This window comes from Ips typographus, linkage group LG1, assembly GCF_016097725.1.
Source record: "Ips typographus isolate SLU linkage group LG1, UJ_Ityp_2.0, whole genome shotgun sequence".
In the NCBI taxonomy this organism is placed as follows: domain Eukaryota; kingdom Metazoa; phylum Arthropoda; class Insecta; order Coleoptera; family Curculionidae; genus Ips; species Ips typographus.
In genome coordinates, this window is record NC_138422.1 from 16,936,778 (window position 1) to 17,044,871 (window position 108,094).

Here is a 108,094-nt window from a genome sequence, read left to right on the forward strand (position 1 = left end):
CAATATCAGGGTTTTCGGATTGATCTTGTGCGTATACTGGGGCACCATCAGCTAAGTAGGTTAATTCAGTAAAAGTATACTTGGGTCTTTGGAAATTGTTAAAGTTTCTCGATTGGGGCACAAATGATCGTTGGATGGTATTTTTCGTCGAAGCAGTTGACATAGGTATTGGTGGTCCGGTGGGTTTGTTCGAGTTTTCTTTCAAAAATACATTTTTAGGTTTTCCAAACACTTGACTGTTTGTGGGGAAATGTTGTTTTACTGGTTTACTTTAAATGTTAATAGGCTGGCTGGGAAAAGGTTGTTTGAAATTTGCTTGCGAATTTAATTTTTGTGAAGAATGGGGTTGTGCTTGAACAAATGAGGGCTGAAATGATGGAAAACTGTTTTCAAACGCTGGGAAACTGTTTTTGACAAAGTGGGGGTGTTCTGTTTACAGGTTTATGTTGAAAATGAGGCTTATGGCCAAATTGGGGTTGTTGTTTAGGCTGAGAGTGATAAATAAGATCTTGCGTTAATTTGCTGTTCAACTAACGAATAATTTACAACAAATATGCTAGCGTCTTCTAAAGTTTTAGGATTGTGAAACATTAAAATAGTCCTTAGTTCACTAGGAGAATTACTAATTAAAACAGTGACTGATGTTAGTTCGGTTTGTTCGATTAATGCTTGCTTGGTAGCATTAGTTAATGTTAAATCAGCAATTATTTTTAGTGAAATTCTGATTTTAAGCACTTTTAATCGTTCAATGAAATCTAACACACTTTCGTTTCAATTTTTAGTCATGAAGTTTAATTGTTGAGATAAGACCGATTTACGCGATCGCCAAATTTTTGTCTTAAGGCTGCTTTAATGAGCGGCCAAGTAGTTAAATCTGGTCTACATAATAAGAAATCTGAAATCTGAATAAGCAAATTGAAGTAAAAACAAACTCTTTTAATGACTCACCTTGTGTAGAAATAAAGTATCTTTGGTAGAAACTGTCTACGCTGGCTATAAAAAATTCTAAATGCTCGCTTTTTTCACTAAATGTTTTTAGTGTGCGCGAGTGCGCGCAATTTCTTTTGCTGCTGTAAGAGTAGCCATATCTAAATCTATTGTTACAAAGGCCTCATAACCAGGTTAAGATTTCCTGAAATTTAGGGAAAAACGAGAGATCACTACATGGAATTTCCCTAAATTTAGGAAAAAAGTGCACAACGTGGCAACACCGCATCCCAGGGGTGTCCCAAACTTTCCCCACTAATACGAAGTCTCAAACCTCTAGGTTACCCATTTAACCCCATGTAAAATGCATATCCACAAAACAGCTACTTTTGGACATGTCCCGGTATCTTTAAACTTGGATCGGCGCACAGAGGGGCAAGATTCAAAATTTGTGGCAGAAATGTTTATTACCAGAATTCTAATAAATTAAAGGTTTGGCATTAAAAATAATATTTAATTTATTAAATTTGACATAATTATAAGATAAAACTGGGTAAAATTCTATGATTATTATAATTTTTTCTGCATCATTAAAATATTCAGAAAAAAAACAAATGTGAGTTTGTTTCCTGGGCTTGATTTTAAAGAAAATACCTATATTTTTGATTCAGAGAGTTTTTTTTCTTAAATTCGGCATTAGTTAGAATTTCTTTTATTGGTCAACTAAATTTCTACTCAAAAAATATATTTATTCTTTCTTATGGTAGTTTTTGCAGCATAATCGATTTTGAGAAATAGTATAATAATAGTTTATTTTGCTTGTTTTAGAGGTACACATACATAACAATACATGATCACATCCTTAAATTGTGAAATTACCTCTGCTGCTGAAATAACCTCGGCCTCGGCCTCGCCTCGTCTCGTTTCTTCAAGTAAAATGATTAACACAGGAAAATAGGAAAATTTTTAGGTAACTAAATTATATAAAAACAAAATAATTTAATTAACAAAAGCCGAACAGCAAAAAGTAGAGAAACAATGTGAACATTTCATAAACAATATGTTGACATTTTTATGTATCACAAAGTCCTATTCAAAACAAAACTTAACACAGTTCCACATCAGAAGCACTGTCCTCATCACTAGAGTTCATTTGATCAGTCGAGAACTTCCTTCTCAAATGACTTGCTTTTCTTCTTGGGTAATTTTCGTATACTAGAAATTGCCGGATCTTATGTTACCAAAAGTCTTTTAAACACATCTTCAAGTGTTGGCTGTCTAGAGCATTTACGAGCATAACCTTCCCTGTATTGTTTGATGCTTTTATTTAGCTCCTCTTGGGCTTCCTCGGATAAATGTCCGATAGGGAGGCAAAACGACTTAATAATATCTGGTCCATGTACAAGAATTTTGTGGAGAGTTGTGGGCATGTTGTACCATGGGTATTATTCGACTAATAATCTAGCTGTTTGCAGGCTAAATGTTTTAAACCTATCTATATTTATTTTAAAGCCAGATGAAATGGTCTGCAGAATAATTTTTAGTCTTGTGATAATATCTGCATCAATACCAGTAATTTCAGAGGATATAAATACATTTTCAAAAAATCGCCTGGCAGTATTTCCATCGTTTGAGCTACCGAATCCAGGTTTTGGACGATCAACAATCAAACCCATTCGCGTTTTAAACTGCTCCTGAATTTTTCTTTTGGTTTCAGCAACTACCTTCTTATGGTCCACACCTCTTGCTTGCCATTTTTAGCGAGTACGGTTCTCGCACTCGCTGCAAGTTCAGGTGATGAAAATTAGCCGCGACAGACTATAATTAATAACCACGATTTTTTTAATGGCGGATGTTTGCGGAAAATGTTTTAATGACATCTTGTAGCTAAGACTCAGGGGTATAATGTTTGAAGAACTATTCCAACGGGAAGAGACCGGAAATCAACTAAATTCAATAATGTTTTATACCTAAATTTGTGTTTAGCAGCGAAACAAGAAAGTGACAAAGTGGTTTAATATTATTCAAATCTCAATACATTTTTCCTATATTTATATATTTAAAGGTATAATTTAACATTTTTTTTTAGATTTCATATTGATAAAAGTAACAAAAAAGTTGTAGTTGAGACTAGAAATTGACCCGTTAAATTAAAGTCGTATCATGTGGTTCTACAACATAAAAGTATTTACCATGTCAACAGCGGAATAGTTGCATTACAACTCCCTCTGTAGGTCATTTCTAGTACTATGATAAATGTATTATTATAATATATAGTTAGAAAAAGAATTACTGAAAGTTCTTAAACTCGACTTTCTGCCACCTTATTAATAAATGGCCCCTCTGTGCGGCGCATCGGATGGAATGTTCGCGATGCAATAAACGTTTACTGGACGTATAGCGGGAACATTCTGTGCATACAGGAACATTCGAGAATCGATCACCCACACATATACAGGGTGTCCCGCGAGGTAAGGGACAAAATTTTACTATGAGTTCTTTAGGTAAATTCGAGTCGAAAATGTCCTATGAACATGGGTCCGCAAATGCTTCCTTACCAAGATATGATTTTTTTAATTTAATAGTGTTATTGTGCCAAAAACTACAATAATGCCGAAAAATAATTTTATTTAAGAAAAAAAAAATTATATTACTGTGAAAATAACTGTTTACAATAATTGCTCAAAGTGTCCACCTTCACATTGTAAGCATAGTCTAGCTCTTTTAATGATGTGGCTGATAGCTTTCCCAATAACACACGATAATACTATTATATTTAAAAAAATCATATCTTGGTAAGGAAGCATTGGCGGACCCATGTTCATAGGACATTTTCGACCAGAATTTACCTAAAGAACTCGTAGTAAAATTTTGTCCCTTACCTCGCGGGACACCCTGTATAAACCGACCGAGCCGACGGACAGTCAGTTGTGAAATAACAGTGGCACGATAAAGCAAAGAACGTGAAAAGTGGTAAAAGTGACTTTAGTGGTTAAATAGTATATTCTATATTAAGAGCGGAAAGTAGTTATTTGCCGCTTGCACATAAAAATTGCAGCTTGAGGCGAAGCCGAGTTCCGAGAGTTCCGCCCACAGCTTCAGAAGCATTGCACCCTTGTACTCTGTTTGAGGCTTCAACATTGTGGTCATCTCTGGTAATTGAGTTCGACTTAGTTGCATCTGGCGGCATCTGTACATGGTTTCTTGGGGCGCCCCAGGCTGGTCGTGCTGGTAATGGTGCATCGATGTATTTCTTCGGCTGTTGTTGAACAGGACGCTTGCTTTGAGCAGCAGCAATGCGATAAGTGTAAACTGGACACGAAGTGTCAAAAGAGCGATGTGAACCATTGCAAATTGCGCATTTGACAGTGTTCTCAGGGGTGCACTGAGTTATCTCGTGGTTTCCCGCGCATTTAGAGCACTTAACGTTTCGATGACAGTTTCGAGAGACATGTCCCCATGTCTGGCATTTTCTGCACTGAGCCATCTCCCGCTGGTTTTTTCGATTTTCCCACGAAACTTTCACATTTAGCACTTCTCTCACTTTGTTTCTTAGATTGTTTACAGTATAAGAACTGTCAAGAACAACTAAATAAAGAGGTTTGAAGGTACCTTTCATGAGATAAACCTCCCTGGCTGTGATGTTGTATTCGTCATCTAGATACAGTTTAATGTCTTCAGGTGAGATGTTTCCCTCAAGTCCACGAAGAACAAAAGCATGAGTGCGTTCATTGCTGGATGTATATGTATGGAACTCCCTTTTGTCGCTAACAAGACTCCTTTTTAAATTCGACCAGTCGCTTGCACATTCACAGTAAATAATAACTGATTTTTTGGCGTATTTTAGTGAGTATTTCTTTTTCACTATCTGATTAATGTTGTGGATAAGTTCAGAGTGACTTTTCAAGTGGCCGGGTAAGACAATTGGTGGCGGTTTGTCATTTTTTTTGGAAGGCACCTGCTGAGCTTTTGTTCGTATTTCATCCTGAATGGGGACGGTACTTTCAATTTCCATTTCATCCACTTTTAAAGGATCAAATTTGTTGCTTGTTTGTGTAACAATGCCAGAATTATCAAAAGCTTTTGACCATTTCACTGTTTTTAATGGTGTTACGAACTTATCGGTATTTTCGGTGGGTGGTGATTGCGCCCCAGTATCGTCGTTACCAGTGGGCTGCAACATTTTGTTTGGCTCGATTGGTTGAGTGGAGGATGAATTTATAGTTTGTTTTTCGTCAAGGGTATGTGTAAGAATAGCAGGCACCACAACTTGACTTGCGCTTAGTGTTTCTTTATTTTCTTTAATGGACAATGGATCTTGCTTCCTTGTCCCTGACTTAGCAATCGATTTACCACCATGCATAGCACGAAGATGATTAGAGATGATTTGGAATTTAATCCTTTGTTTGCGCTCTAAGTTGTGTAGGATCTCAATACAACGTCGGCACTTTGAGTTTAATTTGAGGGATTCTATAAGTCCCCGTTTTACACTTCTTGCATCTGTGGGTTGTAATTCACTGTTCAGCGAAACTAGCGATGCTAATGAAGATATGTAAATTTGGTCATCTTCCGAAGATGACATTCACAATTTTTTAAAAATTGCCTAGATTTTGCAGCTAATGTTGTTTGTTAGGCAAATAGTAGAATGCACAAATTGTTTATTCAGATGGTAAATAAACAAACACTTATTTTTGGTATTTTTCGGCTTATCGCGTTTGGTTGAATTTGTTCTGTACTGCACAAAGGCCGAACAGGAACTGGGGGACGGGAACCGGTATATCCTGCGTGGTATGGCAGTTGCCTGTGAACTAATCAATAACCAAGTAATAAAAACCACCAAAAGTGTAGGAGAAATGCAAATGTCATTTTCATGGTTGAAATGAATGGCTAAATTATCTCAGAGCTGTAGCTAGTTCTTAAAAAGATGATATAACCGACTTCAAAGAAAAAAGCATAAATTTCATATAATTTTCGTCCACAAGTGCAAAAAAAAGGTCCATCCACGTACTGACCACGCCCTACGCTGCTTGACTGCGGTGATCGGACGGGAACCAACAACAACAAATACATATATTTCAAAATTACAACAAATTATTACACTATGGATGTAAATACATAAAATGAATGTTGTTACAACTGTGACGCCGAGCGCACTAAGAAGCAACTTCAACATCGTGATAAATCACGGTGGTCGATGTTTTGACCAAGAAATACATCCAGGGAGTGCGAATACAGACGCATCAGTGGGTCTGCCACCTGGGTTTCAACCCTTATGCAGACATTTGAGGAATAAGATATCGCTAGCGCGAGAGATAAGAGTTGGTAAAATTGCGTATGTATATTAATTTTGATTGTAAGCATTGCTGGAAAAATAAAATTCAAAAACCAGCTCAAAAATTGTGTATGTTTAGATACGTGTGAAATAAATAAGTAGAAATTTATATTGTTAATAGTGAGTAAACTGGTTGTCATTGCGATAACAAGATAAACAAATTTAGAAATTGAAGAATTCCAATTTCAAACTTTGCAACCTGCCACCGCATTCGAGCGCTGTAAATATTTATGTCCATATCTAGGACGTTTATCGTACGCTTTTTTTTTTGGGGGAATCGCTAGGAATTCCCCTTTTTTAAGGTCGTTCACCATAAACAGCAAGCAGCTGAACCAAACAATGACAGTTTTGCGGTATAAAATTATTCTGATTGTTCACCTTTGTAACCTAATTATGGAGGATGCCACCGCTCAAAAAATAACGGAAGCCTTTTATAAGGTGGGCCGTGTTTGATAGGTTTTGCGGGGTCGAATCTTACTCGGGTTAAATTTTTTGTCAGATGAGATGCGGATATTTTTGATCTATAAAATTTTTCAGATAAGTCATCTATATACCTATTGTGAAATATACTCTATACCGGTAAAATCGTGTAGATCTTGAATTTTTGTGTATTTTGAAGCTGACAGTACACCTCGAAGAATTCTGTTCTGAAAAACCTGGAGCCGCTTTCTTTGGGTGTCAGATATAGAGCACCATATAGGAGCCCCATAAGTGAGTGCAGGTCTAATTATACACTTATATATTAATAGCTTATTATAGGGACTTAGTGGAGATTTTGCACAAGTAAGGGGGTATAATTTTTGTTGGGCGGAGAAAGTGCGGCTCAAGGTGTAAGATATGTGTTTATGGAATGACAGACGATCATCTAACATTATACCCAAATATTTTGCAGCTGTTTTTTGATGGATTGCGGCCCCATTCGCAATTAGGGGATTTATGATTTTGTTATTAGTGAATTTTCTATTGAAGACTACTAATTCAGTTTTAGCAGCGATCATATTTAATTCCCACTTTTGAAAATATGGGGTAATAAGGGTTAAATGATGTGCGAGCCGCTGTTTAGCGGCTTGGGCGTAAAAACTTTTGCTGTTTACTGCAGTGTCGTCTGCATATAGGGCAATGTTTGTGAGGGGAAATTTCGGAAAATCAGCTATGTACAAAGTATATAAAAGGGGAGACAGAACTGTTCCCTGAGGTACGCCAGATTTCAAGTTTCTGTAGCCTGAAAATGAGTTTTCAATATTGACTTGAAATGTTCTTTTTGAGAGGTAAGAGTTTAGAAGTGAAACAAAATACAGAGGAATATTATGTAAGACTGCCAATTTATAAAGTAGCCCAGCATGCCAAACGCTATCAAAGGCCTTCTCCATATCCAGTAAGAGCAAGGTAGTATTCATTTTAAGGTTATATGCATCAAAAATGTCATTTACGATCTTGGCAGCAAGTAAATTGGTGTCGTGACCCGGGCGGAAACCAAACTGTTCATTAGGGATAAGCTTTCGCTCGTTACAATATTTTCTAAACCGAGTTAGAAAAAGCTTTTCAACGACTTTAGATAAAGTATTGAGCAGAGAAATCGGCCGATAAGATGAAGGCAATGAAGGATTTTTACCTGGCTTATTAATAAAAATTACTATAGCCTGCTTAAATTACCGGACATCAAAATAAGCCGATTTGAAGCAACTTATTTAGTCCGAAATTGCTCTGTCTTCGAGATACAGGGTGGTAAAGTTAAAAAGTAAAAATCGATTTTTTTAAATATAATGTACATTTTGTAACGTATTACTTTCAAATTTGGTATTCAGGGTTTTTTTGAGATGAGTTAAGTCACGAGGTTGTACCACCTCCATAGACCAGGACAGATGCTGAGTATGCAGTTCCGTGAACAAAACCAGTGTCATCGCGTATTGCATCATTATTATTATGAAGTGCTCTAATGTAACATTATCAATATACTTCTGTACTAGTTTGTAATTTGTATTTTTAAAAACGGTCTTACTATATTCGAAGACGTAATTGGCGCAGTCGGTAGGATCTGTCAAAAGTCAATCAATCGCTGAGGGACTTTTTCGTATAACGATTTGTGACAGATTCGAATAGTTCGCGAGTTCGATAACCAAAAAAATACTTGTTCGAGGGCATATCGACGAGTGTCACAGTTACCGGGCAGCGAATTCATCATATTTGTGGAAAGTGTCACAGCATCGGGCACTTTTGCAAGGATCGCAAACTTTGGTTGGACCACATCGCCATCCGGAAGATTTGGACCCTTATAGGCAGAATATAGTTAAGGTCATCGTTTTTTTGTAAGTGTGCAATTTTTTCATGTCGAATTTAGACATAATTATTGAAGAATTAAGTAGCTTATCGATAGAAAATTCTGATAACCTTTTAACTGACTCTATTGATAATTCTAAAAAATTGCTTCAAGTTTCATTAATTACAAAAGAAGAAGTAAAGAAGTAAAGTTCTATCTGATTTCCATTAATATTGAGAGATTCGGGTACTACCATTCTATTAATTTAGTTTGGTTCTAAACAAAATAGCACTCGTTTTTTCGCTATTTAGATATAGGTTGTTTTTACTGAACCACGAATTTGCTACGAAAAGAAGGTTTACAGCGCGATCACATAACTGCCCTAAATTTTTTCCGCTTACTAAGAGGTTAGTGTCATCTGCATAAACCGTTCTTAGTGATAAAAGTTCTTTGTGTGCTGGTAAAAAGTTTCAATTTTCTCATTTTTGTTCGTGTTTTACGACGAAAAGGCTCAAGTTAGAGATCTGAAAAAAATACAGAAAACTAATCCGTGATAGGAACTACAACTTTCATTAATACGATTTTTCAATCAAATCAACCGTACAGGCGCAAAAAAATCAAAACCGTTTTCCCATGTTAATCTCCTATGTCCAGGGTGCTCTTGGACACCTGGTATATATATATATATATATGCATTTCGACATATGCACCTCCGACTCGCATAGTTTAACATTCGCACACGCCTCCAAAACGGAGGCGAATTCGAAAAATCGGAGGCCAATACGAATCGACCTTAATAATTTCTCAGGATGTCTCTCTGGCCTCCTGGAGGCCGTACGCAAAATTTATGTCGGAGGCTATTTTAGGAATACACATATACAGTTATACAATGTAGTTCACGAAAATTCCACCACGTGGCGGAGCGATCTCATACGTTTATACAAACACCGCGGCATAACTCACTGGAGGCCAGTTGATCGAGAGCATATACCAAATTTCGTAGTTGCATATAAGAGTGAGGGGGTTGGAGGCCAAATGATCGAGAGTACATAACGAATTTGAAGGCCACTCAACTTATATTAATATACAGGGTAATTCAAATTCGACCCTCACCATTGGGATCTCAGAAACCATAAGAGATACGAGAAAGTTTAAATTGGGGCAAAGTTGCGCAATTTAAAGCTCAACCAAATGCTGTTTTAAAAATTTTGATTTTCCGAGTACTTCCGAAGATGAAAAACGAACTGAAAATTTGATTTTTTGTTTTTATTTATTTCTAACCTTATTTGAAGAGATATCCCAAAACTAAAAGCATCTTTTCATTGCCACTTTTTCCTAGCTATTTGATGATGGATTCAAATTTGCCACACGACGTTTCGTTTTCTGTCAGTCATCATCAACTTTCTTTTTTCTTATGGGCGCCATATTGGATTTTTAGGCCACCAAATAGTACGTTTTATTCTGATTTTAGTGATGTATAATAACTTATGATTTGCTTCATAAATAACAAAATAATTCAATAAAAACTATTTTTACTTTAGTTATTGGCTTTGAGTTAATGGGTCGTTTTAAAAAATGTCATTATTTGACAGTACTTGTCAAACACGATAATTCGGACGATCATTAGAGCGTCAATCATAGTTAAAAATGTATCTAGAAAAGAAACCCCCGCAGAAAATGTTATTATTATACAAGCAATGTTGAACTATTTAGGTTAATCAGAAAAAAAGATTTGTTAGCAATGCATTATCTCTAACTTAAAAGGCTTATTTACGTTTCCAAGAGAAAGATCATCATTTTAGGAACTTCATTTTTTGCCAAATTTCAATTTTTTATAATGTTGCAAGTTTATAGTTATTTATACAGTAAGTGACAAACCATTTTTTATTCATTCATATTTATTCGAGTGAATAAACCGGTTTAAGTCACGTGTCTTATACAGTATTTTATTAAATTTCGACTTCTTATATTAAAAAAAAAACTAAAATTACAGTTCTATTAAATTTGCACCGCGCCCCGTGTAGATGTAACATTGATGTTTGTTTGTTTACATCTGTAAATAGGCGAATGTCATTCAGAGTGATTTAATAGTTATTTATACAGCAAGTGACTTAAACTATTTTTTATCACGAAAAGAACAACTAGGTCCACAAGCGTAGCGAGTGGCCTAAGCTCTTCCAGTGAATAAACCGGTTTAAGTCACGTGTACACCTTTGTGACTAAGTATGTTCAGGCCAATTGCGTGTGATAATTACTACCAAGTAATCTTCATAAAACGTCTCATTAACTCAAAGCTAACTAAGGTAAAATCTCTAAAAGCTTTAATGATCGTCCGAATTATCGTGTTTGACAAGTACTGTCAATAACTCAAAGCCAATAACTAAAGTAAAAATAGTTTTTATTGAATTATTTTGTTATTTATGAAGCAAATCATAAGTTATTATACATCACTAAAATCAGAATAAAACGTACTATTTGGTGGGCTAAAAATCCAATATGGCGCCCATAAGAAAAAAGAAAGTTGATGATGGCTGCCAAAAAACGAAACGTCGTGTAGCAAATTTGAATCCATCATCGAATAGCTGAGGAAAAGTGGCAATGAAAAGGTGCTTTTAGTTTTGGAATATCTCTTCAAATAAGATTAGAAATAAATAAAAACAAAAAATCAAATTTTCAGTTTTTTTCGGATATCTTCGGAAGTACTCGGAAAATCGAAATTTTTAAAACTGCATTTGGTTGAGCTTTACATTGCGCAACTTTGCCCCAATTTAAACTTTCTCGTATCTCTTATAGTTTCCGAGATCCCAATGGTGAGGGTCGAATTTGAATTACCCTGTATACTGGGCGTCCTAACTAGTTTGCTGTCTTATACAGAGTGTCACACCAATATCGGCTTCATTAATTGAATGTGTGATCTTTTAAAAAGTTATGTATGAAACTAAAGCTGACTTGGCATACTCATTTAGAATATTTTCTAGAGAGAGGCACTTTTATTCATGTCGGAAGTAGAGACCAACTGGTTGACTTCATTTTTTTAATTCTGTCTATTATAAGTTTTCGACTTTGATAGTATTGCGCTAACTTGGAAAGGAACCAAAAATTTAAATATTTTCGACCTTCTTTTGAAACAGCAAAATTTCTGGTTATTTTGTGAACTTTATCAAGAGACACAAATTAATCTTTCTACCGTAGTTTGTATACTACTTTATTTTCAACCATTTATCAAAATTTCATCAAACTTTTAATAAATCATTCAGTTGAAACATTGATTGCTAATAGTCTCTAACAATAAGGTAGTATAGGTACGAGTAGTTATGACTTCAACCATAATAAACGACTGGTGATTTGTTTACTATCTTGACAACGCCATTGTTGTGCTATGCTGTCTTTCATATTTGGAGCTGAAACGTCTCTTAAAGTGCTTTTAACATGGAGATTTCTGAAGACGCAGATGTTACTCATCATCACCTGAGCTGCGAGCTGTTGCAGAGCTGGCGGCACAGTCTCTTAACTATAAAAAGTAAGCTCAGATATGACAAAACGCATATTGATCTTATCCACCCGGGTGGAAAGTGACATTTACCCGGGTGGAAAGTAAGAGCAGGTAATTTTCATCTTTCCACCTGGTTTACACATAAGAAATAACGTTATTAAATACCTGGTTGAAAATAAAAGTAATTCCTTTAATAATTACAGAATACAGGATACGAAAAATTGTACTAGACGTTTTTGCATACAACCTAGACTAATTAATAGCTGGGAACATTTTAGAACTTTAGTTGTGTCATATACAATAATAGGTCTGAATGGTATCTCAAAACACACGTTTGGAGATTTTTAAAATTTAAAAATTGCTACCCATGTTTCGAAATTTTTAAATTACGGTGTATTTTTGAAAGATGTCTTCTGTTTAGATCTCTAATAGTAAAAGGTTAAAATTTAATTCACAAACTTGCAAGCGTAATGTCTATTTTAATATTACATTTTATGGTGTTGCACCTTAATTCGAACACTTTCACCATTAGGAGAATTGACTAGTAGGAGTGCAGTTTTTGAAAAGTAACTTAGAAGGATAACCAACTTAAACATATCTAACTAATTAGCTTTTACTGTTTTAAAGTCTTAGTGTTGTGAAAAATTTCAGTATTTTGTTGTACAAAAATTACAGTAATTATGTACTAGGTTAAGAGCCAGTAAAATAAACTGATGTGAACTTAGCAGCCAATTTCTAGCAGCCAATTTGGCGGAAACACCCGAATGACCAGTGGCGTCGGGTATTTTTTAAATCATCAACTAATTGCGTCAGAGGATTAGTTATGTTTATCATAACTAAATGTTTTGTCATTAACAACTAAGAAAACGTCTTGTCAGACCACTTGTTATATAATATATTTATAATATTCGAATGCTATTAATGATAAATATTCAAATGCTAATATCTCAAAATCTACACATACTAACACCTTCCAAATTTCAGTACTAATAAAGTACTACCCGAGGTAACAGAATCTGTAGAGAACAGCCCTTGGACAGCCGTCAGACATTTGTTATAACACATTGTTTAAATCGGTCGATAAATATTTAAATGCTAATATCTCAAAATCTACACATACTAACACCTTCCAAATTTCAGTACTAATAAAGTACTACCCGAGGTAACAGAATCTGTAGAGATCAGCCCTTGGACAGCCGTCAGACATTTGTTATAACACATTGCTTATATCGGTCGATAAATATTCAAATGCTAATATCTCAAAATCTACACATACTAACACCTTCCAAATTTCAGTACTAATAAAGTACTACCCGAGGTAACAGAATCTGTAGAGAACAGCCCTTGGACAGCCGTCAGACATTTGTTATAACACATTGTTTATATCGGTCGATAAATATTCAAATGCTAATATCTCAAAATCCACACATACTAACACCTTCCAAATTTCAGGACTAATAAAGTATTTTTTCTAATGTAACAATTCTGATATTATCGCCATATCGTGATACATCAGTAGAGGCAGCTTATAAGTTTTTATTAGAAATGGATCATTCTCTTGGAGAACCTTCGATACATAATAATTTGAAAAGTGAGAACCTATATACACATCTTGACGATAATGATCCTTTATATTTGAAAAGTCCATTTTATCACCATTTTAATGATATAAAAAACGAAATGCAAGTTGCCAAAAGCGGGGTAACCAACTCTTTTTATAGCTTAGAGTTCCACGAAATACTTTTAAATCACTACATGCCCTACGTGAGCCTCTATGGAGTGCTTTAATGATAACAGATCCTGTTAAAAACCGGTACAGTAACTCGTATGTAGAAAATTATTTTATGAATTTGAAAATTGGCTCACTGGATTAAGTGTGTCCTTACTAATGCACATACTAAACGAAGATTCTCGTACACAAATAGTAGATGAAATAATAGCCACAAAAATATTTTCTGATACAATGTACAGCGATTATTTTCTTAAAAATATTTATTTAGATAAACCAAAAATAGTAATGCCGCATATTGTTAATGGAAATCACTTCTGCCTAGCAATGGTCGACTTACAAAACCAAACATTCAGTAATATTGACCCTTATAGAAGCTCCTATGAAAAATCTAAAACAAAATTATTAATTCTACAAAACTTTCTTAACAGGTATAATCGTTATCATAATACTAATATACAATTTCAAAACTTAAAAATCAAAATAGAAAAACTCTTTTTACAAAAGGACAGTTTTAATTCCGGTCCTCTAATTATATACTTTTTTGAACAACTTCACAAGGAAGGGATGCAGAAGTCCAATGTAACTTGGTGGAATATAGAAAGTATTTAAAGACCAAAATTTTGAATAACGCCACCTGTGTCAATACAGTATGTATGTTTTGTTCCAGAAATTGTTTGTCAACCGACAGTGTTGTCAAATGTCAATCTTGTTTAAGAAAAATGCATTCGAAATGTATAAAGCTTGGTGATCATTGTTGTATTAAAAACGGAATATGCGAGTTGTGCTATTTGTATTAATAATTACCTTACAAAATAGTGAAGGTAAGTAGGTACCGAGTTTATAATACAGATCCTAATTTTTTTAATATGTACATAAAGTTAACCTAATCGAACATCTTGATTACTTCTTTTTTTTTAAATGCTGCAGTGTTTTTAAAATGCTTACTGTTAGTATACCTACCTATACAGGGTATTCCATGACGAAAGACTTTGGTAACATAGTAAAGTCAGCATGCTCAATCCAACTAAAACATTTTCAACCTTATAACATTACCGGTTATACCGGAAGTACCAACTGACATATTTTAAATGGAACACCCTGTATATTATTATATTTTTGAATACTCCTATCGCTTTAAAATATTTTTTGTCTATCATAACCTATAATTACCTGCAACGGTTTTCGAGATACTGACATTTTCAAAATTAAAAATGTTACCAAATGACTGATTTTACTATGGAATCCAATTTTCAAAACTTTCCTATCGGTAGTTTTTCTTATATCGATCGATGTCTTTAACAAATGTCTGACGGCTGTCCAAGGGCTGTTCTCTACAGATTCTGTTACCTCGGGTAGTACTTTATTCGTACTGAAATTTGGAAGGTGTTAGTATGTGTGGATTTTGAGATATTAGCATTTGAATATTTATCGACCGATTTAAACAATGTGTTATAACAAATGTCTGACGGCTGTCCAAGGGCTGTTCTCTACAGATTCTGTTACCTCGGGTAGTACTTTATTAGTACTGAAATTTGGAAGGTGTTAGTATGTGTAGATTTTGAGATATTAGCATTTGAATATTTATCGAGCGATATAATCAACGTGTTATAACAAATGTCTGACGGCTGTCCAAGGGCTGTTCTCTACAGATTCTGTTACCTCGGGTAGTACTTTATTAGTACTGAAATTTGGAAGGTGTTAGTATGTGTAGATTTTGAGATATTAGCATTTGAATATTTATCGAGCGATATAATCAACGTGTTATAACAAATGTCTGACGGCTGTCCAAGGGCTGTTCTCTACAGATTCTGTTACCTCGGGTAGTACTTTATTAGTACTGAAATTTGGAAGGTGTTAGTATGTGTAGATTTTGAGATATTAGCATTTGAATATTTATCGAGCGATATAATCAACGTGTTATAACAAATGTCTGACGGCTGTCCAAGGGCTGTTCTCTACAGATTCTGTTACCTCGGGTAGTACTTTATGAGTACTGAAATTTGGAAGGTGTTAGTATGTGTAGATTTTGAGATATTACCATTTGAATATTTATCGACCGATATAAGCAATGTGTTATAACAAATGTCTGACGGCTGTCCAAGGGCTGATCTCTACAGATTCTGTTACCTCGGGTAGTACTTTATTAGTACTGAAATTTGGAAGGTGTTAGTATGTGTAGATTTTGAGATATTAGCATTTGAATATTTATCGAGCGATATAATCAACGTGTTATAACAAATGTCTGACGGCTGTCCAAGGGCTGTTCTCTACAGATTCTGTTACCTCGGGTAGTACTTTATTAGTACTGAAATTTGGAAGGTGTTAGTATGTGTAGATTTTGAGATATTACCATTTGAATATTTATCGACCGATATAAGCAATGTGTTATAACAAATGTCTGACGGCTGTCCAAGGGCTGATCTCTACAGATTCTGTTACCTCGGGTAGTACTTTATTAGTCCTGAAATTTGTAAGGTGTTAGTATGTGTAGATTTTGAGATATTAGCATTTGAATATTTATCATTAATAGCATTCGAATATTATAAATATATTATATAACAAGTGGTCTGACAAGACGTTTTCTTAGTTGTTAATGACAAAACATTTAGTTATGATAAACATAACTAATCCTCTGACGCAATTAGTTGATGATTTAAAAAATACCCGACGCCACTGGTCATTCGGGTGTTTCCGCCAAATTGGCTGCTAGAAATTGGCTGCTAAGTTCACATCAGTGTAAAATAAAAGTATAGTAGTAAAAGTATACCATTCTTGAATGGATTGCTATAAAACTTTTAGACAATATTGTTTGAATACTATTTAGTGGCTAATATCAAAGAATAGCTATTTAACAAGAACAGACAGTTGAAAAGAGAAAGCGAATTAGAGAGAGATGGACTCTTCCTACCAAAGTTAAATTGACAATCGACTGATATCGGCTTTGGCCGTTGAATATCAGGAGTTATATTGGTTGGTCATTCAAGTCTAGTTGTTGAAAAACGTTGCCGTATCTCAGACCACATAAAATATTTGTTTTGAAACATCGGTTTAAAGTTAATAATAGTTAATAAGGACTTATATCTTCCAATGATTAATAGGCGAACTTAAAACACTTTGACTCAAAAGAAGTTAGTTTATCTTATATTTGATTCTGAAAATTGGATGCAATTTTCATTTCAAAGAAAGAGACAACCGGCAACATGTTTCCTACCAAAGGGAAACCGAGGTCAGCCAAAAAAATCACCCCATCATCAAAGAAATTATGTCTCTTCTTGTTAAAATATATTAGGCATTTTACGTTTTTTTTGCATGTTGAATTTGTATTAGCGCCATGCGCATTGCATACTGCTGCAATAAAAAATAACAATAAGCTTCAAATAACAACATTTTAAGACAAGTTAATATACAGTGTGCTGCACCTGAAAACCCTCGGATGCATACGGATTTATATCTTGCCCAATTGAAAAAAATAAGTGTCGGTTGGAACAGGCTGTCCCAGAAAATTGTGGTGTAGAAAAGATTTGCTTTAAAATTTAACACCCTGTATACTAAGGCAATCATTCCTTTATGTGGCACTCTGAAGATAAAATGTAAACATTTAATAATACAGTTCTAAATTATTATGTTTTTAAACAAACTGTAAGAACGAGTTATTTGCCATAGCCTTTTTTATCGACCTATGGTTCGACAACAAATTTATAAATTTTATTTATTTTGAAGTGTGCTTATCCCTTACATAAATATGCCCAATTTGCTAAAAGATGGCATGCGTTTTAAGCAATAGACAACATGCTCTACTAAAAGATGGCATGGCCATCTTGCCAATAGATGACACTCGCAAAGTTGCATTGGTTCTCAGTTTCTTCCAAATATAGCTAATTCTCTCTCTCTCTTCACACTGATTTCCGGCTGCCATACTCGAAATAAACTTTGGTCCATATTTATGGCAGGTAGTACATCAGTTTCATTGAGAATAACTTGTTTTTGGACAAACTATACTGGTTTAAATTCCATCAAATATTTTGACCCTTCGCCTGGGGGTTCATTTTTAACTTTTTTAGACTTTTTATAGGTCGTCATCTATTGATAGTTTTACCTTATTTCATTTTGTGAATAGTTTTATTTCTTTATAAGAAGGATTAGTTATATGCTGAATTAAATCTAAATTTAAAGCAGACATTTTATTCCAAGTTTTGTCGAATTTTTTTTTACCCGAAAAGGATCACAAAAGGCATTTTGACATAGTTTAGATAAATGAAAAAGTCAAATTCGTTGACGTTCACTACTTCTAATTTCTTCTTTGGTTTTCGGATTTGCAAACATGCAAATGTTTAACTCTTGCACGCTTTTTTCTGAGAAAACGATGCACGCTAGATGTGTCATTAATTTAACAAATCCTTCTTACAATCAATAAAACTATTTAAATAAATGTAATATAAGGCATTTAAAAAAATGCAACTTTACCACATCTTAAATTCCTGCTGCACTCTGTAAAGTTGACCATGAATTCCACGGATTATAGTTATATGATGGTGTTTTTAGGCACAATGCCTGATATTAGACAGTTATTGGTAAGGTTACGTTTTTAAACTTTTTCTTCATATTGGCACATGAATTAGACTGAGCAAATAGTTTTTGTCTACAAGCATCAAATAATAATGCATTTTTTTTACTTTGGTATTACGAAAATTACATTTTTTGATTTTTTTGTAACAAATCAGTTGAAAGACATTAAAAGTTCCTGAAAATACGAAAATTTTAGTTCGTAAACTGAACCAATTTTTGAACAAATTATAGGCAAGACTTTTTTACGCTAAAACGTTACTTGGTCCTCAAACAAAAATGACAGGCCTTTTTAATATATAAGCGTTATATATTACGTTCTTTAATTTGCCACCCTAAAAACTATAATTTGTTTCCCCCAAAAAACTAGAATTTAAAGTTTTAAACAAACAATAGGAAAATTTCCTTTTTAACGACCTATTGAAAAATTGAGGACACAAAAATGACCCAACTCAATAAACATTGTTAATCTAAGGAATAAATCATGTATATAAAATAATAAAAATATTGATTTTAAATACTCAAGGACTGGTATTATAATTAAAATGAGATAGTATAGAAATGCAAATCAAAGTGAACATAATAAATTAATAAACGATTTATAATTATATTGCAATGTTTGACAAAACTTGTTCAACCATATATTTTATCAATTTGCTTGAGTTAATGAAGTATTAAAAAAGAAACAAAAATATTGGTGTCATTATATTCAGTTATTGTCAGACATGTGTCTAATATTAGAATGAATAACGCAGAAACTGTACGATCAGTATATAATATAGAACACCAAAAACTGTCTAATGTGGCTCCTGTAGCGATCGAAAAAAAACGAAAATACGGCTGGCCTGAATATTAAAATAAGTTTCCTGTTCCAAGAAATCTATTTTTAGCTGTCAAGGCCAAATCAGTCGTCACTGTGTCGGTGACGCCTGCGTCGGTTCCACATGGCGCTGTATATTGCGCGGAGGCCAGTAAACCGCAGCGCATATACAGGGTGTCTAAAAAGTCTGGAATATTGCAAATATCTCGAAAACTGCTGATTTTATTTTTCTCAAAATTTGCGTCTTGTTAAAGTAAATAACAGCGCATGACGTGAGGGTGAAATGAGGTTCGCAAGTATACAGGGTCAGTCACAAAGTATACCAACTTTCTTAATTCAAACCTAACACACTGTATATTACTTCAGATTTTAAAAGTACTCATAAAGGCCAATTCAACGATCTACAGTATTGCTACTTTATTCTTAGTATTAGTCAATTTTATTTGAGGGAATTATGAAAACACTTAAATGTTAAGTAAATTAATTAAAACTAGCCCAACATTAGAAATAAAACACAAACTACTCTTTTTTTTACTTTTTTTGTCTTTTTTTTACCATTTTAAGTAATAGGAAAATTTGCCAATTAATTTAACATTATATTGACGTTAGCTGTCATTGTTACACCTATCATTGTTATAGGTAGGTACAAAAAAAAAATCAAAAAAAAAAAAAAAAAAATCGTATATCGTTGAATTGGTCTTTATAAGTACTGTTAAAATCTGAAGTAATATACAGTGTGTTAGGTTTGAATTAAGAAAGTTGGTATACTTTGTGACTGACCCTGTATACTTGCGAACCTCATTTCACCCTCACGTCATGCGCTGTTATTTACTATAACAAGACGCAAATTTTGAGAAAAATAAAATCAGCAGTTTTCGAGATATTTGCAATATTCCAGACTTTTTAGACACCCTGTATATATATATATATACAGGGTGTCCCGCGAGGTAAGGGACAAAATTTCACTACGTGTTCTTTAGGTAAATTCGAGTCGAAAATGTTCTATGAACATGGGTCCGCAAATGCTTCCTTACCAAGATATGATTTTTTTAAGTTTAATAGTTTTATTGTGTTGAAAAGTACAATAACCTCACAAAAATATTTTTTTACAAAAAAAATTAATACCTCTTGGAAAATAACTGTTTATAATAATTGTTCAAAGTGCCCATTTTCCCATTGTAAGCATAGTCTAGCCCTTTTAATAATGTGGATGAGATCCATTGTAGTTTTTGGTACAAAATCACTATTAAATTTAAAAAATCATATCTCGGTAAGGAAGCATTTGCGGACCCATGTTCATAGAACATTTTTGACTCGAATTCACCTAAAGAACACGTAGTGAAATTTTGTCCCTTACCTCGCGGGACACCCTGTATATGAAAATTACGTTCTTGAGAATATCCTTACAGAAGCGGAAGAAGCAACGATGCATATTTTGCCAGAAAAGTCCCGAGATGCTTACAACAAGGAGTTTACGGAAGATAACAGTTATCGATAAAAATGTTCTATTAGCTTATTTTTTATTTGCAAAAAAATAGCCCCATCGTCACTATGTACCAAATACTCGATGCTTTCCTCGATTTTATCAAAAAATCGACATTTCAAAATATGACAAACTAACGAGATTTTTGAAAAGCAAATCACAGGAATACAAACCAAGAGAAGTCCAGGACATTAGAACGACGTGAAATAGAGAAGTTTTTAAACGAAGCAGACGATGAGTATAGGTATACCTGTTGATAAAAATGGCTTTGATAATGGGAATTAGCGGTGCTTGTAGATGCGATGTGTAGGTTATTTCTTTGTGGACTGTATATAGATAATTCGCTGGTACCACTTCAAATGAAACAGATTAGATGAATATAAGCATAGGAAGTATATTGTTAAGGTTTGGGCCTACTATGCTCGATACTTACTGAACGCGCACTCGATTCGGGATGGATTCGATGCGCCGCAATATCTGGCCGGGCGCGTGTTAAAGTAGGCCACCGTTAGAAAGCGATGCACCGAGAAGCATCTTCGATGTTCGACGCAAAGCGCGAAGCATTTTGTAGTAGTTCTAGAACGTGGTTTACTGAATATAAAAGAAGCGGTTTCGACGGTGAAGAGTAGTGGATTTGGAAACGCGGTAAAGTTTAAATAGTAGAATAATTGTGGAATTGTAGTAGTGTTTTTTGTAGCTGAATTAATTATTGTACAGAGTGTTTTGAAGTGTAAATAAATTTATTTCTTGTTGTTAAATGGACTTGTGTAAACCCACGGGAAAATCGTAACAATATTTAGCATGGAAAATTAAGAAAAAGAATTTTACATATTAGATTACATATTTTTTATGCATCTCAATAAACCTTCGCAAGGTTCTGTCTCTGTCTCTTAGGTTAAGGTTCTGTCAACTGTCTACACTATCAACTGTCACGACGCTTTTAAATCCATTTGCATAAGTCTGGCAATTGGCCAATTTTACTACACGCACACACACTTATTTCAACTCTTCAGCCTGAACACGATGAATTGGTTAATTTGAAAAAAGAAAATATTCAAGACAAAGAGAAATATTTTCACGTTTCAGCATATTTGAGGTATTTCCAATCAACCCGATCAATTTATGTAAAAAATACATGTTATTGAGACCAAAGAATACCTACTAGTTCCACCCCCTTTTTTGTTTTTTTATAAAAATGGGAGGTGTACCAGCCGGTGTGTGGAAATAAATACGTTGTCGAAGATATCTTGAAGAATTGTAATGTTTTTGAAATTGGAGGAACCAGCGTTCTACAACGGTCACTGCCTGAAAAGCTCTTCGGCGACTCTTTTGGCCAATGCAGGGACTAACATGACTACATTGAAACGTCACGAAGGATAGAAGTTCTCGACCATGGCAGAAGGACACCTAAAAGATGCATAACATAATACAAATTGCAAAAATACAAGGTTATAAAGCGTCGGCGTCTTCCAATAACAAATTGTACAATGACTTCAAAATAGAATAAATCGTTAGCGGTTTCTTTTACTTTTAATATCAATGTGAATTCTGCTTGTAATAGCAATAAATATATAGAATACTACTTTAAATATGAACGTAAGTTATAATCCATAAATCAATAGTGAATTATAGATTATAACATACTAGTGTGTTGTTTAATATTTTACTTGTCTAAATTGACATTAATAATGCCAGTTTGAGTTCAAAGTCATAATTTAACTAACTTCAGAGTTTAAAGTCGGAATTTAAGAAAAATTACGTCTGTGGCTCTTCTACGCCTTCGTATAAAAAAGAACCATTTTTATATGAATAACTTGCTCGTATAGACGATTATGTCGATGTTCTATAATAGGTGTTTGTTTACTTGTCAACAAGCGACCGAAACAGTTTACAAAATCGGAATCATCAAAAAATGAGTGAGAATTTCTTTATTCCTGCTGAAATCCAGCAAGAAGCTCAAGAAGCAACTTCATGTCTGCTACTAGCGAAAAGTAAAAGTGTATACGAGAAGGAATTCGTAGAATTCAACAACTGGAGAAAAAAAGGGGTATCGCAGAAGGAGCAATTACAGAAGAGGTTCTATTATCCTATTTTTTAATGTGAAGAAACGGTTTGCTGCTGCTTCAATGTGGACAAAATATTCGATGTTAAAATCTATATTAAAAGTACATAGAAGTATTGATATTTTGAAATATGGTAAACTTCATATTTAAAATCCTCATCAAGAAATTACAAACCAAAGAGGGCAGAGATACTGAAGAGAGAGCAAATTGAAGAATTTTTGAGAAAAGCACTGGATCAGGAATTTTACAAGTTAAGGTAGGAAGTTCACGATGTTAATATTTCAATTTGCATATGAAATGTTTTATTTTTAACCTTTTACAGGTTGCAACGATCATGGGAGTCGCAGGTGCTTGTCGATGCAACGAATTAACCTTTTTGGATATCAGCCAAGTCCAAGACAAAGGAACGTACTTCCATGTGCGCATTCCGAATACGAAAACAAACATTTCAAGAAGCTTTACGACGATTATTGAAGAAGCCCTTTCAGTCAATGGGGGGTTCTTCTTGAGATATGTGGATAAAAAATGTACTACATAACCTATAAGCGTAAACACAATTTCGAAAGCTTTTTCAAAAGTGGTTTCGTTTCTTGGACTTCCTGATCTAGAAAGTTTTACCGGACATGGAATGAGACGCTTTTCGGCAACATATTGGTCAATGCTAGAAGCGATATCACACTCTCAATCGCCACGGAAATTGAAAGTCGAGTACGGTAGCGGAAAGATATTGAAAACTCATTCGCAATTGCTGGAAAAATCAAGTATTAATACAATAATTATTATATATTATTATATACTATATAATTGTATTACCTAAAGACCGCAAAGTTGTTGGCCTTTCCAGTTCTTCAGAAACTCCAAATCAAATGGATTCGAAAACTGCTGACCAAAATAAATTTGTTTTTGACATAAATGTTAATGTTGAATAACTGAATGAATAATAATTCCAAATAAAGTACCTACTAGGTGGTATTTATTGTGATACCGACTATAGCCTAAACTGGTCAATTATAGAAAATTTGAAAGCGGATGAGTGAGCACAGGAGGAAAAAAATAGATACTGTCATTGCAAATAAGCGTACCTACTGTTATGAGTTTAATACACGACAGTGTATTAGAAGGTCTTTAATCCACGCCAAACAGACGTATTAAACCTTCATAATATACCGGTCGTGGATAAATACATTTTTCAAAATATATTTAGGTACACAATTTGCAAGCGTTGTTCTGGCATAAAAGGATTCATGATGAAATAGTAAAATTGATCAGAAATCTGCTTTTACCGGTCAAATTAACTGTCATAACTGTCAGACCTGACACCCTTTATTATCGAAATAACATTATTAAACACAAGCTCACATATTACAATAAAATGCATTATAATGTCTCACACAGAAACAGTAAAACAATTTATTAAAATAACACACACATCACTGACAACTACAACTTTTCACAATCATCTTACTATACGTTTTCAAGATTGTATTACTGTCCACATTAAACAATACAGATAAGCTGGAAGTTTCATAAGGGGCACACGACGGTTTAGGGAATTGATCCGGATATTTCAGGGCCATCATACTCTGAATTATCGCATGATTGGTAGCTTGAGTAGGGGACTTCAAAGGAAAATCGCAGCTACCTTCGCAGTATCCCGTAGTAAACTTGTCTGGAGCAATCACCCATTTGTGCCATCCTAAATCTTTGAATGAAACTTCCATGGGCCGTAACATGCATTTGTTTTCAGAAGTTTCATTATTATCGGTGAGAAGGTCTTTTGTTTTTGGTGCTAGTAAGTATCTAGGAATCCTGATGTTTGCTGCTTCGTTTGATTGAAGGAAAGCTAGTAAAAACGGTTCGTGCTCTTGGTTTTGAAAAACTATGCCCGTAGTAGCTGGATGTAAGTTCTCTCCATCCCTCTGGGTTGTTATGTAGAGCGTTTGGTTATTACTCTGGTTTTTAAGCCAACCCTTGAAGACTTGAGACACATCAATTGAAATCCAGCCAGTGAAATCTGCAGAAATGTTTTTCTGAGATACTTTCTTCATTTTCTTGCCCTGTTTTGGGTTCCGTGGTCTTTGAAACACTTTCAACAAGTAAGAAGTCGATGTAGGTACTTTTTTCTGGTATAACTTCAACTCAGCCCCAATCACTTCAAAATTGTCAGATATTTCCTTCATTGAAAATATGAGTTTTTGTTTTTTTCCCACTATATCAGCCTTTCTGTTGATGCAGGACATTGATATAATATCGTCACTCATTTCAGCTTTCAGGATCGAGTCTTCTCTTAGTTCATTTGTTAATGGATATAAGCCACGTTTTGGCCTTGTGGACGTTTCTCTTGATTGTTCATTAAGAATTTTGATCAAATCCATCATGATCTTGATGCTGTACTTTACATGTTTTTTCCCGGCCTGGGCCGATGGATCGCTGTCATTTATCAACTGTTTTTCAAAGTTGTCCTGTTTCCCAGTAAATAAAGAGGCGAGTGTGCATACTCGCTGTGTATGGCTGGTACTTTGCCGAATTGCCATCATTAAAACAATCCATATTGCTAATGAGTTTTTCATCGTAATCTGCAATGAAAAAAAAAATTTTACTTTTAAATTTCTATTGAAGTAAATATTTGTCATATAACGCTCAAAAATAAAATACATATAATAAGTTTTTAAAGATTGATTTTCAAAGATTGAAATTAATAAGTATACGTTATATACAGGGTGTCCGGATTTAGATTGATCTGACAGGAAAACCCCATTTCCCGGCTAGATAGAAAAAAAAACTAGTATAGGTACTTGTCCAGAGGTCGATTTTTGAGAAAAGATTAATGGCAAAAACCGTATTTCGATATCTTGTCAGTTCGCGGCGCTAAAGGGCGTTTTTAAAATTTCGCCTATTTTGAAATGTCTACCTTTTTCTCAAAAATTTACCTAACTTTATTATTTTAAATTGAAATGACAGTTGGCTATAACTTAAAAAAATGCCCATGTTATGCAGTTTACTACAATGAAAGTATGTTTATAATTAATCTTAAAAATCACTGAGATATTACACTTTTTTGTTTTTATTCAAGTTGGCTTTGACTCAGGTTTTGATATCAGCTGTCAAAAGTGACGTTTATTTTTTTCTTGTTAATATGACAACACTTGAATGTTTAAAATTACTGCGTTTTTACCTTTCATTTTTTTTTCTTTATTTTATTTTTAATTATCTTCTACCGTTAATTTAAAAATTAGTTGTTTACTCGTTAGTTACTTTAATGTGTGTGAAAATACTGAAAAAGTAATTTGTTATTGGGTCTATATCTGTTACTCATTGCAAGTTAACTTTATATTTCAGTTATTTGTAGGAATAACTATAGACATACTTATATTGTAGTAAATGTTTAAAAATAGACATTTTTTCAAAGTTATATTCAATTATGAGTTTCATTTAAAATAAGAAAGTTATGTCAATTATTGTAAAAACGGAAGGCAGTAGCACTTCGATATTTTAGTAAACAAAAAAGTTGTGAAGGGTTTTCTAAAAAAGCGAAATTCGAAAAATGTCATCTATCGCCGCAAACTGACAAGATATTGAAATACGGTTTTTGCCATTAATTTTTTTGTCAAAAATCGAGCTCTAGAGATGTATACTAGTTTTTTCCTATCTTGCCGGGAAATGGGGACTTTACTAGTAGCTTCTACGTCCATAAATAAGCCTGGAAGGCTATAAAGAGTGTTTTAGAATACATATTACAAATTTATAGGACACGAAGGAAATGCAGTAATAAGAGGCAATTGTAGACATATGCCGTTGGAAGGATTTCTTGTCGGCTAGTGTTATTTAATGAAAACTACTTTGTACTGATTTATTTATTGTTACTATTGAAGAGAATAACTTAAATTATACAGGGTTATTCACGTTATTCGACACGGAAAATTGTGACTAAACTATTTAGTTTTAAAATATGTTTGATTTTGAATTGAATACTACCTATTGGAAGTACCTTTTAAAATTATTTTCAATATTTACCGGTAGTCCCAAAAGTAAAAAAGTATCATAGTTGCTTTTTTTAAATGAAATACCGAGTATTTTACTTTATTTTCAGAATCTACGTAGATAATAATAGATGATTTTGTTAAGGTGAAATATGTCTAAACTTTACAGTTTCTTAGATATTCGTTATTGGTTTAAAAATGTAGAACAAATTTTAAAGTTTAATCTCAACGTCTGTATGATTTTTATTAACAAAAATTGGCGTGGGTATTGCTAAAAGAATAAGTTTTTTGATTCAGGTGTAATAAATTGTCTAGCTGGTACAGGATGTCTCAAAATGTTTAGTCAATAACTGCAACCTTTAAATCGTATTAACTCGACAAAATCAATTAAAACGCCCCCTATTTTAGATAGATGAAAAAGTTAATTATCTTTCGAAAATTATTAAGGTCTCCTATAGCCAACTATGCGTGTTTTCTGGGAAAATTGATATTTCTCGAATTTCAACTAATTTTTACGGAACTTTGGTACCAGTTATTATCAATGAATGAAATTGTTGTAAATTACGCGACGTCGCAGCTTTGACGCAAATTATTATTTGTAGCTGTCAAATCGTTCTTTAGTGGTAATTCTTCTTTTTCTAGTGGTAATTTTTGTAAGTTCTTTGTTCTAAAATGTTAGTTTATACAATGGAAGAAAGGATAGATATGATCTTTGTTCTTGGAGACTGTCTGGAAAATTGTTTATTGGCCTTACGAGTTTACCCTACAAAATTTCCCAACAGAAGACATCGAAACAAATTCACGTTTAAAAGATTATTAGTGTAGTATGGGTGTAGTACGTGTATATTACAGTGTTGGAAAAAGTGGCAGAAAATGAAAATTTTCGTAAATTTAATTCTGTCAAACAATCCGTCAACAAACGTAATTTTCATTATTATTGCGATTCGAATCCCAACCAGATGAGAATAGTCAGTAAATGTATGGGGTGGTATAATGGGCAGATATTTGATTAACGCCATTATTTTGAAGAAAATTTAAATGGCATAATATTTTTGGACTTTTTAAGAAATATGCTTACCATTTTGCTACAAGATATTCCGTTAGAAATTAGGGCAACAATTAGATGGGGCACCAGCACATTACCATCGCAAAGTTCGACATTTTTTAAATCAACAATTCCAAAATCGCTGGATTGGAACAGGTGGATTTCAAAATGGGCCCCATCGGTCACCTGGTTTGACATCGCCGGATTTTTTTTTATGGGGATACCTGAAAGATATGGTCTTTAAAATACCACCGACAACACCAGATAATATGAAAGCGGGAATTAGGAAAGCTTTCAGGAGCATATCCCCTGAAATACTTAACAATGTTGCTAAAAGATTTCAAAAGAAAGTATGTTTGTGTTTGTTGTGTCAGACGGTCGCCATTTTGAACATCTTTTATAAATAATTTTTACGTCCTTTACAATAAATCTTATAAATATTAACCTGCTGTTTTTTTAAGTACTTAATTTAAGTGATATTATTTTTGCTCGTAATTCATACAATATTTTTTCTTTAAATACATCATGATTTTACGTCTGTGGACAAATCTTGATATTATTACTACTAATGGTAATTATGTAAATTAGGTAAATTATGCATTTCGAAAATAACAAGGGCTATTTTACGACGGCACCAAAAATCAGTTGAAATTCGAGAAATATCGATTTTTCAAGAAAACACGCACAGTTAGCTAGCTGTAGGGGACCTTAATAATTTTCGATAGATATTTAAATTTTGGATCTACTGTAACCATAAGATAAGAGGTGTTTCATTTGATTTTGTCGAGTTATTACAGTTTAAAGATTTGCATTATTGAATAAAAAATGTGAGACATCCTGTATGAGCTAGACAATTTATGACTCCTGAATCATAAAACTTGATCTTTTAACAGACTCCAAGCCAATTTTCGTTAATGAAAAATCATACAGGCGTTTGGTGATTAAACTTTAAAATTTGTTCTAGAAAATAACGAATATCTGAGAAACTGTAGAGTTTAGACATATTTAAACCTTAATAAAATTATCGTTTATTTTCAACGTAGATTTTGAAAATAAAGTAAAATACTCAATATTCCTTTTAAAAAATGCAAGTTTGATACTTTTTTTACTTTTAGGATTTATTTTTGGTACATATTGAAAAAAAATTTTTCTACAAACATTTAATAATGGCATGCATAGTAGTCGTTTCCCTGGACAGCAAACGAAATAGTTATTTATGTATTAAGCGCAAAAAATATGCTTTTAATGCGCTGAAAATGAAGTTTGCCGCGCGACGCGTAGCGGAGCGCAGCAATCATTCGAGTGCATTAAAGTCCTATTGTGCGCGTAATACATACAATATTTTTTCTACAAACAATGCTAAATATTTTAATACCACTAAACTTACTGCGTAGATTCTCAAAAACAGGATCAAAACTATACACAATTGAATACTGACACCAAACTGGTGACACTGACATTTCCAATAATGGCATGCATTGTGCAAACTCATCAGTAAAGGGTAACTTTTCGTTGAGATTTGGAAGCGAAAAATGCATCATTATTGAATGTTTGTAAAAAAATAAATGTTTAATAGAATTCTCTTAAAATTTGCCAGGATGGATGAGTTTCACGAACAAGTTAATTAACTATGATAAATTCATAACATCACTGACGGCGTAGGTAAGTCACATGACGCCTATTTGGTAGAATGTTGCATTGAACTTGAATTAAAAAATGAGTGCGGAAAATACTTTTTTCCGCACTTCTGCACTCATGTGCGTGCGAAAAAGTTGGAAAAACTTACCAGGTGAGTCAATAGTATGGAACAAGACAATCACGTTTTAAACACTAACTAGATAGAAGTCACTTTACTCTTCCAATATTTCACGTAGACTAAGATAGTTCAGACTTCAGACGCCTTCCAAGTGATTTTATATTCTAGTATCGGCACGTCCCGGTAATAAAAAGTACCTGGACTTGACCTGTGCATCCTATAGGTATTGGGTTCCATAAATGGCTAGACGTTTTATTGTACTTCTATGTACTATTTTCAATAGCCCCTATAAAGAGGTTTTGGAAAAACCGTTATATTACTCTAAAGGTCGGTATTTCCATCTGCTAATAAAGTTGCTAATAACTACGAGTATTTGGCCACTAAAGTGTATTTCAAAGATTAATTGTCGAATAAGTTGCATCCCTATTTCATTGCAATTTTATTTGTAGAATTGTTATTTGGTGAATTAGTATTAAAAAGGAAGTTTTGTCATTGTCAGATTAGTCTGATTCATCTGTTCTGATCCGTCGTTACCTGGTACGTTATGGACGATAGTCAAATCAGTTACGGAAACGACTTGGCTCGACTGTCAATTTCAGCTGCCAATTGTTAATATTTAAAATTTATTCAAAATATGTTTTTTAATTTATAACTAAACACTTATAATATGGCTGGACACACTTCTTTTAAGACTAGTATCTTAAACAGTCCGAAAAGGTGCAGAGTTACATTCAGTGGAAATTGTAGCAAACAATCCCTATGTAGATGCATCCAAATGAGCTTCCAGATTAAGCTATTGCAGGTTTCTTAAGTTTTATAATAAATGTCTAAAGTTATTATGTGTGGTTTACTACTAAATCAATTATTTTTGTTAAAGCCAAACATCTGCCAAACAAGCGTTTCAAATCAGTCTGTTTGGGTATGCAAGTCTCCTTAAGATAATGCAGAATCCTTCTTGGGCTGTACTTTGATGAGTACTATCTGTCGAGAATTTATTGGAGATTCTCAGTGGTTGAGCCAGTCTTGGAATATCACCTTTTTTAAAGCGAATATACCTTTTACATTCTTCTTCAAATAAATTTTCTAAATCAAAGACGGCATACAATTCAGTCCTAATCTCATTTCCACTTGGATTTAAAGCTTTCAGTAATAAAAATTAGGGATTGAAACAAAACAATATTTTCATTAACTATTTGGACCAATTTGTTTACGGTTGTTTTGTTATTAACGGTAGCGGTGATCGATCTAAAAAACCGGAACGAAAACTATTTCGAAATTTGTCAAATATCGTTTATGTTAACGTATATGGTTACCGATCGTTTGTCTGTGCGTTTTCAAAAACTGTCTATTATCTCAACTTATTTTTATTAATTTTTGTAAGTATGTGGTGACAGTGTGACGGTGACGGTTATCAAACAAAGTCCTCATATTTCCATAACAACGCTGATAAAAAACTGGGATTTTATCGATGTCAACAACACTTTTGTCAGTAGTAAATTGTCCTGATTGGACGAAAATTCCCCGTTTCTATGAATGAAAGTATTTGTCACCTAAAATGTGCATTGGTACTTTTTTTGCAAATTTTTTCTTTTAGGCAAATAGTTTCGACTAAATAATTCTTTGGAAATCGTCGAATTATTTACTCTCAATCATTTTCCAAACAAAATTTTGCAAAAGACTTGAACGTCTCGGGATATAACTTATGAAAAAAACGAACGTCTCAAAATTTGTTTTTATTTTTTATTGATTTATTGAAACTAACTACTAACTGAAAAAAAATATGATACTTTACCATTTCAATCTTTTCCATTACAACATAGCAATATCATACTTTAGATCCGACGTTTCTGTTTTTGGTTATCATCATCAATTTTAATTTTTCTTATGAGCATTTTATTGGATTTTTTTAATTAGAGCTTTTTTTTCTGATTACGGTGATGTATCATATGGTATGGTTTAATCTTGCAATTTTAAGGAAATAATAAAAATTATGTTTTTATTGTTGATAGAATTTAATTCAAATAATTAATTGAACTTTGTCATTGCAACTTTTTTCCTCTAAACCACAAAAAAATCCGCGGTGGTTAAAGGAAACATTACCGTCAGAAAAACATCACTTCGTACATTCTGACAACTGTTAGGTACGTTAAACGATGTAGACTTGACAAACGTAACCTATTTTCCAATTTTGACAAATATATCTGAAAATCTGCGAAAATTAGAATTAAAAGTTTAAATAAATTTTAAAATTTTAACGCCCTGTATCTCAAAAACTAAAGCTCCAACGGCAGATGTCTACATTTTCCTCTTATTACTGCATTTCCTACGTGTCCTATAAATTTGTAATATGTATTCTAAAACACTCTTTATAGCCTTCCAGGCTTATTTTTGGACGTACAAGATACGAGTAAAGTCCGGCTACCAAAAAAACACTGTACAGGATGTCCGGATTCTGTGTGTTTTGACAGGAAAACCCCATTTCCCGGCTAGATAGGAAAAAACTAGTATACATCTTTAGAGCTCAATTTTTGAAAAAAGATTAAAGGCAAAAACCGTATTTAGATATCTGGTCAGTTTGCGGCGCTAGAAGGCGTTTTTCGAATTTCGCCTTTTTTGAAAACTCTTCACAACTTTTTTGTTTATTAAAATATCGAAGTGAAACAAACACTTTCGCAAGGCACTACGTTTTTTTCAATAACTGACATAACGTTATTATTTAAAATGAAACTCATAATTGAATATAACTTTGAAAAAATGTCTGTTTTTAAATATTTACTACGATATAAGTCTATAGTTACTCCTACAAATAAATGAAATATAAAGTTAATTTGTAATGAGTAATGCGGGCTTTACACCGGGCATTTGATTCAAATAAGTTTGAGAAACTTATTCATAAAGCGACTTTCCAAAAAAGGAAGGAAGGAAAGGTCAAATTGAACGAGAGCAATTTATTCCCTATTAAAGGATGAGTATTTGAAGGTAAGTAATTTCAAATCATATATAAAAGGCTTATTTGATTTTTCACTCTATTTGTTTCTTTAGATGCCCAATACACCTGCTGACTGGCTCAATATTGCGAAGGAGTTTGAAGATAATTGGGACATTCCAAATGTGTTAGGTGCCTTGGATGGAAAACACATTGTTTTTTAGGCCCCTAGAAATGAAGGGTCAATGTATTATAATTATAAGGGATCACACAGCATTGTCCTTCTGGCTTTAGTATATGCTAAGTACAATTTTACGTACATTGATGTAGGAGTAAATGGAAGAGTATCAGATGGAGGAGTACTTAGAAACTCATCATTAGCAAAAGCTATTGCTTATCTTATCTGGCCTTTAGTGTAGTACACTGTAAGCATGTACATTTATAAATATATTTATTCAAATTAGCATTACATGTTTTCTTTCAGTTTAACAGGTAATTAAACGTATATTAAAACCAAGTAGTAGTCTTAAACCAAGTAATAATTAAAAATAAAATGCGAATATTTATTCTTTAGATTCAATCTTCTTCTCCTTGAGCTTCGTAAATTAATTTCATTATATTTTTTCTTAAAGTCCATATTCACACAGTGGAGGTATAAAAATTCAAAAGGAGGTGAGTACCACCTCCATTTGTAATTTATTTTTTACTTACAAAGTGAAGGCATCTAGCAGTGTCACTTCAGCTGGTGATGTGGTTTGTGGAACATTCAATAATTCTAAAGGCCTTGTGGCTTTCTCCAAAATCTTTGTTGACTCAGATAAAGTCTTCCCTGCCTTGGATTTTCTGGTTTGCCTCATTTCACCAGATTGACTAGTAGAGGGTCTAGATGGTGTGGTAGGTGAAGCCAAGGGAGAGTCTAAGTTGACAAGTACTGCTTCTTGTGCTGTGTATAATATAATTTCAAAGTTTGAATCGGAATCCTGGCTTTCAAGGTTCTCTATTATTAAACTGGACTGACTTTCCCTTACAGGGTTGCTCTCATCAAGGAAGGACAGCAACGAATAGCACCAAAGAGTGGGTTTATATATTTCCTCTGTTTCTGCTCCGCTAACCATACTCTTTTTTACTTTATTTTTTTCATTGGCATATTGAGTTCTTAGACCATTGATCTTTTTGCGCATATCTTCAAGGTTAATGGTGGCTTTAAATTTGCTATTAAACTGTTCTGTTATGTCTTGTAAAATGCGGAGCCTTTTTCCTTTATTCTTATAGTCCATGTGTTTAACATCATATAAGATTGGGCTTAGTTCATAAGCAGCTATAATAAGTTTTGTTTGATCTCTTGTAAAGCAGTATTGTTTCTAAAAATGATTTATTAAAAGTCAAGCTTCTGCTATCTAATAAGGATTTGGTTTAATACAGTTGTGATGTGAAGAAATTATAAAATAATTAAATTGTTTCAAATACTTACATCTTTTCCGCAACTCATGTTTAAATTTGTATTTAGTTTGACTATTTATTAAATCCGTCAATCCCTCAAACACAAAATCCAAAATAATAACCTTAACCTCACTTTTTTGTGTGTTGGCAACACGAAAAAACCGTAATTGGACTTTTTCGAAATATGAACATTAACGAAGATACAGGGTGTTAAAGTTTTACTGAAAAAAAAAACAAAATAAAAAATAACTTAAATTTAATTTTAACTAACTACAGGTTATTCCTTATCAACAGACATAAACAAAAACAAAAGATTTCAGCCGCCTTTGAACTAAGTTTTAATAATTTGACATTTTAAATTAAAACAGCATTTAATTTTAGGCACGCATAAAGACGGTTTTTATTTTTTTACTCAAAAGCGGTGCGTCGTAGCAAAAAATAATAAAAGGGGTTTTATTTTTAGAATTGAACAAGGAATTCAATAATAAATTTTATGTTGAAAAAAAACCAGTAGGGTAATATTTTTTTTCGAAAATGTTTTAAAAAAATTGTACGCGCGCCACTGGTAAACGCAAGGAAATTGTTGTTTCTTGGAAAATTTCCTTTCCACGTAGCTACTGGCACCTACAAAATTTTGTCTAATTACTTCAAGTGGTTTGGCCAAAATCATTAAATTTTAATTTTTTCAGTAAAACTTTGACACCCTGTATCTTCGTTATTGTTCATATTTCGAAAAAGCGTCAAAGAAAAAAAGCCTTATTTTTTGAAGCCCTATTCGCAGGTGAAAGGAAAGCACCTTGGAATCACCCTGTATACTATATACCAGGTGTCCAAGAGCACCCTGGACATAGGAGATTAACATGGGAAAACGGTTTTGATTTTTTTGCGCCTGTACTGTTGATTTGATTGAAAAATCGTTTTAATGAAAGTTGTAGTACCTATCACGGACTAGTTTTCTGTATTTTTTTCGGATCTCTAACTTGAGCCATTTCATCGTAAAACACGAATAAAAATGAGAAAATTTAAACTTTTGGCCTGCACTGTATAGGCGGTTGTCTGGCAACGGGTAAACAGGTCATTGTTGCTGGTACGGTTGCTCGACAACCGCTTATACAGTACAGGTCAAAAGTTAAAATTTTCGCATTTTTTTTCGTGTTTTACGACAAAAGGACTCAAGTTACAGATCTGAAAAAAATACAGAAAACTAGTCCGTGATAGGTACTACAACTTTCATTAATACGATTTTTCAATCAAATCAACCGTACAGGCGCAAAAAAATCAAAACCGTTTTCCCATGTTAATCTCCTATGTCCAGGGTGCTCTTGGACACCTGGTATATAAATAATCTTTATTTTCAACAGAAAAAAGGCTATCGACCACTTGGTCTTTCTGCCTATGTTTACAGTGGGATTTTTTTATAGTTTTAGCATACATGTTAACTTATTCTAATTATTTACAATTTATTTACAAAAAAAAAAAAAAAAAAGTAGTCTTAGTTAAAGTGCTCTAGTAGGGTGGCAGTGGGAAAGAGGTAACGGGATTGTCTGGTTTGTCTTGTTATGCACAGTTGGTTTATTATTGTCCAGTTGTTTGGATTATTCTTCCATTTGTTTTGTAGTTGTCTGTTTTCTCTTGTCTGTTATTTTGGTCATGTTTGTACGTTCGTAGAGAAGTTGGTTGGATGGGTTGTGTAGTGGGTTTTCTGGGTGTCTTATTTTGGTTATTAGTCTTAGAGCAATCTGTTCCGTAGTCTGAGTATATCTTTTAGTTTTGTCAGTAGCGTTTGCTCTAAGTAAGTGTCCGTAGTCTAGAACTGGTCTACAGATGGATTTGTATATTTGTGTGGCGGTTTTCGTGCTAATACCTTTGTTTTTGTATGTCAGTGATCTAAAGTGTTTTGTCCGTTTAATGGTTTCAGTTCTTGCATTTTTTAAGTGTTTTGTAAATTTTAGTTTTTGGTCCAGTATTACGCCTAAGTATTTTACGTCATGTTTGGGTTCAGTTATGTGGCCGTCCGAGGTTATGTTTGGGGAGTCGTCTTTGATCCTATGGTTTGGTAGTAAAAGTTGGTTTTTAGTTGCGTTGGGGGTCAGTCTCCATCTGTAGAACCATGTCATGGTATCGTCAGTAAGTGATTGTAGTTTTGACGTAGTTTTGTCGTGTACTATAAGTGCAGTGTCGTCTGCGTATTGTAATATGTATGCGGTTTTTTCAATTTCTTTTTTGTCCTGCTTGTTGTGATTGTATATGTCATGGCAGTATAGGTTGTAAAGTAAAGGTGAGAGGGGTGATCCTTGGGGTAGTCCTTGTTCAGGACTGAAAGGAAAGGAAAGTGTGTTGTCTATTCGAACGTGCAGTTGTCTATTTTCTAGTAAATTTCTGATTGCGTAAAGTAAGTATTTTGGTGTATCAAGTTTACGTAGTTTGTAAAGTAGTCCTTTGTGCCAGACACTGTCAGAAGCTTTATTAATGTCCATGAACAAACAAGCTGTTTTGTTGCTGTTGAGGTGCATTGTTTGTATGTTGTTGGTTAAGATAAAAAGTAGATGTATAGTCGAGTGTTTTGGTTTAAAGCCAAACTGGTATGATGGAATGTGCTGTCCAATCTGTTCTTGAAGTCTGTTTTTTATGATGAGTTCGAGTAATTTGCTTAGTACTGGAAGTAATGTAATAGGTCTGTAATTTTGAGTCTGTGTGTTGTCGAGTCCATTTTTTGGAATGGGTATTATTATGCCCGTTTTCCACGCATCCGGTATTATTTTGTGTCGAATGCAGTTGTTAAGTGAGTCTAGTATAAGTTTGTGAGTTTCGGGGGTCAAGTTTTTTAGCAATTTTGTAGCATATACTTTTATTATGTGTGTAGACTAAGCGCCCTCCTACGCGCAGAGAGGAGTACGCTCTAACCTTAGATTTTAAGAAGTAGGTTGACACTGTTGACAGTCGACTAAGTTCCCGCTTATAAAAAGTGCATGATAACGCTGTAGTAGTTTCCCTTAATACAAGTTTTTACAGTTAATTTCCTCTAATTTCATGTTAAACCCGTTGACCCCACCTTTTAAAATACTAACGAAAACCAACGTTACACTGGCGCCCAACTCGAGGCCACGGAAAATCAGTGATTTTATTGGAAAATCAAGCTGTACTTGTAGAGAAACAATCCACTCTTGTGACTCGCTGAACTCAGTTTTTGTGAATGTTCGCCCCGATAATTTGCTTCTACAAGTGTAGGACTTCTTCAATCGGACTTTAGTGCAACAAAACACGAAGCTGCAGAGTGCAAAATTACATGTGCGTTCAAGATAAACAACTGTAAGTACTTATATCAAAATTGAGCCAAGAAGCCCCTACTATTTACGCTCTAAGACCAATAGTCAGTCAAACATGAGTATCACATTATCTGCAGAGCAATTTGATGCTCTTATGAGCAGGTTAACTTTAAATCAACCACCTGTAGCAACTCCTGTAGCAGTGAGTGGTAATTTCACTAAGTGTAGCTCTAGATTTGATGGTTCAAAAGATGCTGACGTGAATGCATTCTTGGATGCCATTGAAATTTACAAAGATTGTACTCAAATGACCAACGATAACGCCCTTAAAGGCGTACCTATGCTTCTTGATGGTTTTGCGGCCACATGGTATCAAGGTGTTAAATCAACTTTACATGACTGGGACGAAGCTGTATCATTACTTAGGTCTACATTTGGCCCATGTAAACCACCTTACTGTGTTTACCGTGAACTTTTTTCTCAAGATCAGGACATACACACAAAAACTGACATGTTCATTTGTAAAGTTCGTGCTATCTTAGCTCAGTTACCTAGTGGGACATTAAGTGAAGTAATCCAGCTTGATATGGTTTATGGGCTACTACACAAACGAATCCGTGAGAAGATACCGCGTACTAGTGTACAAACTTTTCAGGAACTTTTAGCTCAGGCTCGCTTATGTGAAGAAACTTTTGACATTTTGAATGTGCGCGTTGACTGTAAGCAAGCAGAATCAAAAGACAGAAAGCGGTGTTCGTTTTGCAGAAACATGGGACATTTAAAAGATGAGTGACGTAAGCTAAGTAAGCTGAAAGATCATCATCCTAGCAACCAAGAACCAGACTGCAGTAAGAAAGAAGACTACAGTACAGACAAGCCAGACTACAATAACAAAAATCCAATCTGCTATGGTTGTGGTCAACCTGGTTTTGTACGAACTAATTGTCCTAAATGTACAGCAAAGAAAACTGTATCTAATTCTTCAAATGTTTCTGTAAGGTCTACTGAATTTCTTTGTAGTTCTTTTAGTGACCATTCTAGTGTTTCACGACCCATTGTTTCAATTGAAGTGGAAGGACATCATGGCTATGCATACCTGGATACTGGAGCCAAGACTAGCGTTGCTGGAAGTACACTAACACAAATATTACTGGGAGATGGTATCCCATATACCAAGGCCAATGATCTGGAGATGGTACTGGCTGATGGAGTCAAAAGGAAAGTAGAAGCGTTAATCTTTGAAGTTGCTATCACTCTCTATGGTAAAACTGTTCCTATTCAACTACTGGCAGTACCGGAACACACAAACAGTCGTACTCTGTTAGGAGTAGACTTTATTCATGCTGCCAACATAATTTTCAATATTGCAGCAAATTCCTTTCATTTTGGCGAATGTACTGGTAATGTATACCAACTAAATACTGAACAGGACTTGCGGGTGCATGTATTTAATAGCGTGGACTTTTCAAAGATTAAAATACGTAAAAATGAAGGTACCACCTTGTCAGAAGAACAAAATGGCCGATTGAACAATTTATTACTTAAAAATTGTTGTAATTTTGAACCTAGTAATCAACCAACTCCATTTGCAGAGCATTCTATTGTGTTGCAAGATGACACTCCGATAGCAGTGCCTCCTTATCGAATGTCCCCTGATAGGAAGAAGCAACTTCGCCAAGAACTCGACACTCTGTTGGAAAATGGAACCATTGAAGAATGCGAGTCACCTTATGCTGCTCCCGTAGTGTTAGTTCCCAAAAAGGATGGAGGATTACGCCTAACCGTTGACTACCGGCGTTTGAATGCCATAACTCGACCTGATCGATATCCACTACCCAGGATTGACGACCTGTTGCATGAAGCAAAAAGAACTAACTATATGACCACCTTAGATTTGAAAAGTGGCTATCATCAGGTAAGCGTCAAACCTTCAGATCGTGACAAAACCGCCTTTGTGACGTCATTTGGCACCTTCCGTTACACACGGATGCCGTTCGGTTTAGTCACTGCGCCATCAACCTTTCAAAGACTAATGGACAGGTTTCGGGCTGGGTTAACCGACGTTTCTGTTTTGACCTACCTTGATGACCTTATAATTCTATCTTCCACTTTCGACGAACATCTGCATGACCTTCAGAAAGTTTTTTCACGACTAAATCTATTTAAATTGAAGTTGAACCGTGACAAATGCACTTTTTGCTGTACTTCTGTGAAGTATTTAGGTCATATAATCTCGCCACAGGGAATCCAACCCGATGATGACAAGGTATCTGCTATTATGAATATGCCAGCCCCAAACAACATTAAGCAATTGCTGAGCTTTTTGCAGACTTGTTCCTGGTTTAGACGATTTATAGATGGATTTGCCCAAATATCAAAACCATTATATGCTTTGACAAAGAAAAACGCTACATGGACGTGGGAAACCGCCCAATCCGACGCTTTTCACCAGCTTAAGACCCTGTTAAGCTCCGCCCCTATATTGAGACAGGCTGATCCAACGTTGCCATACATTTTACGGACAGATGCCAGTAACTACGCGCTCGGAGCATGTCTACTTCAGGGGGAGGCTGAGGATGAGCGACCCGTGGAGTATGCCTCCAGGTTACTCACTTCTGCGGAACAAAATTATACTACCACAGAGAGAGAGGCGCTTGCTGTTGTCTGGGCAGTCAGTAAGTTCAGAGGCTATATTGAAGGCTCTAGAGTCTACGTTCAGAGCGACCATCAACCGCTGAAATGGTTGATGTCACTAAAGACACCTACAGGACGATTAGCTCGATGGGCATTAAACCTACAGTCCTATGATCTGCGTATTGATTACATACCAGGTAAAAAGAACGTGATTGCTGATACCCTGTCTCGACCACCTAGAGAAGAGACAGAGGGAACAAGTAACCTTGTTAGTGTCACTTTACCTACACGAACAGCCGCAGAAATACGAGATGGACCATATCAGATAATGAAAGTTGTGACCCCAACCACTTACATTGTGGCTTCCGAAGAGAGACCAGACGTTCCCTTGGGGAAGTACCATGTGTCTGCGTTCACACCGTACAAGGAAGCTGAAGGTAACAGACCAACCCCAATGATACCTTTACGAAAAAGAGGGCGACCACCTGGTCAACAACCCGCAAGTCTAAGTACTAACAGCAAAGATCCAATACAAGAGGATACCAATGAAGAGTTGGCTTCTTCAGAATCAGAGCTTTGTAGACGACCAGACACTCCAATCAGGCACCAAGAGACTGAGGGTCGCCGCAAGAGGACTTTGACGAAGAGGAGGAGGTGCCCGTGTTGTGTCGAAGACTAGTGTTTGAACTATTCTCGTGTTGCCCCACATCCGCGGACGTTTGACGTGGTGCAAAGGGGGAGACTGTAGCATATACTTTTATTATGTGTGTAGACTAAGCGCCCTCCTACGCGCAGAGAGGAGTACGCTCTAACCTTAGATTTTAAGAAGTAGGTTGACACTGTTGACAGTCGACTAAGTTCCCGCTTATAAAAAGTGCATGATAACGCTGTAGTAGTTTCCCTTAATACAAGTTTTTACAGTTAATTTCCTCTAATTTCATGTTAAACCCGTTGACCCCACCTTTTAAAATACTAACGAAAACCAACGTTACAATTTGCTTTTAATTTTGTCCTTGCCTGGTGCGGTGTTCTTTAAGTTAGTCAGTGCTTTATCGTATTCATCGTTAGAGATTAACGGAAATGTGTTGTCAGTTTGGTTGTCAAAGTAATTGTTGTACCAGTCGTTTATTAAGGTCCAGTTTTGGTCATCAAAGTTAGGGTTAGTCGAAGTTTGAAAAGCTTTCTGAAAATGTCTGGCAAATGCGTTAGCTTTGTCTTGGTCTGAGTATTGTTCGGTACCATTTTCGTTTATTGTCTTGTCTTGTTTGTATTGGTCTATTAAAGTCTTGACGTTTCTGTTGAGTTCGTTAAGTTTTCTTTTTAAATCATTGTCTTGTGTGTGCGTGTATAGTCTGTATAGTTCTCTTTTTCGTTTGATTAGTCTCAGTATAAATTTTGGCAGGGTATGTTGGTAGAAAGTGTTTTTTACCCGTGGAGAAAACTTTTCTACTGCCAATGTCAATTGTTCTTGTAAGTTTTCTATGGAAGGTGTTATCGTTTGTGATTGTACGTAGTCATGTATTTGTAGTTGAACTTTTTCTATGTTTGTTTTATTTAAATCAAATTTTTGTATGTTATCTTTCGTATTTAATGGAGGTGGTGTTTGTTGTATGTTAATATCAAACGTTATGGCTAGATGGTCGGAGCCTAGTTCGTTGGTCAAATTAACATTGTTTATATTATTTGTCAGGTTTGCTGTATGTAGTAATACGTCTGGGGTCGAGTCTTGGTTTTCTGGCATCAGAAAAGTCGGCGGGGTTTGTTTTTTAATAAAGTCTGAGTTGTCTAAAAATCTGTTTAGTTGTATTTTCTTGTTTCTGTTTAAATTTAAGTCTCCAACGATTATAGCGTACTTGTACAGGCAAGCTTTAGTCAGTATGTTTTGTTCGATGTCTGAATAAGGATGGATGTATACAAGGAAGATATGGATTTTGTCGTCAAGGTAGGGTATAGTAAAGTGAAGACAGTCATTTAAAGGATTATTAAGAGAAGGCGGGTTTGCTTTCCCTAATTTTATTGATGGTTTTAGCAGTACTGTGGCTCCTCCTCTAGCGTTGTTAAGTATGTTACCATGTCTGCAGATAAACTGCCAGTCTCTGTACGTTGGTATCTGTCCAGTTTTAGTTTTAGTTTCCGCAAACATACAACAATCAGTATTGTTTTGTTCAATGTTATTGTAAGTAAGGTATTTTTTACTGTTCAGTCCGTTAATGTTGGCGTAAAGTACTTTTATATTGAATGTTCTATGTTAGTGATTGTTTGTTTTAGTTGATCCTGGGGTTCTGTCGCGGATTGTCTGTCAGAAAGGAGCAGGTCGAACATCAAAACATACATATTACTACCGAAGAAAACAACCGAAGTGTCAATACTATAGTCTTCGACAAACTGTTTGCGTAGCTTTTTCAGTAATTCTTCCCTGTTGATATTATTGGTCTTGTTAATTTCGTGTTTGTATGTGTTTATTATGAAGTCGTGTGTTGTTATGGGTTTGTGAATTCTGCTCAAGTTTGTTACCGTTTCTGACACTTCGGCTGTTCTCCTGTTGAGACACTTAATCCTAACGTTGGGAATACCTTCGATAGGGGCTGTCGGTCTCTTTGGTCATTTTAAACTCCACGCCGCATGGTCATCGGAGTTGCAGGCCACGCACTTAACAGGAAGTGGAGAGCTGCATTTTACTGTAGCATGGGGGCCCTGGCATTTAGCGCATTTGGTTGGTGTTTTGCACTCTTCTGAGCGATGCTGAAGTACTTCCGAAGATATCCGAAAAAAACTGACAAATTTATCTTTTGTTTTTATTTATTTCTAACCTTATTTGAAAAGATATCAGAAAACTAAAAGCATCTTTTTATTGCCACTTTTTTCAGCTATTCGATGATGGATTCAAATTTGCCACACGACGTTTCGTTTTTTGGCAGCCATCATCAACTTTCTTTTTTCTTATGGGCGCCATATTGGATTTTTAGCCCACCAAATAGTACGTTTTATTCTGATTTTAGTGATGTATTATGATCTTGTTCATACATTTTCGTGATGTACTTATGATCTGCCTCATAAATAACAAAATAATTCAATAAAAACTAATTTTACCTTAGTTAGCTTCGAGTGAATGAAGAATTATGAAGATTACCTGGTAGTACTTGTCACACGCAATTGGCCTGAACATACTTGGTCACAAAGGTGTACACGTGACCGGAAGAACTTATTACTCGAAGAGCCTAGGCCACTCGCTACGCTCGCGGACCTAGTTGTTCTTTTCGTGAATAAAAAACCAGCAAATATAACAATAAACTTCACCGTGATTAGAGAGACCCTTCTCATTTTATTTATCAAAAATTAAGAATTTCTAAATAAATATCGTTTGAACAAAAAATTTTGTGTACACCTCGGCCGTGAAATAATTTTTTCGTCCTCAAGATTGTTGACTCCAAACTTTCTTTCGGCCGAAAAATTACCATTTCGTTCGGCCTAGATATACAAATAACTATTTAAGTATTTTCACATACATTAAAGTAACTAACGACTGAAGAACTAATTTTTGAATTAACGGTAGAAGATAATTAAAAATAAAATAAAGAAAAAAATTGAAAGGTAAAAACGAAGTAATTTTAAACATTCAAGTGTTGTCATATAAACAAGAAAAAAATAAATGTCACTTTTGACAGGTGATATCAAAACCTGAGTCAAAGCCAACTTGAATAAAAACAAAAAAGTGTAAAATCTCAGTGATTATTAAGATTAATTATAGACATACTTTCATTGTAGTAAACTGCATAAAACGGACATTTTTTTAAGTTATAGCCAACTGTCATTTCAATTTAAAATAATAAAGTTAGGTAAATTTTTGAGAAAACGGTAGACATTTCAAAATAGGCGAAATTTTAAAAACGCCCTCTAGCGCCGCGAAGATATCGAAATACGGCTTTTGCCATTACTCTTTTCTCAAAAATCGACCTCTGGACATGTACCTATACTAGTTTTTTTTTTCTATCTAGCCGGGAAATGGGGTTTTCCTGTCAGAACACTCTAAATACGGACACCCTTTATATAACGTATACTTATTAATTTCAACCTTTGAAAATCAATCTTTAAAAACTTATTATACTTATGTATTTTATTTTTGAGCGTTATATGACAAATATTTACTTCAATAGTAATTTAAAAGCAATTTTTTTTTTCATTGCAGGTTACGATGAAAAACTTATTAACAATATGGATTGTTTTAATGATGGCAATTCGGCAAAGTACCAGCCATACACAGCGAGTATGCACACTGGCCTCTTTATTTACAGGAAAACATGACAACTTTGAAAAAGAGTTGATAAATGACAGCGATCTATCGGCCCAGGTCGGGAAAATACATGCAAAGTACAGCATCAAGATCATGATGGATTTGATCAAAATTCTTAATGAACAATCAGGAGAAACGTCTACAAGGTCAAAACGTGGCTTATATCCATTAACAAATGAACTAAGAGACTCGATCCTCAAAGCTGAAATGAGTGACGATATTATATCAATGTCCTGCATCAGCAAAAAGGCTGATATAGTGGGAAAAAGACAAAAACTCATATTTTCAATGAAGGAAATATCTGACAATTTTGAAGTGATTTGGGCTGAGTTGAAGTTATACTAGAAAAAAATACCTACATCGACTTCTTACTTGTTGAAAGTGTTTCAAAGACCACAGAACCCAAAAGAGGGCAAGAAAATGAAGAAAGTGTCTCAGAAAAAACATTTCTGCAGATTTCACTGGCTGGATTACAATTGATGTGTCTCAAGTCTTCAAGGGTTGGCTTAAAAACCAGAGTAAAAACCAAACGCTCTACATAACAACCCAGAAGTACTTACATCCAGCTACTACGGGCATAGTTTTTCAAAACCAAGAACACGAACCATTTTTACTAGCTTTCCTTTAGTCAAACGAAGCAGCAAACATCCTAGATACTTACTAGCACCAAAAACAAAAGACCTTCTCACCGATAATAATAAAACTTCTGAAAGCAAATGCATGTTACGGCCTATGGAAGTTTCATTCAAAGACTTAGGATGGCACAAATGGGTGATTGCTCCAGACAAGTTTACTACGGGATACTGCGAAGGTAGCTGCGATTTTCCTTTGAAGTCCCCTACTCAAGCTACCAATCATGCGATAATTCAGAGTATGATGGCTCTGAAATATCCGGATCAATTCCCTAAAGCTTTGTGTGCCTCTTACGAAACTTCCAGTTTATCTGTATTGTTTAATGTGGACATTAATACAATTTTGAAAACGTATAGTAAGATGATTGTGAAAAGTTATAGTTGTCAGTGATGTGTGTGTTACTTTAATAAATGGTTTTACTGTTTCTGTGTGAGGCATTATAGTTCATTTGTTTGTAATATGTGAGCTTGTGTTTAATAATGTTGTTTCGATAATAAAGGGTTTTTTTAGAGGTTTGATTTTTGACCAGACCACAGTGTTTCTGACAGTTATGACAATTAATTTGACTGGTAAAAGCTGATTTATGCTCAATTTTGCCATTTAATCATGAATCCTTTCCTGCCAGAAAAAAAATATTATCCACGACCGGTATATTATGAAGGTTTAATACGTCTGTTTGGCGTGGATTAAACCCCTTCTAATACACGACAGTGTATTAAAGGCCTTCTAATACACTATCGTGTATTAAACTCATAACAGTAGGTACGCTTATTTGCAAAGGCAGTATCTATTTTTTTTTCACCTGTGCTAGTTTAGGCTATAGTCGGTATCACAATAAATACCACCCAGTAGGTATTTTATTTGAAATTATTATTAACGTTAACATTAACATTTATGTCAAAAACAAATTTATTTTGGTCAGCAGTTTTCGAATCCACTTGATTTGGAGTTTCTGAAGAACTGGAGAGGCCAACAACTTTGCGGTCTTTAGATAATAGTTCTATTTTTTCAGCAATTGCCAATTTGCTGCACAATGAGTCTTCAATATAACTTTCCGCTCCTGTACTCGACTTCCAATTTCCGTGGCGATTGAAAGTGTGATATCGCCTCCAGCATTGACCAATAATGTTGCCGAAAAGCGTCTCATTCCATGTCCGGTAAAACTTTCTATGTAGATCAGGAAGTTCAAGAAATGACATCACTTTTGAAAAAGTTTTCGAAATTGTGTTCACGCTTATAGGTTAGGTTAGGTGCATTTTTTATCCACATATCTCAAGATTATAGAATCTCCCATTGACTGAAAATGCTTCTTCAATAATCGTCGTAAAGCTTCTTGAAATGTTTGTTTTCGTATTCGGGATGCGCACATGGCAGTAACTTCCTTTGTCTTGGACTTGGCTGATATCCAGAAAGGTTAATTCGTTGCATCGACAAGCACCTGCGACTCCCATAATCGTTGCAACCTGTAAAAGGTTCAAAATAAAACATTTTATATGTAAATTAAAATATTAACATCGTAAACTTCCTAGCTTAAATTGTAAAGTTCCTGAAGCGGTGCTATTCTCAAAAATTCTTAGTATCTTCTTCTAGAAATCTTCAGTATCTTTGCCCTATTTTAACATCGAATATTTTGTTCACATTGAAGCAGCAGCAAACCGTTTCTTCACATTAAAAAATAGGATAGTAGAACCTCTTCTGCAATTGCTCCTTCTGCGATACTTTTTTTCTCCAGTTTTTGAATTTCACCAATTCCTTCTCATATACACTTTTACTTTTCGCTCGAAGTTGCTTCTTGAGCTTCTTGCTGGATTTCAGCAGGAATAAAGAGATTCTCACTTATTTTTTGATGATGCCGATTTTGTAAACTGTCTCGGTCGCTTGTTGACAAGTAAACACTCATATTATAGAAACGATTTCAATGCTTTCTACTTTTCAGTTTAATATTATACAAATATGTCAAATTTGAAATTTTTCGGCTGCGCCTGGACTGTACATTTTTTCTCGTGGATTAAAGGCTTGTTATAGAACATCGACATAATCGTCTATACGAGCAAGTTATTCATATAAAAATGGTTCTTTTTCATACGAAGGCGTAGAAGGGCAACTTATGCGTTATTTTTCTTAAATTCCGACTTTAAACTCAGAAATTAGTTAAATTCTGACTTTGAACTTCGAGTTAGAACTGCGAATCTTATCTTAATTTGCGTGTATCGATCATGTTTTGATGTATTTCTAATAATGTTGGAGAAGCTTCTAGAGCACTTGCAACGATTCAATGCTAATCTAGTCATGGTGGGGGATTTTAACGTTGACTTTCAGAGCAATTCTACTGATTTAACCTCTTTAACTTGTGTTTTGGATTCTTTTGGAATACATGTGTCCATTACAGAATTACAGAATCTACTAAGGATGACAAGAAGCTCAGCTAAATGTTTGGATAATGTTTTAACTACTATTTTGGCCACAGAATATTGTGTTGAGGTCATAGAACCATGTCTTTCTGATCATAGAGCTCAGACATTTTTTCAGACTACGTAGGAAGTTTAACCAAAAAAATATGTGTAGATTTAATGAATCCCTTTCAGCCATTAACTGGCGATCATTCTACTGTTCATGTGATGTTCAATAAATGGCTACTCTTCTATGTAATACATACGGAGACCTGGTACAAAAACATTTTCCATTAAGAGAGGTTAGTAATAATCGTAAAGCCCCCGTAAACTGGTTTTCTGACTCTCTTCGAAGCAAACGTGATCTATTGTCAACAATAAAGATGTTTTGTGATAAAAAAAATGACCCATATTGCACAGATATTTACAAACAGCTGAAACGTGAATACGATAAGGAAATTTCAATAGCAAGGCGAACGACCTTTAATATAGTTGGATTTTTACCTTTTGAGAATGACGTCATCTTTTTACATCTTTGTTTCTCGCATATCAAACATGTGAAATAAACAATTTTAGCAAAAAAGGCACGATGTTAATTGTGTCGTCCTGTCAAATTGAAAACGTTGACATTTACTGTCACTTTGATTTAAACGAATATCAAAGGTATAAAAATGCTGCGCTACAATGGGAAGGCCCAAATGCTAATTCTAAATGTGCTGCTTTTTTTCGAGTACGAAAAGAAACAGTTTTCAGATGTCAACTGAAACTCTCATGATCACTCATTTTTCAAAGCATTTGTAGGTTAAAATTTGTGATCTAATTCCAGACATGCGTGTTTTTTCACCTGCTTGACGTCATTCTCAAAGGGTAAAAATTTGACTATAACTTGTTACCGATGATTTCGGGGGAAAACGCCCCAATGGCCGAAATCGGGTAACCGGTTATCTTTTAAAATCAGAAAATAACCATTGTCCAGCTAGCTTTATTGCCGGAAGTGGTCGAGGGTAAAAGTTGGAGATTTCAAACAAACAACAGCCGTATCTAAGTGAAATTGAGTATTCCAGTTTATTAAGAAGCTTGATTAATGTGACCAATGGCAAATGTCAAAACAATTTAGACAATTTAGAGATTTAGAGACACCCTCTAACCTACAAATCTAACCTGTTCTGTTATTCAAGATAGTAGGTACCAGTAGGTGGGTATGCTCAGACTCAATCAAACACACCAAATGGCAACCTAATGCTCGCAACAATGTGGTTGGTGATTGTTAAGTTGGTTAAGGTAGTGTTTGGGTTGGGGAAACCAGTGTGTGTATGTGTAAAGTTTGAAACCCTTAGTCAATTTACAACAAAGAATGAGGCACCCTTGAGTATACAGGGTAATTCAAATTTGACCCTCACCATTGGGATCTCAGAAACCATAAGAGATACGAGAAAGTTTAAATTGGGGCAAAGTTGCGTAATTTAAAGCTCAACCAAATGCTGTTTTAAAATTTTTGATTTTCCGAGTACTTCCGAAGATATCCGAAAAAAACTGAAAATTTTATTTTTTGTTTTTATCCTTTCTAACCTTATTTGAAGAGATATCCCAAAACTAAAAGCATCTTTCAATTGCCACTTTTTCCTAGCTATTTGATGATGGATACAAATTTGCCACACTACGTTTCGTTTTCTGTCAGTCATCATCAACTTTCTTTTTTCTTATGGGCGCCATATTGAATTTTTAGCCCACCAAATAGTACGTTTTATTCTGATTTTAGTGATGTATAATAACTTATGATTTGCTTCATAAATAACAAAATAATTCAATAAAAACTATTTTTACTTTAGTTATTGGCTTTGAGTTAATGGGCCGTTTTAAAAAATGTCATTATTTGACAGTACTTGTCAAACACGATAATTCGGATGATCATTAGAGCGTCAATCATAGTTAAAAATGTATCTAGAAAAGAAACCCCCACAGAAAATGTTATTATTATACAAGCATTGCTGAACTATTTAGGTTAATCAGAAAAAGAGATTTGTTAGCATTATATCTAACTTAAAAGGCTTATTTATGTTTCCAAGAGAAAGGTCATCATTTTAAGAACTTCATTTTATGCCAAATTTCAATTTTGTATAATGTTAAGTGCAAGCTTATAGTTATTTATACAGTAAGTGACAATCCATTTTTTATTCATTCATATTTATTCGAGTGAATAAACCGGTTTAAGTCACGTGTCTTATACAGTATTTTATTAAATTTCGACTTCATATATTAAAAAAAAAACTAAAATTACAGTTCTATTAAATTTGCACCGCGCCCCGTAGATGTAACATTGATGTTTGTTTGTTTACATCTGTAAATAGGCGAATGTCTTTCAGAGTGATTTAATAGTTATTTATACAGCAAGTGACTTAAACCATTTTTTATTCACGAAAAGAACAACTAGGTCCACAAGCGTAGCGAGTGGCCTAAGCTCTTCGAGTGAATAAACCGGTTTAAGTCAAGTCACGTGTACACCTTTGTGACTAAGTATGTTCAAGCCAATTGCGTGTGACAAGTACTACCAAGTAATCTTCATAAAACGTCTCATTAACAAAGCTAACTAAGGTAAAATCTCTAAAAGCTCTAATGATCGTCCGAATTATCGTGTTTGACAAATAATGACATTTTATAAAACGGCCCATTAACTCAAAGCCAATAACTAAAGTAAAAATAGTTTTTATTGAATTATTTTGTTATTTATGAAGCAAATCATAAATTATTATACATCACTAAAATCAGAATAAAACGTACTATTTGGTGGGCTAAAAATCCAATATGGCGCCCATAAGAAAAAATAAAGTTGATGATGGCTGCCAAAAAACGAAACGTCGTGTGGCAAATTTGATTCCATCATCGAATAGCTGAGAAAAAAAAGTGGCAATGAAAAGGTGCTTTTAGTTTTGGAATATCTCTTCAAATAAGATTAGAAATAAATAAAAACAAAAAATCAAATTTTCAGTTTTTTTCGGATATCTTCGGAAGTACTCGGAAAATCGAAATTTTTAAAACTGCATTTGGTTGAGCTTTACATTGCGCAACTTTGCCCCAATTTAAACTTTCTCGTATCTCTTATAGTTTCGAGATCCCAATGGTGAGGGTCGAATTTGAATTACCCTGTATAATTAACAATTTCTAACTAGTACCTACATTAAGGACATACTAAAAAAGGTTTGTCGGGATACATTTTAATTTATAAACAGAAAATTACTTAGAATTATTGATTGTTACATTAACATTGGAGCAATTATTGAAGTTTATAGTAGGTATCGGGTTAATATCGAAATTATGTGTAGAAACAGTAGAAATATTTTGAATATTTTCAACTAACTTTTGGGTGCCTGTATAGAGTTACTGAGTTTTTCAGCAGTGGTAACCTTATTAGTCATTGATTCGTCTATGTAGGATTCGGCCACAGTCGAGCTTTTCCATCCGCCATGTCTCTTCAGGGCAGTTATATCCCCCCTGCGTCAACAAGCATTGTAGCAGAGGAACGGCGAAACGAATGTCCAGAATACTTTAGAATACTGGATTAGGTAATTGTAAAAAGGATGCGATATTCCTACCCATGGCCGTAAATTTGTTTTTTTCAATTTTCTGTGCAGAACACTTTCCGTTTTGATACGACAGAAATAAACTATCTAACTTGGTAACTCTTCCGCGTAAATCAATATATTTTTTGCAAATTTCATAAAATTTGCCGGTTATTATAAATTTTCTCGATACGCCTGTTTTCGTTTGTGGTATGGTAACCAGCAAAGATGAACCAAGATCGTTTACATCTGCAAGTTTCATAGAATAAAGTTCATGTCCTCTGCAAGCACCCATTATGCCCATTATAACGGCAACCTAAATCAAGACACTTCAGGATAAATAATAATGAGATGGTTTTTATATTTTTTTTTACCTTTATTGCAAGATACTTTGTGTCTTCAGCATTATGTAAAAATCTATTGACTTCTTCTGGAGTAAAAATAGCAGCTTTTTTCGCTTGAAATCCGTGATTTTTCCTTTTCAGTAAGGCTCGTAGTTTAGCATAAGTTTCAATATTTATGGAGTGGTTGATGTCTAGCGTACTCCTTAGCATAGAATAGGTGGTCCACAATGTAGATGGTTTGTATTTCGTGGACAGTTCATTGAAATAAACCAATAAAACTCTCTCAGAAAATGAATTAATCTGCTTAGTACTTCTCCAATCCATGAATCTTTTGTAAGTTGACAAGTACAATGATTTCGATTTTTCTGGTAGCAAATTTGTACTTGTCGTTTTGGCAGCCTGTATAATTTCTGGTGGAGTGCAATCTGGTTCCGTATCACTATCCGAACTCATTTTTAACAAGAATTACTGCGAAAAAGGCAAATATTTCTTATAAAATTACCAAATTAAAATTGAAATCCGCCATAACAACTGAAATGTCAAACTCGATACGATTAGGATCGCGTTTAGAATGGCCGTCGGTGTACAAGTCGTGACAGAATTTGGGAAAAAATGGATCACGTGAACAATTTATTTACATAACTATATGGTGGCATGTGACAAAGGCCACGGTGCGCACACCAGCCCTATTTCCGAACGCACCCCCAGCGTTGCCGCCTACCAAGGACGGTAAACAGTAAAGGAGTGCTTAATCCCATAAGCGCAATCTTGCCGGTATCGGCTGGGGCCGGTGACGATTTTTACGTCACCATGGGACTCTCGCGTTCGCGCGATTGTTTTGCGCGATGCGCGATTGCAGTCGATCATTCACGAATATGATCTCGTACATAGCATCTCGGGCGAATATTTAGCGTATTGTGCACCCGAAGGCCCACTGTGACGTCAGAATTCATTCGCCGCCGGGAAACAAAATCGGCCGATCGAGCAATCCTTGACTGTTTAATATCCTTGGCCGCCTACGACCACAAGGGCACTGACGTTGTCAATGTCAACTTAAAAAACCACAGAACTAAGGACGGTCATACACCAAAAATATTTCAAATATAAATTATGGAATTTACCTAATGATTTGGCAAACTCCTGTACTGTGTTATTGCGGTCTATTTGTTAAGAAAATGGTATTCTGAATTAGCAGTAATTGCAAAGACATAAGTGGATGTCTACATACAAGAAATACCGCATATCCCATGTTTTATGCTTGGTGTGCAACCACCTTTAGGTCCAGCGGGAATAATGATCATTATTCCTCTTCATTAATCACTCTGACGCTATATGACCTTCATTTAGCTTCTGTCAACACGCTGAATATTAGTACATTATTGATTGGTTGGTCGTGGACAAAATGATGTATTACATGTTACAAAAAAAAAATGTACTTATGGTAAAAAAGATAAAAAACAGTAATTCTTAAAATTACGTTAATACAAAATCTACACGATTACAAAATGATGAAAATGTAGTATGTAATTAAGGTCTAAACTAGCTGTAGTAAACGTAAGTTAATCTTAATCTGGTAAGTTTTCAAAATGTCTCCCGTTCGCTCGTCGACACTTTTCGCAATTCTTTAGCACCCTACTTATCACTCTGCCAAGTGTATTTCGGTTTATCATTGCAAAAGTATTTATTACCCTTTCTCGGAGAACATTAACATTTGTAGGAGGTTCAAACTCATAAATTTCATTCTTAGAATGACCCCAAAGATAAAAATCTAAAGGGGATAGGTCTGGGGATCTAGCTGGCCATGGGATTGAACCGTTTAATGCAATGAAAAAAATTTTCTCTAAGAAAATCCATAACGGGCGCTGTGTTATGCGCAGGACAGCACATCCAACAGATCCTGTTGAAATCATAATTTTCTAAAATCAGCTTCATTTCGCACAATTTCTCGAAGAGCTGGTAAGATCTCAGCTCTCAATAAATCCGAATACCTCACTCCATTAAGATTATAACCAAATGTAAATGGCCCTATTAAACGATTTCCTAAAATGAGAAACATTGCTCAGTTACTGAGGCAAATGGCCACCTAAGTCAAAGCCAACTTAGAATCAAACTGTTTTTTAGCTTTTTTAACATAAAAGTACATTTTTTTTGTAACATGTAATACATCATTTTAATGCAAAAAACGAGCTTTTTTTAACTAGATAAAAAGCCAAAATGGCGTTCATAAAAAAGAAGAAGTTGATGATAGTATCTCAGTCCTTAAAAAGTTGCTCTAACAATGTTTAAGTCAAATTTTAAAATTTTTAAAATTAGCGAAAATACAGCAGTTTTTTGAACTTACTTTTTGAATTAAATATTTTTAAAACGGTGTTGGATTGCCTATTAAATTCTCTAAAACTTTGTTGATGATTTTTTTGCTTTTTTCTTCGTTTTGTGCTTATTTTAATTTTTTGTGCTTATTTACTGCTATTTTTGTATGGTTTAACTAGTTTTTTACAAAACAAGCTTTTCAAGTTTTAAAAAATAAACTAAATTAATAACTGCTTTGATAAAAAATTGCTATATTGAGATATTGAAGGCTTCTGAACGACAAAAACATGCTGCAAAATGTTTAAGTATCAATTTACAAATTTAAACTGACCAAAAAATGTCCAAATACTCCTGAAGAGGTCTAAAAAAAATGTAAAAACATTCCAAAATACTATAAAACCTCTATAATGCCTTGCAAAGCTTACAAAGCAGCCTAGAAGCTTCTAAAAGCTTTTAGAACAGTCTAAAAGCTTTTCAATTTATCTAGAAACTCTCAAACTCTTCCGTATTCTTCTAAAGCAGTTTACCAGCTTCCAAAAGTTTCTAAAACCGTCCACAAGGTTTCAAATGTCTTAAAGGCAGTCCAGAACCTTCAACGCTTTTAAACTGCCCAAATACCTTCCAAATGCTTCTAAAGTAGTCTAAAAAGGTTTTAAAACACTACCGAAACTCCAAAATATGTCTAAAGCCTTCCAAAACAGGCTAGAAGCTTCCAAAAGCTTTTAGAACACTCTAAAGGCTTACAAATAATCTTTAAGTAGTCTAGAAGCTCTCAAAAAATTTCAAGGCAGTCTAAAAGCTTCCGTATGCTTCTAAAGCAGTTTAAAAGCTTCCAAAACTTCAAATTCACATGTCTTAAAAGAAGTCCAAAAGCATCAATGCTCCTAAAGTAATCTAAAAAGATTTCAAAACACTACAAAAACTCCAAAATGCTTCTAAAGCAGTCGGACGTCTTTCAAAACAGTCTAGAAGCTTCCAAAAGCTTTTAAAACACGCTAATAAAGGCTTCCAAATAATCTTCAACTAGTCTAGAAGCTGTCCAAAAATTTCAAGGCAGTCTAAAACCTTCCGTATGCTTCTAAAGCAGTTTCAAAGCTTTCAAAAGTTCAAATTCATGGAAGGGCGATTTTGAATAAACTTGAAATTAAGTCTTTAATCTTATAATTTTCTACATAGTTCAAATAAATGATTCATTTTACTTATGTGGAAAATTTCCAGTAGTTCCTCAAATTTAGGAAAACTATTAGCAAACATGTGAATGTGAAAAATGTTTTTTCATTTTGAGGATTTTAATAAAAAACAAAAAACGTAACACTTCAAAACGGAATAGAACATGGAATGTCCAAATAAATGATTATTCTTATTTTTTAATTTTAATGGATTTCTTCGTTTTTCTTTCATGGGGAATTGTTGAATAAAAGGCCCTAGCTGTTTTCGCAAAACTCTTTTAGATTCATCAAATCTTTGATTTTCTAGTCTGCAATTGGAATGTACTCTGTAAAAAACTTTTGAAAACCAAATTTGTGAAAAAATTTAGTTTTGTAAAGATTAGAGCATTAAGCTGAAACTAACCGGTATAAGCCAAGTCTGGAAGCTTAAATTCCTTTGAGTGCACATTTTGATACATCAATCCTCTTTTTTCTGAAACCTTAGTCTTCTTCACAGGTTTGGCTATTGGAGCTTGTTGCCAATGTCCAGAGTAGGTTGCTCGATGTGTAATAAGTCGGGAATGCTCCTTCTTTGTAACTATTTCTCTTATAGGTCTTATCGGAAAAGCACATTTTGGAGGATACGTATCCTTAAAGAAATTCGTCCATTGCCTCACGATACTCTGATTCGCCTCGATTACTTCAAAAGGAAATGGCGGTCTCCTTGATCTCCGAATCAAGTCATACCAGTCCTCTGGTAGTTCCATTCTTTCCTTAAGATTAATAAGACCCATGTTCTTATCACATTCGAGATACGAGTGGCCTCGAATTGGGAATATAATATGTACAGAACCTAGTCGTTTTATTTCATGTACCATGTAGTGAATGAATCTAAACACAGTGAAGTTTTTATTCTGTCCTCCTGCAGAGTCACAAAATATTTGCAGATGTCTAATATTGCTGTCGAGATTATTCATAACAAAATAAAATAAAAAGGAACACACCTCGTCTAATCCCTTTTTAGCATAATGTTCTGGATATGCAAAAAAATATGACATTCCCGAAGAAAGGACATAAATGTTAAAAGAAAACATGGATAATTGTCTGCAGTAGTATACGTCATTAGTTGGTACATTAGGAAGAGGAATGGTTTTTTGATAATCCATAGCAATGGCAGCAAAATTCTGTTCAGTTCTAGCTCTTTGCTAAGCAATTCGTTTTTTCTCGTAAAAACGTTGAGCTTTTCTCTTATGTAGCTCATTTTGAACTTCAAATTGGTGTATTTTTGTTTCATTTTTTGGTGTGTGTGTGGCTTTCAACCTATTCATTTCAGCTGTAAATTTGTCGCAAGTGCTACAAGTGTCTGAACGAGGGTAGCCAAAGCCAATATTAAATTTTGTATTAAAAATTTGCTTATAAGTTTCATAAGAAACTTTTACTTCAGGGTGCCTTTTTTTAAATAAAAGGTACATTTTCTTGATATTCAAATTTTCGGAAAGGTACGTCTTTTTTGAATCATGGAGACTATAATGCGACATTCTTCCCTTAAATGACTTTATGTGATCTAATATTTTACTGTGTGTTTGTGCTGAAAGTTTATTACAAATTGCAGCGTGCTTTCCGCGCTTATCTTTTGGTGAAACCCCTGAAATCTGTAAAGCTTTTTGAAGGTGTTGCAATATTCCTTTCATAATACCATGAATGCTTAAGAAGGCTGTGACGCTCTTTTGTTGGGGATTCAAATCAAGTGCCCCTTTTGACACTAGTCTGATGTTAATTGCCTCGGGCGCCACCTGGTTTCAAATAACCGCGGAGCGTAAACCAGGAAAACGCTCCGTCTACCGGGGTAACTTTTAAGACAGTCGAAGAAGGAAAGCGGCCGCTAAGGTTTTGCAAGGCTGACAGGCCCAATGAAAGTCAAAAATTAATTTACAAGCTCACCGGGTCGTGTTTCCAAATAAACTAAACAGAAATTAACACTCTGAAACAATTCAACAAAAATTAAGTCTACGGGCCTACGGTGGTTAACGAACACAGAACCAACCGTAAAACAAATGTCGGAACCCTAACGGTATCTTAAGTCCTAAATAGAAACAAAAGCAAGTGTAAAAATGAGAGAGAGCGTGTAACTTTGTTTAAAGTGATCAATTTTAACCAAAAGCGTGTAAGTCGGGACGCGGGTGACAAAGCAGCTAAACGTACCAATAAGAGCGGTCAAATAACAGGTGTACGCGTTAACGGTGTCTACGGCAGCTGTCCTGGCTGTTAAGGACAGGAGAAATCCGGGTACTAGCTACGGTATACTAATTACTGGGGAAAATCCGTCGGGTCAATACGAGTCCAACGACGGCTAGCTATGGTTTACTAATTACTGGGGAAAATCCGTCGGGTCAATACGAGTCCAACGACGGCTAGGTACGGTTTACTAATTACTGGGGAAAAATCCGTCGGGTCAATACGAGTCCAACGACGGCTAGCTACGGTATACTAACTACTGGGGAAAATCCGTCGGGTCAATACGAGTCCAACGACGGCTAGCTACGGTATACTAACTACTGGGACAACCAAAAGGAACGGTCAGGTATTGCGGTATAGGCCCAGAACAGATGCCGTACCGGTATAAGCGGTTGGATGGTACTTACTGCTAGTCGGATCTCGAGTCGGAGCAGGTAGACTAGTTCGGACGCTGACCGCAGGTGGAAGAGGCCGTTTGCCACGTGCAGGCCAGTTTTATTACCTGCAATGCCCCACTCACCTACGTACCATGTATGGGGGACCGGAAGCGCGCGCACTGCCACACACTGGGTGCCAGCAGGACGCCGTTGCAGGTTAACTGCGGTACTATAGCCGCTGAACATTCGGCCGCGTAAAACTTATTAACCACGCACTTATCAATTAGCGGTTTTCCGCGACACATCGCTATGACCCTAACAAAAAGTAACCGACGTCCCGATCCTAAACTGACAAGAACGGAGAAAATCCGACTGTGGGAACTTTAGCAATTAAATTGATGATTCCGGTTGATCGATCTAATTAAGAAAACGGTAAAAACTTAGTAACTTCGTTACAAGGCTTTGCTGCATACACGTTCTTCTTTTATGCCGATTTCTAAAGGTACTCTTACCTTATAGCAGTAACTACTTTGATGAAAAACATTTTCTTCTTCAGATTTGCGACTTCTCGTCTTTGAACCGGTATAACTGATATTAAACCGCATAGATAACTGTTTTGTTCATCATGAGATAACATAGAGTTAAACTTATTCAATATTAATCTTCTTTCTTCGTCATTAATTACCTCAAAACACCTATAGCGTTTACAGTGACAAGGTTCTGCTTGTTCATGGTTCATGGGATGCTAGTCTTATCATCTTCATAACGTCTTGCATACGTCCGGTTCTCGGTCTTTTCTTTGCCTGCGGTGCTTTGCTATCACTCATATTTGCACAATACAGCACCACTTTTCTATTATGAGTTGTTTTTTTTATTAGGTATTCTGGTCAACAAAAAAACGTGCAAACCAACAACAGAAACGCATAACACTCATTCGACGAGACAACCCGTCTAAACCTGCAAAATGTCAAAAAAACAAACAACAGTCGTATTAGCATACTTTGGACATTCCCTGTTTTATCTAGCTTCCGCACGGACAACCCTAGTTTTATTCCTGAGGTGCCAAATTGTTAAGTTAAATATCTCGCGACGTTGCATGTTTTATTCTACCGACCTTGCTTAAACATAAACTGTAGGTTTTCCACTACAGATGTCGCTATTCATCTAATTTTCAAAACATATGGACATTCCTTGTTTTATTCCTGCACCCTTCCATGTCTTAAAAGCAGTCCAGAATCTTCAATGCTCCTATAGAAGATATTAAAGCAATTTAGAAGCTTCCAAAAAATGTTGTGAACCGTGTAAGAGATTCCAAATGCCTCTAAAACATTCCAGAAGCTTCAATATGCTGTTTAAACAGTCCAAAAACCTTCAAAAAAGAGTCTAAAATCTTCCGTATGCTTCTAAAGCAATTTGAAATCTTCAAACAATTTCTAGAAATTGAACTCAAAAAAATGTTGCATCTCTGAAAGAGTTTTGTGCTTTTTTACAGATTTTTATGCTTTTTGAAGAAAACAATTTTGCTTTTTAAGCGCTTTTTTTCACGACTTTAGTGCTTTTTAATCCGGACTCTAATGATAACTTTACTTGCACGTCATAACACAGGTGCCAACCGAACTTACTGGACAATAACATTGCGTAGATACGGAAATTTAAATTACGCGCCTTAAAATATGTTGGCAATAGTGCGCAATGTTGTCGTCTGTTTTTTGATTTTCTTGCTACCGAGCTTATATTCCGATCACCGAATATCTCACCCGATCGTTATATGTCTCGAAGTGTCAAAGTTTGACGTAAATATCAGCGTTTTCAAAATTTGTTGTGAATTGTGATCCTGTTTTAGGTTCCTGTGGTCATGAAACGGTTTACTTGTGGACAAATAACATTCCAACAACCTACCACGTATAGCTGTCTGTTATGCCAAAACCGTCGAATACTGGCTCCAAACAACTTTATTCTATTAGATTTTTGTGCGAAGCTTACATACATATAGTTTGATCTAAAAATGTGTCCGCAGTACTAAAAGCTACCATTTACTAGCATGAGTAAGTTTATTAAACCAATAAAAAATATTGAATTGTTAAGCCCCTACCTGAAAGTCTACGCAAATAAACATGTCTCATCATATCTCAAAACCTTTAACTCAGAGTCTCCTAACCACGCTTAAACTAAGCTTCCCTCTTCATTCACTCTCAGTACCTCCAAAGTTTAATTAAAACAGTAAAACCACTCAAACCTGTCTGCAAATGGAATTCAAAATGTAAACAAACACGGTTCTAAGATTAAAGCTGAATTCATAGTTTAAAATCCGCAAGAAGTAAGAAGTAAGCAGTAAACTGAATTAAAAATAAACAATATACTTGTAGCACTTTCATTCCTAGTTTGACAAATAAGCGCAAGCCGCACGAACCGCAAGCAGTAAGCAGCAAGAAATGAATCATTTTCATTTCTTACCTTGCTTCTGACTGCTTCGTGCATCGGCGGCTGCCTGTTTCACGTGGGTTTTCGAATTGTCATTTGTCAAGTATCCGACCTTTTCTGGTTTTCACTTGGCTTACTTGCAGCTACTATAATAGAATAGTCATCGACAAAATCCATTTTCCGTAAAATTCAGCAAACATTCAATGAATAGAATAGAAACAAAAAATTCTATCCAAATTTATAGTGTAAACAAAAAAATAAATTGTCAAATAATCTGTAGTCTGTCAGTTTACTAACATCGAAGCGTCGAACTACGAATTGAAACATTTGCGGAAAGCTACTTCTTACTACTACTGCTTGCTGCATGCCGCTTACTTCTTGCCGAATTAGAACTATGAATCCAGCTTTAATTTCACATTTGAAAGTAAAATCATATTCTTCAATTTTGGTTCGTTTTTTATAACATTGACAACGTCGCCCATTTTCACCTTGATGACGTGCAACTAAAGTAATAATAATCAGGGTATACATACGTGTATTTAACCGAATAGGCATATGATGATTGATTGATTGATAAGATTAGAAACAGGGTGTTCCATTTAAAAATCCAAAATAATTTAGAAAAACAGTTTGAAGACAACACTCAACACAAAAAATATTGAGCCGTTCTCTAGATACTTCTAATATACCATAACCGTGAATCACCCTGTATTAATGTCATGTAACTATTGTACTCACGTAGTCAAATAACTAAACCAAAATCTATTAAAAGGGTCAGGATGTAATGATTAAAACGCCTCAATCTTAAAGCAATAAATAACCGTATATTGTTAACTTTTAGGATATAATTGAGCCTTCCGTTTGCGGTTGGCCAGAATATCGTAGAACGGATTGTGACTAATACTCTGTGTCAGACGTTCTATCCATGCCTTCCGTTCCTCATCGCTACTCGCAGACATTCTATATACAGTATGTTTACCCTCAACCACTTTTCCTTCGGAGTCTGTTTTACAAGCCTGAAAATACACAAAATACTTAGATTTACGGCAACGCCTTAATGTAAAATATTTACCTTAATGAAGTCAGCACCACCGCTAGCATACAATTCAAAACAAAATTGCTTTTGCCTATCTTGACATTCTCGAATAGAAATATTTTCTAAAGGAATGATGCCCCGTGGTTCTTTATCGGTAGTGTACTCGAAATAATATAGACAATTGTCGTTCAGAATGAACCAACGACGTTTCCAGCTTTTGTATCGACCTCCTTGCTTCCATAGCCATCCTTCTTTGTCCGGATTAAAGAAAGTGTGCATCAAATCATTGCCGTCGTCTTCCGGTATTTTAAACGGCTCCGCTTTGATGCTTTCATACAAACTCTAAAAGTGTTAAAAAATTGATAAATAATGGTAAGTAGTTTTTAAAGATGCAAAAATATAGGGTGCCACAAATTCGTGTGTAAGTATGGAAATCTCCCACCTGTAAGACATAGTTGGTTATTATATCGACCAATGAGAGCCGTTATATACTGAATAAATCCCTAGTTGCTAAAATTTTACACTGAATATTTCCCTCATGTGTTAAATGTCCCATATGAGCAGTGCATTTTCACCAGAATGACAGCGACAATTCCACTCATGTACAAAAAATGCCATATATACGTCATCAAAACACGGTTTGCTATCGGCTAATAAGGAAGGAAGAGAGTTTGCTAGCGGATAAAAAAATCGGATAAATTTTGCTGTTGATTTCATCGTTTCCACGGATTTTCACTACACTTCTATTGTTGCAATGTCTCACCTTGAGATTTTTGCTGGCACTGTCAATTTTGATTTTTGTTCGTATTGTTTTGGTTATGGCTCGCTTCGGATAGAGTTCTACTGCAGAAAATCAAAAGAACCAGAAAAATTTATTTCTGCCAGTACAAGGCAGTCGCAGTCTTATTATATTATTGATTGTATTCATGGAATTGTCTTATCAAATACCACTCGAGCTCAGATTTTGAACAGGATAATTTTTCCGCTTGTCTTCTCATACTTTCTTTATGGTACTAAACTTGACCTGTTTGGCAAAATCACTCGAGCTGCGCTCTCGTGATTTAGTTACAACAGGTCTCGTGCTGTTACACCAAAAAGAAAGTGTTCTAAGACAAGCACAAAAATTATCCGGCTAAATCTGAGCTCTTGTGGTATTGCCCCCGACAATTCCACTCATGTACAAAAAATGCCATATATACGTCATCAAAACACGGTTTGCTATCGGCTAATAAGGAAGGAAGAGAGTTTGCTAGCGGATAAAAAAATCGGATAAATTTTGCTGTTGATTTCATCGTTTCCACGGATTTTCACTACACTTCTATTGTTGCAATGTCTCACCTTGAGATTTTTGCTGGCACTGTCAATTTTGATGTTTGTTCGTATTGTTTTGGTTATGGCTCGCTTCGGATAGAGTTCTACTGCAGAAAATCAAAAGAACCAGAAAAATGTATTTCTGCCAGTAGCAGTCTTATTATATTATTGATTATATTCATGGAATTATCTTATCAAATACCATTCGAGCTCAGATTTTGAGCAGGATGATTTTTCCGCTTGTCTTCTCATACTTTCTTTATGGTACAAAACTCGACCTGTTTGGCTAAATCACTCGAGCTACGCTCTCGTGATTAACAGGTCTCGTGCAGTTACACCAAAAAGAAAGTGTTCTAAGACAAGCACAAAAATTATCCGGCTAAATATGAGCTCTTGTGGTATTGCCCCCGATTATTTCCTTCATTGTACCAGCAGCCAATCAAATTCCGAGAACCTTTCTAGTTCCACCAATGGAAACCGTTTTATACTGATTAAATCCCTGGCTGCTAAAATTTAACAGTGATTAAACACCACCTACCTTTTTCGAATACGTTTTTTGAAGAAAATTTGATATTAAACGAAACGGGATTTAGGCACTTATAAAATTTAAGTTATCTTCTTCAATATTAACAATTAATAAATCACTGTAACGTACTTTTCATTAAATAATTACATAAATTAAAATATTTTGACGTATGATTGTCAATTTGAAATGTAAACAAAAATATACATGGCTGAACGAAAATCTGTAGTAAGCCGGGGTGGTCTCCATAGTAACGCCGCTGTTTGTAATACAAACATTCAAAACAGTTTGTGAAAAATTCCGCGATTTAAAATGTCACGCTTTGGAAATTCTAATATTGTGGAAATTGATCAAGAAATTGAAAACTGTACTCCCAGGACTACAAAGAGGACACATATATTCAGGAAATAATCTTGACATATACCCCTCGGCGTTCACGTTTTATCACGTAAAATGTGCATTGGTAGGTTTTTTGCAAAATTTTTCTTTTAGGCAAATGGTTTCGACTAAATAAAGTCGAATTATTTAGTCTCAATCATTTTCCAAGCAAAATTTTGCAAAAAATCACCTATGCACAGTTTACCCGATAAAACTTGAACGTCTCGGGATATAACCTATGAATAATATGCCGTCTTAAAATTTCAGTATCATATTGAAGTCCGTTATGGGCTCCATAATCGATTTTTACATTTTTGAATAGAGCACTTTTTTCTGATTACTGTGATGTATGATGTGATACGGTTCAGTTTTGCAATTTCGCAAAAATAACCAAAACATGTTTTTATTGTTGATGATCTAATTCAAAATATTGTAAATTAGATAGTATATAATTTAAGTGGCAGGCAGACGTAATACGTAATACTCAAAATGACGTACGTATTTAAAGATTTTGCGTTTATGTCAAAATTGACTTTAAGTTTTACCTTACGCGGTATACGCCATTTCAGATATCAAATGACACTAAAAGACAGGACATCTGTCAACCTCGTGTTTTCTCTTAAATTTTCTTTGATTTTTGCCACATAACACTTACTATACAGGATAATTCAATTCGACCCTCACCATTGGGATCTCAGAAACCATAAGAGATACGAGAAGGTTTAAATTGGGACAAAGTTGCGCAATTCAAAGCTCAACCAAAATCTGTTTTAAAAACTTTTTGTTTTTATTTATTTCTAACCTTATTTGAAGAGATATCCCAAAACTAAAAGCATCTTTTCATTGCCACTTTTTCCTAGCTATTCGATGACGGATTCAAATTTGCCACACGACGTTTCGTTTTTTTGTCAATCATCATTCTTTTTTCTTATGGGCGCCATATTGGATTTTTAGCCCACCAAATAGTACGTTTGCTCTGATTTTAGTGGTAACTTATGATTTGCTTGGTAAATGACAAAATAATTCAATAAAAACTAATTTTACTTTAGTTATTGGCTTTGAGTTAATAATCCGTTTTGTGAAATGTCATTATTTGACAGTACTTGTAAAACACGATAATTCGGACGATCATTAGAGCAAGTCAATCATAGTTAAAATGTATCTATAAAAGAAACCCCCGCAGAAAATGTTATTATTATACAAGCATTGCTGAACTATTTAGGTTAATCCGGTAAAAAAGATTTGTTAGCATTATCTCTAACTTAAACAGCTTATTTATGTTTCCAAGAGAAAGATCATCATTTTAGGAACTTTATTTTTTACAGGGGGGACAGTAACACTCAGTCGTCTCCACAATAAATTTATTAGGTTTTAAACCCTTTTTAAAAAATTGCTCAACATGTTTCGAGAGCAGAAGCAGCTCATCATGAGGGGCTAGAAGAACATGCTAAGTGTTAAAAAAGTATACAAAAATAATGTCCCCCCTGTATTTGTACAGCTCCACTGCGTGAGAATGGACTACTACTTCACTTTATTTTTTGCCAAATTTAAATTTTTTATAATGTTAAGTGCAAGTTTATAGTTATTTATACAGCAAGCGACTTAAACCATTTGTTATTCATTCATATTTATTCGAGTGAATAAACCGGTTTAAGTCACGTGTTTTATACAGTATTTTATAAAATTTTGACTTCTTATATAAAAAAAACTAAAATTATAGTTCTATTAAATTTGCACCGCGCCCCGTAGATGTGACATTGATGTTTGTTTACATCTGTAAATAGGCGAATGTCATTCAGAGTGATTTAATAGTCATTTATACAGCAAGTGACTTAAAGCATTTTTTATTCACAAAAAGAAAAACTATGTCCACGAGCGTAGCGAGTGGCCTAAGCTCTTCGAGTGAATAAACCGGTTTAAGTCACGTGTACACCTTTGAAGAAATACGGGATAAGCAAAATTACACTGTACCCAATTTACTTGAAAAGAAGTAGTTCATATTCCCACAGTGGAGTAGTGACTGTAAGTGAAAGTAGCGAAAGAAAACACAAAGTCGATCTCCCCAAAATTTATCAAGTAGCTGTTATCTGCTATCTGCCCAACATGTTTCGAGTGTATGAGACACTTATTTTCAGGGGCTTAACAATGTTTTTTTTATTCTGTACGGGGGAAAAAACCTTGATCAAAAAACCCTAGGTAGTCTAATTGGTTTTAATTTTAGATGTCAAAAGGATGTGTCTGATACACTCGAAACATGTTGGGCAGATAGCAGATAACAGTTATTTAATCAATTTTGTGGAGGTCGACTTTGTGTTTTTACTTTCACTTACACTCACTACTCCACTGTGGGAATATGGATTACTTCCTTTCAAGTAAATTGGGTAATTTTTTTGGTGTAATTTTGATTATCCCGTATTTGTAAAAAATCTAAAAAAATTATTTAATTTTAATAAAGGGATTTAAAAATAAACCCATTTTTGAAATTTACCAATAAATTTTATAAACTGCCCTTAATCGCCAAACTGGTGAAAACGTCTAGATTTATGAATCGGATCATTCTTTATCCAATATCATTATTTTCCATTAAAATCACTGAACATGCTAAGATTTATGCAGGTTAAGATTTTTACTTAAATTGGGTAGTTTTAAGTGTAACCTTGCTAATCCATTTTTTTTTCACAAAAGAATTAAAGAAATGGTAATAGTATATTTTCGACGACTTACTTTGAAAGTACCTCATGTACGCTTCCATTTAGAAGCAGAAAGGGGTTATTTGCCGCGCGCGAGCAGAAAGAGAGATTTTCTGCTCTAGAGCGTTTTCGCTTTCTACTAACAATCTACTCACCAACTTTTTTCGGCGTTTCCATAACAACGCTTGACATACCTGTTTGAAATAACCACATTCCGTCAAAGTGATTTATCGGTGACAATGAGTTCGAGCGACGAAAATGATGTGAGTTGTCCTTCTAATCCACCCCACAGCAGTCGTCGAAAAAATATCGTCTATATTTCGAGCCAAAAGTACTTTTGCCGCTTTTACATGATTGCAGCGTTCGGCTTCGCCTCAAGCTGCAAATTTCATGTGCAAGCGGCAAATATATACTTTCCGCTCTTAATATAGAATATACTATTCTATATTAAGAGCGGAAAGTAGATGTTTGCCGCTTGCACATGAAAATTGTGCAATCATGTAAAAGCGGCAAAAGTACTTTCGGCTCGAAATTATAGACGATATTTTTTCGACGACTGCTGTGGGGTGGAGTAGAAGGACAATTCACATCATCTTCGTAGCTCGAACTCATTGTCACCGATAAATGTCACTTTGACGGAATGGCTTTATTTCAAACAGGTATGACAAGCGTTGTTATGAAAACGCCGAAAAAGTTGGTGGGTAGATTGTTAGTAGGAAGCGAAAATGCTTTAGGACAGAAAATGATTCACTTTCTGTACACGTGCGGCAAATAACCACTTTCTGCTTTGAAATGGAAGCGTACATGAGGTACTTTCAAAGTCAGTAGTCGAAAAAATTAAATACAAGAAAAGTAAAAATAACCCTATTTTTGAAATTTTGAAATAAAATTTGTAAACGGCTCTTATTCTCCAAACTGGCGAAAACGTCTAGAGATATTGACCACAAGACTCGATTAAAGTTATTTTGAAACATAAAACAATTTTTTGCGAGAAATGGCGTTACACCGAATTTTTCCTTTTTTGACTACACCTCAACACACCCTGTATACTCGGATCCCTGGAAACTTTCAAAAAGATTATTTAGGTCATCCTCAAAAACATTATTAAAATCAAGTGAATCAATTTGAAGAAACAGCCGCTCAAAAATGACCAATAATTTTGCTGTCCCATTCTTTTTGACGGGCAGTTTAGTTTCTTACGTGGATTCAAATTTGGCCAAAAAATACCTTCATTAAAATGGAATTTGATGGATTTTGGATTTTTTCATTTTCAGTGAAATTTCAATACTGTTTTTAACCTACAACGAAGGCGCTTTGATAGAGTAATAAAAAATACCTCAAATACGTCACAATACGATTTTTGACTGTCTCAAGTTAAAAAAAACTACCCTGTATATGGTGCTCCAAAAAAGCGACAATCTTACTATAAGTAATACTATAAAAATACTTACTATAAGTAATTCCTTTGGCAAATCTTGACCTTGGTTAATTCCCCTATTCATATTTACAAACTGTTCAATAGTAGGCTTATCTTTTACACTTGGATTATGTAAACTGGTGTTTAGCATAATAATGGCGAATGACAGAACGTAACAAGTATCTGAATTTTCAAATATGTTATTTTCGCCCTGACAATCGCAATACCGTTTTGCAAAACACTCCATCATTCTGTCTATTTTCTGGGCTTCGCCTGGCAAACGAAAGCTCCACAAAAATTGCCTGAAAATAAAAAATAAATTTTAGTTCAAATGGCGCTGCGATCTTAATTTGAAACGCCAATAGTGAGACAAAGTCCCATATTGTTGTTGCTTTTGATTTTTCGAAAAAAAATCTTCATGTAAAAGTTGATCAGAATCATTTGGTCTACAACATAAAAATACTTTCGACTATACAGGTGTTGCGTAAGTGAGAATCAAAAATGTTTTTTGTTTTCTTATATGAAACACCCTTTATAATTTTGCATATTTGGATTCCTTGTAAAATTCTACATCCAAATCAGTTTTTGTATAAAATGGCGGCGTTGCCAACTTGCTTAACAAAACAATCAAATTAGGATGTTTAATAAAGTAATGAAAATTGGCTTAAAGGAAGTCAAAACTGTAAGTAAAAGCTCAAATAGGCGTAGAAAACGCATGGACAAGGTGTTTTGTGCAGAGCGCCCAAGTTAGGAAGTTTGAAAATCGGTTAAATCGACTTTTTTAAATGGAACACCCTGTATTTAAGGGTTGCATATCATTCTCCTGTCAATTCTCTTTAATTTTCATTAAGATGTCTCTATACCTATCTTTGCTTGTTTTGACGCTATTTTAATTTTTCTGAATTATCGTCTAAAAACGCATAAGAATAAATAAATTAATGCAATTATTTTCGAAGTAGGCCATGGTCGTCGTAGAGATATTGCTTAAATTTTCTAGTTTGCCATGAAACTGACATAATGAATGTCAAACTTACTATCAATTCAGCTGTCAATTTTATTTGCTACTACCTACTTAATTGTTTGGCAATTAATAAATAACTAAGTTTTATTTATGAAAATTCAATATGAATTTTTCAAAATTAGAGATGGTTCACATGATTTTCGTGTTGGGTGCTATAGTGACAATTGACTAAAAGATTGTATCAAGAGCGATATTCCGATAGAAGGCAACCTGAAAAAAGTGCATTTGAAAAACTTATGGAACGTTTTGAGAGGACTGGAAGTGTGTCATACACTAAAATTAAGAGACAGAAACGATCAAGAACCGATGGAAATGAACTAAATGTTCTTTTAACAGTGATTGAAAACCCGCATATTGGTCAAAGGCAGCTATCGCAGCAGGCCGATGTTGATCGAAGAAGCGTACAGCGACCGTCTGCTATACTAAAAAGCCTAGAAGGTGCTTGTCAAAAATTCCAATATGGCGGGAATAGTAGTGACAGTTTGTATTGTAGAAATTGAGTTTTTTGAGGATTAGATGAATTTTTACGGTTTAAAATCAAAACTTGAGGTGGTTTGCGTAAGTTATTTTTGTTTGCTGTCGTTCATAAGTTTTTCAAGCCACATTGTAACAGCAATTCAGGATAAAGCCCAACCGTGTCAATTTTTTACTTTACAAAAAACCGGATCTAACTCAACAGTGGTTGAACACTTTGAAGTGGAATGATTTTACTCCAATACTTTACTCAATGGTAAGTACTAGTGCTTTCTAGTACAGTAAACTTATTAGATCTTGCTACATGCACAGGTATGTGAGTTACATTTTAAAGCATCCCTCATTGTGAGAGCAACAAAAATAATTTTGAATGAATGTTCTTGGTAATAACATAAGAACCATTTACCAGTTTTGCTTACCTAGTTTCAAGGATTTACAAATTTTCTTACATTGAACAGTGTTTAAACTAGTTTGCTGTGTGTTGTACTTTCCAGGACAAATGTTCTAACCAATTTGTTTAGGCTGGATTGTGTATAAAAAAGCTCTATCTATACATATCTGGATCAGGAATGAATCTTGTTTAATTTTTTCACTCACAACTTGCAATCAACTACACCAAACAATTAAAAAAATACATATTTCTTACTGCATCTGCATACGTTTGTGTATAAAACGAAAACCGCTAACGCCGCCATTAAAAGTGACATTTTAAGCTTTCTAGTATACAGGTGGTACAGCGCATTTTGAAAGATAATAAAATGCATCCTTATTACATACAACTACATCAAGAGTTACATGTTGGGGACTACCAGAGTAGGCTGGAGTTTTGTGTGTAGGCTCAAAACAAAATTCGTATATTGTTTGGAGATGAAGCTACTTTTCACCGAAACGGCAGTGTTAATAGGCATAACTTTCAATATTATGCCACAGAAAATCCACATTTTCTTAGATATAATACTCAAAACTCTTTAAATGTTTGGGGTGGAGTTATCGGCGATAATGTAATAGGTCCTTACTTTTTTGAGCAAAGAGTAACCGGGGAATTACCTGCCTGGACTGTTTGCTGAAAGAGCAATTGAGATTCCACTGGAAATGTGGTTTCTCCATGATGAAGCACCAGTTTATCATACGAGGCCAATCATCAAGTTTTTAAATAATACATACCAAGCTCGTTGGATTGGAAGAGGAGGTCCTATTGCTTGGCCACCTAGGTCGCCAGATTTGACAAAAATTGATTTTTCTGTATAAGAATTTGTTAAAGATCAAGTATACAGAATATCACCGGCAACAAGAGAAGACATGAAGATTCGAATACGAAATTGTTTTCGCAGTATAACTGTTGAAATGTGTCGAAATTTAAATCGTTCCTTTTAGAAACGTCTTGAGCTTTGCATTCGAGAAAATTCTAGATATTCAACACAGAATTTTAATAAATTACAAATTTTCAATAGACCTAGCATATTTTATTTTGCAATATTGCACACATAAGCCAAATCTAAAGGAAATGAGTCATTGACCCTTTACTTTTTAAATTGACCAAAATTAAATTCTCAACACTTTATGATAACTAAATGCATAGTGTCATATTCAAAATTTTTAAATACAATTGAATTTACCATATTTTTCAAAGATTAATAATTTAAATTAATGATTTGGAAATAATGTGTCATAATGAATAAATACGTAAATATGTTAGCTCGTCTTTATGTCACATTTTGTATGGTAAATCATGTAACGTGATCATGACCAACTTCGAAAGTAATATTTAAATTTATTAATTTATTTTTAAGCGTTTTTTTGGGCAATAATTTAGTAAAATGAGAAAAGCGCTCAAACAAGTGAAGATAGGTATAGAGACATCTTAATGAAAATTAAAGAGAATTGACAGGAGAATAATATGCAACCCTTAAATACAGGGTGTTCCATTTAAAAAAATCGAATTAACCGATTTTCAAATTTCCTAACTTGGGCAAACGGAATTGCGTGTACTAATGACTGCCATTATAATCAAACCCTATGCAACATATAATATTCTAATTTGATTAATAAAGTAATGTTTACAACTGTAAAAAGGCTAATCTTTACGATTTTTCAATAATATCTCGTTTTTCAAAAGAGATAGGATACTGCAGTTTTCACACAACGATAGATAATCTGATTGATTATGGAATAAGTAATAGGAAGCTATACCATTGCATTTGATTTTTTCGAGATATCTAAGATAAAAGTGCAATTTTTGAAAAAACGCCCTCTTTTGAAAAGACCGAAAACTAAATGGAACATTGTTTTGGGAGACTCTACAGGACAGAAAATGCTCGTTAAAATGCCGCAAAAACGAACTTTCTATGATTAGAGGTTTTCGAGATATTTCATTTCTTTCAAAGCAAACTTTGGACTACTCCCACCACTTTATTTGAAGAGAGAAAAAAAAGTTAAATAGGAAAATTGTTCGTAGAGAACAGGGGATTACTTTTATTAGAATTTTACTATACCTATCCATTTAAATTTTCAGAGTTTTTTTGGACATTTTTTATTTTAGTGATATCAAAACGCCCCCTAGTGGTGGACTTAGAAAGCTGAAAATAATTTCCAGCATCTTCCCTTGGCCACATTTACTAACACAAAATTTTTTTTCGACGACTGACTTTGAAAGTACCTCATGTACGTTTCCATTTCATTCGCTGCACGTGCGCAGAAAGTGAATCATTTTCTGTCCTAGAGCGTTTTCGCTTTCTACTAACAATCTACTCACCAACTTTTTCGGCATTTCCATAACAACGCTTGACATAACTGTTTGAAATAAAGCCATTCCGTCAAAGTGAATTATCGGTGACAATGAGTTCGAGCTACGAAAATGATGTGAATTGTCCTTTTGTGCTTTATTTGCAGCGTTCGGCTTCGCCTCAAGCTGCAATTTTCATGTGCAAGCGGCAAATATCTACTTTCGGCTCTTAATATAGAATAGTATATTCTATATTAAGAGCGGAAAGTATATATTTGCCGCTTGCACATGAATAGTATATTCTATATTAAGAGCGGAAAGTATATATTTGCCGCTTGCACATGAAATTTGCAGCTTGAGGCGAAGCCGAACGCTGCAATCATGTAAAAGCGGCAAAAGTACTTTTGGCTCGAAATATAGACGATATTTTTTCGACGACTGCTGTGGGGTGGATTAGAAGGACAACTCACATCATTTTCGTCGCTCGAACTCATTGTCACCGATAAATCACTTTGACGGAATGTGGTTATTTCAAACAGGTATGTCAAGCGTTGTTATGGAAACGCCGAAAAAAGTTGGTGACTAGATTGTTAGTAGAAAGCGAAAACGCTCTAGAGCAGAAAATCTCTCTTTCTGCTCGCGCGCGGCAAATAACCCCTTTCTGCTTCTAAATGGAAGCGTACATGAGGTACTTTCAAAGTAAGTCGTCGAAAATAGTATATTCTATATTAAGAGCCGAAAGTATATATTTGCCGCTTGCACATGAAATTTGCAGCTTGAGGCGAAGCCGAACGCTGCAATCATGTAAAAGCGGCAAAAGTACTTTTGGCTCGAAATATAGACGATATTTTTTCGACGACTGCTGTGGGGTGGATTAGAAGGACAACTCACATCATTTTCGTCGCTCGAACTCATTGTCACCGATAAATCACTTTGACGGAATGTGGTTATTTCAAACAGGTATGTCAAGCGTTGTTATGGAAACGCCGAAAAAAGTTGGTGAGTAGATTGTTAGTAGAAAGCGAAAACGCTCTAGAGCAGAAAATCTCTCTTTCTGCTCGCGCGCGGCAAATAACCCCTTTCTGCTTCTAAATGGAAGCGTACATGAGGTACTTTCAAAGTAAGTCGTCGAAAATATACTATTTCGTAGCCATACTATGTATAGTTTTCCAGAAACAGCCGCGCTGCACGGCACGTGCACGGCTTGTTGGGACACCGAGTACAAAACACCTTGTATGGCGCAATGTTTTCTACGCCTATTTAAGCTTTTACTTACAGTTTTGACTTCCTTTAGGCCAATTTTCATTACTTTATTACAAGTCATTACACAGTTATTGCCGATAACAAAGATTAATGTTTTGCCCCAAATTTGATTGTTTTGTTAAACAAGTTGGCAACGCCGCCATTTTATGCAAATATGAAAACTGATTCCGATGTAGAATTTTACAAGGAATCTAAATATGCAAAAATATACAAGGTGTTTTTTAATTTAAAAAAACAAAAAACATTTTTTATCCTCATTTACGCAACACCCTGTATAGTCGAAAGTATTTTTATGTTGTAGACCAAATGATTCTGATCAACTTTTACAAGATTTTTTTCGAAAAATCAAAAGCAACAACAATATGGGACTTTGTCACACTATTACGCCACCCTGTATGTACTTTGTGAAAATGGGTTTTTACAGAAAATAAAATAAAATAAGAATAGAGATTATGATATACCCTATTAAAAAAAACTAGGAGAAGTGAATGCAGAAGCCTGACATACACAAGCAAAAGTTTGTGGCGTTGGACACATTAATTAATATTTTTTTCTGCCTCCAGCCGGATTTGAACTGGCTAAAAGTGGAAAAAGTTTTTATTAACTTTACATATTTTTAAAAATAACTTTTTGTGATATCAATACACTGCCAGGCAAGTTTAAACAGACTCAAAAACAACTTGAAACTACTCTGATACAACAAGAAACTTTAGTGGGCTTTCACACCAAAGTAGCATGCAACCTGCGACGTGCTGCCTGGAGGCAGGAACCACATCGCAAACTACATCTTCCCGATTTACTTTCATACCAAAGTCGCATAACACCAAAGCGCGTCTTCTTTTATGACCAGGCATCTGTTGGGAAAAAATACTAAATAGAATATTTTACCATATCGTAGAAAGAATATACATTTATTGTATCTTAACAGCTATAAGCGCTTCCTCAAACATTTCAAATTTTTTACCGGATAGAAAAGGCAGAATCCCAGAAACTCGTTGATCTTAAAAAACCGTAAATGTAGATATAAGATTAGAAAATTATTGAAGAATTGTTACTGTAGAAGAAAGGCTACTCCCCTTTTATGATTTCTAAACAAGTCAAACAGTGCCTGCGCAAATAGGAAGCACGTGGCAAGGCCACAAATTATAGAACTTGCTTTATATTTGAGTAGCACGTCGCATGTTGCCACGTCGCATTTTTGCCACGCTGCTCCGGTATTACACCGGCCATTAATTAATACAGGTTTTAAAGGAAGTAGCACGCTTCCTGATTTCGGGCAGCACGTCGCACGTCGCATGAAACTTTGGTGTGATAGCCCACTTAGGATGCTGATAAAAGAAACAAATTGACAGTGATTAACCTGAAAAGTCAAGTGCAGGCCCACTAATCTCATATAGGCAATGTGAAGCCTTGTTTTGGTTTCTTTCGAGACCCAGGGGGAGCTACTGTATTGTTTTTACCTGTAGATGGTTTTGTGGTTAAGCAAAACAAAATGAAATGGATGTAAACAACTTTTGACAAATTCAAATTTTTTTAGACAAGTCTATTTATTAAAATATTGATATTACGGTTGAAGTTTTTAATTTATAGCTGTGATTTATACTCTTAGCTAATTCGTGCGCGGTGTTTTTATAATGTTTTCTTTCGTTTGTGCAATTTTTGCACAATAGGTTTTTTTAGTTTTCTTTTTAGCTTTTGGCTGGGTTTTACAAAGAATTTTGTCACTATGGGCAAGGCGGGATGTACCATAAAGGGGTGCAGCCCTTCAAAACATTCCCGACGATTTCGTTTTCCTAACCCGGAAAAAGACAGTGTTACTTTTTCACTGTGGAAACAATTTTTAGGACGATTATTTATTTTACTTCTTTGTTCTAATATGGAAATTTATAGCAGGTAAGTTCTCAAGTAAAGTTCATTTTTATTCGTTATAATGTTAAGGTAGTAAGAGGATTACTATTAGAGGTTTTCAAGGAGGCAAAGAGAAAATAAGTTTAATGATTTGTAGAACTCAACATAGCTCCTTAGTATATGACGATTATTTTGGTAAGTATAGTGGAAAACTAATGTATTCTTTTGCATAAAGTGGGTTTAAACAGCACTATGACTCACTGACTAATAAATGTATCTGTTTTAATACCCTAGTTTTGCACTATACCTAGGTACTACTAATAGTAGTACTTAATAGAAATAAGGTACAGTAGATAAAAATGAAACTGAAATGTATTTTCAGGTATTATGTGTGTGAAAAGCACTTTTTGCCTGAAGACTTTAACCCATATAACAGACGCATGCTAAAAAAAGGGAGTGATTTCTTCAAGGTTCTTACCAAGTCCTTGCCAGCAAGTACCAAAGGACCTAGATTCCCCAAGTAATTTTATTCAAATAAAAATATACCTATACAGTGATGTCGCGCATGTTAGTATTAGTATTTTTTTTTTAATTGAGGTTTTGTTTCCTGGAAAAACTGCTGATAGCATTTTGGGCATATCCATTTAAAATCTAATAAAAAAAAATGTGGAAATTGAGTGAGTGCTCTTTCGTTGCACTTACCTAACACCTCCACTGTGTGAAAATGTGAAGATGGACTTATATACTTTTCGTTCTTGTAATATTTGAAATGTTTGTTTCACAGAATCTCTTGAAATCCCCTCCATTGACTATGAAAAATTAAAGAACTTACCAGATCAAAGACCACCAACTTCTGGTAAATATGAATACATATAATTATTTGGTATAGTTTGTTTTTTTCAAAAGTTTAGCTATATCATATCCCGCGTCACCACATTACGTTTGAATGAACTGATTTGATATATCTATAATTATTAGGCACGTATTCACCAAAAAAACGAGCAAAAATGAACAGGACCAAACATTTGTTTGACATGCACAAACCAAATCAAATTACATACGCTCTTTAATCCTCAAATTCTCATACAGGTATCTGTGCATATCCAGTAGAATAATATTTATAAACCTGTTAAGTATTCCTAGGTTTATATATATTTTTTTTAAGTAAATTTTCACAAAGTAATCCATCAACAGGCAATCCCAATCAAGATGTGCTTCCAACTTCCTCCATCTTTTCCAAGAATGAATCCCTGTCTTCTGGTAAGTTTCACGTTTTAAAGAAGCAAAATAAAAAATAAAAAACCAAAAAAAAACAACCAAAAACCAAAAAAACCATATCTGAAACATTCTTAAAGACCTTTGAGGTACACCTATGGGTATACAATGGTTGATATTTGCATGTGCATGTTATTTATAATAGTAATGTTTTATGTATAAAGTGTAGTTTTATGATCTATTCTTAACTATAGTCTTAAGGTCTTGGGTTTTGCACCAACTTACTAACCAAAAGCTTACTATTTTTGTAGAGTAGGTGTTTTGTATGTTCATTTCCTTAAAATATATATAATATATTTTGCATACACTGGACTTTGTTTTATTTACCTGTTTCTTGAAAAAAAAAACATGAAAGAAAGACTTAATTTAATTCAAAAAGCCCGCCAATACCAGTTTATGCAAGTCTACCAACAGATGGCGCAGATTGCATACATACAGTGCTTCACCTTATTAACACGGAGATTAACATCTATCTAGTGTGTTAATCTATGGTCAAATGGTTGCCGACCTGGTGTTTTTTTGACATAATCTGTTTATTTATGAATTTTGCTGTGTAAATGTAAATCATATCGCCAACTGGCCACTCACATTTGACCACAATTGCCAACATAATTCACAATCACTCCTAGTTTTTAAATAGAGTATAATGAAAAAAATAGTATATTATTAACCAAGGTTTAGACAGAAGCTTTTATGCACTTTAGGGATTAAAAGTGCACTTTTAATCACTCATTTGAGGGATAAAAGAGACACTTTTAATCCCGCAGAATTTTCATCCGTAAAATTCTCTGCATTCTGTTCAACGCACCATTTTTGGTAAACAAGAAACTGTTTTTTGTAAGCCTCGCGAGATTTTTCTGGAAGAAGGCTAGCGATGGCCTCTTGGGCGGCCTCTTCAATGTTCATTTTCAAAAAATACGATTTTTCTGGACTCACCGTTTGATAACAACTGATTGACATTTGTTTTGTGCCATAGCAACACTTCCAGGGCACAATAAATTTTAAGTGAATCCACCATGCCAACAACAATCAATAACAACTATCAGTAATACGAGAGTACCGTTGTAACCACTGTTAGTTTTGTAATTTTTTTTATTTTTAGTTTCTCGCATTCTAAAGTGCATAAAATAATATATAAACCTCGTGACTAAAGTGTCTTTTAATCCCGCGGCGAAACGTTTGCTCCCTACGGTCGGGCTACAATTCGCTAAGGGTACTAAACCACTTTAGTCCCTAGGTTTATAATATACTATTATTGACCGTATGTCAAGTTAAAATCCCGAGGAGCGAAGCGACGAAGTTAATAAAAGCTGTCTAAACCGTGGATAATATAGCATTTTTTCCACTATTAACAATATTTTTGATGGTCCTTTTATTGAAAATTTAAAAATTTAAGATAACAACAAAACAACAACATGAAGAGACAACCCAACTATACAAGAAAGCCTAAAATGCCACTTTGAATGGCGGCGTTAGCGGTTTTCGTTTTATACACAAACGTATGCAGATGCAGTAAGAAATATTTATTTTTTTAATTGTTTCGTGTAATTGATTGCAAGTTGTGAGTGAAAAATCAAAAAAAAATTTCATTTCTGATCCAGATATGTATAGATAGAGCTTTTTTATACACAATCAAGTCCAGCCTAAACCAATTGGTGAGAACATTTTGTCATGGAAAGTACAACACACAGCAAACTAGTTTAAACACTGTTCAATGTAAGAAAATCTGTAAATCTTTGAAACTAGGTAAGCAAAACTGGTAAATGGTTCTTATGTTATTACCAAGAACATTCATTCAAAGTTATTTTTGTTGCTCTCACAACTTGCTCTCACTCTGTCAAGTCAAGTATATTTCATATGTCAGATGTCTTAATGGACATTGACATTATTATTTACCTAGGTCAATAATATTTCCTTTTTTGTTGTGATTGTGCTAGACTAGAACTAGAGATTAGACTCTATTTTTGACATAGGTCAACAATGACCATTAAGGTAGAGAAAACTAATTTCTCAAGTTACTAATTCATAATGGTATGGACACGGTGGTATGTTTGGTCAATAATGGTATGTTTATTATGTTAGTAGCGGAAAAAATATTTTTAACCTTAATGGTCATTGTTGACCTAGGTCAATAATCTCTAGTTCTAGTCTGGCACAAACCAAACAAAAAATAAAATTTTATTGACCTAGGTAAATAACAATGTCAATGTCTTTTAAGATATGACATATGAAATATACTTGATATGATATTGATAAATTAGGTTGTCTTTTCATTTTGCTGTTTTGTTGTTATCCTAAATTTTTGTTAAATATCTTTTGAACAAGGGATAAAAGTTTGACACTTAGTACGCTAGTGTAGCTTAATACTCTTTAAGAATATCCATAAAGAAAATAAGATTCCATTTAAATCTGATAAAATTTAAGTTTGGGACACTATGTATTAAATTTCCTTACATAAATGCGCAATTTAAAATAGCATATTTTAAAACAACGCCCATGTCTTGATTATTTTATTCCTAGTTAGACACTTGCACTGTACTATGCATTAACTCAAATTTTGGATTTTAAAAATGCTTGATGTGATAGTATATTGAATTAAAAAAACACATTGCATTCACTTCTATGCTAGTTTAAAGCTTATCATTATGAACATTTTTAACATTGACAGTGTGTAAATTTCATAATAGCAAATCCACATACCTTAAAGCTTGGACCAAAATTAAGTCGGTAAAGTCATGCAAGTTTACAAAAGCTTGCAAAACTTTTTCATTGAAATCGTTCCTTTCACCTAAATAATCGCCGATGGCCGTTTTATTCAAACCTTCCCCTTTGTGAAGAAACTGTGCCACACTCTCTGGCGTATTCTAAAAAAGAAAAACAGGCTTATGCTAATTGTTTTAACATAATCCAGATTATAAAGCTAAATTAAATTATTACCTTGCCCTGTTGTCACAACTAAACACATACAGGGTGTTCCAAATGTTTCAGAACGGTCTGTTTTTCTCCACAAGGTAAAAGCTCCAACGATGGAATTTTGGAATACCATGTAAGGTTAAACAATCTCTTCAAAGTCCTTTCGAATTTTTAGGACTTAATTCTTTGGACCAGTGGCATCCACCACCACTTTTTTTTTAATGTATCGGTGCTGATTTTATTACATTTTTAAGTTTATTTCAGTATTATATAATTCCTATAATCAACAAAGACGAAATTTTATCCAGCCAGTAACTTAATTTTGAACAAAGAACAATAGGTTTTATTGTTTAATAAAATAATGAAACTGTTCATGTGACAAGCTGGTATGATAAACTTCAAAGTCAACAATATTAAAAAATGGAAACGGAATTTATATTTATGGAGCAAAATAAATAAAGTATGGTGTTCCTGGTAGAAAAAAATTGTTTTCAACTTCACAATTATTCCTAACTCTTGAGCAAAGTGTCATGTTTACACTTGCTTGGTGTCCGAACTCCGCACGTCATTCGTGCCCATATTCGTAATGTAAGGCGTTGGAGACAAACGGGAGAATAGTGAGGAGACGAGGTCAAGGAAGAAAACGGTCAACCACGGCTAGAGATAACAGATTCATAGTCTTGCAAACAATATTAAATAGGCGTAAAACAGTACCGCAACCAAAAAGCAAACTGGAAGAAGAACAAGTGCTCGGACCATTAGCAGAAGGCTTAAGGAAGTTAGTTTGAACGCCTATAGAACCAAGACAGCTTCATTACTCCAGCGACGTCATCGTGTGGCCAGACTAGGCTTTGCTAGGGAGCACGAAAATTGGAAAAATGATCAGTGGGCCAATGTTTTGTTCTCAGATGAGAGTCGATTTTGTGTTAATTCCATCGACGGCAGGGAAAGATTATATCGTCGCCGAGGAGAACAAGATGAACAATTTAATTTTACTCCCACTGTCTCCTATGGTGGAGGCTCAGTGATGGTCTGGTGTGGAATATGCTTAGGGGCACGAACAGAGTTGGTAGTTGTTAATGGAGCTTTAAATGCAGATGGATACATTCACGATGTTCTGCAAGAGCATGTCGTACCCCATATCGGAGAAAACTATTTGCTAATGCACGACAATGACCGCCCTCACAAGGCTCGTTGTCTCCGACTTTTTGAATGTCGACGGAATAAGAACAATGGCGTGGCCGGCATGTTCTCCAGACATTGTTCCAAAATTGGACCAGTCCTAAGCCTGGATAAAGTGTGAAGGAAGCATTAAAATTACATTCACCAGATGCAAAAAAAGGGACTTTTTAATTACCCCTGTATACTTTTAAGCATTCTTTACACAATAAGCTGATAGGTAAAAGTGTGACATGACCAATATTCTCAGAGAAACGACATGAATTTCATATCCAATTCGAGTGTCGACGTTGGTGAAATTAAGATAAATATTCACCTTTTCTTCCAAACCCTGTATTTTTTCTAATAATTGAGATATCAAAGCGAATAAAAAAAGGAAATGTTCAGAAATAAACGGGTCACAATTTGATGTTATAAAGTGATTGAAGAAGTGAGAAAATTCCTTTCTTTTCGTCCGTTTATATGACATAAAGACAAACCATTTAAAAATGGTAATAAGGCAGATGTATTCATGAAAAATCAAGCAGCAATACATAAAAAATATGAAGGAAATCGGGCAAAGAGTTCCAGAGAAACTTGATGTTAAACTAAGTGTAAATTTTGACCGTTCCCCTAATTTTGCCGGTGTGTGTACGTACTTTGCCCATTCGTTAGGAAATAGAACTGAGAATTCTGGTGCAGCAATGTTTTTTTTTCTTAAAAATAAAAAAACAAACTTTTTCAAAATTTAAAAAAAAAAACCGCCGACGTTTCGAAGTATTCTACTTCTTTTTCGAGGCTGGAAACGGACACACCAGTAAACTACTATAAAAACCTTCTATTGACAAAGCCTCTTCAAAGATTAAAAAAAATAGGTAAAGAATGGTTTTAAAAAAAATTATTTATGTTTTTGTTTATTTGTGGTTCAGTGTTATTAGTTATTGTTTTTATATAAAAAATGTGTTGTTTTAGTATTTTTGTATAGTCATTTTATGTTCATATTTTGAAAGGGTCGTAAGTTTACTGGTGTGTCCGTTTCCAGCATTGAAAAAGAAGTAAAATAAACTGTAACTGTTTTCATACTGCACATTGATAGACAAATTGAGGTGTTATTTCTGATAACTTTGTAATTTTCTTGTAAACTGTGACAAGTAGGAAAAAAAGAAATAGACAAAATGTAGAACGTAAACAAAGCAACGTAACATACAGGGATAACAACAAATAACTAAAGAAATCCTAACTAATAATCAAAAGTTCGCTTCGCATCACTATTTACAAATAAAAACTTTTTTCAAAAAAAAATCTTTTTATCAAATCGTACCTAAAAGTACACTTTTTTAAATGATTTTTAGTGCAAAAAGTTTTTATTTGTAAATAGTGTTGCGAAGCGAACTTTTGATTATTAGTTAGGATTTCTTTAGTTATTTGTTGTTATCCCTGTATGTTACGTTGCTTTGTTTACGTTCTACATTCTTTTGTCTGTGTTCTAGAAAATCCTGGCTCCGTTGCTTATATAGAGAGAGATTTATGTTATAGCTTAATGAGTGTGAGAGAGAAAGTCAATTTCATGAATATTTGGGAACTTTCTAGAAACCATGGAAGCCTATACAGGGTGTCCCACGACGAAAGACCTCGATTGATATTGGAAAAAGTATAAATAGGAGAGTTTTGAAAATTTGGTAGGATACTGATGTGGGCATGCCCAATCCAACTAAAATATTTTCAAGATGGTTGCACTTCCGCTTATACCGGAAGTCGATCACAACTTTCTTATTTTAAATAGAACACCCTATATATTATTACATATTTGGATTCCTCACAAAATTCTGACCAACTTTTGTATAGAATGCCCTATGCCTCTATCTAGCCGTTCCTATCTCTAGCCGTTTTCGAAATATTTGATGTTTTTCCAAAAAAGTGACAGTTGCAACGCTCAACATATTTTTGTACTATGTTAAAACCGTATTTCATTTTGCAATGAAACTTTGGGTTATTGTAAATAAAGGATCGTTTTATTAAACTGAGGGTGCGTAACGACTCATTTGTATACAGGGTCGTCAAAAAAAAATCATAAACTTGCCACTAAAAAAAAAGAAAAATCTCAAGTTTTTTAAATGGAAACCCCCATTTTTTATGACGGAATCATTTTGAGCATTAAAAATTACTATAAGTTTCAATTTACTTGCCTATACCTAAATCCAACCCATTTCGTTTTATTTGAGAATAAACATGTTTTTTATTAGGCTGCATGGTAGGGATTAGCTGGTACTCTAGTTGGTCATGCTTTTGACACACGGTGATATTGGAGACCTGCAGAGCATGTTAATAACACTAGTGACGAGTGTTTTGACAACTGCAAATATGCCGTCGCGGTTACGTTATTCAAACCAAGATTACTTGAATCTGTTTATTATTTACGGAGAATGTGATAAAGTTGTGAGTAGAACATGTGAGGTATTTGCCGCTCGTTATCCAGAAAAACCAAAGCCATCACCAAAAGCTGTCAAGCAAATAATTGAAAATTTTAAGAATACGGGATCTGTGAAGATAAAAGCTATTAAAACAAAACCAATCCTTAATAATACAAATGTAGAAATTGCAATTTCTAACCAACTTTTGTGTACAATGCCCTATTCCTATCTCTAGCCGTTTTCGAAATATTTGATGTTTTTCCAAAAAAGTGACAGTTGCAACGCTCAACATAACATGCTTTGCAGTTCTCCAATATCACCGTGTGTCAAAAGCATGGCCAACTAGAGTACCAGCTAATTCCAACCATGCAGCCTAATAAAAAAAATGTTTATTCTCAAATAAAACGAAATGGGTTGGATTTAAGTATAGGCAAGTAAATTGAAACTTATAGTAATTTTTAATGCTCAAAATGATTCCGTCATAAAAAATGGGGGTTTCCATTTAAAAAACTTGAGATTTTTCATTTTTTTTAGTGGCAAGTTTATGATTTTTTTTTGACGACCCTGTATACAAATGAGTCGTTACGCACCCTCAGTTTAATAAAACGATCCTTTATTTACAATAACCCAAAGTTTCATTGCAAAATGAAATACGGTTTTAACATAGTACAAAAATATGTTGAGCGTTGCAACTGTCACTTTTTTGGAAAAACATCAAATATTTCGAAAACGGCTAGAGATAGGCATAGGGCATTCTATACAAAAGTTGGTCAGAATTTTGTGAGGAATCCAAATATGTAATAATATATAGGGTGTTCTATTTAAAATAAGAAAGTTGTGATCGACTTCCGGTATAAGCGGAAGTGCAACCATCTTGAAAATATTTTAGTTGGATTGGGCATGCCCACATCAGTATCCTACCAAATTTTCAAAACTCTCCTATTTATACTTTTTCCAATATCAATCGAGGTCTTTCGTCGTGGGACACCCTGTATAAGCAGCTGAACCAGGCCTGGTTAGTGAGTTGTTGAGTTGATGGTTGTAGTGAAGTCGAAGTTGTCAGATTAAGAGGTTAAGTGTCAGTGTCAATTTATTGTTTGTAAACAATATACAGTGTTGTACAAGAAGTGTGTCATTAAGGAGTACGACGGTACATTTGGTGTCAGAAGTGGGATTGGAGAATCGAAGAAGAGATCCAGAGGAAGACAGAATAAACCGACAAAAGCAGAAGGTGTGTTGAATGCCTGTGAGTACACGACAACAAAGCGCCAAAATGGATGAAGGAATGAAACAACTTATGGAGATGATTCAAGCAATGAAAGCAAGCCAAGACCAAAAGTTTGAAGAAATGAAAGCAAGCCAAATAAGTCAAGAGCAGTTCGAGGAGTTAAAAGCAAGTCAGGACCAAAAGTTCGAAGAAATGAAAGTGAGCCAAGACCAAATTAAAGACCAGTTTCAACAACAAGAAGAAAAATTAGACCGAGTAATAAATGAAATAAAAGGAGAAATGGACAACAGGATGGAAATTTTGGAAGAAAAGGTAAATGAGAGGATAAGCGGTATGGAGGAGACCGTTCAGACCTTGCGAGAGGAATTTGACAAACTACAGGAAAAGTCTTCAAAGCCAACCGTAGTCGCCAGTTCTAGTGTCTGCTCAAATATTAAGCCACTAGTTTTCGACGGTAAGACCTCATGGCAGGTTTACAAAAAACAGTTTGAGGCTGCCGCAGAGGCCAACAATTGGACATCAAGTGACAAAGCCACTGCCTTGGTTTTGTCACTTCGAGAAGAAGCACTGGAGGTTTTGCAGACTTTGGACGAGAGCCAGTACAAAAACTACGACGACTTAATCCAACATTTAGAGATGAGATTTGGAAATAAGCACCTAGAACAAGTATACGAAGCTCAGTTGTCTAGTAGGACCCAAAGAAGCACGGAAATACTTCAACAGTATGAAGCCGACATTGCTCGATTAGTTTGTCTGGCCTATCCAACGGCCTCTCACGACATTAGAGAGCGAATGGCAGTACGGGCTTTTGTACGAGGTCTTAAAGATTGTGACACAGAGCAAGCAATACGATTAGCGAGATGCCAAACATTGCATGATGCTCTTGCCTACGCTTTGGAGTTTGAGGCGGTCAAGCAAGTATCACGAGGACATACTCGAGTGCGTCAAGTCAGAAGCCTTACACCGGAACCGAGAAACCGATATTCCAATTCAGATCACACAATCACTCAGTCAGACTTGAATCGTCAGCTGGAGACATTTCGAAAAGAACTAATGGGAGCGTTAAATAGAAGAAGTCAGAACAACCGAAACGCTCAAACCACCACGTTTACTCGGTCATTGGAATGCTGGAACTGTGGAGAAAAGGGGCACATTCAATCGCAGTGCCGCAAACCTAGAAGAATGCAGAACCAGGAAAACGAAGAGTAGCCAATTTTCCGGGGCAAAAGCTGGCTACTCAACACTGTCAAGCCCCACCAACCATAATTAAAGTAGCCCGTCTTCAGCACGAAAACACCAGCTTAATAGTGACCGGTAAGATTTGCGGCCGGGATTGCCAAATGGTTGTTGATACCGCTTCTTGCCATACTATCGTAAGGCCGGACATAGTGAAACACTGCAGGATTAGCGACACTGGTACAAAGTTTATATTGGAAACTGCCGCTGGTGAGTCAATGCCTGTTCTGGGAATCCATGAAGCTGAAGTGAAGCTTGGGCGGCATGTCTTCAACCATACCGTTTTTGTGGCCAACATAACTGATGACGTCTTAATGGGCTTAGATCTTATGGAGCAACACAAGTTCCAGCTGGATTTGGAGAATAGACTGGTCAAGACTGGACAAGACGAGATTGTTATGATGACACCCGAACAAGATATGCGTGTGAGGAAAGTCACGTTGGAAGAAGATGTCAACTTACCTGCAAGATCAGAGACCATCGTTAAAGTTAATTTGGATAGAAAAACGGAATTGAGCTAACTTCAGCTGATAGAACCGAGTTATGAAGAGGAAGATGATGCTGTGAAGAAGGGAGTTCTTGTAGCCCGCATCCTAGTCCAACAGAAAAACGGCGAAGCATACGTAAAAGTCGCCAATTTGAAAGATTGTGGTCAAAGATTAAAAAAAGGCGATATAATAGCCAAATCCGAACCAGTACTTATGGTGACTAAGGAGTCGCTCGAAACAAAACCAAACCCCGACAGTGACCTTCCTGAGTGTTCCTTAATGAAAAAGACGAGCTCTTTTTTGACTGATCAAGAAAAACAGACTTTTGACCGTTTGCTTCACGACTACAAGGACGTGTTCGCCTTAAATGAAACGGATTTGGGAAGAACTCATTTAGTGAGGCATAAAATTGAAACAGGGGATTATTTGCCCATTAAGCAAAGACCCAGACGGCTCCCATTGGCTAAGCAGGCAGAAGTGGAAAATCTTATACAGGACATGGCGGATCGCAGCGTCATTGAGCCATCCACCAGCCCTTGGAGTTCTCCTGTGGTACTTGTTACTAAGAAAGATGGGTCGACAAGATTCTGCGTGGACTATAGAAGACTAAATGAAGTTACTAAGAAAGACAGTTATCCCTTGCCCAGAATAGATGACACCATAGACACTCTGGCTAACGCAAAGTGGTTTTCCACCTTGGATCTACAAAGTGGATACTGGCAAGTGGAGATGGATCAACGGGACAAAGAGAAAACTGCCTTCTCAACTGGAAATGGCTTGTGGCATTTTAACGTCATGCCTTTTGGACTTTGCAATGCTCCGGCAACCTTCGAAAGATTAATGGAAACTGTTCTACGAGGATTGACTTGGAAAACCTGTCTTGTTTATTTAGACGACATCATTATTATGGGCAAAACATTTGAAGAACACCTGCAAAACGTTGAGGCAATCTTCAAGAAGTTCAGAGGGGCAAACCTGAAATTAAATCCCAAGAAGTGCAGCTTTTTCCAAGAAGAAGTCGAATACTTGGGACACGTTATATCGTCAAAAGGAGTAAAAACCGACCCGAAGAAAACTGAAGCTGTAAAAAATTGGCCTGTTCCGAAAGACAAGCACGAATTAAGAAGTTTTCTGGGATTGTGTTCCTATTACAGAAAGTTTGTTCGTGGATTTGCTGATATAGCCAGACCCCTACACAAATTGACGGAGAATAACCAGCCCTTCGAATGGACTACAACATGTCAGAAAGCCATGGAAGAACTGAAAGTAACCCTTTGTTCTCCACCAGTTTTGGCTTTTCCACGACCTGGGGAAGAGTGTATTGTGGACGCAGATGCTAGTAATATTGGTTTAGGCGGAGTTTTATCTCAAATCCAAGATGGTGAAGAACGAGTGATCGCCTATTTCAGCAAATCACTATCAAAGCCAGAGAGAAATTATTGCGTAACCAGAAAGGAGCTGTTAGCCGTAGTGAAAACAGTCGAGCAGTTTCACAAATACCTGTACGGACAACGATTCAGACTAAGGACGGACCATGCCTCTCTGAAATGGCTATTTCAATTCAAAAATCCAGAAGGACAAATAGCTCGATGGTTGCAAAGACTTCAAGAATATGACTTCCAGATTGAACACAGAAAGGGACGTTTGCACGGAAACGCGGACGCAGTGTCACGAAGACCTTGTGTGGAAGGTTGCAATCACTGTAAACGCCTGGAGATAGCTGAATTTGGAAAGTCTTGTCGAAGGATCGCTCTGAAAAATGACATCGCATGGGATCGGGAAAACTTGGCTGCCGATCAACGAGAAGACCCCGATTTAGGACAGATAATTAACTGGAAAGAGCGTGGAGAAAGACCAAATTGGGAGGTTTCCGCTAAGTCTCCAACATTAAAGGGATATTGGGCATTATGGGAGTCCCTTATTATTGATGGAGATTTACTAAAAAGAAAATGGGAAAGTCCGGATGGGAAAGAAGAACGACTACAGGTAGTTCTGCCAAGAAACCGAGTTAGTGAAACGTACTGAAAGAAGCCCATAGTGGAATTGGTGGAGGGCACTTTGGCATCAACAAAACGTTAAATAAAGTTAGGGAAAGGTTCTACTGGCTACAAAGCCGCTCAGATGTAGAAGATTGGTGTCGGCGTTGCGCAGACTGTTTCAGTAGCAAGGGTCCCAAAACTCGGAGCCGAGGATGTATGAAGCAGTATAATGTCGGAGCTCCGTTTGAGAGGATTGCCGTTGATGTAGCTGGACCTTTTCCCAAAACTAATTCCGGAAATCGCTATGTCCTGGTCGCAATGGACTACTTCAGTAAATGGCCAGAAGTGTACGCAATACCAAACCAGGAAGCCGCTACTGTAGCAGAAGTTCTGGTTGACAACTTCTTCTGCAGATTTGGAGTACCGAGGGAGCTGCATTCGGATCAAGGGCGTAATTTCGAATCGGCAGTATTCACGGAAGTGTGTGACCGATTGGGAATTAGGAAAACCAGAACTACTCCATTACACCCACAGTCAGACGGAATGGTGGAACGTTTCAACCGGACACTAGACAACTACCTAAGGACAGTCGTCGATAACAATCAGACAGATTGGGATCAGCACATTCCGTTGTTCCTGATGGCTTATCGATCGGCAGTACATGATTCCACTGGCAAAACATCAGCAAGTGTTGTCTTTGGAAGGGAGCTTCGTTTGCCAATGGATCTTCTTTTTGGACGACCGGAAGAACCCCCAGCCTCTTGTGATAGCTATTCGGAAAAATTGGCGCAACGCTTGCACGTGATCCATGAGGAAGTCCGGCAGAAGTTGAAATTTGCAAGCGACCGACTAAAGACAAGATATGACAAAAGGGCCAACAGCAGCGGATTCCAAGCCGGTGATCAGGTCTGGTTATACAATCCTGCTCGAAGGAAAGGAAAGTCACCGAAGCTACAGAGGTCATGGGAGGGACCCTACGACGTTATAAAGCGTCTGAACGACGTCGTCTACAGAATACAGCGAGGACATCGGGCGAAAATGAAAATAGTTCACCTGGATCGACTTGCACCTTACCGACGACCCAAAGCTGGTGAAGTTGATGATCGGGACGATCAACTCTAGGAGGGGGGCAGTGTTGCGAAGCGAACTTTTGATTATTAGTTAGGATTTCTTTAGTTATTTGTTGTTATCCCTGTATGTTACGTTGCTTTGTTTACGTTCTACATTCTTTTGTCTGTGTTCTAGAAAATCCTGGCTCCGTTGCTTATATAGAGAGAGATTTATGTTATAGCTTAATGAGTGTGAGAGAGAAAGTCAATTTCATAAATATTTGGGAACTTTCTAGAATCCATGGAAGCCTATATAAGCAGCTGAACCAGGCCTGGTTAGTGAGTTGTTGAGTTGATGGTTGTAGTGAAGTCGAAGTTGTCAGATTAAGAGGTTAAGTGTCAGTGTCAGTTTATTGTTTGTAAACAATATACAGTGTTGTACAAGAAGTGTGTCATTAAGGAGTACGACGGTACAATAGTCTTTTTTTTACTATGCTATATTTGTTGTATTTTTGTCCTCAAAGTCAAATTTATAAAAAATGTTGTATGCACCCCATGCAAAAAGTCCATTTCTCCACTTGCAAAAAAGATGTACTTTTTGCACTTGTTGCATAAATAAGTATTGACGCATCAGAAACTCCAAAAATAACGCCCTGTAGAGTTTCTCAAAAAGTTGTCCTATCCAATGACGTCGAGCATGATAAGAAACGTAGGGTGTTACAAATTCGATGCATTAGCATTGCAATCTCAAAAACTATTGTCGACAGAGCTTTAGTTATGCATTTTATTGCTAACTAATTGGCAAAAAATCTCTATTAGGTACATTAGGAGATGTCCGATAAAAACTAAATGTCAAATTTCTTTTTTATTTTTGTATCACTTTATTATTGATTATTTTGGAAAATTTGGCACCTTCTGTAAGCACTTTTTTACGCTATTCAAGAAAATAATTTTTATTTTCAACTCCGACGTTTGGTTTTTTAGATACCATCATCAACTTTAATTTTTTAACTTTGGACCTGGACTTTTTATTTCCTTTTTTAGTAGCTACCAACCTCCCGAAACTAATGATGTGCCATACTTGTCAAAAAATTATACCTAGTGTATTTAGGTACTTGTTTTTATCTTAAATAAGCATTTGGAATTCATATGCAGTTATAATAATTAGATAATTTAAATTGATATGATTTAGCAATTAGGTTCATTGCTCTTTGTAACATTAAAAATAAGTAGGTTCTGATAAAGCTTTAATAAATAGAGCGCGAAATGTTGGCCAAATTTTAGACTTTTCTTAATTGTCCTCGACCGACTATTTCATTATATCTCCATACACTAAAAATAAAGTTTAAGTTGTTTGATCAAAATTCAAACATTGAGAAATTGAAAAATAAATATAATCAACCAAACACTTTTTCATTTTTTTAATTGGTTGAAAAGTCCTACCATAGGAAACTTATCTTTTTTTTGTTTTTTTTTTTAGATAGCAATGCTAATACATCGTATTTGTAACACTCTGTATAGTTCAAATTTGAGCTAATCATTTCAAAAATTGTAAGAACTATAAAGAAAAAAAAAAACAAGCTTTTAACAAAGCATTTTTTTTGGAATATGGTTTATAGAGGTGTGGTCAAACTAAAACGCCATAGGAAGACCATGCAACTGACAGAGAAACATAGATAATGGGCCTATCCCACATATCATAAATTTTTGTTTTAATGACTGGAATCGAAAGAATAGGATCAAAAAACTAATTTTTCATATTCTTGAAGAAAAAATTATGGTCGTAAATGTTCCTACATTAGTTTGAATTTGTCCATTAAATTTAAAAGATTGTTTTGGCGCGCATGTGACCTACGTAATTCTGGGCGATTTTATTGGCTGTTGCACGCCATCTGTTTCACTTCTTGTCGCTGATTGGTTGATAGTGTAGTACGTCACCGGCGGCGGGAGTTTTAAACATGAGATTAATGTAGTTTTTATCGTCATTTTTTTTCTATTTAGACTTAATATTTTTGAAAACAAAAAAATACGGGTATAATATTTTCAATCCGTCTTTGTAGTTATGAAATAAAAAAAATTGTGGGACAGGCCCATTGTATGCGCGAGACAAAAACAAAAAACCTAATAAAATACCTAGTAGACAAAAACTTTGGGGCAACGTTCAATGTTGCCAGAAGCTTATCTGAATTGATCCCCTGGATTAGTTACATAATTTTGTTATTGGCCTATTGGCACTATGTTTTTAAACAAATGTACACAGAAACTGAACTAAACACAGGGAACTTATCACAAATAGATGAGAAAAAATGGGAATGGTTAGGAATGTTCTAGTCACAAAATTAATTTTGCAAGTAATCTTCCTTTTAACTAGTCGACGAATTCAGAGACGTTCGACAACATTGCAGCAAAATTTTTGCCTACTTGGACTTGTTTTAGGATTTTCTGTCATTGTCTAGCGCCTGCAACTATCAATGTTTCTCTGTCAGTTACATGGGTTTCCTGTGGCTAGTTTTAGTGTTACCAGACCTGTATAGCAAACTATAGATATTTTTAGACGTAGAATATGCGGTTTAAGTTTGCGTATGAAATATTAAAAACACCTGAACACCCTGTATAATAAGGTATAAAAATAGTACTATTTGCAACTGCATTTATTTAATACGTAAAACTAGAAAATATTTATGAAACTTACCTGCAGCAAACCTTTTTCTATAAGATATTCAATGCCTTTTTTCGGGTCCATATTAAATTTCTTTCTTCCTATTGACATCATTTTTGATCTATTACTATTCTTCCCATCGTCACCTGAATCCAGAGTTTCCATTTCAGACACCACTTCACAAAGATCATCTTTGAGTTGCTGCAATAACATTAATTTTCATTATTAAATGCAGTTAGTACATAACGAGGTACATAAGGATTCATACAATTAAACACGCAAAATGACTTTCCCATGCATAAGTACTTAGTAAGAGATGCAAAATTCAAGTGCAAAATCTCAACTAGAATATCTGCAGAGTAAAAAAATTTGTTTAAACAGGAATCTATATTACAGTGTGTCCAGGATAAGGAAGGCCACTTTGGGGATCTTGGAAATCTGTATCTCTAACCGTTTTCAAAATCCCCATATGGCCCTCTTTATCCTGGACACTAAAAATAAGTAGGTAAGCTTACTATAATAATATTTTTAATTATATAAGGTGACCTAAAATAGTGTGCCATCAGGTAATAAGAAATTTTTAAATGGGGTGCTCTGCATTTTTTATTAGCATTTTACAAATCTGATTTTTTATCCTGAAAATTTGAAATTAACTGTTTTAGTAGTTTAAGATTAATTATTTAGTGAACTCTGCACATTTTGAAGACTAATACATACAGGGTGTCCCACAAGGAACTACCGCGTCGATATTTTGAAAACTACAAAAGATAACTTTTTGAAAATTTCAGTGTTTAGTATTTGCGTTGGGGCCTTCACATCCAAAATGTTTTTCTTTTGAGATACCACCACCGAAGCTGGTACGAACGTCAATATTTTAAATGGACTACCCTATACAGGGTAATTCCCTAAATGTAATGACACAAAGGTGTAGAGACATGAATGTGAATGTATTTGCATGTTTCATAGACTATCGAAAGGCATTCGACTGTGTTAATCATCAGAAGACGATCGAAATTCTAAGAACAACCGGAGTTGACGAACAAGACCTACGTTTCATATCAGAACTTTATTGGCATCAAACGGCGGTGGTAGACATAGAACAATCAACATCGTAAGATATGCAGATAAGGGGGTGTTCGACAGGGTTGCGTCTTGTCTCCACTCATATTTAATCTGTACTCAGAAACGATATTTAGAGACACACTGGATGGAGTCCAAGGCGGAGTCAAAATCAATGGAACGCCAATAAACAATATCAGATACGCCGATGATACGGTTATAATAGCCAACGATGTACAATAACTGCAAAGCATCATAGATTCCGTAGTTTACTATAGCGAAATGTTTGGATTGCTTCTCAATGTCTCCAAGACCAAACTATTGGTCTTTTCTAAGACTCCAATAAATGCACACCTGCATGTCAAGGGACAAACAATCGAACAAGTGACGTCAATAAAATATTTGGGAGCTAACATCAATAGTCAGTGCGACCCGAAAAGGGAAATACTTTCAAGGATTGAGCAACTATGAAATCATTTTTTGCAAGACTAGACCTTAGTTTGGAACTCAGAGCTCGAATGATCAGATGCTACGTCTTCTCTGTTCTACTCTATGGATGCGAAAGCTGGACACTAAATCCACAGACCGAAAAGAGAATAGAAGCTTTCGAAATGTACGTGTTTAGACGGATGCTGCGAATTTCGTGGATACAAAGGATCACCAACGATGAAGTACTCCAGCCCATCCACAAACAAAAAGAACTACTGAGCACCATCAAGGAAAGAAAAATGCAATACCTGGGTCATGTGATGAGAAGTGAAATACGAAATAGGTACTACGCCTCATAATGGAAGGCAAAGTACAGGGGAAAAGATCAATAAGAAGACGCCAGAACTCATGGCTAAAAGATTTAAGGAGATGGTTTGACCGCTCATCTGCAGAAATTCTTCGTGCTGCAGTTTCCAGAGCTACAATTGCCATTTGGATCGCCAACCTTCGGCAGGAGAGGGCGTAATAAGAAGAAGAAAACGGTTTGCATTGTTCCTATCTTTTTGAGAATCACCCGCCAACATTTTTAGTTTTGACAGGTGTCAAAAATGTATAAGAGTAAAAAAATTACACCTAAACAGTGAAAATAAGAACATGCAAGTCATTGTACTCTATTTCATTCTGTTTAGGAGCTATGACACTCCAAAACCTGAAAATGTCATTTTTCAAACGTTAATATCTGCAAAACAGTTGAATATAAATATACAGAGTAATTGATGATCGATGTTAGGTTAGACGTTTAGGGAAAACGAGAAACGAAATTTTTTGAAAATTTGGTTACTTAAGTTATGACTTCTAATCTATTGATATAAAATATTTTTAAGTTGTGACACTTCTGGTTATATCGGAAGTCGACCTTAACTTTCTAATTTTAAATAGAACACTTAGCATCTAGCTTAGTATGTTATTACATGTTTGGATTCTATGGAGAATTTTGAACAACTTTTATGTACAATACTTATTCATTTTCAAAATATTAGAAGTTATTAGTAAAAAATGACAATTGCATTGCTCAACATAATTTTGTATACTGTCTAAATGGCTTTTTGTTAAAACTTTGAAGTATTGTTAATAAAGGTTTATTTATTTAACTGATGCCGCGGAATAACTATATAAAACATTATTAATTTGTTAATATGTATAAAAAGTTCAAATATTCAATATTCTTAAACAAAACACATCTTTTCACAACGGATTTGAGTTGAGCTTTGAAATTAACTATATATTTCGGTTTAATTGCAACACAAAATGCATAATAATAAAGATTTTACCTGTATTTGTAACAGAAGTTCAGTTTTTTTTCGTCGGATTTCTATAAGATTTTTTTGCTGTTCTGCAGATAGATCTGTAAAAAAGGAAAAAATAAATATTAATATGATTATTATGAACAAGGTGTCCCTGAAAGGTGCGGAAAAAATGTCAAATGGATGACGCCGTCTACATTTTACAAGGGAAATAAAAACAGATTTGAATTTTTCACACCACAAAACCCCTCTTAGCCAAATGTTGTGATAATACACCAATTATTAAAAAAAATATATTTCGGAAAAACATATTGAACGTATAACACCCTGTATCTTCAAAATCATCGACTTTTGGATTGAGGCAAGTTGGGCTATATTGTCATATTTAAGCCTCTTTCAAGAACAGTATGTGGAATAGGCAAACGTTTATTATGCTGGGGTCGGTAGTACAAATTTATGGACGATGTAGGAAATACAAAAATAGTTAAATTGTAAATCGCGATGTAAACATGCTGAAAACATGTGTTTAGGTTTCAGTTAAATGTAACAAGGGGTTAAAATGTCACAAGACAATGCTGCAAAAGCCTCCAGAAACAGTTCTTTTATAAATATTTCATTTCTTTCAAATCAAACTTTGGACCATCACCACCACTTTTTATGAAGAGAGAGAAAAGAAGTCATTTGACTCTTTTTTTTTTTGGAGCAAAATTATTCCTCAAGAACAGGAAATTATGCTGAAGGTATTTTTGCCATGAAAAATATTAATCCGCAAAAAATGTCACCACTGTGAAGTGAAATTACGTTTTTCTCCATTTTTCTATGGAAATTTGAACTTGTAAGTTTTTCAATTCACCATTAGATTTTCAGAGTTTTGGGACACTTCATCTACTAACTAAGCACGCCACTCGAATCACATTAAACAATACCTTAAAAATGTGTTTGGTTCACTTCGATACTTTAATAAACAAAAAAGAGTGAAGAGTTTTCAAAATGGGCAAAATTCGAAAATGCCCTCTAGCGCCGCAAACTGACAAGATATTGAAATACGTTTTTTTGTCATTAATCTTTTTTCAAAAATCAAGCAGACTTGTGTACTAGTTTTTTCCTCTCTAGCCATGAAATAGGGTTTTCGTGTCAAAGCACAGTAAATCCGGACACCCTGTATAGTTTCTGACAGTCTTGCGCAGGGCTTATTAAGACACCTGGCATATAACATTGTGGTTTGAAACTAGTAGGTATCACTTTTAGTTTTTAGTTAACCACACGCTAACAGAGAAAAATATTGAGTCTTTCTTTTCCTTTACCTTGGTGGGTTCTCTTAACTTAATCTGAGTTTTTCTTAGTGGTCTTCCTTAGGGCTCACCTTACCCTATTTTTTTTTCAAAAATGTTGGAATTAAAAATATAACTTTCTTAAATTTTTGTTTTTTGTTGAGCATTGTAAAATTTATTAATTTTGTAAAATTTTGCTAGTTTGATGGACAGACTTTATTTTCAGTACCTACTTATTATCACTATCTATCACCCATATTTCTACAATATCTCTTCGCAGCAGTAAAATCTCCTGTAGTTTAGTTCAGACTGATTTTGAAAATTGAATCTCTATCATGTCAGACAACCCACACCCTAAAAAATAAAGTTTCCAATAGATGATGTAAAAATTCCGAGAGAGCCACTATGGGGATCTTAAAAACAGTTAGAGATACAGATTTGGTTAATTGGTCGGAAAGTTGCGTAATCATGACCTTAATAAAACGACATTTAGAAAACATTGACTTTTTCAGTTTTTGAGATATTTTGATAAAACTGAATTTTTTATTGTTTTACTTTTTTGTGACGTTAGTATTGGACCTAGACCAAAACTAATGCTACTTCTTCCTAAGCAACTTTTTAAACTTTTTTAACTGGCATTATCCGTTTTCCATTTCAATGTTTTGTCTTTGCAGAACCAACATTAACTTCATTTTTTTAAGTGGAGTCCTGATAAGGGTCATGATGTTTTTGTTAGATTCTCCTTTTTAAATAGCCCTTTTTATTCCAAATTTAATAATGTATGGGTGGGATTTGTTCTTTACTATTTTGCGCGACATTTGCTGGTCGACCTGTGTCAAAATGTTGAATGCTAAATGTTAGGTATTCCATATTCAAGAGAGAAGGAAATAGGTTAAGTGACAGGCGATAAAATAATGAAAATAGGTGAAAAAACATTATTTTTTATGAAAGGCATAATGTTGATTATGATTTTAATTCTTTTCAATCATTAATAAACTGCGCGCCACGTCAACCAATGGGGTTTGGACTGTCATTGGACATGATTTATTGGCTCTTTGCTGACATGAAAAAATGTTTACCCTAATGGACTGTAACTGCTGTAACACCTATACAGGGTGGGAAAGAAGTATAATTTCCAATTAGGTGCTAATTGACCAATAATTCTTTTTTGGTATTGTTTTGATCACAAGGAAGTGTTGCTTAGGTCAATATCTCGAGACGTTTTTGTGCGTTTCCCAAGTAAAGTCCCATGTCCCAAGAAATATTGATTTTTCTGAAAAAACGACGTTACTTATTGAGGTGGCGCGCAGTTTAGTTGTGTTTAATTGACAAGTTTGAGTGCTTGAACAGTTGAAATTTGAACAATTGAATCAAACCTCAGTCACCCCAATATTAGCCCACCGCTAGTATTTGACCCTAAATATTAAACTTTACTTTTTTCCGTTTATATTTTTATTTTTGAATTTAGAGAACATTTTTTTTTTTTGTATTATTTTTAAGTTTAATTACTAATAACCATATAAAAGCCCTGAGAAATTTATTGACATTTATTAAGATCAAAAAACAGACTAACCTAACCTAACCCATAGAGTGCCAAAAATCTATGACTGCATTTAAAAAATGAAGTTCCGCAAAGACAAAAATTCCAAATTGACTAATAAATTTACGCGTCTAATTGAAATTTTCTTTGATACATTTTTCGCTTGATGAGGATACCTATCATTTTCCTGTCATGACTGTCTTTATGTCATTAATTTCATTAAAGTCGTTTTTGGTCATTATTGTCAAAATAAACTCCTGAAAAATAAAGACTAAACAAAAGGCTTTTTTGGTTATTGTTTTAGACGTTTTGGCTTAGCAATGTTAAAATAAATGAAGTAAAACTTTTCTTACAAAGCGATTGTACCCAATGAGAAACATTTTTATAACTTTTTTATAAAAAAAGCTTTTCTTTATTATCTTATGTACAAATTATGACAAATAATAGGTTTTTGAGATGAGAAACATGACGCAAATCTGAAAATATTATTCAACAATTTGTAATTTACCAGTAATTTACAATTCAAGAAAATAATAATAATAATAGTCTTTATTTAGCACGAGGATATAAGGAAAAACAAATACATGTCAAAGTTAACTTAAAACTACGGTACTAAAAATTAAAGAAAATAAAATATCAGTCAGGTATAGTAACAGATTAAAATTTTTTAAAGACAATACATAATTACGAATTAATTTTTTTAAAACATTCAAATCCTTACAGTCCTTAAGAGCACTAGACAGCATATTAAAATCGAGCAAGCCTCCATACAGTACAGAATTGTGCATGTGACTAGAATGACATTGCTCTATCAATGCAAAATTTGAGCAATGCCTTGTACTGTAGTTGTGAATATCCCTGAAAATTTTAATCCTATCACAAATGTAAGAAGGCAACAAATTGATTCTTAACTTAAAAGCAAATACATGAACGCTAAACACAATTTTGTGTTTGACTGATATGCTCCATGTTTAAAACATTGAGCATTGTTGCAGTAGGGGTATACCTATTGCACTTTAAAATTGTTCGCATTGCTCGATTTTGCACAACCTGAATTTGATCAATTTTAAAAGATGGCAAGTTGTACAACAGAGAAGAGCAAAATTCCAGATGTAGGGCAGCTATGCTATTATACAATAATAATCTGGTACCAAGTGATAATTGACCAGACAGTGACCAAAGTGATAATTGACAGTTAGCTTAAACACGAATCAAATAAAACACCCAAGTACTTGATCTGGTGAGCGTACTCAACTTTCTGGCTGTTAATGGTTATGTTCAAATGTTCAAAATTCACTCGCCGCCTCAAGTGAGCTTTTTTACCAAATACACAAAACCTTGCGTTTGAAGCATCAACATAAAGCTTATTGATACATAACCACTTGAATAACTTGCCCAGTTCACAATTTATAGTGTTCTGCATAAAGTCCAGATTCTTCCCAGTCAAATAAAGCATGGTGTCATCGGCAAATAGTTCAATTTTACATTCATTTGTTGAACTGTCACAAATCTCAGAAACACGTTTTGTAACGAATACCTGCTACAAGAAAACTTTTCTCAACCCTAATTTGTGCAACTTTTAAGCACAGTTTAACAGTCAGGGAGAAAATTGCTTGTCAAACCCACTTGAAGCGAGAAAATGACAGTTTTAAACACATTTTTGAAATCCTCATTAAATTTCCTATCCAATAACCTGGAAAACACTACAAAATTTCGTATAGTCAGTGAGAAAAGCGGTATCAAAGTTTGAACACCCAGAAACACAGTTTGAAAGGGCACCAGTCAGGGACAAAATTGCTTGTTAAACCCATTAGGAGTGAGAAAAGAACGGTTTTAAGCACATTTTTGAAATCTTCATTAAATCTCCTATCCAATAACCTAAAAAAACACTACAAAATTTAGTACAGTCAGGGAAAAAAGAGGTGTCAAAGTTTGAACTGCTAAAAACACAGTATTTGTAATTTACTGATATTTACCAGTCAAATTTTCCTGGTAAAGTAAAATATTTACTTACCTGGTAATTTACTTATCACTAGACAAAACAAACTCTTGAACTTTCAACTGACTTGACTAAATGAATGAACTGAATCGTAACTTGAGATAATTTTGTTTAAACTGATGCATTTTTAAATATAAATAATAGTATTTAAAATGACAATAATTGTTTATTTTAAGATTATATCTACTTCAGTATACAGGGTGTTACAAATTCCATGCATTAGCATTGCTAGCTCAGAAACTATACTTGATAGAGCTTTAGTTAAATGGAGGTAAAGTTGCGCTTTTTATTGCTAATTAATTTGACAAAAAATAATTAAACATTTTTCATTACATTCGGAGATATCCGACAAAACCCGAAAAAGTCAAATTTCTATTTCATTTTTTGTCCACTTTATTATTTATTATTTTGAAAAATCAATGGCACCTACTGGATGCACTTTTTTATGCTCTTCAAGAAAATAGTTTTAGTTTTCAGCTACTTTATTTTTTAGATAGGTACAGGGTGATTGGTTGAATTTTGAAATTTTAGTAACAAACCACACTTATGTTTTTTTAAATACATTGATCAACTTTTTATTCGATATTTGAATTCTACTTCACATTCTAGGCCTAATTGATGTGAAATGTCTGTATCGATATTCAACTTTTTCCGCGCAGCATCTGTTATACTTATTGTATATTAACAATATTGCCTCGACTATGGGATTAAGGGTTAATTTGGTTACTCAAATTTGGGACACCCTGTATAATAACTGTTTATCTTAGAGTAAAGTAGACTTAAATATCTACAATTAAGTTGCTACAACTAGTTTTTTACTAAAATCAAATATAAGGAAGTTTCAAAGGTCAAAATTCAATCAATCAAAGACGCTGCTGCGGAAACAAGTTGAATATCGAACAAACATTTTATATCAATTAGGCCTAGAATTTGACGTAGAGTTCAAATATTGGATAAAAAGTTAGTCACTGTATTTAAAAAAACATAAGTTTGGTTCGTTACTCAAATTTGGGACACCCTGTATAATAAATGTTTTTTGATTTGAAGTTGATGATGGTATCTAAAAAACGAAGCGTCAGAGCTGAAAAATAAAACTATTTCTTGAAGAGCCTAAAAAAGTGCCACTATGGGGATCTTGGAAATGGTTAGAGATACACATTTGGTTAAAAAGGGGAAAGTTGTGTATTCATGCCCTTAATAAAACGTTATTTAGAAAACGTCGAAATTTATATTCTGAAAAAAGTGAATTTTTTTATTTTATTTTAATGTGATGTTAATTTTGGACTTAGACCAAAACTAATAACATTTTTCCACAGCAACTTTTAAAGTGGCCATATCAGTTTTTCATTCCAAAGTTTTGTCTTTGCAGAACCATCACCAACCTCATTTTCATATTCATTCAGAACCATATTTAAAAAAATAAAATTGATGATGGTTCCGCAAAGATGAAACAACAGGATACAATACTGATAATACCACTTAATAGTTATTTATGCAACAAGTGCAAAAAGTACAAAACGTGCAAAAGTACTTTTTTGCATGCAAGTGAAAGTTTAACAACACATAAGTGCAAAAAAGGGTTTTTTGCATGGGTTGCATACCGCATTTTTTTATAAATCAACTTGTTTGATGACAAAAGCACAGCAAATATAACATAGAGCAAAAATACTTTGTTGCACTAGTGCAAAAAATACAACTTTTTGCACTCAAAATCATTAAAAAATGAAAACATATAGCAAAATATCTCAAAAACGAAAAAAAAAAGTTGTTTGTTTTGTTTTTTAAAATTCATTTTATAATAAACTGCTCGTCAAAAAGAATGGGACAGCAAAATTTTTGCTCTTTTTTGAGCGGCTGCTTCTTCAAATTGATTTACTTGATTCTAATAATTTTTTTGAGGATTAAAAGGTATTTTCTTCATCTTTCTTTTGACCTAAATGATCTTTTTGAAAGGTGCCACGGATCCGAGTATACAGGGTGTGACTGAGGTGTAGTCAAAAAATGAAAAATTCGGTCTAACGCCATTTCTCGCAAAAAAAATTTTTACGTTTTACAATAACCTTAATCGAGTCTTGCGGTCAATATCTCTAAACGTTTTCGCCAGTTTGGCAATTAAAGGCCGTTTACAAAATTTATTGCAACATTGTTAAAATGTGGTTACTTTTGATTTTCTTGTTTAAAATTAAACAATTTCTTTAGATCTTTTGTGGAAGAAGAGCGGGATTAGCAAGTTTACACTTAAAACTACCCAATTTAAGTAAAAAACATACACTGCGAGATACAGGGTGACCCAAAAAAAAATTTGAAAAGAAAATCATGTGTTATCATAAATCTTAGCATGTTCAGTCATTTTAATGGAAAATAATGATATTAGATAGAGAAGCACACTATTTGTTTAGTAATCCAATTCATATCTCTAGACGTTTTCGTCTATAAATCGTCATAAATTAGTGAAGGAAGTTACAGGCCGAAAAAAGTCTTGTAACATGAACAATATTGTGAAGGACAACCGAATCATCTCCGATCCCAAGGACCTTCTCCTCCATTGGAAGGAATACACACAGCAACTATATGCGGAGAAAAACAAAAGAAATTTCGCAGAAGACTATGAAAGTAAACCCTCCCCAAAGATACTAAAATCAGAAGTCCTCAAGGCAATTAAACAAAGCAAGCAAGGAAAGGCAGTGGGACCAGACGAAGTTTATATAGAGATAATAAAGCTGCTAAATGACGAAAATCTAGACTTCTTGACAGAAATATTTAACAACATATATGAGACGGGTGAAATACCGCAGGACTGGCTCCAGTCGATTTTTGTTACGATCCCAAAGAAGCCAAATGCAAACCATAGTGACCAGTACCGAATGATCAGCTTACTGAGCCAGGTCTTGAAGCTTTTCCTAAAGATAGTCCATACAAGAATTTATAACAGATGCGAAATGGATGTTAGTCCTACCCAGTTTGGGTTCAGACAAGGGTTTGGCACACGAGAAGCACTCTACAGCTTGACCGCATTACTTCAGAAATGCAGAGATCAGCAAAAGGACGTATTCATGTGTTTCATAGATTATCAAAAGGCGTTCGACTGCGTGAAACACGTTGAGTTAATCAAAATGCTTCAAGACAAGAGGATAGATAAGAACGATGCACGTTTCATAAAGACCCTGTACGCAAATCAAACAGCATCGGTGAAAGTGGGCAATGAAACTACACAGAAATTCCCGATAGAGAGAGGGGTGAGACAGGGTTGCGTTCTGTCCCCCCTACTTTTTAACCTATACTCTGAAGCAATCTTCGAAAGAGCCTTGACAGATGCAGAGGACGGCATTAAGATTAACGGACAGGTCGTTAACAACTTACGCTATGCTGACGACACAGTTATAATAGCGGATAGCCAGGAAGCACTACAACGTCTCATCATAAAGATATCTACCGAAGGTGAACGACTCGGCCTAAGAATTAACATAGACAAAACGAAGGTGATGATGGTTAGCAGAACATCAAATGTGAACCTGAACATCACAGTGAACGGTAAGAAAATCCAACAAGTATCAAAGTTTAGATATCTGGGAAGCTGGTTAACTGAAGACTTGGGCCCAGACGTAGAGATACGAAGCAGAATTGAACAAGCCAGGGTAACATTTATGAATATGAGAGCACTTCTCAGCAACAACAGCCTTAATTTGGCATTACGGTACCGTTTTGTAAAATGCTACATTTACTCTGTACTGGTTGTACGGAGTAGAGACATGGACAATAAAGGCCAATGTCATGAACCGACTAGAGGCGTTTGAAATGTGGGTGCTGAGAAGAATGTTGAAGATTCCGTGGACGGAACACGCAACGAACGAGGAAGTACTAAACAGAATGGGTATAGAAAGAGAACTGCTGCAGACAGTAAAAAGAAGAAAGGCCGCATACCTCGGTCATATATTCAGAAATTCCAAGTACCAGTTCCTACAGTTGATTATGGAGGGAAAAATCGAAGGAAGGAGAGGCATCGGGAGAAAGAAATTTTCGTGGCTGAAGAACATAAGAGACTGGACAAACCTCGATGCCCACGCACTTTTTAGAATCGCACAAGATCGTAGCGAGTATGCCAGAATAGTCGCCAACATTCATTAATGGATACGGCACCTTAAGAAGAAGAAGAAGACGTTTTCGCCAGTTTGGCGATTAAGGGGCGTTTACGATATTTATTGAATTTTTTTTAAATGTGGTTATTTTTAATTCCCTTGTTTTAAATTTAACAATTTATTTCTTTAGATCTTTTTCGGATGAAATATTAGAAAAATTACACTTAAAACTACCCAATTTAAGTAAAAAAAAAATAAAAAATTACTGAACATGCTAAGATTTATGATAAAACATGATTTTCTTTTCATTTTTTTTTTTGGGTCACCCTGTATTTTGCAGTGTATGTTTTTTACTTAAATTGGGTAGTTTTAAGTGTAAACTTGCTAATTCCGCTCTTCTTCCACAAAAGATCTAAAGAAATTGTTTAATTTTAAACAAGAGAATCAAAAGTAACCACATTTTAAAAATTTTGCAATAAATTTTGTAAACGGCCTTTAATCACCAAACTGGCGAAAACGTTTAGAGATATTGACCGCAAGACTCGATTAAGGTTATTGTAAAACGTAAAAAATTTTTTTGCGAGAAATGGCGTTAGACCGAATTTTTCATTTTTTGACTACACCTCAGTCACACCCTGTATACTCGGATCCGTGGCACCTTTCAAAAAGATCATTTAGGTCAAAAGAAAGAGGAAGAAAATACCTTTTAATCCTCAAAAAAATTATTAGAATCAAGTAAATCAATTTGAAGAAGCAGCCGCTCAAAAAAGAGCAAAAATTTTGCTGTCCCATTCTTTTTGACGAGCAGTTTATATTGATGATGATAAATATGTTTTATAAATTTTATATTTAAAACTAGTATACATGTCTAGAGGTCCATTTTTGAGAAAAAATTAATGGCAAAAACCGTATTTTGATATCCTGTGTCAGTTTGTGGCGATGGCATTTTTTAATTTTCGCCAATTTTGAAATTGTCTCACAACTTTTTTGTTTATTAAAATATCCCAGTGAAACAAAAACTTTCTTAAGGCACATTTTTGAAGTAATTCCAGTGGCGTGCTTACTTTTTTGCTAATGTTTTCTGTTTTCTCAATTTGCCTAACTTTCTTATTTTAAATTGTTGCTGTTGGCTATAGCTTTAAAAAAATTTCATTTTATTCCTTTTACTACAATGCAAGTATGTCTATAGTTAATTTTAAAAATAACTGAGATATTACACTTTTTTGTTTTTATTCAAGTTTGCTTTGACTCAGGTTTTGAAATCAGCTGTCAAAAGTGACGTTTATTTATTTGTTATTCCAATGACAACACTTGAACGCTTAAAATTACTGCGTTTTTAACTTTGGAGCCAAAGTTTCATTTTTTTTAAATTATTTTCCAACATTAATTTAAAAATTAGTTCTTTAGTTGTTAGTAACTTTAATGTATGTGAAAATCGAGGTAAAAATACCTAAAAAGCAATTTGTTATTGGGCTCTATATCTGTTACTCATTGCTAGTTTACTTCATATTTCAGTTATTTGTGGGAATTACTATAGACATACTTAGCTCTTAATATGTTTAAAAATAGAAATTTTTTAAAGCTATAATTGATTATGTGTCCATTTAAAATAAGAAAGTTATGTCAGTTATTGACAAAATGAAAGGTAGCAGCAAAAAACTAAGCCCGCCACTGGAAAAACATTGAAAAAAGTGCCTTAAAAATGTTATTGTTTCCCTTCGATATTCTCATAAACAGTTGTAAAGAGTTTTCAAAATGGGCGAAATTTGAAAAACATTCTCTAGCCCAGCAAACTGACAATATATCAAAATACAAGTCAAATACGGTTTCTGCCATTAATCTTTTTCAAAAATTGAGCTCTAGATCTGTATATTAGCTTTTCCTATCTAGCCGGGAAATGGGGTTTTTCTGTCAAAACACACTAAATCCAGACACCCTGTATATGAAGTTAGCTTAGCATCAATTTAAGCATGTTACTTGTTGCAGTAATTGTTATTTGACACAAGACTTTATTTTTTTGCATGCAGGTAATAAATTTTTCTGTGTGGGATTCATATTGATTAGAAAAGAAAACAGTCCCAGGCCCACTTAAAGAAAATTTTAATACAGGGTTTTTGGAGGAGATTTTAATGGGGGGTAGACCGCCGATAATTTTTTGTACACCAAAATGCCTTTTTGCATACAAAATACCTCAAAATGCCTTTAAAATACCTCACAATGCTTCATTATTGCTCAAAACCTCAGAGTAATAATGCCTTAAAACTGCCTCATATTACCTTGAAATACCTCAAAATGCCTTTAAATTATTTAAATTGCCTCAGAATGCCTTCAAATGTTTACCTACATATTTGTGGCATTCTTAAATTTAGTTATAAGGCCCCTGGTATTGGGACAATAATAAACCTTGATGAAATACACCCTTGAATTTTTTTTTTGTCACCTGTCAGTTTTACGTCAGATTAATTAAGAAGCATGCCTGCTTTTACAATTTGTACATGACATTTTCACCTTTGTCAAAAAGGTCATAAGGAGGAATGATTCAAAAAAAATTACTTCCTCAGGTTACCTGATAGCTTTTCCAAATTTTGAAGACCCAAAGGCTTAAAATTCATTTTTTTAATCACGTGACAGTTTTTAGGTTAGGTTAGGTGACAACGTAAAGGTTTTTTCCAAATTTTTTACCCTTGATTTGACCTTGTGCCGAAAGCTTAACATTGATTTTCTAAGGTCAGGTGACTGGTTTTTAAAATTCTAACCAACCAAAATATTTTTTGTAGGATTGTCTGAAATTACAGGTTATATTTTGACGTTTAAAACGAATCTTCTAACTGTCATAGTAACCAAGTTAGCACGTCTCAACTAAAAACACCTATCATTTAAAAGAAACAGTTGAAAAATTAAATATATAGTATTTTAAATTTAGACAGTGGTAAAATTGTAAAAACTACGTCACGTGACTTTGATAATTCAATTTTTGAGCTTGCAACACTATAAAGACTAGTTGACATTGTCAAAAACAGTCAAGTGACCTTCAAAACGCAGTTTACACTTTGGAAAATTGATAAATGAAATTTGGACAGTTGTAAAAACTTAAATTGCAAAGTACACGTCACGTGACGTTGATAATTCAATTTTTGAGCTTGCAACACTGTAAAGACCAGTTGACATTGTCAAAAACAGTGACGTGATCTTCAAAACGCAGTTTAAACTTTGAAAAATTGATAAATGAAATTTGGACAGTTGTAGAAACTTAAATTGCAAAATACACGTCACGTTGATAATGCAATTTTTGAGCTTGCAACACTGTAAAGACCAGTTGAGATTGTCAAAAACAGTGACGTGATCTTCAAAACGCAGTTTAAACTTTGAAAAATTGATAAATAAAATTTGGACAGTTGTAAAAACTTAAATTGCAAAGTACACGTCACGTGACGTTGATAATGCAATTCTGAGTTTGCACCACTGTTAAGGCCAGTTGATATCTGTCAAAATAATCACGTGACCGTGAAAATGTGGTTTAAATTTTAAAACCTTGGTAAACTAAATTTAGACTATTTTAGACAGTTGCCAGTTTAGACAAGCTGAAATTGTAAGAGACACATCACATGACTTTGATTATGCAATTTTAGAGCTTGCATGTGCCGTCAATTTTGTTATATTGATACACTATATTGTTTACTGCTTGGTCTACTACAATGTATTCCTAAAAATATTGCAAAATTTCCTTTATTTAGGCTTTATTTTGTTCAAAATTCCAATGAAAATATTGCAAAACATTTTGAAATATACAGTAAATGCCTCAAAATCCTACAAAGTGCCAATGAACCTTTCTAGTTCGACCAATGAGAGCCGTTATATACTGAATAAATCCCTAGTTGCTAAAATTTTACACTGAATAAACACCTCCTACCTTTTTCGAATACGTTTTTTTTGAAGAACATTTTATATTAAACGAAACGGGATTTAGACACATAAAATTTAAGCTATTTTCTTCAATATTAACAATAATAAATCACTGTAACGTAGTTTCAATTAAAAAATTACATAAATTAAAATATTATGACGTCTGATTGTCAATCTGAAATGTAAACAAAAATATACATGGCTGAACGAAAATCTGTCCTCTGCTGGGATGAGTTCAATATTATCATTATTTTCATCACGTTTAGTTTAGTCTCAGGATTTTATCGTCGAATCATTTAGTCTCAATCATTTTCCAAGCAAAATTTTGCAAAAAATCACCTATGCACAGTTTACCTGATAAAACTTGAACGTCTCGGGATATAACCGATGAGTAATTCAAATTATTTAAAAAAAGAAATATTATTTAGAAATTACAATCCAAAGAAAGAAGGGGAGGGGAGACTGGTGTAGAAAGGAAGTATGTTAGACAACAGGATTTATTGCTCTACTTTCAAGTTGATTTTAAATACAATTTAAGCTAAGTTGAGGTTTGAATGTGACAGATGAGCTGCAAAATAACACACTCTAAACTAAACTTATCTAAGCTGACCTTGAACTCAACTTAGGGAATGTTCCTGGATACCGACATTATAGACCCAGATTTACAGGGAAAAGCCAGAGATTCTGTAATTTTGTTAACAAAGACCAAAAACTATCACAAAAAGCCTGGAATTAGATAATAGGTATGCAATAATTAAAGTTGTTAACCTTGCAAATTCCAATAAAAGTATGGGCAGGCAATGAGTTGATTAGTAACAAGTATAATTGTAAAGATGATTGTTGTGGGTTTTACTAAAAAAAAACTAAAAAACCCACTACAACCACCTTTACAATTCAATTAGGTAAACCTAACCTAACCCTGAAATATTTGAGACCTCAAGTTCAAGGTTACTACTGTTCCTCCTGTGTAAGTTAATACCACAGAGGTATTAATACTTATCGTTACTCCACATTTTAAGGCAATTTCCCAGGATAAATTTCTTCATGACCCCACCTTTACTGACAACATAACTAGATAATATGATGTGTGTATAGTCTTAAATAAATGAATAATGGACTTTATGATATCAATATTACATTGGAAGCTTGATTTTAAGATTAAATAAGCCAGATAAACTTGAAAGGCACATAATTGAACTGTTCCTACTACTTACTACTTACTAATGCAAGGTTAAATAGGTATTTCAGTTCCATTTAACTGTGTTAATTAGCACTCTGACTCATTACTTTTGAGAATTTAGAAAGGATTTTTGTTTACAAGAATACATAAATAGGTGCAAATGGCTGATATTATTGTTTTAATGAGACAAAACTTAAATCCAGGACCAATAGCACATAAGCACCTCACTGGTGGAGCTAAAAAATCTTCAAAGCTGTAATTTACTGTCTGTTATTGAATTTACCTGCTACATTGAAGTTTTCCAGGCTGTTGGTGATTGATCCCATTCCTGAAGTGAATAATAGAGCATATAAATGTTGAATCACTAACACTAACACAATTGTCAATAATGACTAGCATGGTAGAAAACACAAATTAACATTTTTTGACCATAATGATGAAAGATTTAGATAAACTTACAAAGTTTTATCAATACTATCTTAAATAAATAATAAAACCACTTTTTGACTAGTGTGTTGGTTGTATTGTGGATGTCCACATTGTCGATGTCGACTGTCTTGTTCATATATGTATGTCAATTGTCAGTTGTCACTACAGATGTCACTTATCAAGAAAAAGCAGCTCGAGCTGACTATGCAACCAGTATTACTTGACATACTTTTAGGCAGATTATGATGAATACAGAGTGTTCCTAAATATCATGTACAAACGAAAGGGGGTGATTTCATGGCATATTAAATTGCTAAAATTTCATATAAACATGTGTCCGCAAACGCTTGGTTTTCAAGATACAGGGTGTCAAAGGTTTTTTTAAAAAACAATTTTTTAATA

General features: G+C 34.6%; 4 protein-coding genes and 1 long non-coding RNA gene across 5 annotated transcripts; 2 read left to right on the plus strand and 3 right to left on the minus strand.

Moving 5' to 3' along the window:
• Nucleotides 1–24,008: 24,008 nt before the first annotated feature.
• On the minus strand, nucleotides 24,009–25,232 carry LOC145734589 (protein 60A-like). Its single transcript, XM_081988063.1, has one exon. The coding sequence runs from the start codon at nucleotides 25,205–25,207 to the stop codon at nucleotides 24,101–24,103; it is 1,107 nt and encodes a 368-aa protein (XP_081844189.1). The 5' UTR covers nucleotides 25,208–25,232; the 3' UTR covers nucleotides 24,009–24,100.
• Nucleotides 25,233–44,104: 18,872 nt separating this feature from the next.
• Nucleotides 44,105–45,120, plus strand: LOC145734577 (protein 60A-like). Its single transcript, XM_081988055.1, is given in 3 exon segments — nucleotides 44,105–44,343; nucleotides 44,435–44,642; nucleotides 44,645–45,120. Coding segments are annotated over 3 exon segments (834 nt in total). The 3' UTR covers nucleotides 45,032–45,120.
• Nucleotides 45,121–45,490: 370 nt separating this feature from the next.
• LOC145727997 (uncharacterized) lies at nucleotides 45,491–57,502 on the minus strand. Its single transcript, XR_014177980.1, has 2 exons — nucleotides 57,033–57,502; nucleotides 45,491–46,104 (listed from the first exon to the last, which is right to left on the minus strand). It is a non-coding gene; the product is annotated as an uncharacterized LOC145727997 (long non-coding RNA).
• Nucleotides 57,503–60,227: 2,725 nt separating this feature from the next.
• step (cytohesin steppke) lies at nucleotides 60,228–107,812 on the minus strand. Its single transcript, XM_081994735.1, has 7 exons — nucleotides 107,547–107,812; nucleotides 93,322–93,395; nucleotides 90,536–90,703; nucleotides 78,082–78,245; nucleotides 66,813–67,080; nucleotides 60,496–60,801; nucleotides 60,228–60,439 (listed from the first exon to the last, which is right to left on the minus strand). The coding sequence occupies exons 1-7, from the start codon at nucleotides 107,587–107,589 to the stop codon at nucleotides 60,254–60,256; spliced, it is 1,209 nt and encodes a 402-aa protein (XP_081850861.1). The 5' UTR covers nucleotides 107,590–107,812; the 3' UTR covers nucleotides 60,228–60,253.
• LOC145739267 (uncharacterized) lies at nucleotides 72,613–75,691 on the plus strand. Its single transcript, XM_081994749.1, has 3 exons — nucleotides 72,613–74,151; nucleotides 74,489–74,626; nucleotides 74,891–75,691. The coding sequence occupies exons 1-3, from the start codon at nucleotides 73,985–73,987 to the stop codon at nucleotides 74,898–74,900; spliced, it is 315 nt and encodes a 104-aa protein (XP_081850875.1). The 5' UTR covers nucleotides 72,613–73,984; the 3' UTR covers nucleotides 74,901–75,691.
• Nucleotides 107,813–108,094: the final 282 nt, after the last annotated feature.

Excerpts from the sequence above, each read along its gene's own strand:
- LOC145734589 (XM_081988063.1), bottom strand. The coding sequence starts at position 25,207 with ATGATGGCAATTCGGCAAAGTACCAGCCATACACAGCGAGTATGCACA.
- LOC145739267 (XM_081994749.1), top strand. The coding sequence starts at position 73,985 with ATGGGCAAGGCGGGATGTACCATAAAGGGGTGCAGCCCTTCAAAACAT. Across the intron at positions 74,152-74,488 it reads AATATGGAAATTTATAGCAG|GTATTATGTGTGTGAAAAGC; the intron begins GTAAGTTCTCAA and ends ATGTATTTTCAG.
- step (XM_081994735.1), bottom strand. The coding sequence starts at position 107,589 with ATGGGATCAATCACCAACAGCCTGGAAAACTTCAATGTAGCAG. Across the intron at positions 78,246-90,535 it reads TAGAAAAAGGTTTGCTGCAG|AATACGCCAGAGAGTGTGGC; the intron begins GTAAGTTTCATA and ends TTTCTTTTTTAG. Across the intron at positions 60,802-66,812 it reads TGCCAAAGGAATTACTTATA|AGTTTGTATGAAAGCATCAA; the intron begins GTAAGTATTTTT and ends TAACACTTTTAG.